The sequence below is a fragment of the Saccopteryx leptura genome, chromosome 1 (assembly GCF_036850995.1).
Source record: "Saccopteryx leptura isolate mSacLep1 chromosome 1, mSacLep1_pri_phased_curated, whole genome shotgun sequence".
Classification (NCBI taxonomy): domain Eukaryota; kingdom Metazoa; phylum Chordata; class Mammalia; order Chiroptera; family Emballonuridae; genus Saccopteryx; species Saccopteryx leptura.
In genome coordinates, this window is record NC_089503.1 from 266,674,926 (window position 1) to 266,819,104 (window position 144,179).

The 144,179-nt window shown below is 41.1% G+C and overlaps 2 protein-coding genes across 10 annotated transcripts; one reads left to right on the top strand and one right to left on the bottom strand.

Annotated features, from left to right (window-relative positions):
• Positions 1-506: 506 nt before the first annotated feature.
• Positions 507-37,269, bottom strand: KCTD9 (potassium channel tetramerization domain containing 9). Of its 3 annotated transcripts, none has more exons than XM_066351975.1 (12): positions 37,178-37,269; positions 31,606-31,727; positions 29,571-29,614; positions 20,195-20,291; positions 19,458-19,516; positions 19,125-19,253; positions 14,098-14,165; positions 13,910-14,005; positions 12,740-12,889; positions 4,710-4,815; positions 2,752-2,885; positions 507-661 (listed from the first exon to the last, which is right to left on the bottom strand). In XM_066351975.1, exons 4-12 carry the CDS (start codon positions 20,281-20,283, stop codon positions 545-547), a joined length of 948 nt encoding a protein of 315 aa, XP_066208072.1. In that variant the 5' UTR covers positions 20,284-20,291; positions 29,571-29,614; positions 31,606-31,727; positions 37,178-37,269; the 3' UTR covers positions 507-544. The 3 variants fall into 3 exon arrangements, with proteins under 3 accessions (XP_066208072.1, XP_066208052.1, XP_066208062.1); XM_066351955.1 differs by lacking the exon at positions 37,178-37,269 and adding an exon at positions 36,986-37,163; XM_066351965.1 differs by lacking the exons at positions 12,740-12,889; positions 37,178-37,269 and adding an exon at positions 36,986-37,163.
• A 376-nt stretch (positions 37,270-37,645) lies between these two features.
• CDCA2 (cell division cycle associated 2) lies at positions 37,646-91,359 on the top strand. Of its 7 annotated transcripts, none has more exons than XM_066351990.1 (15): positions 37,646-38,139; positions 39,627-39,687; positions 40,176-40,349; positions 41,750-41,904; positions 47,520-47,670; positions 48,902-49,098; positions 50,411-50,480; positions 55,085-55,296; positions 57,362-57,446; positions 57,876-58,111; positions 62,728-62,806; positions 64,056-64,144; positions 65,730-65,867; positions 85,514-85,682; positions 88,091-91,359. In XM_066351990.1, the coding sequence occupies exons 2-15, from the start codon at positions 39,627-39,629 to the stop codon at positions 89,200-89,202; spliced, it is 2,928 nt and encodes a 975-aa protein (XP_066208087.1). In that variant the 5' UTR covers positions 37,646-38,139; the 3' UTR covers positions 89,203-91,359. The 7 variants fall into 7 exon arrangements, with proteins under 7 accessions (XP_066208087.1, XP_066208104.1, XP_066208121.1 ...); XM_066352007.1 differs by having other exon boundaries at positions 62,728-62,776; XM_066352024.1 differs by having other exon boundaries at positions 55,151-55,296.
• The last annotated feature ends 52,820 nt before the right edge of the window (positions 91,360-144,179 follow it).

Consider the following 144,179-nt stretch of genomic DNA (forward strand, 5'->3'; position numbering starts at 1 on the left):
AAAAGAGAACCTTGGGGTCTGAGCTCACCATACTCACAGTGTGACAGGCAAGGGGGGGGGGCACCACTAAAGCTTGTTATTAACTTGAACAACCTCTTGAAATTTTTCAAAAGCCTAAAAATTTAAATATCCATATGCATCTAGCAACTCAATAAATACAATTGCATATGTTTTGCTTCTCATAAGTTAAAATCCTCAAACGCATTTCAAACCAAGATGGCATTTCCACATCATGCCTATTTAAAAGCAAATATAACAGATGCTATCCCTGGTCATAAAGCCAGGCATATCCCCTACTCCACTCAAAAGGCAGCCATCTAATCTAGATTCCCTACATCTATTAAATGAGTGCTTTTCTGTTAAAATCAGAATGTGGGGGAAAAGTCACTTTTCCCTTAATGCACCACTGAGAACAAGCTTAATCCTCTATTTTTTTTTTTTCATTTCCTTACACTGTTATTTCCTCTAGACAACTGACTGGAGAAATCAAAGTGATAAGGAAAACATTTTTCATCTTGAGCATCTTCCTCCAGCCCTGAGATTCTCATCTGACACTTTGTGACATATGTAGTGGGGTCAGCATCTCTTCGAATATAGCTCCCTTCACGTTGGAACCTCTCAGGTTGGCTTCCTGAAGGTCACACCCAGACAGATCACAGTTCTGTAAGACAAATGCAATAACCATGGAACTAATAATGAGATTTAAAGCTTTATCTGTTTCTTCTCAGAAATGACTCCGGGGCATGTTAGGAAAATGTTCCTATATAATAAAACTCAGTTATTTCAGGAAAACTTCTCTTTAGAAGAAAGTCAGGCCTGACCTGTGGTGGTGCAGAGGATGGAGCATTGACCTGAAATGTTGAGGTTGCTGGTTTGAAACCCTAGTCCTGCTGAGTCCAGGCATGTACAAGAAGCAACTACTACAAGTTGATGCTTCCTGTCCCCATCCCCTGCCTTTTTCTCTCTCTCTTTCTCTTCTCCCTCTAAAATCAATAAAGTTTTAAAACAAATTTTTCTTGAGATCATAGAGTGCTAGACCAGACACGGATTCTGAGTAAGTCCCTGGGGATGGTAGATACAACGGTCAAAGAGAAGGTGACTGCACATAACCATCAGGACAGAATGTCAGCAGCTACCCCGCAAAAGTCAACCTGTTTAGTCTTTGCAATCAGGTGGACTGAGGGAGGTTTTCCCTATTTAACAACATTGACTATATGGCTTCTAAAAATCAAAGAAAAAAAATCATCATCTTAGAAGACAGTAACAAATAATAAAAAATTAAATAAGAGTACTTAAATAGGTTTATCTCTTCAGCCTTCTCTGGTTCTTTTAAGTTTAAGAACATAACCCTAAACTGGCCCTTGCCAGCTGCCTCAGTGGATAGAGTGTCAGCCCTGCATATAGATGTCCTGGATTCGACACCAGGTCAGGGCACACAAAAGTGACCATCTGCTTCTCCTCCTCTCCCTCTGCCCCCTGCTCTCCCTGTACCTCTCTTGCAGCCAGTGGCTCGACTCGATTGAGCATCAGCCCCAGGTGCTGAGGATGGCTTAGTTAGTCTAAGTGCATCAGCCTTAGGTGCTAAAAATAGCTCAGTTGATTTCAGCACTGACCCCAGACAGGGGTTACTGGATGGGTCCTGGTCCAGGTGCATGCAGGAGCCTGTCTCACTATCTCCCTTCCTTTCACTTAAAAAGAACACAAAAAACTTTAAACTTTAATAGAACCTGCTACTCTGCTGCTTAGAGCTATAAAGAAAAGAAGGCAAAATATTATAAAATTAACAGCAAGCTAAATTTTGATGTTCTGTACTCTATAATCCAATCTATGCCAGACTTCCCTGTATCGGGCCATACTGTTCAATATGATGGCACCAGCTACATGTGGCCATTTATATTTAAATGAATTAAAAGCAAACAAAATTTCAAAGTCCATCTCAAGTATTCAATAGCCACATGTGATTGACAGCTACTGTACCGACCAGACACAAAGCATGTCTGGCAGTGCAGAAAGTGCCCCTGGAGAGCTGAGGTAGGCCTCCCACAGCTATTAGCTGCTGGCTAACTCATAAAATCAAGACAAAATGTAGACTACAGTGCTGCTGAGACAGATGACTGGGCAAAAGGAAAATCTCACGTTGAGATTTTAAAAAAATGTTTATTTTACTGATTTCAGAGACAGAGGAAGGGAGAGAGAGACAGAGAGTAACACTGATGTGTTCCTATATGTGCCCCGACCTGGGATCGACCAGCAACTTCTGTATTTCAGGACGAAGCTCTAACCAACCAAGATATCTGGCCAGGGCATCACATTGAGATTTAAAACAAAAATAATGCCAATTTAGAATATAGGCTTTCCCCAAACCTGATTTCACATCTGATATTGTTTAATTTCTCAAGTAGTTTAAGAAATAATCTGGTCCCATTTAATCTTTTGGAATAAAAATTTAAGAAAGATAATAAATTAGGTTAATAAAGCACCTATCAAACTTATCTACAGGAGAAAAAGAAAGAAGTGAAATCAACTTCAAATGTCAGATGAGCCTTCAGTGTGAAACTGGCATCTCTGACGTGGGTGGCCCGGCTCTGGGATTCAGGTCTGTTGATCAAGCAGGGGAAGGAAACACCAGTCCGCTGTGCTGCTGTTACTGGAAGCTCTCACCAGCCAACTACGGTATGATCTCAATAAACTCTGTGTGAGGTACTCAAGAGTTTCTAAATCAACAAAACTCTTTAAAAATGTGTGTCTCACCTCTAAATCAGTTCCTGCTAGGGTTGCTCCTCTGAGGTTACAGTTCTTCAACTTCGCATTTTTTAAGGTAGCAACTCGCAGGTTAATTCCTGTCATCTGACTCCCTTCCATATCCACACCTTTTAGGTTAGCACCTAGAGTAAACATACAATACTTGGGGATTAGCTGGACTTAAAAATATTTAGTTACCCACCTTCAAAAAACCACAATAAGACTTACATGGAGGAGAGGGATGACAGGCTGCTTTAACTTCTGCAAATGATTCTGAACTATAAATCTCAAGGTCTCAACCAACTTACATATATAGAGTTCACTGTTAATGATTTGTTCACCCATACTATGAATTAAGAATGGTTTTTTTGTGGGTTTTTTTTTTTACAGAGACAGAGAGAGAGTCAGAGAAAGGGATAGACAGGGGCAGACAGACAGGAACGAAGAGAGATGAGAATCATCAATCATCAGTTTTTCGTTGTGACACCTTAGTTGTTCATTGATTGCTTTCTCATATGTGCCTTGACCATGGGCCTTCAGCAGACCGAGTGACCCCTTGCTCGAGCCAGCGACCTTGGGTCCAAGCTGGCGACCTTGGGGTCTCAAATCTGGGTCCTCCGCATCCCAGTCCAACACTCTATCCACTGCGCCACTGCTTGGTCAGGCTAAGAATGTTTTAGTCTATATTTTTGAGGAGGAAATGCAATTTGGTCTCATGATAATTAGCACTTTTATAATAAGCCTTCATAAATTTATGTCAAGGAAGATAAGTACTATGTCTTCTAAACATACAAGTAAACCAAAAGACCAGTGTACAGATGCAAGAAAACAATGAGAAATTCATAAACAAAACATTAAACCTAAAAATGACAAAAACTTCCTGGTTTTGTGCAAACAGAAAACCTTTTTTCTTTCAAATTTTTCCATTGATTGAAGAGAGAAGCATCACCTTGCTGCTCCACTTAGATGTGCACTCACTGGTTGCTTCCTCTACGTGCCCTGACCAGGGACTGAACCTACGACTGAGATAAGAATCCCTCTTTTACTAACAGGTTTAAAAGGCATTTTATGATTTAGGCCAAGCATTCAGAGAGATTTTGTAAATGTGATTTTTATACTTGTGTGTGATTTATACCAGCTCAAGATGGCCGATCTCATTCCTGCTCAGGAAGGGCTGTTATATTGTAAATAGAGAAGTTTTTGTACTAGATTTTGAGAGGAAGGAGGAAGGAGTCTCTGACCCCTCCCTTCCCCACACCTGTGAGGAAGAAGGTAAACAGCCAGGAATGTGGAGAAGGGAGATTTGAGTAGCCCTTTCCTCTCCCCTTTCTTTCTCCTTAATGGGCGGTTTACAAACACTTATCCTCTGACATCATTTAACCCCTCCCATGCTGAAATCGTGTGATTGACCTATGTACTTCTAGACAAAGGAATTACGAGATCCATGTATGTGAACCTGTGTTCTGTAAAAGGTATATAAGATGTAAGAAATCTAATTTTGGGGAGCTACCTGTCTTTGGAGTCACAAGCCCTGCGTGTTCTGCCGGCTTTAATAAATTCTCTTTTCCTCTTACAGTTATCTGTGTGTCAATCCTCCATTGGGTTGCTTTCCTGCAACATGACTTCACTGTGAAGGGATGAGACTCTATCCACTGAGCCACCTGGCCAGGGCCTAAAATTCTTAATTTTGGTCAGTATGTTGCTCTGTTTGAAAGTTTAAGATGTTGCTATTTAATTCCCCAACTGAGCCTCATTGAGTATTAGCGGCTGGATTTTCCCGAGTTCTCAATGTTGGTTAGCATGTGACTGAGACCAAGGAATGGCTGATCCCTGTGCAAATTCTCCAAGTACGGTGACAGGAAATCTACCCCTGTATGATTGTTTTACCAGTGGCAATTACTTTGTTGGGCTTTTAACTTAATGATATGTTTTTCCCTTAGAAAAGGTAATTATAGACAGAATCTCACCTTCTAAATTGGCTTTAAGACCAGAAGGATCTTCAAAGTTGCACAGTTTCAGGGAAGCCCCTTCTGCATTGGAACAGAGCATCTTGACCCCCTGGAGATTTGCACACTGGCAAGAGAAAAGTCCATGTTCTAAGGTTCAGAATTTTGTTTGGAAAAGAAGGACTGTCTCAAACAGTTGTTAAAACATTTTTAACTTCCACTGCTGAAAGTCTTTTTAAAAGAAAGGGTATATTAGCCCAATGCTAGCAAAAAAGAAGACTGGTCTTGGCCTGGAGTCTAAACCACCAGCATAGCTGAGTAGGAAAGACAGGCATATCAGTTGTCCTGGAGTTCGCAAGTGACATCAAGTAAGGGAGGAAATGCAAGCTGTTCCGAAAGGATTTAGGTTAGCTGCAGACAAAGGGGAGGGTGTGAAGCAGGGCTAGTTCAGGGACAGGCAGAGCAGAGCCTAAGGAAAAGTCTGCCCTGTGGATGTTGATTAGCATCAGCTGTGGGTGGGAGGTAGATTGGAAAATTCACGTGTAAATAAAGCAGAAGGTTCCTGGGGTTCTGTGGTGCCTGGGTACTCTCTGTTTTGGATAATCTCAGAAACAGATACCTGGAAATTAATCCTAAATTCCAAAAGATACACAGGAATGTGAGCAGTCTTTCATCAGAACCATTAACAGCTATTAACAGGCTAGCTGGTCCATCTCTCACTCTTCAGCAGTATAATTTTAATTAATTGATTAATTTGTTTATTTAAAAAAATTAAATTCATTTATTCATTTTTTTGGAGAGGAGAGACAGAGAGAGAAAGAGAGAGAAAGAGAGAGAAGGAGAGGAGGAGCAGGAAGCATCAACTCCCATACGTGCTTTGCAAGGCAAGCCCAGGGTTTCGAACCAGCGACCTCAGTGTTCCAGGTCGATGCTAAGTTTATCCACTGCACCACCACAGGCCAGGTCGGTATAATTTTAATTTAAAATGTCTCAAAATTTTTCTCATCACAGTAAAAGAAAAAAATAGAAAAGGGGAAAGAAAATTAATTTCTGTTGACAATAAAGACTTCCAATTGAATTCAATATGAACTAAGAACTGTGTTAACAAATTTAAAATCTCCATTTCAAAAGAAACAACTCAATCCATGCAGGCCCACTTTCCATGAAATTTAAGAGTTTAGATAAAGAAGTTGGGGAGTCTGAATTCTGATATATTCATTTCTATTTTTATAACCAGCCCTGGGCATGACAGCTGACAGTTGAAATGTATAGATAAGGAAATCATAAACTTGTCAGGGTTGTGCATTTTCTCTTCTGTATTACTGTAGCAATCAATAATATTATAGATATTCAATCATGCTACTACCACCTTCATTTCAAAAGTCAGAATACTAAAGTCAGCTATTAAAGACATCACCCAACTACAAATCAGTAACAAGTTGTTGATAGGATCTTTTTGCACCAACCAATGCTACACAACATTGTCAACCTTATGCATCCAAATCACAGGGCAAAATAGAGAGTAAAAAGCTAGAAAATAGATGTTAGAATTTTAAATTATGCCATTTTATCTCAAAGGGTTCAGTGCTATCAGCTTTGAACTCTGACAACTACTTGATAAGGCAGCAAGTATTTATAGGGGTGACAAAAACATTAGACCTTCACAAAATTGTTACCAAAGTAGATACGAATGCTAAAGTGTTTAAAATCGGTTAAGACACTATACAGTGGTACCTTGAGATACGAGCAGACCAACATACGAATTTTTTTTTTAAGATATGAGCTGCGACTTGGTCCATATTTTTGTTCGAGATCTGAGCGAAATTCCGAGATATGAGTCATGATTCGGGAAGCTGCCGCTAGTTGGCGCATTGGCGCACGGGTCCAGTATCAGCAGCACAACACCAGCATCTCGTTCTTTCTCACGTGTTACTCGCAGAATCAAGTCGAATCTCGTGTGCTGTACTTGTTCTTACATCATTTTTGCATTTTTTACTAACTTTTTTTGTGTGCTATCATGGGGCCGAAGAAAGTGCGTGTCAAGGACAGTGGTGAGAAGAAGAGAATGATGTCGACAGAAGTAAAGCAAGAATAGAAAAACATGAGCGTGGTGTACGAGTGATTGAACTGGCAAGGCTGTATGACTGCAATACATCTACAATTTGTACCATCCTTAAACAAAAGGATGCCATAAAAGCACAAATCCAGTGAAAGGAACTATAATTCTGTCCCAATTAAGGACAAATATCTATGGAGAAATGGAGAAGCTTCTGCTGGTGTGGGTGAAAGAGAAAGAGCTGGCAGGAAATACAGTGATGGAGACTGTAATATGTGAAAAGGCACATATTATTTACGGCGACTTGAAAAAGAAAGAACTATCAACCTCAAAAGAGGCAGAAGATATGTTTAAGGCAAGTCACAGCTGGTTTGAAAATTTCAAGAAGAGATCTGGCATCCACTCGGTGGTGAGGCATGGTGAAGCTGCGAGTGGTGACGTTAAGGCAGCTGAGGAGTACATCGCACGTTTTGCTGCGCTTATCGCAAAGGAAGGCTACATCCCCCAACAAGTGTTCAACTGTGACAAAACAGGATTGTTTTGGGAAAAAACGCCCCGGAGGACTTTCATCGCCGCAGAGAAGAAGAAGCCGCCAGGCCATAAACCCATGAAGGACCGTCTGACCCTTGCACTGTGTGCAAATGCTAGCGGTGACTGTAAAGCCACTGCTAGTGTATCATCCCAAAAATCCTCGAGCCTTTAAGACTCACAAGATCCTTAAAGAAAAACTACAGGTTATGTGGTGTGCCAATGCTAGGGCATAGGTTACATGGCAGTTTTTATTGAATGGGTAAATCTCGTCTTTGGTCCTGCAGTAAAGAAAAATCTTCAAGAAAATAAACTCCCAATGAAAGCATTACTAATCCTTGATAATGCTCGAGCCCACCTACCTGGTCTTGAAGATAACATTCTCGATGAGTTCAAATTTGTGAAAGTGCTCTACTTCCCACCCAACATGACTTCAATCTTGCAGCCTATGGATCAGCAGGTCATTTCCAACTTTAAAAAGCTTTACACAAAGCACTTGTTCTGCTGCTGCTTTAAGGTGACTGAGAATACAATTCTAACCCTTCGAGAGTTTTGGAAAGATCACGACAACATCGTGATATATTTACGCATTATTGACTTGGCATGGCAAGAGGTTACAAGAACCTTAAACTTGACATGTAAAAAGTTATGGTCTGATGTTGTTGCAGACAGGTACTTCAAAGGATTCAAACCAGAGACTGAGACTGAGGTAGAAGCGTTGGAGGAGATTGTGTCCCTTGGAAAGTCGATGGATCTGGAGGTAGATGAGGGTGACATAAATGAGCTCGTTGAGGAACATGAGGAGGAACTCTCAACTGAGGAGTTGAAGGAGCTACAGATGCAACATACGGAGCTTCTGCAAGAGATTAGTAGTGAGGAGGAGGTAGAGTCGGAGGAAGTGATTTCTACAAATGAAATTAAAGACATGCTGGCAGTGTGGGAGAAGCTTTCAAGTTTCATTGAAAAGAAACACCCAGAAAAAGTTTCAACTGGTCGTGCTTCAGCACTTTTTAATGACCCTTGTTTGTCACATTTCCGTAACATTTTAAAAGGCAGGCAAAAGCAAAACTCTTTGGATAGATTTTTATTCAAAAGTCTTGCAAGTGAAAGTGCTGAAAGTGCAGCCAAAAGGGCAAAAACAGGTGATGATTAAATGAAAAATACGTAATGTTAAGCTTAGGTTAAGTTTAAAGTTAAGAAAGTGCACTTTTTTTTACAATTAAGCTTTTATGGTTTCATTTTAAGTAAAGAAAGTGCAGTTTTAGTTTTGTTTAAAGTAAAGAAAATGCAGTTTTAGTTTACATTTAGTGTTAAGAAAGTGCAGTTTTAGTTTACGTGTCTACAGTGCCTGCATCCCTTCCTCCCTCCCTCCTCCTCCGCCATTCACCTCCATTAGCCGCACTCATCTGTCTCCAAGGTAAGAATACAGTACTAAATAACACTTTTTTATTTCATATATTTTGCTATGCATTGGTAAAGTATACATATGTGTTTCTTAATTAAAAATATGTCTTTTTTCATAATTTAGGATGGTTTGGGGATGTTTCACAGGGCTGGGACGGATTAAATCTATTTCAGTTATTTTGAAGTTATTTTTATTTATTCATTCATTTTAGAGAAGAGAGACGGGGAGAGAGAGAGAGAGAGAGAGAGAGAGAGAGAGAGAGAGAAGGGGGGAGGAGCAGAAAGCGTCAACTCCCATATGTGCCTTAACTGGGCAAGCCCAGGGTTTTTAACCGGCGACCTCAGCGTTCCAGGTCAACACTTGATCCACTGCACCACCACAGGTCAGGCTATTTCAGTTATTTTAAATGAGAGAAATTTGTTTGATCTACGAGTTGACTGACTTACGAGCTCAGTTACAGAATGAATTAAACTCATATCTCAAGGTACCACTGTATAAATAAAAACTATAGTTGTTATAAGTAGAAGAGTGAAGAAATCTAAAATCCTAAGACTGATCAAGTTATGTTATAGCCATACCTACCAAGAAAAATCCTTGTTTCCTAAGTGCAATTTCATTTACCCTGTGGTGAGTTCTACTGAAAGGAGATAAGCCACAGATCATTTAAAACCACGGATAATTGATGAATGCATACACATTCCCGTCTATACCTGCACATTGATAGGAAGTAGTGCAGAAGCTCAAACTGATACATAGGATAATGAGCACCCAGAAGGACATAACTAAACATAACTAAAAGACAACTGGAGTTTTTGTACTTAAAAACATAACAAGACAGGAAGCTGATACATGAAAACAAATGTCCCCGGTTCTCTCGGTATTGCTCCCAGTGAAACAGTCGAAACTACCCGAAGTTCCCATGGTAACTATACCGGTAGGGCTCTGAACTCAAAGCCGCACTACAGAATCTCACAAGGAAACACATCAAGCAGAGAGTCAGTGAAGTTGTATGTCTTCAAGCCCAGAAAGCACTTGCCCAGTCATCAAATGGCCGAGTCAATGCTGAGGACTTGGCTGCTATCCAGGACGGAAGCCGGGAGAGCTGTATTCTCTCCCTGTTTGGGGCCGCGGGCTTTGAGGAGAGCAGTTAGGTTATTACTGCTATTTCTTAAATATGATAATGGTATTAACATTTCAAAATAGCCCTTTCCTTTAAGAGATAAATATTTACAAGTAAAATAATGAATTGCTTCAATCTAATCTGTGGGGAGGTACAGACCAAACAAAATGGTTTATTTGCTGATACCTGCTGAAGCTAAGAGAGGAGGCACGAGGGGAGAGTTTGCTAGCCATCCCATTTTTGTTTACGTTTGACATTTTCCAAATGAAAAAGCCATTAAGAAAATAAGGAAGAGGCAGGGGTCTGCCTCACTATCTCCGCTCTTCTCACTTAAAAAAAAAAAAAAAAAAAAAAAAAGGAAAAAGAAAATAAGGAAGAGAAAACACATGGTTCTGAGTCCAGTTCCAGCTCCGCGACAGGCTGGCTTTCCGGCTTGGGCAAGCGTCTGGTTTCAGCCTCTCCGTCTGTTAGACAGCAGGTTCCCACGCAGTGACCACCAGGGCACTCCCAGCCCCACCCCTCCATGCGTCCTGGACTGGGGATATGTGGCTGAGACCTGTGGGATATGAGGCTTCCCTGCGCAGGCCACAGCCTCTGGTGGGTGGCGGAGAGAGAAGAAACAGGACCCGGCTGACTGAACAGTGTGGCACCAGCACGGACTGCTTAACAGTCACGGCGACTGAGACCACCTTGGTTGGCCTAAGAATAGATGGTTCCTATGAAAACTTTCATAGCCCGAGAGGGATGAACTGGCTGAGAAGTTCAGTTAGAGGGGTGGGACCGTGGATGTACCTCATGTTGGGCACACGTTGTAGGTTGTGGACATTACAATACACGAGCTATTTAGCAGCAGTCATTGTCACCACCTACACACTCTTGAATGTAAGCTGTTTTCATCACTGATAATCTTATAATTTTATAGCACATCATTTTATCGAATATATATATATATATATATATATATTACCTTCACATCAATTATATCATCTGGGTAGAACGAGTATTTACAGATAAGAAAATGTGGGTCTGCTTCACAGGCAGAAATAATACACTTAAGTAGAACTCAAATACAACTGTAGTGAAGGACTCACACTGTTTTATCTTTTATTGTTTGTCCTTAAAACCAGCCAAGCTGCCTCTTCACATCTCACTATTTAAAGACTAGGTCCTTTAAACCTTTTCTTTTGCTGTTGGTCTTTTGCTTATTTTGCTGCCAGTTTGATTCTTCCTCATAAAATGGAACAAGGAAAGTAAAAAAAAGAAACAAACAAAAACACCAGAAATGTATGATACATTAGCAGACTTTGTTACTAGATCTAAAATAAGCTTCATGAAAAAATAGGTTGCAATTAAGCAATAAAACCAAAATTATAAAATTTAATAAACATTTATTCAATGACTACTAAAAGCAAGTACTGTATTAGGTGTTGTTAATTCAAAAGGCATATAGGCCCTGGCCGGTTGGCTTAGCGGTAGAGCGTCGGCCTGGCATGTGGAAGTCCTGGGTTCCATTCCCAGTCAGGGCACACAGGAGACGCACCCATCTGCTTCTCCACCCTTCCTCCTCTCCTCTCTCTCTATTTCTCTCTTCCCCTCCCACAGCCAAGGCTCCATTGGAGCAAAATGTTGGCCTGGGTGCTGAGGATGGCTCCGTGGCCTCCACCTTAGGTGCTAGAATGGCTCCAGCCACACAGAGCGATGCCCCAGATGGGCAGAGTATTGCCGCCTAGTGGGCATGCCAGGTGGATCCCGGTTGGGCACATGCGGGAGTCTGCCCCTCTGCCCTTCTGCTTCTCACTTCAGGAAAAAAAAAAAAAGACATATAGAATCCCTGGCCTGACAGTTCAGTTGGTAGAGCATTGTCCCAAAGTGCAGAGGTTGCCTGTTCAATCCCAGTCAGAGCACATACAGGAACAGATCCATATTCCTGTCTCTCTCCTTCTCTCCCCCTTCCTCTCTCGCTAAAATCAATTAAGAAAAACAACTAAAAATAAAAAGATATATAGATATGTTTTAGATATATGTAGACATGCGCATTCATGTTAAGGAACTTAAAGTTGTTAGAAGTTAGTAGATTTTACTGTTGGTTCTACATATGTCATCTATATACCCAAATTATCACAGGAAATTGCTACATACATACATGCATACACACATGTGCACACACACACCTACATATACCTACATGTAACGCTTATATACATATGTAGAGAGAAGGAGAGAGCCGAAGTTACAAAATCAACCCATTTCACTTTCAGAGTCTTCAGTTATATCAGTCTAAGTAAAAGCTTCAGAAAGAGACTGGTATAATTTTTGCTCTCTGAGAATGCTCAAAGGACTAAAAAAAAATTTATTATTGATTTTAGAGAGGAAGAGCAAAAGAGACAGAAACATCGATCTGTCCCAGTATGTGCCCTGACAGGGGATCAAACTGGTGACCTCTGCGTATCAGTACAATGCTCTAACCAGTGGAGCCATCTGGCCAGGGCTCCATTGCATGTTGATGCTTGCATGTGCCCTGACCAGGGATCAAACCTGCAACTGGTGTATCAGGATGATGCTCTAATCCAGTGGTCCCCAACCCCCAGGCCATGGGCCAGTACCGGTCCATGGGCCATTTGGTACCGGTCCACAGAGAAAGAATAAATAACTTACATTATTTCCGTTTTATTTATATTTTAGTCTGAACAATGTTTTATTTTTGAAAAATGACCAGATTCCCTCTGTTACATCTGTCTAAAACTCACTCTTGACGCTAGTCTCGGTCACGTGATACATTTATCCATCCCACCCTAAAGGCCAGTCCGTGAAATTATTTTCTGACATTAAACTGGTCTGTGGCCCCAAAAAGGTTGGGGACCACTGCTCTAACCAACTGAGCTACTGGGCCACAGCAAGACTAAAGATTTAATTTTTCTTTAAAAACCCAAAGTGAATCTTACATCAAGCACTGATCCAGAGAGGTCAGCTCGTTCAAGATTTGCACAGCAGAGATTAGCATGTGCAAGATTGCAGTGGCTTAAATTGGCCATTTTGAAGTTAATGTACCGAAGATCCAAACGAGAAAGATCAGCACCACTGAAGTTTAAACCCTAAAATTAAAACATACAAATTGTCATGATATTTGAACCATCTGTTGTATTAAATTTAATTACTGTAGCTAACCACCAAGGTTATTTATTTTTAGAGAGAGAGAGAGGGAAGAAGGGAGAGAGAGGGTGAGAAGCATCAACTTGTAGTTGCTTTCACTGTGGCTGTGTATTGGACTTCTTGTGCATGCCTTGACCAAGGTCGTGCCAGTGTCCCCTTGCTTAAGCCAGTGATCTCTGGGCCCAAGCTGGCAAGCTTTGGGATTGTGTGGAGGATCCCCTGCTCAACCCAGTGACCACACACTGGCAGGTCCATGCTCAGAGCTAGCGACCTTGGGGTTTAGAACCAGTGACCTCAGTGTTCTGGGTCAACACTTTATTCACTGTGCCACCAACAGTCAGGCTATTCACCACGTTTTTTAGAAGCAATTAATGGTTCAATTATTTGGAATTTATTACAAAACATGATCAAATGGAACTTAGATATATAAAACCAATGTCCTGACTGGGTTCTAGTGAAAGAAATTCTTTGTATTTAATTAGAATACAGCCTAGCTACACCTCATTTATACACAGAAGTTTCTAAAGAGGGATTTCTGTTAACCACATACCTGTTGACAAGTATTATTTTTGTTAAACCTAGTTATATTTAAATTATTTTATTAATTCAATAATTCAAGATAGTTTCACTTTTGAAAAGTAAATACTGTGATTTCTAAAATATTTAATGCTATAAAACATAAACATAAAGGCATCTGCCACTGATTGGCATCTACATCTGTACAAATAATTAATGTTTTATTCTAATTACTGAAACTTCTATGGATTACTCAAAAACTTCTACATGAGGACTTCTACTGGACTTTGCTAACCACTTAGGGATTACATCAATGCTATGGCCCATAATTAAATTATATTTTGCATGAAAAATGAAAATGAGGCAAAACAATCCTAGAAGAATGTAAAATGTTATTCACAGATTTGCTGACACAAATACCTCATGTAAAAGTCTGCTTTAATTACCTGGCAACGCAGTTCTGATTTGGTTGGAGTGGCCAGCAGAAACCGGACAAATTCCTTTCGAGATATTGGTGAATGGTCCTCTGGTGGTTGAGAATTCTTGAGAAAACATATTAAAAAATTAGTGTAACACCACTGCTGGGAGATAGCTACAATGAATGTAATATTGGCTAATGTGAAAAGAGCCTTACCTTTATTGCCACTTCTAGGTGTTCAATCAATGAGTCAATACCAAAAAATCTGGCTTCTTCTAACACACCTAACATAATAAAAATAATTTGACTTTTACACAAAACTTCATTTTTTTTCATTCTTAGCCATTTTTCCTTTATCTTTTTTTCCTTTTTTAAAAATATATTTTTTTTTAGAGAGAGAGAGAGAGAAAGAGAAAGAAGGGGGAAAGTGCGAAGCATCAACTTGTAGCAGTTGTTTCTCATATGTGCCTTGACCAGGCAAGCCCAGGGTTTCAAACCAGCGACCTTAGCATTCCAGGTCAACGCTTTATCTACTGTGCTACCACAGGCTGGGTAAATTTCATTTTAATATTTATAGAATTCTTTATGTTAAATTCTCACAATAAAAGTGTAATTCAACATGTAGGTGATTAATATAGAAGAAAAGTAATTCATGTTTAGGACATAATAGGTTATTTTAAAGTATTTGTAAAACAAAGTAGCTCACATTCAGCAAAAGAAAAAAATGGAAAGCTGATAGAACAGAATGAAAGGCTTCCATATTTCAAAATCATTTCTGAAAATTAAGCCATAAGAAAAAAATCCTAATATCACACATTTCTCAAATAATTGATACAGTGATTTTATTGTGAATCTGATAAAAAATAATTAGTTCACCTAATCTTAACATTTCATTGACCTTTTCCAGTGAAGTAGATCTGAATAGGTTTGTCACAAATATCTTTCTGAATTAGGAAATTATGGAGATCAATAAAGTAAACTTCAAAGCAAAAGACAAAAGTATAATTCAGAAACCTTTCTTATAGGAGAGTCAATTTTAAAAATATTTCTATAGGATAAAAGGGATTTTAGCTATCATTTACCTTTCTTAATTTGGTTTAAAATATCTATACATCCTTTTGGTGGCTTATTATACCTATATATTTTCTCACATCTGTTAAAACATTTTCATCAGAGTATGTGGGAATGAATTTGGGATCCATTTTCCTTAAAAATGAAGATTTCAGCCTGACCTGTGGTGGCGCAATGGATACAGCGTCGACCTGGAAATGCTGAGGTCACCAGTTCAAAACCCTGGGCTTGCCTGGTCAAGGCACATATGGGAGTTGATGCTTCCAGCTCCTCCCCCTGTCTCTCTCTCTCCTCTCTCTCTCTCTCTGTCTGTCTGTCTCTCTCCCTCTCTCTCTCCTCTCTAAAATGAATAAATAAAAAAGATTTCAGTAATTCAGTATGCTGAGATTACTTTTTTAAAAAGCACTAAAGAACTACAAAGGTAAGTAAGAAGCATAGTCCTCCTTTCAAATGGTCCGAGCTAACCAGAGTAACTGCAGGCAGAGAAAACCACCTCAGCAGTCATCTGGGAAACAAGATGATGCTCTTTTCTGGGAAAACCTTCCACCTCTAATATTCCAAACACTAAACCGGAGTCATCTGACGACCAGCACACACTCAGATGGCTTCATTTTGGGACTCTTCATGGAGGGGCAGCCACGCTTTTGTCTCTGTCCCTAGTAGGAACCCAGCAAAAAGAGCTTCTAGGGGCCTCACTCTCAGTCTGAGAGTTCCTGAATAAATCAGAACCTCTTGGGGAGTGTGGTAAGCATTTTTTTCTAATTCTAGGTTCAGAACTAAGTCTTAAAAACTTCCAGAAAAGCCTAATAAATACAGAAGATACTCATGGGGCACAGTTGAGGAAAGGACGTGATAATTTAGTGTACTTACTGTTAGCCCCAGGAAGACCTGGACTTGATCTCAGCCCCATCACTACCATTTTTGTCTTGGAGAAGCTACTGAATCTTTCTCTTAACAAAAGCTTCTCCATATTATTACCTTCCTCACAAAGTCATCGGAAATATTCAAAGAGAGAATGTATATTTATTTATTTATTTATTTATTTATTTATTTATTTATTTATTAAGGCAGAGACAGAGAGAGTCAGAGAGAGGGACAGATAAGGACAGACAGACAGGAAGGGAGAGAGATGAGAAACATCAATTCTTTGTTGCGGCTCCTTAGTTGTTCATTGATTGATTTCTCATATGTGTCTTGACGGGGGGGGGGGGGGGGGGAACGGGCCAGGGGGCTACAGCAGACCAAGTGACACCTTGCTCGAACCAGTGACCTTGGGCTCAAGCTGGTGAGCCTTGCTCAAAACAGATGAGCCCGCGCTCAGCCTGGGGACCTTGCGGTCTCAAACCTGAGTCCTCCACATCCCAGTCCGATGCTCTATCCACCGCCTGGTCAGGCGAGATAATGCATATTTATTATCTGATGTAATGCCTACCTCCTGGTGGGTCCTCAATAAATGATTATTCATTACTAAATTATATGTTTTAAATTATTATTAAATGATATGTTTTCCAACATTGAAGACCATTTTCTTTTTCCTATATCAAGCTGGGTTTCAGAAAATTCATGTTAACTTCGGGGAAATAAATAATGAAGTGCTAGAAAAGGTCTCAAGTTGGTAGAATAACTGAACTGTGGTGAGATCTCAATAAAGAATACATATGACAAGGCAATTTAAGTCAGGGCAACAGGGTTTGGAAGACAAATGAAAGAAGAAAAATGAAGATGAGATTATTAGAAAAAGTAAAGGTCATGACAGGCTGGGAATAAAAGGAAACAATGAAGTTAAATAAACTTATGGAGGAGAGCACAAATCAGGAAGAACAAAAATCAAGGTTAGTAAGGAAGTAGGAAGAAGGCACGTAAGTTATTTAGATAAATGCCATCAATGATACAGAGAAGTTAAGTTGGAAAGCTTAACAGAGCCCATAGAACATCTAAAGCTGAGCTTTAAAATGTCATCAGAAGAAGGTGGCCATCTGAGTGAAAAGCAGCAGACTGATACAGTTGCTAAAAAGAATTGGTTTTATAAAACCTGGTTATTTTTATAATAATATTTTTTGCAGAATGACTAAAATAAAAACATTTTACAACACAGATTGTTGTAAAGCTAGCAGCCCGTCAGGCCGATTCTAATGTGTTTAATATACAGTGTTTTCAAAATCAGATTTCACATAAAATCTTAGATTTACAGGTTTTCTTCAAAAAAAAGAAAAAAAAAAACCAAGGCCCTGGCACCCTAAGTCTACACACGTGGCAATAATCTGTGAAGATGAATAGGCATGTACACTCAAAATCATCACACATGCCTGCATTCCTCAAGTCAGACCAAATTCAATCACATGGAGGCCTATACACTGAATATGCAACCACAGCTGTGTGTGTGTGTGTGTGTGTGTGTGTGTGTGTGTGTGTGTGTGTGTATGGGGGGTAGGGCTCAGCAAAGGACAATGGCATCTGCCTGCACTTCTGTCTGGGAGAGAGCTAGAAAGGCAGCTAACTCTCTCATCCTGAAGCCAGACAATTCAGTTCGTCAACATATGTCCCTGGTGCTTTCAAGCTACTGCCTCTTCACTGGAGCTTAAGGTGGATATTTGAGTGAGTCTGTGTGTGGACCCTTTAAGATCATGGCTTGGCCCTCTGTCTCACCTGGAAGGAATGCCCATTGACTTCCACAGCTAGATACTGCCGCAAGGCAGCTTCTCATAGCACCAGTGCCCTGTGGGGGCTGGGCCCCCTTGCTCCACAGGGGGAACTTCGGCAACAGAGCTATCTACCAGATTCTTAACTGCCATATGTGGGTGTGGAACCAGACTATTTTGTACACAAACACACACCCGCCCCCACCAGTCTTGCCATAATTTCTTCTTTCTATCCTTAGTCATGGGCATCTCTTCAGCTAGTCTTCAGGTGGTTCTCAAGGGTGGTTATTCTATAATTTAGTTGTAAGTTTGATGGGGTTGTGGGTGGAGGTGAGTACTGCATTTACCAACTCCTCCATCTTGACTGGAAGTCTCGATGAGTGTATTTTTAACATTCAAAGGGGACTCAGAGAGACTTTCCCCAAGACTGTGTACCTGAGCCTATACCTACTTCTATACCAATATAACAGCGATTTTCCACTGGTGTTTTGCAAGAATTTTAAAAGATTCAATAACTGACTATTTAGTCACTGACCTCTTTTCCCTTAGATTCAATTAAAAAATTGACTATAGCCAACATAACATAACAATAGCCATTTGCTGTGAATGAATCAAAACCATACCTATTTTTTTTCAGACAGGCAAAAAATAATTTTTTTGTAATTTTAGTAATTACTAGTTTATGTGTGCCATTAGATAAAAAAGGTTGAAAATCACTGCTCTACACACTCGTGTACAGTTGACCCTTGAACAGTGGGGGCTGGGAATGTTGACCCCCACTCCATCAAAAATCTGCATACATTCCAGTCTACCTGAATCATTACCAGCTAGAAGCAGCGGTCATTGGGACTTGGACATGAGCTGCAAAGTATAGAATGGTGACAACAATTCCAGTGCCATGTGGACTTTTCCTGTGGGGAACTTTCCTGGACTCCTGCTCCCTGTGACAGCTCCTAACAGACTGAACTGTGGTTGGGTTACATTTTTCAGGGATTTGGCATGGTGATGGGGCCAACTTGGACTTGGGGAACATGTTAAGGACACTACTCTTTTATGGATTCTTGCTGTATTGGCCAAGAGTTTGCTTAAAGGCTTTTAATCACTGTTAAAAAAAAAAAAATCTGCATACAACTTTTGTCTCCCCCAAAAGTTCAGTTGTTCTTGGTATCTGTGCAGACTGGTTCCAGGATCCCAATGGATACTATAATCCATGGATGCTCAAGTCCCTTATATAAAATGGCACAAAACAATGCACATAGTCAGCCCTCTGCACCCAGGGATCCCCAACCACACATCAAAAACACTGTTGATGTGAAAGCTGCAGAGAGGGAGGGCCACAGCATGCTATTTACTGAAAACCATCCACATACAAGTGAACCTGTGCACTGCAAGCGTGTGTTCATGGGTCAACTGTACAAGTAAAATGTTTAGATATACCTTCACTTTATGAAAATATGCTAAGTTAGTAAGCAAGTAAAAACAGAATAAAAATTATAAACTTAAAAAAAGTGAGGAGTTATATTGAAAACTCACCCAGTAAATTAATGCCATCATTTACAATGAGCTGTCCGTGACGCAAGTAGTTCAAAATGGGTTCAAAGTACTCAGGACTTCGGTCAATTAGGAAAGCTCCTCTATGATCTTGCTTATTTCCCCAGACACCTGTGTTACCATTAAAGTGAAGAAAGTCCCCCATAATCAAAAAACAAAGTTAGAATTTTATGGAAGAAAAACTGTGTAACATACTCGCAAGATTTTACTTCTGTAAAAATTATTGATATCATTAAGAAGTACAGGAGAAAAGATAATAAAGTCGTAAAGCTACAAACAATCACACAAAATGTGAAAGCAATGTATAGCACTCACCTCTATCCTTAAACATGTGGGCCAGCATACTGTCGGGTTCTTTATTCACTAAAGTGCTCCTAAGAATTCAGGGAAAAAAATGGATTTCTCCATTTGTCTTTATAAACAAACATATTTAAGTCAAGAGTATACTCGGTCCCAGCTGCTTTCTCAAAAAGATGCATGCTACAACCTGGTAGGAGTGACGCTGGGGAACAAAAACGGGCAGTAAGTGGCCATTTATCAAACCCCTTCTAATCTGGCACTTCCTTTGATTTAACATACTGTTTTAGTTTCCTTTAATGTAAAAAACAAACTATTCAGGTACCAATATTCTTCATCTAAACTTATATTTTCTTATCCCCTTTGTGTAACCAGCTATAGTCTCCATGACTTTTAATATTGTTATTTTTTCCCGGCGTTGCATATATACTGCTCACAAAAATTAGGGGATATTTTAAAATGAATATGAAGCAATACAATATCCCCTAATTTTTGTGAGCAGTAATATGTATTACTGAATATCTAAAAGGCATGCTGTAAAACATTTAATTTTTTCATGCTTTCTCTGGAATGATCTGTAAACCATTTTTCTTCTCTTTTCTTTAAAAGGAACTTTCTAAAAAATGGTTTCTGATAACAGTATATTTAAGAAGTATTTCATTATCTTCTAAAGAAATCAGCAAATTGGAGAAAAAGAACAAATGGTGCATGATGCTCCCTGACACACAGGCCCACACACATAAACACACACCTACCGTGTGGTTGTGAAGTACCGCCCTCCAACATTTAACGTAAGCCAGTCCGTGTGAGATCCTGACATCCCTTCGGGTAGTTTAGCATCCATCTGAGGATCTAGAGATGACATGTAGAAAAAACATATTTAGGTTGGGGATTTGGGGAAGATGGCAATAGCATGATTTTTAAGACTAAAAACACACATAAAAGTGTCTCAGAGCTACCAGGAGACAAAAACTATACCCACAGGTAGCATCTGAAACAAAGCTAGGTGATAAGCATGGAATTAGCATCTTTGAAGGAAGAAGCTGGAAATGAACTCTCAGAACTCACCAGCCAAAACTTCCTCCAGGACAGAGTCCCATACTGCAGATAAAATGTCGGGGGGAAAGTACAAGTTGAACGGAATAGATACGGAAGAAAAAGGATTACAGATAAACTTCAAAAAGTTCTATATTGTAAGGAACCAGAATATATCAGAAGGTGTGTTCCCTATTTTTTAACACTTCATAAAAGCCACTCAAAAGGGAACTCTAGGGCAATGAAATGAGGAAAAGTTTCCTAAGTCAGGCCTCCCTACTCAAGTTAAGGAAAACTAACTTCACATAAAACTGAGCAACAGAAAAGGATTGAGATCAAACTTCATAAACTTTTTTAAAAGAATAAGAATTATATTCCTATAGATAATGAAATGTGCCAGAAAGGCCCATAAAAAAGATTAAAAACTATAACCCACAATTTCAAAACATGCAAACAGAAGTGAATAATATAAGGTATAAAATAATAACATAAATCAGACTTAGAAAATTCAGAAATAAGGTTAAGAGCCTGACCAGGTGGTGGCAAAGTGGATAGAGCATCAGCCTCGCATGCTGAGGACCCAGGTTTGAAACCCCGAGGTCGCCAGCTTGAGTGCAGGTACACCAGCTTGAGCATGAGATCATTGAGATGATCTCATTGTCACTGGCTTGAGCCCAAGGTCGCTGACTTGATCAAGGGGTCACTAGCTTGGCTGGGGTCTCCTGGTCAAGGCATGTATGAGAAGCAATCAGTGAACTAAAGTGCCACAACTAATGAGTTGATGGTTTTTTTTTTACTTAAAAAAATTTTTATTTATTGATTTCAGTGAGAGAGGGAGAGGGAGAGAAAGAGAGAGAGAGAGAGAGAGAGAGAGAGAGAAAGGGAGACAGGAACATTGAGCTGCTCCTACATGTGCCCTGATCAGGAATTGAACCAGTAAACTCTTCACTTCAGAATGACACTCGAACCAACTGAACAATCTGGCTGGGGTCGAGTTGATACTTCTTATCTCTCTCCCTTCCTGTCTCTCTTTTTCTCTCTCTCTCTCTCACACACATAATGAGGTGAGAGAACTCAGGAAATAATTAGAAATAAAAAATAACAATTTCGGAAATGAAGATTAAACTAGAAGACAAAAGAGTAAACAAACACAATAGATAATGCCTTTAGGGAAATAAAAGATGCAAATGAGGAAAGCTTGAATAACCAAAAAAATATATAAAGAAATGAAAAGTGTTTAATACATATTTCAAATATATTAAGAAGACTTAAAATATATTAGTTAAGTGTACAAGATTCACCATACATACAAGAAAAGTCCTAGAAAAAGAACAGGCAAGGGACAAAATAAATACATAATTTAAACTTGAAGAAAAATTTTCTGAAATTAAAAAGATCTGAACTATATACTAAAAGGGCTTACCATGAAGTTGAAAGGATCAACCAGAAAAACACAGAATAACGAGTCTGTATTTACATATTATTATTAATATGTATTATTAATCTTTTTTTTTTTTTTTACAGAGGCAGAGATAGACAGGGACAGACAGACAGGAACAGAGAGAGATGAGAAGCATCAATCATCAGTTTCTCGTTGCGACTTCTTAGTTATTCATTGATTGCTTTCTCACATGTGCCTTGACCATGGGCCTTCAGCAGACCGAGTAACCCCCTGCTGGAGCCAGCGACCTTGGGTCCAAGCTGGTGAGCTCTTTGCTCAAGCCAGATGAGCCCGCGCCCAAGCTGGCGACCTCGGGGTCTCGAACCTGGGTCCCTCCGCATCCCAGTCCGACGCTCCATCCACTGCACCACCACCTGGTCAGGCTATATGTATTATTAATAATACATATTATTACTGTGTTTTAAAGAAAGAGACTGAACATTTGGGTGACTTGGGAAAAAGAATCACTTATAAAAGATCAGGCTTTTTTTGACACAAATATTTTAAGCTACAATAAAATGGAGTAACATACTTAAAGAAAGAAGACATGGACCAAGTATTTTTTTAACTGATTTACTGAGTTATAATTGATATACTATATCCAGGGGTCTCCAAACTTTTTACACAGGGGGCCAGTTCACTGTCCCTCGGACCACTGGAGGGCTGCCAAATACAGTGGTCCTCTCACTGACCACCAATGGAAGAGGTGCCCCTTCCAGAAGTGCAGTGGGGGCTAGATAAATGGCCTCAGGGGGCTGCATTGCGGCCCGTAGTTTGGGGACACCTGCTACATCATTAAAGTTTACAGTTTAAGTTTTGACATATGATTTTTTAATAAATTTATTAATTTTAATGGGGTGACATTAATAAATCAGGGTACATATGTTCAAAGAAAACATCTCCAGGTTATCTTGTCATCTAATTATGTTGCATACCCATCACCCAAAGTCAGATTGTCCTCTGTCACCTTCTATCTGGTTCTCTTTGTGCCCCCCCCCCCCAACTACCGACTCTTGTCCATGTCTCTTAGTCTCGTTTTTATGTCCCACCTATGTATGGAATCATGCAGTTCTTAGTTTTTTCTGATTTACTTATTTCACTCCGTATAATGTTATCAAGATCCCACCATTTTGTTGTAAATGATCCGATGTCATTATTTCTTATGGCTGAGTAGTGTTCCATAGTGTATATGTGCCACATCTTCTTTATCCAGTCTTCTATTGAAGGGCTTTTTGGTTGTTTCCATGTCTTGGCCACTGTGAACAATGCTGCAATGAACATGGGGCTATATGTGTCTCTACGTATCATTGTCTCTGAGTTTTGAGGGTATATATATACCCAGTAGTGGGATTTTTGGGTCATAAGGTAGTTCTATTTTCAGTTTTTGTAGAAACCACCATACTTTCTTACATAATGGTTGTACTACTTTACATTCCCAACAACAGTGAATGAGGGTTCCTTTTTCTCCCCAGCCTCTCCAATACTTGCTCTTACCTGTCTTGTTGATAATAGCTAATCTAAAAGGTGTGAGGTGGTATCTCATTGCAGTTTTGATTTGCATTTCTCTAATAACTAATGAAGATGAGCATCTTTTCATATATCTGTTGGCCATTTGTATTTCTTCCTGGGCCAAGTGTCTATTCATGTCCTCTTCCCAGTTTTTTATTGGATTGTTTGTTTGTTGTTGAGTTTTATGAGTTCTTTGTATATTTTGGATATTAGGCCCTTATCAGAGCTGTTGTTTGAAAATATCATTTCCCATTTAGTTGATTGTCTATTTTGTTGTCAGTTTCTCTTGCTGTGCAAAACCTTCTTAGTCTGATGTAGTCCCATTCATTTATCTTTGCCTTCACTTTTCTTGCCTTTGGAGTCAAATTCATAAAATGCTCTTTAAAACCAAGGTCCATGAGTTTAGAACCTATGTTTTCTTCTTTGTATTTTATTGTTTCAGGTCTTATATTTAGGTCTTTGATCCATTTTGCATTAATTTTAGTACAAGGGGACAAACTGTAGTCGAGTTTCATTCTTCTGCAGGTGGCTTTCCAGTTTTCCCAGCACCATTTGTTGAAGACGCTTTCTTTTCTCCATTGTGTGTTGTTGGCCCCTTTATCAAAAATTATTTGACTATATATGTGGTTTTATTTCTGGACTTTCTATTCTGTTCCATTGGTCTGAGTGTCTATTTTTCTGCCAATACCATGCTATTTTGATTGTCATGGCTCTATAATATAGTTTGAAATCAGGTATTGTAATGCCCTCAGCTTCATTCTTTTTCCTTAGGATTGTTTTGGCTATTCGGGGTTTTTTATAGTTCCATATAAATCTGATGATTTTTTGTTCCATTTCTTTAAAAAATGTCATTAGAATTTTGATGGGAATTGCATTAACTTTGTATATTGCTTTGGGTAACATGGCCATTTTGATTATATTTATTCTTTCTATCCAAGAACAAGTAATATTTTCCATTTATCTTTTTTGATTTCCCTTAACAATGCTTTGTAGTTTTATATAGGTCCTTTACATTCTTCATGTTTATTCCTAGGTATTTTATTTCTTTTGTTGCACCGTGAAGGGGATTATATTTTTGAGTTTTTTTTCTAATGTTTCATTGTTGGCATATAGAAAAGCTATGAACTTTTGTATATTAATTTTGTATCCTGCGACCTTACTGTATTGGTTTATTGTTTCTAGTAATCTTTTTGTGGAGTCTTTGGGGTTTTCGATGTATAGGATCATATCATCTGCAAAAAGCGATACCTTTACTTCTTTTCTGAATGGATGCCTTTATTTCATTATCTTATCTGATTGCTCTAGCTAGAACTTCTAGCACCACATTAAATAAGAGTGGAGAGAGTGGACAACCCTATCTTGTTCCTGATTTAAGGGGGAAAGTCCTCAGTTTTACCCCATTTAATATGATGTTAGCTGATGGTGTATCTTATATGGCCTTTATCAAGTTGAGATATTTTCCTTCTATACCCATTTGGTTGAGTGTCTTAAACATAAAGTTACGTTGTATTTTATTGAATGCCTTTTCTGCATCTATTGATAAGATCATATGGGTTTTGTTCTTTGTTTTGTTGATATGGTGTATTACATTAACTGTTTTACGTATGTTGAACCATCCTTGAGATTCTGGGATGAATCCCACTTGATCATGATGTATTATTTTTTTAATATGTTGTTCTATTCCATTTGCTAGTATTTTGTTTAGTATTTTAGCATCTGTATTCACTAGAGGTATTGGTCTGAAGTATTCTTGTTTTGTGCCGTCCTTGCCAGGTTTCGGTATGAGGGTTATGTTGGCCTCATAAAATGTGTTTGGAAGTATTGCTTCTTCTTCAATTTTTTGGAAGACTTTAAGTAGAATAGGAACCGAGTCTTCTTTGAATGTTTGATAGAATTCACTAGTATAACCGTCTGGGCCTAGACTTTTATTTTTGAGGAGGTTTTTAAAAGTTTTTTCTATTTCCTCCCTGTTAATTGGTCTGTTTAGGCTTTCCGCTTCTTCATGACTCAGTCTAGGAAGGTTGTATTGTTCTAGGAATTTATCCATTTCTTCTAGATTGTTGAATTTGGTGGCATATAATTTTTCATAGTATTTTACAATAATTCTTTGTATATCTATGATGTCCATGGTGATTTCTCCTCTTTCATTTTTGATTTTGTTTATATGAGTCCTTTCTCTTTTTTCCTTGGTAAGTCTTGCCAAGGGTTTGTCAATTTTGTTGATCTTTTCAAAGAACCATCTCCTTGTTTTATTAATTTTTTTTCTATGGTTTTTCTGTTCTCTATTTCATTTATTTCTGCTCTGATTTTTATTATCTCCTTTCTTCGGCTGGTTTTGGGCTGTCTTTGTTCTTTTTCTAGTTCCTTAAGGGGTTAAGTGGTTTACTTGGGCTCTCTTGTTTGTTCATATAGTCCTGGAGTGATATGAACTTCCCTCTTATTACTGCTTTTGCTGCATCCCAGAGATTCTGATATGTCGTATTGTCATTTTAATTTTGCCTGTATATATCTTTTGATCTCTGCACTTATTTCTTCTTTGACCCATTCATTTTTTAAAAGTATGATTAGTTTCCACATTTTTGTGGGTTTTTTTCCCCCTCTATTTTGCAATTGAATTCTAATTTCAAGGCTTTATAATCAGAAAATATGCTTGGTACAATTTTAATTTTTCTGAATTTGCTGATGTTATTTTTGTGGCCCAACATATGGTCAATTCTTGAGAATGTTCCATGTACACTACAGAAAAATGCATACTCTTTTGCTTTGGGATGAAATGTCTTGTAGATGTCTATCATATCCAATTGCTCTAGTGTTTCATTTAAGGCCAATATATCTTTATTATTTTTCTGATTAGATGAATGATCTAGAGCCGTCAGCGGTGTATTGAGGTCTCCAAGTATGATTGTATTGTTTTTCTTTTTTCTTTTTTCTTTATGTGCCTTGACCACGGGCCTTCAGCAGACCAAGTAACCCCTTGCTTGAGCCAGTGACGTTGGGCTCAAGCTGGTGACCTCAGGGTCTCGAACCTGGGTCTTCCACATCCCAGTCCGACGCTCTATCCACTGAGCCACCGCCTGGTCAGGCTATGATTGTATTTTTATAGGTTTGTTTTTAAGTCAATAAGTAGCTGTCTTATATATTTTGGTGGTCCTTGGTTTGGTGCATATATATATTAAAAATTGTTAAGTCTTCTTGATTCAGTGTCCCCTTAATCATTATGAAATGACCATTTTTGTTTCTGATTATTTTTGCTGTCTTTTAGTCAGCATAATTAGATATGAGTATTGCTACACCTGCTTTTTTTTGGATGTTACTTGCTTGGAGTATTGTTTTCTAGCCTTTCACTTTGAATTTGTTTTTATCCTTGTTGCTTAGATGTGTTTCTTGTAGGCAGCATACAGTTGGATTATTTTTAAATCCATTCTGCTACTCTGTCTTTTTATTGGTGAGTTTAATCCATTTACAATTAGTGTAATTATTGACACTTGTGGGTTCCCTATTGCCATTTTATAAATTGCTTTCTGTTAATTTTGTATCTTGTTTGATTCTTCTCTTTTGTTTTCCTATCATTTGTTTTTGTTTGGTTGTATTCCATACTTCTTTCCTCTGTTGCTACCTTTTTTAAGTCATGTGCTTCTGTGATAGTTTTTCCAGGGGTGGTTACCATTAAGTAATGAAAAGGGTACCTACCATGTATGTTCATTATAGTACACTATCTTATCAGTGCTTCTGCACTCCATCGTCCTTTGCTACTGTTAATCTCCGTCCTCTCCCCCCCCCCCTTTTTTTGGTTGTTGTCACACTTTAAATTTGGTTTTATTGTATTCTTGGTGGAGCTTTTATTTGTGGTTTTGTTTTGTTCTTTGTATCTGGTTGGAAAACCCCCTTTAGTATTTCCTAGAGTGGGGGTTTTCTGATGATAAATTCCCTCATCTTTTCTGTATCTGTGAATGTTTTTATTTCTCCTTTGTATTTGAAGGATAGCTTTGATGGGTATAGTATTATTCTTGGCTGAAAGTTCCTCTCTTTCAGGACTTTAAATATTGGGGTCCACTCTCATCTAGCTTGTAGAGTTTCTGCTGAGAAATCCAATGATAATCTAATAGGCCTTCCTTTATATGTTGTATTCTTCTTTTCTCTGGCTGCCTTGAGAATTTTTTCGTTGTCATTGGTTTGTGCCAATTTTATTATGATGTGCCTTGGAGTAGGTTTGTTGGGGTTAAGAAAACTCGGTGTTCTGTTTGCTTATTGAATTTGAGGCTTTAGTTCTTTCCACAGGCTTGGGAAGTTCTCGTCTATTATTTGTTTGAATATGTTCTCCATTCCATTTTCTCTCTCTTCTCCTACTGATATACCTATTATTCTTATGTTAGTCTTTTTGATAGAGACAGACAATTCCTGTAGGGCTTTCTCATTTTTTTTTTAAATTTTTGAGTCTGTTTCTTCTTCTCTCTGTTGTGCCTCAATTTGCTTGTCTTCTATTTCACTAATCCTACCTTCTATCTGGCCTGTTCTATTAGCTAAGCTTGTTACCTCATTTTTCAGTTCATGAATTGAGTTTTTCATCTCTGTTTGATTTGTTTTTATAGTTTCAATTTCCTTGGTAATATATTCTTTCTGTTTGTTGAGTTGTTTTTGAACTCCCTAAATTGCATTTCTGTGTTTTCTTGTATATCTCTGAGTACTTTTAGGATTTCTATTTTAAATTCTCTGTCATTTAGCTCCAAGTTTTCCAATATATTAAATTGTTTTTCCATAGATTTTTACTCTTCTATCTGTGCTACATCTCTGTCTTTTGTGTCCATGATATTTGATTTCCTTTTCCTTAATGGCATCTGAGGGTGGTTTTGTTGATAGCACTTTGTGTTCAGTGTGTGGGACCTTCAGATTTTCCAAGGATAGATTTTTCTGTCACTGGTTGAAGAACTTGTTGAATTTTTGGGGAGAGGTATCGGTAGCGATCTTCACTGCGCCATTTCTCTGACATATGATTTTATATCTAGCCAAACTGACATTCAGTGTAGAAGCCATAAACTCATTAACATGTAAGATGTCAGAGAACATTGTTCTCACAAACTGCTTTAGGATTATTGACATAGAAGAAAGGATCTGTAAGATAGAAATTAAATAAAGGTTTCATAATCCTGATTATAAACCAGAAATATTAGCATGAACTCATGAGATAATCTCAAGTCTTCTTAGAAAACACATTGATCAGGACCTGGAACAGAGGAAGTATAAAAACGAGCACCTTGTTATTCCATATTGTGACGAAGCTATAAGAGACTAATGAGGTTGTGTTAAAAGTACTTGAAGAGGTCTCCACTGCCCCAAAGTGGGTTAATCCATGCATCAATTAATATACAGGATGAAAATATACCAAACATTTTTAAATCCAAGAGTTTATAAGGATAAATCAAAAATAAATACTAATCTATCACTTTTTATTTTGTTACTTGTAGGTATGCAATGAACCCATTAAGTGACCAGTGCCTGCCAACCACTCTGTTAAGCTAAGGGATAAAAGAAGATCAGAAAAAAGTGTTTACTCCCAAGGAGACATGAAAAAGAGTACCCACTTACTTGTAAATTGGCAACTACCAGCACAATGGTCTTGAGAACTATCTCCACTCACCTAATACAATTACTTATGGCCTAAAATAAACTTACTGTATTTAAGTCTTATATAACTGTAGAAGCTTTCTTCCTTATCAAAGGGCACTATGTGCATGTGTGTGTGTTTGGTTGACAAAGTCATTTTTGACTGCTTTGATTTGACCACTGTGAAGGATTTTCATACAGTACTCCTGCAGCAATTCATGTAACATGACAAAGAAATCACGACAACTACTATGAAAGAGAAAATGTCAAAACAACTGTAGTTTCTAAAATCCTGTCCTAGTTAGTGAATCTGTATATATCCAGAGAACTTTAAAAGCATGAAAAGGATAAGTGTCCACACTAAAATATGGTCATACAATTCAAATGAACAATTTATTCTAATACCCAGACCCAGTGCAGAGTCAGAAAAGGTATGAAGATCTGAATACTACTACAAAATACTTTTCAATGTTAAGCCATGTAAAATATGTCCTTTTATCTTTTTTATTTTGCAGACAAAATTGACTTTTAAGGAAGTCACTTACCAATGAATGGTTCTCCTTCACACACAAACAAAACATCATCATCCCTAGGGGAAATCAAAATTTAAAAAGCCACCATCAAAATCCATTAATCATATTAATTATCTGTTGAATAAAGTAACTGTTCCCAAGAATTATGTAGAAGACAGAATTTGTTATCAATCTATACTCAAAAACAACTAGATAAGCTTCCATTGTGTTCTTTGCTTAAATCTGCAATTTAACTGTCTTTGGATTTAAATTCAAGAAAGATCCTGAACATGAAAGTACTTTTGAAATGTAAAACAAACAAAATAAAAACTACTATGCAAATAATTAGAATTCAGCTTTCTTATCAATTGAAGACTGTACAGTTATTGTGATGTTCAAAAGATATAATTAAAGCTGTAGCCAACTCTTCATTTATTTTAATTTTGTAATCCTAGATAAATTTCTGGGGTTTTCTCTCAAATTACCCACTGCTTTGTGCTTTAGAAATAAAAATAAATTTTCATATTAAGTTTAGGAAGAATACAACTGGAAGTAACTGCGGTAAACACTCACCTACTATATGTGCACCCACTACTACACCCTCAAATGGAAACGACTGCACATCTTCCGAAATCCTAGGTATCAGCATGTATCCTCCCCCCCGCCCCAACCTATTCCACCATCCCTGTCAGTACATTGTCAGAGATTGTTCTGTGAACCACAGACTATTAAACAGGTAGATATTTTATAGTTCGGAGGGCTTATTATGACCTTCCAAGTTGCAAAATACAGGAACACATTGAATTTTCCTCAGTTGCAGAGTCTGTGCTTGTGAAGACATGTACATTGATGTAAATTGTTCAACAATGTGACTCAATTACAGAAAGAATCTGGAAGATATTGAAAAACTAAGAAATTCTATTTTATTTGGATTTTAAATCTGTATCTTTTAAGTTTCTAATCTTTTCTACTTGCTCACCATGCCAGTTAACTTTTTAAGACTAGTATGAAAATCTGTTTTCTCATTAACAAAAATCAACGAGTAACTGTGTGACCTGGATAAGCCATTTCACTTCTCAGATGTTTAGTTTCCATATTTATAAAATGAAGAGACTAGACGTGATTAACTGCAAAGGCAGTATCTTATATTGAAAGGTCATTGTATACTGTTTAATATAGAGCATTATTTTCACTCCATCAATTTAAAAAAGACCCATGCTTTGCCTGTGGGATGAGATAATGTCGGTAATCCAAATACAACATAACTGGCAAAGTGCCGGTAATCTGCATTCCCTTCCCATCTGCACTAAACCTCAAAACCCCATGATCTTATGAAGATGGAATGAGGTGAACTAGATAATTGTTTTAAAGAGCTAATTATGCCTGGGATATTTAAAAAACAAAAACAAACAAACCAAAAACCACTATTGTCGTGGATCACTGATGAGCTAACTCTGCTCAGTAAGTTTTCCCCAAAGCAGGTCTCTGTAATATTTATAAAACTCAAAGGATTCTTAGGAAATCAATTGAGCAATAAGTGGTAGGAGATTAATTAGGTTTTTCTTTCTTTTCTTTTTAAAAATATTTTATTCATTTATTTTAGAGAGAAGAAAGAGAGAGAATGTGGAGTGGCAGTTGGGGGGAATGGGAAGCACCAACTGCTCGTAGCTGCTTCTGATATGTACCTGGACCAGACAAGTTTGGGGTTTCAAACCAGCAACCTCAGTATTTCAGGTCAATGCTTTATCCGCTGTGCCAAAAAATAGGCTCAATTAGATTTCTAACATTAAAAATTGCATGTTTTGTTAGATCCCTCTCTAGTGCTATAAAGAATTTCCTCATAGTCATATATGAACTATGCAGAAAGATTATTAATATATTGGAATGTACTGAATATTTTCCATTTGATCAATATACTCTAAGTTCAAATGATTTCAAATCCAAAGAGCAAATTCTAGGCAATCATTGCCAAAATCCCAAACTCCTTTAACTGTTGTCTCTAGGAAATAGGATAGCACCAAAAAGCTAAGAGCTCAGAGTGGAAAGCTTATAAAAAGGTGAAATTTACCTGATCAAAGCAATGTCATCAATCAGTCCACCTTTTCCATTATATACACTAGTAGCTTTTATGCCAAGTTTACTGCTGGCCACAGAAAGCAAATCAGATAAAGTTCCATATACGGCAACCACCTGTAAAACACACCAGATTATTTTGAACACTTTACATAATGAATTTCGTCACTTATAAATTATAAACCATCACATTATAAACAGCACTAAAAAATTAGATTATCACGTATAAGATTTGGAGAGGTTAAGAGTGTCCCTTTTTCTTCTATGACTCAAATATTTACTTAGTGCCTAATATTGCTAAAATCTAACACTATAGAATCAGAAATTGTCTTTAAATCAATCTAGTTTTCAGTATGTTAAATAGTGCTCCAGTTCTGCAGAACTGCACCAGAATTTAGAGTCTTGCATTTCCAGCTCTCTGTTGACTTGAGACAAATTATTTAACCTCTTTATGCTTCTGTTGCCTTAATCCAGAAATGAAGAAAATTGTCACGCCTATATCAGAAGGTTGTTATGAGGATGAAACGAGTAAGAGCTTAGCAAAGTGCCTGAGACCTATTAAGTCTTTGCAATGTTTTTACAATATTCTTTTCTTATAAGAATAGTTTATTGTTAAAATAGGAATGATTTACTGCTGATTATAACATTTATTACATCAACTAACATATGAAAGTAACAGCTTCCCACCTCATTTAATTCTTCAATAACTACTTATTTTATAAAAGCCAGACTTTAACTAACATTCTATAAATATGGCAAGCAGCTGGGTTTGATCTATTCAGCTGACTCAATCTGTCCTGCTTTCAATCATGCAGTCTGATATATGTGCAAAGTACATGCAATTGCGTAGGTAAGGGCTAAGAATCTCTACATGTGGTGAATCTCTTGCTCCACTTGTAATTGTAACTATGGGTTCCCAGGGGCTGGGTTGTACAGTTGTACCATTATCAGTTAGGGTTTCTGAAGATAGAAAAAAAAGTAGGCGAGGAGCTGAAAACGAAGCATTTGCAATCAACTGACTTCTCATAGGACACTGGGTAAATGTGCCACAGGAAGTGAGAGCCAGAACTGGTCCTCTGTTCACCAGAAACTGGCATAGAACAGACACGGAATTTTTAGTTAAAGCAATGAAGTGAATAGCTAAATGCTCTGCCCATCTTGGGCCACTGCTCTGTTGCTTGGAAATGGAGCTATTTTAGTGCCTAAGGTGAGGCCCTAGAGCTATTCTCAGCGCTCAAGGCCAACTTGCTTATTCGAGCCATGGCTGCAGGAGGGGGTGGGGGGAAAGAGAGAGAGAGGTATGAGGGAGAGGAGGGGAGAAGCAAATAGTCACTTCTCCTGTGTGCCCTGACCAGGAATCGAATCCAGGACTTCCACACGCTGGGCTAGTGCTCTACCACTGAACCAACTGGCTAGGGCTGGTTTACATATATTTTTACCTTTCCTCAACTTTAACAATGAGTTCAAATCTGGTTATTTAATATCAACTATTTATTTCCTGGACCAAGAAACTAAATATCTGAACAGAATTAAGGTCTATTTTATATCCATTAAGCCTGTAGCTGGGAATATAAAGACAGCACTACACTGGTGTCAGCCAAATGAATCAATAGGTACCCAAAAGGCCTAATGACTGAACATTCTGAATTAAAAAAAAAACCCAAAAACTTATGTTCAAGATATATAGACACTTTAAATTTATACCAGGTTGCTCAGAAGCTATTTGTTACATTCAGAGGTCTAAGTCCTCACTTCAATTTTATTAATGTCAATTATCACAAGGAATATTCAAAAGATAACAATGGGAATTCTGAGCACATAAAGAAAGGATAAGCCTGACCAGGTGGTGGCGCAGTGGATAGAGCGTCGGACTGGGATGCGGAAGGACCCAGGTTCGAGACCCCGAGGTTGCCAGCTTGAACGCGGGCTCATCTGGCTTGAGCAAAGAGCTCACCAGCTTGGACCCTAGGCCCCTGGCTCCAGCAGGGGGTTACTCGGTCTGCTGAAGCCCGCGGTCAAGGCACATGTGAGAAAGCAATAAATGAACAACTAAGAAGTCGCAACGCGCAACGAGAAACTGATGATTGATGCTTCTCATCTCTCTCCGTTCCTGTCTGTCTGTCCCTGTCTACCTCTGCCTCTGTAAAAAAAAAAAAAAAAAAAAAAAAAAAAGAAAGAAAGGATAAAAGGCTCAAACATAATTATAAAGCAATTGTGAAATTTTGGCCCTGGCCGGTTGGCTCAGCAGTGGAGCATCAGCCCAATGTATAGAAGTCCCAGTTTCTATTCCCAGCCTAGGGCACACAGGGGAAGCGACCATCTGCTTCAACTCCTCCCTTTCTCTCTCTCTCCACCCTCCTCCTCCTCCCATAGCTCAAATAGTTAGAGCAAGTTGGCCCTGAGTGCTGAGGATGGCTCCATGGCCTTGCCTTAGGTGCTAAAATTGCTCGGTTGACAAGCAACAGAGCAGTGGCCCCAGTTGGGCATAGCATTGCTCTGTAGGGGGCTTGTAGGGTGGATCCTGGTCGGGGCCCATGTAGCAGTCTGTCTCTCTGCTTCTCACTTAAAAAAAAAAATTGGTAACATTTTGCCATATATAAAATTGGCTCTAAACATTAAAAAATAAATAAATAAGGGGCCCTGGCTGAATAGCTTGGTCAGTTCATCCTGTTATGAAAAGGTAGCCGGTTTGACCCCTAGTTAGGGCCCATACAGTAATAGTTCAATGTTTCTGTCTATCTTGCTCTCTCTCTCTAAGATCAATAAATAAAAATTTTTTAAAAATAAGGGAAAATATTCTGAAATTCTTTGTCTTTATGTGCTGAGAAATATTTTTAAATGTCTTGCTAATTGGGATGACCTCATCCTATCATTGGCTAATATTTTAAAGACAAATAGTAAAAACTTAGGGAGTGTTTATTGTTAATAGCAGTGATTAAATAAGATTTCAGTCTTCTTTACAATCTGGCGATTTTTGACTTCTTGGCTCCAAAGAGATCCACTATTTTTTAAGAATCCCATAGTTTATATTAGAAGGGGCAGCTCTGCCATTTTCTCATTGCTTATTTGTACTTGCAAGATTAATAGTCTTCAATCTGCAGCTTCTTTGAAAGACTCTGTAGGCACTGGCTAATTGGCTCAGTGGTAGAGCAACGACCCAGCATGTGGACGTTCCAGGTTCATCTTATTTATTTAAATGTAAGCTGTTATGTATTATTCTGCTCTTTCATCACATAAGAGTAATTCTAATACATTTTTTTAATCAGCTGAAGGAAGAGGAGAGGAAATACTGACAACTTTGGCATAGAACATGTTTTCCAGTTGAGTAGTAAGAATTATGGCATGACTTATTTTTAATATTGACTCATACTAGTATTTTCCAGTCTGGGTTTGTTTGTTTTTTGTTTGTTTTGTGACAGAGACAGAGAGAGGGACACATAGGAATAGAAAGGAAAGGAGAGAGATGAGAAGTATCAATTCTTCATTGCGGCTCCTTAGTTGTTCGTTGATTGATTTCTCATATGTGCCTTGAGGGGGGGTGCAGGGGGGTTACAGCAGAGCAAGTGACCCCTTGCTCAAGCCAGCAACCCCGCACTCTAGCTAGGGAGCCCTTGCTCAAGACGTATGAGCCAGTCCTCAAGCCCGTGACCTTGGGTTTCAAACCTGAGTCCTCTGCGTCCCAGTCCGAAGCTCTATCCACAGTGCCTCCACCTGGTTAGGCCCAGTCTGGGTTTTTATGATTTTTTTTTTTTTTACGATCTTTTTGACATAAGCATTTATCTTTAATTATTTCAGATGTGTTTTTCCAACCTTCTGAGATTGTCTAGCAATATTTTTAAAGCAATAAAATAGAGATCCAAAAATTTAACATAGTCAAAACCAGACAGCTTAAAATTTTACTAAAGACAACCAGGCAAGACTAATACAGCCAATCTTTGACAAGAACAAAAGTCAGTGGTTTCAGAAGGAATTTACAGCACAGTTGATATTTATGTCTGGTTCTAAACACCTGTCTTTAATGGAGTAACAGCAGAGATAATGGATAAAATGGTTACTCAGAGGTCTGCTTTTGAGGACATATTACAGTTTTAACTTTGGATGTACTAAATCTTTCTTCCAGTAACAATGTAAGTTTTACATTGTGAATATAGCTAACAACAGACAAAACAGGTTGAAAAAAAGTTAATGATCAGAAATTATGTAAATCTTGAGAAGTATGTTTTGAGGAAGCATAAACTCATGCCAGTTCTGTTTTATACGGGTATTAAAGCTCTAAGACCAGAAGAACACAAAATTATAGCCAACAAACCTCACTGTGGTTCAAATTTTTAGAGCATGTGTACTCAAAACTGCAGAATAATTGAAAAATCATTTATACTGTGGCACATTACACTATTTAGAAATTTATAATGTTTCCAAATAATGCAGGAGATGAAAGTATTCTGGCAAGTAATACAGTGAGGCCAACTTACCTTTACCTTAGAATCTAAGGCTTAGTTACTTCTAAATGTCATTTGGCCACATCATAAATGTCTGCCTAGAACAGTCAAATTTTAGAAAGAAGCCAAACAACTTTCATGGGTGGAGCAAGAGCTGAGAAGGAAAACGATTCATTTTGGCTGGCTCTGGCGCTGGAAAAATATTTACTATCACACCTTCAACAAGGGCCTAACACAGCAAGAAGGAATGTCAAACCAATTTCTTTGGCCTATTGTCACAGTCCTCTAAGGAACTAAAATAATGAGAGCTTAAAAAGAGTACAGAAGTTTGGCGGCGGCGGCAGCTGGGCTTGGGGCACCTAAGTTAGGGGGCACCATCACGAAGATGTCCCTTCTATGCGTATAGAAGAGTATTTCATTTGTCCACTGATAGAGTTGAATGCTTTTTATCCCATCAACCTTGCATGCCTTAGTCGTTACCACCACTTTCTGGAGCAGACCATTAGTCAGCACGGAGGTGGAAACAAGCGCCTTCTGCAGCCGGGGACGGGGGGGGGGGGGGGGGGGGGGGGGGGGGGGCAGGGTCTTCGCGGAGGAGACAGGAAGAGGCGCATCAGCAGCTAGCACTGCGGTGACAGCGGCCCGTCGGTGCCCTTCCTCCCCCGTCCTCATACCTGGGCTTTCGGCCGATGAAGCACAAGCTGACCTGCGCTCGTCCCCAGGGCGGTTGGGGAGTCGCAGGTCAGGCTCCAGGCAGGAATCGGGGGTTGGCAAGAGGCCTAGGGGATCCGATCTTCACCTCCTTCCCCCCCACCCCGGCGCACGCCCACCTCCCGGCCCCTCTTCCCAACTTCGGCTCTCCGTCCTGCGAGCCAGCTCCGCACTCCGCTGCCCTTGATCCCCGCAGCCGGGCCCGCCTCCGCCCGTACCCCTTACCTTTCCATTCTTGGGGCTGCCGTTAAGGAACAGGGTCACCCGCCTCATCGCGCTGCCCCCACTGGGTCCTGAGTGAGTCGCCACCCTCCCGCCTGGCTCTCCTCCCACGTTTTTCTTCTCCTGCCCTTCCCCTCCCTCCACCCACTCGGACTCTCCACCCTTCGCCACCTTCCTCCTCTTATAGACACATACACGCACGCACTCTCGGTCCCACACCCCAGGGTTGGCGGGTCCTCCTGTCCACCCCGCCCCTGGGGCTCCTCAGACAGCCTGGGGCCCTTCCCCCAACCTCCTCTAGAGTGACTCTAAGTCCCACCAATCAACTGGCAGCGCCACCCAGAGCTCCGTCAATCATCACCCTATATTGGGTGGGCTCATACTAACTCCGCCCCAGTGAAGGGAGGAAGGATTATTAGCCAATCAGAGCAGAACCTGGAGCCCAACGGCGGCTCTTAGCGTTACTGAGCAGGCGCAAACCCAACACCAGGTAGAGCTTATCTGCATACGGAGGCGGGGTTTGAGGGAACTGAAGCGCAGGAAGTGATTCACAAAAGTCAACCCCTCCCATCGCTCAGCCCTCAGGAGAAACGGCTGCTGTCGGAGCTGGCTGATTGGGTTAGAACCAGCTGGTCGTTCTGTCAGGATTGGTGTACTGAGTCTTTTCGAAGTTTACAGCATCCAATCGGAAGACAGGAGCTTGACGAGTGAAGCTAACCGAAGGGTTCCTCCGCGAGACTCTCTCGGGAAGTAGTCCCCACGGACACCGGTTAGTGGGTGTTCTCTGTGCTCTGTGAGTTAGCGCAGCTAGCAGTCGCTTCTCCCCGAGTCCACGAAACCTGGGATGGCAAGGGAGAGCCTGGGAGGGCTCGGCCTGCGCGCGGACAAGTGCGGGTGGCGGCGGCGGAGGGATTCGCAGAGGAACGTTGTCTTGCGAGGGGCGGGACGGGCGATTTGAATTGCGCAGCGGGCGGCGGCGCGGAGCTCGAGCGTGGGGTTGGCGGCGGCGGCGGCGGCCGAGTCGTTCTCCTGCTGCCTGGGACCTGGCGGCTCCCGCTGGTCGGTTCTGCAGAGAAGCCCTCCGGACGAGAGAGCTGAGGTCTGGAAGGCAGGGCCGCCACGACGCTCCTGTGGGAGGCGGGCCTGGCTCGGGCGAGGTAGGACTGAGTCTTGGGCTGGGTTCAGATGCAGAAAGCCCCGCAGTGCTGTTTCTCAAGTGTGTCTGCTCATCCTGCCCCACGGAGATAGGTTCTCCCGCAGTCTGGGCTGTGTCACCCGTGTGCTCTTCAAGGGGCAGCCAGTCTTCCCGAGCTGGACTTTCCGGGAGCCGACCTGGCAGCACCGTCAGCAGGGCACCCAGATGTCAGGTGTTCGCTGAGATTGAAAAGCTCTGGTATACAGCAGCGATTTTCAGCCCTTTTCATCTCATGGCACACCCAAACGAATTGCAGAAATTCTGTGTGAATTGTAAAAAAATGCCTATGTGACAAAATAAAATAGGTATAATTTTGATTCATTTACACGAAACGGCTATTGTGTTGCTGCTGTTGTCATTTTATAATTAGACAACCTAATGGAAAAGAGATCAATGCCTCTGACTTAATTTGTCAGGTTTTTCATGTCTTGAAAATCCTCGCAGCACACCAGTGTGCGGTAGAGCGACAGTTGAAAATCTCTGGCTTGCAGTATGAGGCTTGTTCATCCTGAACAGCAGTTTTCTCCATTTTCTTTTAATTTGAATTCCAAAGGTATACTTGATAACTATTTTTTTTTCTTAAGTGAGAAGCGAGGAGGCAGAGCAATAGACTCCAGCATGTGCCCCCCCCCCCCCCCCCCCCCCCCCCCCCATCCACTGAGCAAGCCTCTTACTCTGATGCACTGCCTATCTGGGGAGGCTGCTTGGTGAGCTGCTGAGCTATTTTATTTTAGCACCTGAGGCAAGGCCATGGAGCCATGGAGCCATCTTCAGCACTCGGGGTCAACTTACTACAACTGAGCCCTGTTTGTGGGAGGAGAAGAGAGAAAGAGAAGGGGGAGGGGTGGAGAAGTAGATAGTCATTTCTCCTGTGTGCCCTGACTGGGAATTGAACCCACGACTGCCACATGCAGGCCAATTGGCCAGGGCCAATACCTATTTTCATACCAGTATAGATTGTGTTAGAATTCAGTCTTTTTTTTTTTTTTCATTTTTCTGAAGCTGGAAACAGGTAGAGACAGTCAGACAGACTCCCGCATGCGCCGGACCGGGATCCACCCGGCACACCCACCAGGGGGCGACGCTCTGCCCACCAGGGGGTGATGCTCTGCCCATCCTGGCGTCGCCATGTTGCGACCAGAGCCACTCTAGCGCCTGAGGCAGAGGCCACAGAGCCATCCCCAGCGCCCGGGCCATCTTTGCTCCAATGGAGCCTTGGCTGTGGGAGGGGAAGAGAGAGACAGAGAAAAGCGCGGCGGAGTGGTGGAGAAGCAAATGGGCGCTTCTCCTGTGTGCCCTGGCCGGGAATCGAACCCGGGTCCTCCGCACGCTAGGCCGACGCTCTACCGCTGAGCCAACCGGACAGGGCTAGAATTCAGTCTTGAATCAAGATCTTCATTGAATCACATTAATTTGGGGAATGAGATTTTTATTCTCTTTCTTTTTTAGATGGATGCCAATACAAAAGACAGCAAGCCCCTGGAAACCAAGGAGACTGCTATTAATGATGGTATGTAGTGATTTGTTGCCTCCTTGTGAAATTTAATATTTAGATTTTTTTTTTTTTTTTTTTTTTTGTATTTTTCTGAAGTTGGAAACGGAGGCAGTCAGACAGACTCCCGCATGCGCCTGACCAGGATCCACCCGGCACGCCCACCAGGGGGCGATGCTCCTCCCATCTGGGGCATCACTCTGTTGCATCCAGAGCCATTCTAGCTCCTGAGGCAGAGGCCACAGAGCCATCCTCAGCGCCCAGGCCATCTTTGCTCCAATGGAGCCTTGGCTGCGGGAGGGGAAGAGAGAGACAGAGAGGAAGGAGAGGGGGAGGGGTGGAGAAGCAGATGGGCGCTTCTTCTATGTGCCCTGGCCGGAAATCTAACCCGGGACTCCTGCATGACAGGCCAACGCTCTACCACTGAGCCAACCAGCCAGGGCCTAACATTTAGGTATTTGTCTTCATAATAATGCTTAGCCCCCTCAACATGTTGTCTTTTTTAGAAAATACCTCTTTCATTTTGGGAAATGAGAATCTTATAACACCTCAGAAGCATGCAGCTGATGCGAATCCTAATCCTTGCACACCAGATAGTTTTCAAACACCTTTGGACTTTTCCAGAGTAACTGTGGCACAGTTGGGAATTACACCCGAAATCTTTGTAAAGAACTCTTTGGGTAAGAGAAGTTGCCATTCTATCACAGCGCTTTTGAAAGTTTACAAATAACTTGAATATAACTCAGTTTTCTTCACTTATCCTGTATATCTTGTTACTTTGCATGTCAAAATTAATTGACTTTGCAAACTTCCTTGACCAAAAAGACTTCTGTGAACACATACAGTTCATCTAGTGGAGCGGGTGGGACACCAGGGTCCCTTGCCACCAGGCATGATAATGTTCCTAAGTCAGAGTTGTGCTTAGTGTCCAAACTGGAAAACAATGTGTGTAAATCACTTTTTGGCCCGACCCATGGAATACAGTAGTGCGTGTGCTATAAAAAGTGAAATGTATTTTGGTCACAAGTCGAAGGGCAATTAGGAAAATACTGTATTGAAGGATTGGAGCTGTCCTCTTTCAAAAACGCAGACACACATTGGCTCACACTAATCTTTAAGGAGTAGGATTGAAATTCACCTGTGAAGTCTTACTTAGATGGAGGAGAAATATGGGAGAGGAATTAGATTCAAGAACAAGATTTAGAACTGGAACGTAACAAGGGACGTGGAAGTCAACGGCACTAGACTAATTTACAAGTGACGGGAAACTAAAGTGGCACGCCATTCCGTGTTTTCTTTTTAAGAACTTCCTTCAGACCTGTGAAGAGCTGTATTTATTCTGTGTGTTACTCATGTGGCCAGAATTTAGGATAGTGTGCCAGAAGTAAATAGGTATCTAAGGGAAGCAATGTGCCTTGAATTGAGTACAGGAGAATGTATGAGGCTAGGTGGAGATCTTTCAGTCTGTGAGGGTTAGACCGGCTAATTCAGAGAAAGAAATTATTAGTCCAGAGCAAGCTATTACCCCCTAATGCATATAGAAAATGTGAAACAAAAATGAGAAACAAAAATGAGAACTAGTAATTAAAAATACGTTCAGGCATTCATTCTATGCAACTATATTTAATAAATACGTTCTATGGCCTGACTGGTAGTGGCACATTGGACAGAGCATCAGCTGAGGATGCTGAGGTTCCAGGTTTGAAACCCCAAGGTCACTGGCTTGAGCAAGGGGTCACTGGCTCAGCTGGAGCCCCCTGGTCAAGGCACATATGAGAAGCAAACAGTGAACAACTGAAGTGCCACAACTATAAGTTGATGCTTCTCATCTCTCTCCCTTGTCTCTTTCACTAAAAAGGAAAATAAATAAATATGTTTTGTTCCAGGACCATGGAATAAATCAATGGAAAAAACAAAGATACCTATCCAACTGAACATGTATGAACAGTTTTAATTCTGTATTTAGATTTCTGTACAAGGTGTTCGTCACGTTGTCAGACTAGTACCTCACAGATCTTCAGGACATGATTACTGGGGATTGCCTTGTGTTGCTTGATTTAAAAGAGAGTTTTTATTATAGGAAAGTCATCATCCTACTTTAAAAAATCCAGAAGACGCTCTACAGTTGGCGTTCGGGGCTCTCCTGAAACAAACAATCTCATACGTTTCATTGCCCGGCAGCGGAATTTAAAGAATGCAAAGAAGTCTCCTTTGACACAGAATTTCCCTTTTCCGGTATGATTTTCTTTTAAGTTCAGTCATGAATTCTTGTAGGGAGAAGGTTTGCTGTGTTACAAAGCTTTTGTAAAGTGTTTCTACCATTTGGATTAGGAGAAATGGTGTTTTCTCTGTGTAACAGAGAGTGTGCAGTTAGCCTAAATGCTGACTGGTGTTGAGCATATACAGGGTTGGGCAAAAGCAGGTACAGTAATATTGAATACAAGAATACTGAGTTTCTCATACTCATGAATGACTGTGAACCTCCTTTTGCCCACCCTTGTTAAAAGTTAAAAGATTCTGGATAGAAATAGCTTTCTAAGAGGAGCTTTCCATTTTATTTTGCAAATTTTTTTCTAGTTAACATCTATTTGTCTGTTTTTCTTTAGTGAGGTGAAGCAGTGTTTTCCAACCTTCCTTTTAATATCTTATCTCTAAGTGTGTAATTTTTTGTGACTACCATGTGTTGGCATATAGAGCAAGAGTTACCCAGGACAAAATGTATTTGGGATAATCTTGAAGGGGGGAGCAAACTATTTGTGTGCTGATGGGGAGCTGTTTAGATATTTTTGCAGGCTCCTAAAAGGTCAAAGAGTAGAACAAGTCTTTCTATAAAAGAAAAGTCTCCAGTTTATGCTTGAAGGATGATTGCTTTTGACTCTTGTTGTATTAGCCTTCTTATTTTAAATGTACTTACGTTGTCATTGCTCTCTTTCTCAGTTTTAGAGTATGTGTGCATGAGGCCTTATAGTGCAGAGCAGTGGTTCTAAAGGGTATCGGCAGATCCCTGGGGATCCCTGAGTTTCATTCAAGGGGTCAAAACCGTCTTTTGTAATAGCCGTAGGCCCACGGTGCAAAAGCAGTGGTGGGTAAAACCGTGGGACCAAGCTGTCCTTTTATCCATTGCTGACAGGCAGTCACAAGAAATTAATTGCTCACAAAAATTAGGAGATATTTCAAAATGAATATGAGTCAGTAAAATATAATCAATATAATTTTTGTGAGCAGTGTGATTGATAATAATGCCGGTTCCATGTAGCAACTTTCATGAAGCAATAAAAATTATAAGTTTTATTCAGTCTCAACCCTTGGATATTTGTGTGATGAAATAGGAAGTATGCATCAAGTACTTGCAAAGTACATACAGAAAGGTGGATGTTTCTTTTTTTTTTCAATTTTTTATTTATTTATTCATTTTAGAGAGGAGAGAGAGAGAAAGAGAAAGGAGAGAGAGACAGGGGGGAGGAGCTGGAAGCATCAACTCCCATATGTGCCTTGACCAGGCAAGCCCAGGGTTTCGAACCGGCGACCTCAGCATTTCCAGGTCGACGCTTTATCCACTGCGCCACCACAGGTCAGGCAAGGTGGATGTTTCGAGAAAAGTCAAGTGTGATTGAGCTGTGAGCTGAGCTAACCATTTTTTTTTCATGGAACATAACTAGAAAGATTGACTGACAGACATCATGGCTAGTCACACTTGGGAATGTGGCTGAAATTTTCTCCAAAATGAATGTGCTACTTCAAGTAAAAACATACTTCTTACCAACGAAAAAAAATGTTTTCAAAAGAAAATTGGAATTTTTGGAAAAACTCACTACCATTAGTTTGATAATTTCCCAGTAGCAAGACTTTTTTGCTAGATCAGTGGGGATATTAATGAATGCGATGTTTTGATATTACATAATAAGACAGACATGTCAACATTTAGAAATCTGCACAGCTGAGTGAATCTGCATTTTCCAAATGATGAGTGCATGCAAAATATACCCTCAGATTGCAAGATAGACCCTTAGATTTTAAGAGAATATGAGAAGTTCTTTGATGTGATTCATGTTTGACACTGCAACAAACCTTTAAGAATTTGAAGTTTTGTGTTGCAGTTCTATAAAGCCTATTAAAGCAGTGGTCCCCAACCCCCAGGTCGCGGACCAGTACCGGTTCGTGGGCTATTTGGTACTGGTCGTCAGAGAAAGAATAAATAACATGAAACATGGTCAGAATAACAAATTTAAATACAGCCTGAATAATGAGGACATGCTCGTTCCTCCTTTAACTTAGCCCAATAAATATCGTAAGCTCGACAATTATATTTAAAAATACCACAGTTTTTACTCTGGCCATATAATTTTATTTTGTGCATTTATCCGTCCCACCCTAAAGGCCGGTCTGTGAAAATATTTTCTGACATCAAACCGGTCTGTGGCCCGAAAAAGGTTGGGGACCACTGGATTAAAGTACTCCTGATAGGTAAAACCAACATAAACTGAGTCTTTGGTGTTCTCAATAATTTTTAAGAGTGTAAAGACTTTGAGAACTGCCGTTGGAAGGGATGCACATATAGACTGTGGAGCTATGTTGCTGGGCTTTGGTTGATGGGTTTATTATTAATTGTGACTTTGGCAAGTTAAATTTTCTCTGTCAGCTTCCTCATTTATAAAAGGGGTGATAATAATAGCAAGGGTTGTATGAGGATGAATAAATTAATAAATTTGAAGTACTTATAGCTGTGCCTGGAATATAGTGTGCTTTAGATTTCCTTTTGTTAGTTCTATGAAAAATGTGGAGTTTTCTTTCTTACATATTCTAGCCACACCTGTCCCAATGCTTTCCCCTTACTTCCAGTGTAGTCAGTTATAGCTTTTTGTTTAAAGTAGGGTTTAGCAGTGTGTATTTAACTGTGCAGACAGTTTTTTACAGACTGCTATGTAGTGTGTTATGATCACATTCCTTTCTTGCACAACTTGTTTTTCCTGTAGTAAATAATTACCTTTTTTTTTTTTTTTTTGGTTTAGTCTTTCAATTTATCATATAATCTTATCCCTAAACTTTGACAAGAATTGAAAACCTTAAGAGTTTATCAATTCCTTTTTCCTAGTGTCCTTGTCTTCTTCCTCCTGTTGGTTTGGTCGCCACTAGATTTGTTGGCTAGCTGTCATTTTGTGACTCCTTTCACCATCCGTGGCAATCTCCTTTCCCTCTCCTATTGGATTCCCTGTTTCCTTGATCGCAAATCTTTCTCTTTTTTGGTACTTCCTCATCTGACAAGGTTTATTCTACCAGCAGGTTGAGTTATGGATTGTCTTAGTATAACTGAAATCTAAGTTGGACGTACACTGCTCACAAAAATTAGGGGATATTTCACAATAAATAGGAAACGTTGAAATATTCCCTTATTTTTGTGAGCAGTGTATTTTCCATCAAAATTTTGAAGGAATTGCTCCATTGTATTTGAGCTTACAGAGCTGAAGAATCTGGTTCATTTATTTAATCAATACATTTTGATTCACTATTCATTATGTGGCCTGCTTTTAAAAAGATTTTAAAAATAGTTAAAATACAGTATTATATTAGTTTCTGTTTTACAGCCTGGTTATTCAACGTTTATTTTGTTTGTTTGGTGTTTTGTTGTTTTTTTTTAAAGTAAGAGGAGGGGAGATAGACAGACTCCCTTATGCATCCTGACTGGGATCTACCAGCAGCCACTGTTAGGAGCTGACACTCAGACCAACCAAGCTCTCCTCAGTTCCCCCGGGGCTGACACTCAAACAAACCAAGCCACAGACTACGAGACGAGAAGAAAGAGAGAATGGAGAGAGGGAAGGGTGGACAAGCAGGTGGTGGCTTATCATGTGTGCCCTGACTGGGAATCAAACCTGGGACGTCCACACACCAAGCCGACGCTCTATCCCTGTGCCCATTGTTTTGGTTTCATCAACTATTTCTTCAGATATAGTACTGTTCTGATTCAAGCTAAAAAGCCCTTTTAGTTACTGAATCACTAGCGCCTTTTGTACCTGAAACTATATTAATATGTCTTCAGAATTTCAGTCTAGAACATAATTTCCCCCCTTCATCCCAAGTCTTGAAATGGTCTCTGGTGCTTGGAGGAATGGTAGAGACTGACACAGTTCAGAAGACAAGAGCATCAAGCAGTACACTTTGAATGTTTCATTTACTTTGTAGATTATTATTCTCCATTAGGAAAAAAGAGTTTTGACTTGAAGAACCTCGAATTTGTATTAAGCAGCATTTCAAAGTGCTCCAAATTCCTACAATACTGAACCCACCCCAACCATGTCTAAATACAAATACCAAAAAAGCCTTTTTGAGGTCAATTTAGGACTTTGAATAACCCATTTTTTCCTCCAAAGCTCATATAGATAAGAGCTGACTGCCACCTTTGAATGAATGTTATGTGCTTTTTGTCATAAAACTTGACATCATCAATCATATTGGAATTTTTAATTGTTCTGTTATTATGTAACAATTTGCGTTATGAATGTATTTAACTGTGAATAGAATCAAGTGTGTGAGCAGATTCACCATCAAAAATGGCTTCAAGATTTATTTTATTTTATTTTTTTCAGAGACAGAGAGTCAGAGAGAGGGATAGACAGGGACAGACAGACAGGAATGGAGAGATGAGAAGCATCAATCATTTGTTTTTCGTTGTGCATTGTGACACCTTAGTTGTTCATTGATTGTTTTCTCATATGCGCCTTGACCGTGGGCCTTCAGCAGACCGAGTAACCCCTCGCTTGGGCCAGGGACCTTGGGTCCAAGCTGGTGAGCTTTTTGCTCAAACCAGATGAGCCGGTGCTCAAGCTGGCGACCTCAGGGTCTTGAACCTGGGTCCTCGGCATCCCAGTCCGACGCTCTATCCACTGCGCCACCGCCTGGTCAGGCGGCTTCAAGATTTTAACTGATTCTCATCCATCCAATATCTTAAAGGGACTTTTTTTTTTTTTTTGCTTTAACTTTTGCCTGTTGGTGTAATTTTGTTAATTGCCACAGCTCTAAAAGCAGTGGAAATAATATTGGTAGTGTAATCCTAAGGGGAAGAGGTCCTGGCTAGTAACTTGTTTTATGGGTAGACAGACTCTTCAGTTGTGCGTTACTTGCATTTATCTGATACTTCTGTCCCTACCTTGAGTCAGTTTCATTTTGTGACTGGCTGAAATCCTGCTAGAGTTTGCAGGGATCTCCTGTGCCTATACCATCTAACTATTTGGCTTTGTATTTTATGTGAGTGGTTGGATGTCAGCTCAAAGGCAGTAGGGTCCCATGAAGTGAGGAAAGGTGACCTAGGAAGAGCCAATGAAGAGCGTAGATGTGGGAGTGGGTATCTCTCTCCTGGGGTGTATGTGCGTTTTGTCTTCGGGAGAGGTGTCCAGTAATGAAGGTGGTAGTGGCACTAGCTTGAATGGAGCTGGGCACCCTGAGACTTCCGTATGGCAAAGCATCACACAGATGATTTTTGATGGATATTTTTAAGAGTTGTTCGGCCCTCAGTAATTGGGGATGTGTGTGTTTTGTCTAGATGCCTTCCTAAAGTGTTTCCATCTTCTCCGCACTTCTCTTGTCTGGTCCGTGGACTTGTTAGTATCTTTACTGACCAGCCCAGAGCCACACCTGTGCACATACCACGCAGGTATTCCTCTTCGTTCAGGTTTTGTTAAAAACTGGGGGAAGAGCCGAGGGAGAAACTGAAATGGCAGGAGGCGTACTGAGTGTCCAAACTGAAGATGTGTGACTGTGGAGGAGATGCTGCTCTGACACACTGTCTGGTGGAAGGGCTCCTGTACAGAGAGCTGTGTTTGATTTGATTCACAGTTCCCTCTGTGCTTCAACAGGGCAGCCCTGTACTGTATCAAAATGTTAACTCGTTAAGAGAGCGAATATCTGCCTTCCAGTCGGCATTTCACTCCATCAAGGAAACAGGAAGAACCGCTGACTGTCCTGAATTCCCAGAGGCAGAGGGAGAGTTCGAGACCATGGGCTTGCGTGAGTAGAAGAAATTCTGTAAGAAATTCAGATAGCCTTTAAGATACGAAAAAGATTTAGTTCCACAGTGCAAAGGCAGTCTTTTGGAGCAGAATTGTGTTTTTAAATGGAGCCTAACATTTAAAGCTTAGGGCATTTCATGCAAAATCCTGGATTTCTGGTTTCTCTTGAAAAAACCTGGTATCAAGCCTTCCTGAGCCTACATTTCCACGTAGTCACAGTTAAGTTTTAAGTGTAAAACAGTCAAAGCTTGTTAGCTCGTGTCATCTATAGAATAGGACATGTGGCACATTTGAGTGTACAAACCTTGATTTTTAGAAAATTATTTTTGTTTGGCAAGCATGTCTATGATACCAAACACCCATCCCCAATATTATAAACAGATACACCTAATCTAACATCTTAATAGCCTGCCCTATTCTTTACCATAACTTCTGGATTATTCCGTTGGTTATTTTTTTTCTGTCACCTTTGGTTTTCTGATCAAAGCATTTCAAACATTAGAATTAGACCTTGGCCATACCATAATAATCATATCTCCAATCTCTGCACCCTCAGCAAGGTTCCAGATGTTTCCATTTTAGCTTCTTGAACCACCTTCAAGTACATTTCAGCGGCTCCTTGCGTGGAGTGCCCTGCAGCTCCTGGTGGGTTTAATCCATGTACAATACTCTGAGCACACCACCCGCTCTTCCGTACTCATTTGTGTTTGTAGTTTGTAACTTACCCGTTTTTCAGTTTTCACTTGGGCTTTAAAATGTTTTATTAACATGGTTGTTATAATTCTGCAAACAAGACAATTTTTTGTAGGCCAGAACTGGGACACATTGTGGCTATAAAATCCTACAGGATCAAAGCAGAGCCAATATGAGAACATAACCACATCCTTTGAAATATTCTAAAGTTTCAATGTAAATTTAAAAACAGAATGAGATACTCTGTCACCAAGCAAATGTATTTTAGTATACTGTATTTTTATACATTTTAAAGTCTAAAAAACTTAATTTTAATTAAATTTGTATATTTTTTTAGTAGTCATGTTCTCTTGACTTTTTGTTAGGTTTTCTTTTTGAATTTAAAGTTGTACTAGATTTTCCTTTTTATTGCTGGTCTTTGGACTCGAGCATTAAATTTTACTAAAATTGTGATGGTGTGCAAAATTGTAAAATGATGTTGTAAAAGAAAATACTCATGCCTATTATTTTGTTTTTATTTTGTTTTGTGTGTATAGCCAAGAAGGAAGGTCTTGGTGAATGTCAGCAGTCTGCGTTCCCAGCACAGTTACCCAAACGTCAGAAAGTGTCTGTTTGGGGCAGCTCTGATGGAAATCTGACTAATGCAATTGATTTCCAGACGTTCAGTATCGCCACTCCTCCCAGCACAGACAGAGCATGCGCTGTTGGAACTTCTGTTGCGGATTTTTCTGAGGTAATTATAGTACCTACTACTATATTGTAGCTGGGTTTTAAATTGTGTGCATGCGCGTTTACTTCCTACTTGTTAATTTTTGTTGTTGGTTGGCTTATTGATTGCTAGAGACAGCTTTGATTAAAAGCTGTTTGAAGAGGCTTTATGAAAAGATGAAATGGTGTGGTCTTATGCTTGTGAGCTATTGTAGTAGGTGCTAATGGTACAACAGAAAGTCACAGTCTGTGTACACATCACTGGTAAATTAGATGGAGATTACACCGTGCTCCTCAGCTGCGGCTCCTGGGGCTTCTGCCTTGTGGCCTCTCACGATTTAATCCTAGCTGCAAGCAGGCTGTTATTTAGCGATTGCCCCTTTACTCTGCTCACTTGCCTGAAGGGACTGCAGGGACTTTTGTTGCTGATAACTACCTAAAGCCTGTCAAGATTATCAAAAGACCAACCTGAATTAAATAATGTTATTGAATGTCTTTGACCTTAACTCCAATGTAAACAGGATCTAGTTCTCATGTCTACTTACTGCTTCCCGCTGTTAGTGTTGGCCTGATACAGCAGGTTCCCATTTCTTTAATGAGAAAGGATACCTAACGTGACTGGAGTTGAAACCTTTTTTCTGTCCCTTCTCTGTCACATTGGTTCAGTACATGTCCTAATGATTTTATTTGGATTGGTATAAATGTTTGATGGTCAATTAAGGATTCTTCAGGGTCCGGTCAGTTTCATTTGTATCTCAGAGTCGCTTATAATCTCTAGTCCCTCTAGTTAATATGAAATCATCATCTGACAGAACCAGTAATAATTATTTTCCATCAGAACTTTGATTGTTTAGACATATACCTTAATTGAGAAATGGCTTCCATGTTAATATGAGTTTATTTTCTATCCTAGCCATTATGGTTTTCCTATTCTAGCTATTGATACCTTGTTTCATTAGTAATTATATAACATTTTCTGTTGTTTGGAGAATTTCTTAATGTAATTAACATAGTTTCTAGACTTCAAACAATAAGGCCAAAACAAAACAAAACATGTCCTATAAACTTTTCCTAGGGAACTAAATATTGTTTGGTAGGATATTTAAGATACAGGTAGATTGAATATTCTGTTCGTATTACATAAATTCTTCTCTACTTTTATGACTTGGTACTGAAGGTGATAAAATTGATGGATAAAATTGCCTTATTGATTGATTGATTTGTTTAACATTAGATTTCTAGATAATCTGTAATGCTTACTCAAATCTTTATAAAGATATTGGTAATTCTATAATTAATAAGATTTAATACTTTTTTATTCTAAACTTTCCCCCAAGAAATCTTCTGAACCTGGTTTACCCTGGAAAGAGTTTCTTCCACTTTCAGAGCTCAAAGAGGCTTCAGCTGGTAACTATTTGATTTTTTCCTCCATGCATGTGCCAGTTCACCCACTGAACCTTTGTTTAGTAGACATTTATGGTTGGTGGTGAGACAGTTCTCTATGTTTTAGGAGCTCGTGGTCCAGTAGAAATGTTTCAGAATTCTTTTTATGTGAGAAATGACATAGTCTTCTGTGAATACGAATTCTTGAAATATTTTCAAGCTGATAAAAAGAATAGGGTCTCTGAACATATTAACAGGTATGTTTTGTTGGAGAAAACACACACATGATTTTTCTTTGGTCTTAAGGTATGTGAAAGGGACCACCAGCATTCAAAATTTTTTAGCATTTTTCAAAATCTGTATGTTTGTGTTGAGTGAAAGACAACCTCCTGTGCTCTCTAAAGTAAAACTCTTTACACTAGTGGGTTGTTGTTTTTTTTAATGCATCTGAGATTCTCTGCCTTTTAATTGGAGTATTTGGCTGGTTAACCTTTCAAACCTCGATATGGTTTGATTTAAATCTACCATTTTATCATGTTTGCTGTTTGTTCTCAACTATTTATCGTTGTTTCTGTCTAATGTCTTTTTAAGGTATATTTGAATTTTTCTTGTTACTTTTTAAATTATACTTCATTGCATGAATTTTTTTTTTTTTTTTTTTTTTAGTTTAGTGTAGGGATTGTGATATACATCCTTAACTTTTCATAATCTCTTTGGAATTAATTTTATACTTCATGTAAAATGTAGAAATTTTGCAGACTGTATTGATCTATTTTTTATTTATTCACTTATGTCTTTTATGTTCCTTTGCACTATTGACATTATCTGTATCAGGTTTATATTCATTTTAAACCCTCTAGGTTGAGTTTTTTTTTGTTTTTTCCTTTAAATGATTATGTATTTGAGGGATATAATCTTTTATAGCTAGCCAACTAGACACAGTTTCTGGTTCTCTTTATTCCTTCCTGGGATCTGATTTTCCTTCTGATACTATTTCCCTTTAACCCGAAGAACTTCCTATAGCTTTTGATAGTGCACATCAGCTCTGCCTTCTGAATTGTAATTGTACAGTGGACAGCAAGGCACAGAGCTGGCTGTGAGTTTGTTACATCTGGGTGGAATAGATGCTTTTGCCTTCAGCATTCAGTATCAATATTCTGGTTTTACTCTCATGGGATTTGCTCTTAGGTGTGTCATATTCTTTGATAGTAGTTATAGGATGTATGAAGCGTGGTCATTAAAAACTGTCATTTTGAACCAAACACCTCCCTGCACAGCCTGTCTTGTGGGAAATCACAAGAATAGCCAACATATTCATTTGAACACCTCTCTAGGCCCTAAACTGAAATATTGTATAAGACAGAAGATAATAAACCCACCACAGATGTGGGTTCTTGATTAAAAGAGCCTACTGCTGATTTCATTGTTTTAGACAGGTTATGTATTGGCACCCAGAGATTATGGCATTTCAGACAGCATAGCTTTAAGAAGAATGGAAAGATTTTGTGATGTGGGTTAGCATATACTTGGTTCAGGGGGAACTAGGAGGAGAGGGAGCCTGTTTGATACCTCATTATCTCCCTTGTCCTCTCCACTTTGTTTTTTACCCATCTAGCCAGAAATGCAGCCTGATGAACCTCTTCTGCCCACTCTGGTCCTCTCCCAGGTCCACTGGTGCTTCATACTCTGCCACGCTGATATCCTCACCCATGTCCTCAGCATGTGGGCCTGTGGCACACTGGGCTGTCTCCTTGCTTCCCCTTCTTGATCCAGCTCCAGAAAGGCTTTGATCACCAGCAGCCTCCTCATTGCCATCCCAGGGTCACTCTCCATACAGTCCTCTCCTTTAACTCACACAAGTGGTGCAGACAGACCTGGCTGTGCCTCCAGTGAGAAACAGTTCCTTCCCTGGGCAGCAGGGCATCATTCTCTTGTCCCCATTTCATGGGCCATTTCTTTGTGTACTTTCCTTGTTCCTCCCCTTCCGTTCCGACCTTTGAGTGCCCTGGGTTCAGTGCTTGGGTTTTTTCTCTCTAAACAGCCTCCTCAGGTGATTGCAGGCTTTCTCATGACATTGAAGGCTGTCTCTGTGCTGTTCACTTGAAAATTTTAGCCCCCGTCCTTGGCCTCTTCCCAGAACTCTAAACATAACTGCCCAGCTGGCTTCCCTACTCCTGTTGTGGATGTTAGTAAGCATCTCAGACAGCATCCTTTAACAGGTCTTGATCTTTTTCCTCCCCCCACTCTGCTCAGCTCTGCTTTCTTTCCCTTTTTTTTAATTATTAAAAAAAAAATTTAATTTTAGTGAGAGGAGGGGAGGCAGAGACGGACTCCCGCATGCGCCCCAACCAGGATCCACCTGGGAAGCCCCCTAGGGGGCAATACTCTGCCCTTATGGGGCCCTTTGTAACTGGAGCCATTTTTTTTAGCACCTAAGCTGGAGGCCATGGAGCCATCCTCAGTGCCCAGGGCCAACTCTCTAATTGAGCCATGGCTTTAGGAGGGGAGGAGAAGTGAGAGAAAGAAGTAAGAGGTGGAAGAATGTAGAAGCAGATGGGTGCTTCTCCTGTGTGGCCTGACTGGGAATTGAGCCCAGGACATCCACATGCCAGAATGACGCTCTACCACTGAGCAAACCAGCCAGGGCTGCTCAGCTCTGTTTTTTTCATCTCTGTTAAATGGTGCCACCATTTACCCAATGCTTGTGCCCAAAACCTGGCAGTTAGCTTGACACTTCCTTTTCTCAAGTTTAACTTCCAGCCCCTTTAACAAGTGCTATTTGGCCTTCAGCATTGTTCAGTTATCCAAGCATTTCTTACCTCCTAACTACTGTCAGTGTGGGCCAAGTTACCATCTTCTCTTGCCTGGAAATCTTAGGTGATTTCTCTGTTTCTTCTCTTGTCCCCTTCTTCTCTTAGTCTTCTGCATGGTGCCCAGGCTGCTCCTTCTAAAATGTAGCCACAGTGTGTCATTCCCCTTAAAATCTTTCACTGGCTTCCCAACGTACTTAGCATAGTGTCCAGGGCCCCTTCTACTAGACCTCACCTGACCCTGTTCTTAGTTTCTCTTTGAGCTTATTTCTTAGCTCTTCTTGTTCATCTGCTCTGTTCACGCTTACCCTACCCCTCCCTGCAGTGTGCCAGGTACTTTCCTATCTTAGGTCTTTGCACTTGGCCTTGTGCATGTAATACTTTTCCCTAGATGTGTGCACAGCTCACTTTCTCACTTTATTCAGATGCTTGCCCAGGAAGCTGTCCTTGAATGCCCCACAACAGCAACACCCCCTCCCACCCTACAGTCCCCTGTCCGCATATCTCATCAGTATCTTCCGTGATGGCATGCATTACTTTACTACTTGTTGTATACACCTGTTTAACTTTTTATATTGAGATAACTATAGATTCACGTGCAGTTGTAAAAAGTAATCTAAAGAGACCCTCCAAGTGCCCCCAGTGGCACATCTTACACAGCTGTAATCCTGTGTTGACACCAAAGCAATTCATTCACTTGGTTTCAGATCTCACCAGTGTTGCATGCACTCATTTGTGTGTATATTCAGTCCCATGTCATGTTCTCATGTATAGAAGCATGACTACACTGCAGTCAGCATGCAGACCTGTTTAATCACAGGGGCCCCTCATGTGACACTCTGTAGGTATGCTGCCTGCCCTTTCCATCCCTCCATGACTGTCTGTGATTTTGTCTGTTTATTCTTTGAAAGCTAGGTTGCTTTGTATTTCTTGTTTATCACTGTCTCAGAGTGCCTGTCACATCAGAAATGAATAATGTGTATTTGTTAAATGTCAATCATAAGGCAGAGCTCCTGTGAGAAGGAATTTGTGGGAGGGGGCCTTGCTTTGTGTGGGGCACATGCAGTGTGTTGGTTTTTCTGATTGTATCGTCATTGTCATCCTCTCCCACCCACCTTCTTACCTGTGGAAGTGCCTCTGGCTCTAGCAGCTCAGGGTGGTTGTATGGTGCAGTCACAGGAGTCAGGAACAGAGGCGGACTGACCGTTACTGGCTCATGCAGATTTCCATGGGGCCGCAGCCCCTTATTGTCTGTACACTCCATAGATTGGAGTTCAAAGCTGTGGCCAGCACCACTTCTCTGTCTCCTTATGTTTCCAAGTGAAATCCCAGATGGCATTCCCTAAGCAGGGCATATTAGGGTTGAATTTTTTCAGTGTGTCATTCCCTTTGCAAAGGCATATTTTTTATTTTCACCAGGGACAGAGAGAGAGTCAGAGAGAGAGATAGATAGGGACAGACAGAAAGGAACGGAGAGAGATGAGAAGCATCAATCATCAGTTTTTTGTTGCGACACCTTAGTTCATTGATTGCTTTCTCATATGTGCCTTGACCACAGCCTTCAGCAGACTGAGTAAGCCCTTGCTCGAGCTAGCGACCTTGGGTCCAAGCTGGTGAGCTTTTTTTTTTTTTTGCTCAAGCCAGATGAGCCCGTACTCAAGCTGGCGGCCTCAGGGTCTCGAACCTGGGTCTTCTGCATCCCAGTCCGACGCTTCATCCATTGCGCCGCCGCCTGGACAGGCGCAAAGGCATATTTTTAATGTAGAACAGACTGGCTCAGGTGTCTTTCACTGCTCATGCTTGCATGTTCCTTTGAAGGAGTCAAGGTAACTGACTGCGTGGAGGGCAAGGGGTTGAGTGATGCTGTCTCACTTGTCGCATCAGCAGAAGTGAGCTCAGACGCAGCTGAGACCAGTGCCCCGGGGACACCTCTGTGCAGTAGGGGCCTTCCAGCCCCAGAGATTTCCGTCCTGCGTTCGGTGCTGAAGAAACCCTCGGTGATGCTGTGTCTGGAAGGCCTGCAGGTGCAGGTAAAGCAGATCGGCGGAAATTCGTTTGGGTTAGGGCAGCATCTCTGAAATGTTGCATGTCACACTGGCTTATAAGGAGGTGCATCACCCTAATTTCCCCTCCTTTTCTCACTTACAGCACTGTGCAGTTTGTTAGTTTTTGTTCTTCAAAAAAAACACAACTCAGTATTGAATATACCATGTAGAATTTAATATAGGTAGATGACATTTTATGAGTTTTATAGCTGTTTTTTTTTTTTTTCCAGAGACAGAGAGTCAGAGAGAGGGATAGACAGGGACAGACAGACAGGAATGGAGAGATGAGAAGCATCAATCATTAGTTTTTCATTGGGCGCTGCGACATCTTAGTTGTTCATTGATTGCTTTCTCATATGTGCCTTGACTGGGGGCCTTCAGCAGACCGAGTAACCCCTTGCTCGAGCCAGCGACCTTGGGTCTAAGGTCAAACCAGATGAGCCCGCGCTCAAGCTGGCGACCTCGGGGGTCTCGAACCTGGGTCTTCCGCATCCCAGTCCGATGCTCTATCCGCTGTGCCACCGCCTGGTCAGGCGAGTTTTATAGCTCTTAATGTGTGAGTCTGTTAATTATTTCTCCCGGAGATGCCTCTTGTGTGGCGTGCACTTTGAGCAGTCTGCGTGGGAGAGGCACGGCTGGTGGGAACTGGCCGGCCTCTGTGGGTTTTGTCTGTGGACTTCTGGCATGTATCAATCAGCCCTAGCCCTCTGAGAAGGGCGTTAGCTCCGTTTTACATAAACCCCAGCTAAGTTTGTAAGTGAACTCAGGCAGACCTGACGTGAAAATCCTGGTGCACTAGGAACCTTTGTGGTGGGAGAGGACAGCCTCTGGAGTCCAAGTGCCTGGTTTCACATCCTCACTCTGAAGTTTAAGACCTGGGCAAATTAATCACCATTTTGTACCCTGGTTTCTCATCTATAAAAGGACAATATTAGTAATTACCTTACAGGGTAATTTGAGCATTAAGTGGGATAATGTGAAATTGGCACCAATTCCTGGCAAATGAAACTTAATTTTTTTCAATCTGTGGGCATTTTGTCGTATAGCTATGCCTATAAATCTGTTTCTAAAGCTGAACTGAATTAGACTACCTGCTATCTACATAGATAGATGTTCAAGTACTATTCTAAGTGCTTTAATAGTTTTCCTGGTTAAGAGCTGATTTGGCTTGACTTAATTCACAGACATTCATCTGGGCATTTTCCTAGTCAGGAAGATGAAACTGACTCAGGAGAGTTGTCAAAGAGGTTTGTTTGGGGCAGGACTGTTCCTTAGAGATGGTGCTGCTCTTCGAATAGGAGATAAAGAGCAGCTCTAGAGGATAAGGGCTGGTCAGGGCTGGAGCAAGGCTGGATGGCAAATGGTGCTTTGGAGGTGATGCTCACCCAGGCCCCAGCCCCAGCTCTCTTGTTGCTCGGTGGCCCTGTGGTTAGACTTGCCCCAACTTGCTCTTCAGAGTTCATGCTGTCCTGCCCACACCAGCTCGCATGCTCTGTCATCTTCCTGTGGAAAATGAGGGACAGACACTATCCCTCGTTATTTCTAACTCAAGCACATACTAATGTAGACAGGAGATCTATACACCTGCGTAAGGAGTGGTTCCCATGTTTCAGAGACAGAACAACCTATTATACCATTGACCTGCTTGTTCTTTTCTTGTTCTGGTGTCATTCTCATACCTGAGGCCATTGATGCGATCGGCCTCATCTGACACCATAGGGCACATGTTGGTAGCTGCTCACAATTGCCTTGGCTTCATTTGCCAGATCGTAAAACAGGGAGTAGATTTAGTCCACATTTCAGATTTCAGTTCTTTGATTTTGGCCTAACGTACTGTTACTAGGGAACCTAGTTTTTCTTTGTGGCTAATATGATATGGTATTTTAGACAGAACAATTATAAAAGAGAAGATGATATATTCTACTATAGTCTCTACCCCTGGCAGCAAATAACTTTTATTGTTGACAATAAAAGTTATTTGCTGACATTTTTAGTGACTGTTGTGTGTATGTTTATATATGTAAGGTTCACTGATTTTTTTGTTGTTTAGGAAGATTGTAACAACCACTGTGATAGTGGGACTCATCCAAGCTTAATCTCAACTCTTGCAAACTGTTGCAGAGAACAAAAAGCAGGTAAGAAATTCACATTTATTTTGAAGCCCAAGGATATCATTTCTTGTTATAAAAACCCTGAGATAGTACTAGTCTTCTCAATGACCTGCCTGCTAATGCTTTGATGATCTGAAATGACACGGGACTGAAGGACAGCTAGGAGACATGGGTTTCTGTCGAGGAGGTTTCTCAGGAGTGCTCTGTTCAGTTTTGCCTGATGGTAAAGCTTGATATTCCAATTTTGAAAATTTCTAAGATACTCATAAAAAATTTACTCTAAAATCTAGTAGCATAGTTTAATGAGAAATGCTGCATATCTTTTTCATTTTGAATATCTTTCTTTAGATTTTTATACAAATAATAATCTGACCATATTAAAAGATTGTAAGATGTACCTTTTAGATAAAAAATTCAGCTTAATTTTAAAATATATTTCTCTTTATTATCAAGAAAATTATAAAGTAACGACATTTGTAAACATGAGGAAGAGGAAGAGAGTTACCTTTGGAGAGGACCTCAGCCCAGAGGTGTTCGACGAGTCCCTGCCCGCGAACACCCCGCTGCGCAGAGGAGGAACGCCCGTCTGTAAGGCGGACTCGAGCAGCGACAGCCTCCTGCCAATGGAGTGGTCACTGGGTCCAGAGTACTTGCCTCAGCCAGATTTCGATGAAAAGGGGGAAAATCTTGTAAGTGTGAAAAATGTGAAACGTTGTTTCTATTTTAATCAGCTCTCAGCTATTTTGCATGAGTAGCATTAAAAATGAGACTTTTGTTGTTCATTGTACGTAGCATATGTTGTGGACCCTCAGTGCTATGGACTGGATGGTGTTTATATGTCACTAAGCAGAAAGGTGGAAAGTTACACTGGCACACCATGGATCAAGATATGCAGTAGTTCCCCCTTGTCCATGGTGTCAGTTACCTGTGGACAACTGCAGTCTGAAAATATTAACTGGAAAATTCCAGAAATAAACAATTCCTGGGGTTTAAATCGCATGCCATTCTGAGTACTTCAGCTCATCACATAGCTGTGTGTCATCGCCCGTCATCCCAGGGAGAGGGCACGTGCAGGACAGCAAGAGGCTCTGAGAGATCACGCTTATATCACTTCCACTACAGGGCGTCCTTGTAATTGTTCTACTTTATTCATAGTTATTGTTGATACCCTCTTACTGTGCCTAATTTATAAATCAGACTTTCACAGAGTATATGTGAGGTTCAAGATTGTCCGTGGTTTCAGGAACCTGTCCCTCTGCAGACAAGGGGAACTACTATACTCAGGTTTCAGAGGTGTTAAAATATGAAAGTGCCACAGATTTAGAATTTATATACTATAAATGTGAACTGTTTCTCTCCTAAAGTTTATTTTTATAGGTGGAATTAGTGAATTAAAGAATATGAATATTTGTGACCTTTTTGATGACTATTGCTAAATTTCCACCCAGAATGTATATATGAATCTGGATTCACTGAAGTATGAATGATCTTACCATACCTTTGTAATTTCTGCATGTTTTCTATACTTGTTTAAAACAGTTTAATAGGAGAAAAAGATGACTTGAAAATATTTTAGTTTGTTAGTGAGATTTGAACATTTTTCACATTTATAGGCCATTGAATTTCTTGAGAATTGCCTATTAATTTTTCTTGCATATTTTTATATAGGGGTTGTCATCCATTCCCTCTCACTGTTGTACTTCAAGAGTATTTTGCTTTCAGCTAGAATGGAATAAGAGGGACCTAATTTTACTTCCACGAGAAACAACTAAAAAACTAGAGAAAATACAGAGAACAGTGGTTCTCAGACATGAACTAACATTAGGCAGCACAGGATGGAAATCCCTGGGAGGTTGTATCACATGAGGTGAGCTCAGGAGCAGCCTGCTCACTGCCAGTCTGGTGTCTATGCTGCAGCACAGGGAGGATGTACCTTGGTGGGGCTTGGTAGACTCATGAGTCGAGTTGGAGGGAGCTGCACAAAGAGAGGGACAGGACTGCCCTAATGGAGCAGGGGGAACAATGCTTAGAGCTCACGCACATGGACAGGAATGGTGTTCCCACCAGCCTGGGTAGCAACAGCTTGTAATTCAAGAGGGTATTGGCTACTTGGGATTGCTGCTTTGTTAGTGGAGCAGAGTTAGACCAAAAATCTAGCTAAACGGAAAAGCAAGCCAGGAAAGGATTCAACTTGTCTTCGGGTATTTAACTACATTGAATGACAGAGCTCAAGTATAACATCATAAAACAATGCAGTTAAATTCAAAATGGCTGACATTCAATGAACAATTGATGCATGTGTAGGAAAAGATGCCCCATAATGAAGAAAAAAGGTTGGTGAACTTCAAGATGTAGCAGTAGAAATTATTCTCAATGAAACAGAAGAAAAGCCTGACCAGGCGGTGGTGCAGTGGATAGAGGGTTGGACTGGGATGTGGAGGACCCAAGTTCAAGACCCCGAGGTCGCCGGTTTGAGCGCGGGCTCATCTGGCTTAAGCAAAAAGCTCGCCAGCTTGGACCCAAGGTTGCTGGCTCAAGCAAGGGCTTACTTGGTCTGCTGAAAGCTAGCGGTCAAGGCACATATGAGAAAGCAATCAATGAACAACTAAGGTGTCAAAACAAAAAACTGATGATTGATGCTTCTCATTTCTCTCCATTCCTGTCTGTCTGTCCCTGTCTATCTCTCTCTCTGTCCCTGTAAAAAAAAAAGAAACAAGAAAAGACTGAATAGGAAGGAGCAGACAGGTGCGAGCTAGGACTATTGAGGTGGCATAATGTGCATGTAATTAGAGACCCCGAAGGAGAAGAGACAGGAAAGAACAGAAAAAATATTTGAAAAATAATGGCTGAAAAATTTCCCAATGTGATAAAATTATAAACCCACTGATCTTAAATTTCAGCAAATTTTGCAGCATGTGAAACGTGAAGAAAAATACAGCAAGACAGAAGCTAGGGAAAACAGACATGACATCAAGAAGGACAGATGTAAAATAGTGCAACAGCATCTTCTCATGGTGACTCAGAGAGAAAAAAAACTGTCAATCTTTTCTTTCATAAAAACAAAGGTGAATTAAAGGTCTTTTCAGACATGTGAAAGCTGAAAGAATTTATTACTATAGCACGATAGCACTTGAAGAAATGTTAAAAGGAGACCTTTAGTCAACCGGAAAATGGTTCCAGATGGAAATCTGCATTTAACAATGGAATGAAGAGCACTGAAAATGCTAAATGACAAATATGACAGACTGGTTCCTCTTAATCTCCATAGAAGATATCATTCTCAAAAAGACTAGTAACAATGTATCATTTGGTTTGTAAAATATGTAAAGAAAATATGCAACAACTTCTGGGAGAAGTTCTTAGGCTATATATACAAAGTGTGTAAGTTAAAGATGCACTTCTATAAGCCACTTAAAAAGGACAGCACAGATGTGTGGAATGCAGCTAAAACAGTGCTTGGACAGAACTAACTTTATTTATTTGTTTGTTTATTTATTTATTGTGAGAGATGAAGACAGGAAGGAAGAGAGATGAGAAGCATCAACTTGTAGTTACAGCACTTTGGTTGTTCATTGATTGCTTTCTCATAAGTGCCTTGATGGAGGTGAGGGAACTCTAGCTCAACCAGTGACCCCTTGCTCAATCCAGCAACCATGGAATCATATACTATATGATCCCATGCTCAAGCCAGCGACCCCGCACTCAAGCCAGATGAGCCTGCCCTCTAGCCGGTGACCTTGAGGTTTTGAACCTGGGTCCTCAGCATCCCAGATCAAAGCTTTATCAACTGCACCACCAGCTGGTCAGGCTAGAAGAAAATCTTTTTAAAAGCCTTATTTCAAAATCAGAGATGTATCAAATTAATCTCAACTTCTACTTTAAGAAACTAGAAGAAGAAAAGGCAAAGTAAGCAGAAGAAAGGTAGTAATAAAGATAAATTCAGAAATCAGTAGAAACAATAATAAAAATGGTAGAGAAAAATTATTGAAGTCAGAAGACTGTGCTTTAAATATATATATATATATATATATATATATATATATATGTAAACTTCTAATCAGATTATTCAGGAAAAAAGAGTACTCAATTACTAGTATAAGAAATGTGAGAGATGACATAAATATATATGCTAACTATTGAACGGTAATAAGAGAATACTGTATATGAACAACTTTATATCAGTGAATTCCACAACTTAAACTAGATATATTTCTTGAAAGACAGAAATAACCACATCTCAAGATTAATTACCTTATATCAACTAAAGAAATTTAAGTTGTAGTTAAACCTTCACACACAGAAAACTGCATGTCTAGATGATCTTATTAAATGAATTCTACCAAACATCTAAGGAAAATATAATACTAATTTGACATATACTCTTCCAAATAAATTGAAGTGGTGAGAATACTTCCCAATTATTAATGTCTGCATTACAAGGTACTGTAATGAGAGAGACATTATAAGAAAACTACAGTCCAATATCCTCATGAACATACGAATATGTAAAAAGAATAGATCATGACCAAATGAGATTTAACTCAAAGGTGCAAAGATGGTTGAATATTTTTAAAACAATCATATAATTTACCATTTCAACAGTCTAAAAGACTGAAAAACCGGATGTTCATCTCAGTAGATGTAGTAAAAGCATTTGACAGTATTTAGGATTCATTTCTGATTAAAACTGAGCAAACTAGTAAAAAAAAGAAAATTTTCAACCTGGCAGATTTTATCCATGAAAAATCAAAGTTACCATTATAATGGCAATTACATGAGAAAGAAAAAATTTGACATCTGTGTTTATATGTTGCAAGTTTACCCTGAATAATAATGTAATGTTAGATTGTACTTATTAATGGATTGTCTTTTATAGGAGTTAGGACATGGGATTTTGTTTGTTTGTTTGTTTAAGCAAGCAAGGAAGGGAGGGAGGGAAAGACACAGGAACATTGATCTGCTCCTGACTGGTAATTGAACTGGCAACTCTACTTTGGGACAATGTTCTAACCAACTGAGCTATTCAGCCAGGGCTAGAATGTGGAATTTTAAATTAACCAAAAAGTAAGGTTTTAGCAGATCATTATGGCTACTTTCAGTTAAAGATTATTTTTGTTTTGGTAGATTGTAGTTAGTAGACATGGTTTCATTAAAGATGATTGGTAAATAATATAAAGTATATTTCATTTTTATATCCAATATCTTCTGTTTTGCTTTGACTTTCTTTTTCAACTTTTTATTGATTTTTGTGTCTGTGGAATTTAAGGATATCTAATTTCTACCTTTTTTCCCCCCCTTTGTTTAGGAAAACATAGAACCTCTTCCAGTATCATATGCTGTTATAAGCCCTCTTAGTAAGTCTTCAATCTCTGAGACTCTTTCAGGTAGTAAATTTTATCTTCATAAATGTTATTTACAAAATCTGTGTATGAAACTTAATTTCCTTATTTTCTTTTAAAAATTTTATTTTTATTACAGCAATGCATACTTGGTTTAAAAATCCAGAGAGTGTAGGCTCTGGCCTGGTGTCTCAGTGGATAAAGCATCTCCCCGGGACCAGCAAGGTCATGGGTTCAGTCCTGGTCAGGCACATATGAGAAACAATGAGTGCACAACTAAATGGAATAACTAAGTGAACAACAAGTTTATGCTTCTCTCTCTGTCCCTTCTCTCTGCCCCCACTTTTCTCTCCTCTCAATCAATGGAAAAAAATTTTTTTTAAAAGTAGTGTAGGAAAGCTTATAGGAAGTCTCTAGCCATTCAAGTCCCATATTTCATAATCACCCACATCAACTTCCTTAGATGGAAACTCCTTTTCCCAGTTAGCACAACTGAAAAGATATGGACTGTACGGCTCATTTCTTGAATATCCAAAATTGTTCATCAGCATTAATGAGGCATCTTGGGCACACCAACTTTCCAAGGTCTCTGGCTTTTTTTATGATCGTGACAAGGCAACAAGTATCTGCTCTTTACTAACAAACCAGAACTTAGCTGACAAGCGTGTCATGGGGAAAAGCACTTATGATGCGAACGTTGTTCATATCTTGCCCCTGGTTGAAATCCTATAATGGCTTTTTGTTAGCTATAGGACACAAGCTGAGCTCATTAGCACAGAATCCAAAACGTGCAAAGTTAAGGTAGAGCTAAAATTTGAAGCTTTGTCTGTCACAATCAAAAGTGCGTGCTCTCTAACTGCCTTTTATTTATATACTGCCTTTCATTTATACTATTAAAAGTAACCAAATTAAAATTTTCCAGAACTTTGTAAAGTAAACTTTTTATGATCATCTTAATGCCCTCTTTTGCAATTTTATTGTATAAAATGTAGCTTGGAATAAATGGGCACTACTGAAAACATTGGTATTTGTTATGATGTGATTTAATCTGTTATCTCAGCAAGGTAGCATGTTATACAGTCTCCATGGACAGTGGCCAAACGTTTCTGGGTATCCAGTAAACTTAGTTTTAATATTTTTGAATCTCAAAGTGTATTACTCTTCACAGTAATTATGTTTAGATAAGATAGTAAATAGCAAAGTTGGCTACTCAAAAGTATGTCGTGTCTAAAAGGTGGTGGCTTTTACAGCTTTCTGTTAGCTGCTCTCATTTTCCTTGTGTCTTGCTCTTCAGGCACGGATACATTTAGCTCTTCAAATAACAATGAGAGAATACCTTCCTGTAAAGCTGGTAGAAGAACACGGGCCTCTAACAGAAAAAGTGTAAGTGTTTGTACTTGGCACGATGTGTTTTAATTTATTTTTTATTTGCTGATTTTAGCGAGAGGAAGGGAGAGATAGAGACAGGAACATTGATCTGTTCCTGTATGTGCCCTGCCCAGAGATCAAACCAGCAGCCTCTGTGCTTTAGAACCAATGGAGCAATTCAACCAGGGCACAATTTGTTTGTTTTTATATCTTGCAGTAGACTTTTTTCTTTTTTTGTGATCAAATGATTATGGGTAAAATCTTGGCTTGAACAGCGTAATTAAGAGCTAATACCTTCTCATACCTAGCATGTAGGCTAATCCTGCTTTGGTTTTAATTCTGTTAGAACAGTGGTTCTCAACCTGTGGGTCGCGACCTCGGCGGGGGTCGAACGACCAAAACACAGGGGTCGCCTAAAGCTATCGGAAAAATCCTGTGTTTTGGTCGTTCGACCCCTGCCGGGGTCGCGACCCACAGGTTGAGAACCACTGTGTTAGAAGAAGAATCCAACAAGACATGAAGCTTTTAGAGTTTGTGTTAATGTGGAAGATACAATGCTTGAAAACGTGTTTGAGATCTCTGTGGCTTTGTGCATTTTGTTGAAGTGCAGAGTGGAAAAGAGTAGCATGTAATTAGCAGAGCCAGAAAATGACATAAATATTATCTTTTTTAAAACTATACTTTGGCCTGAGCAGGCACTGGCGCAGTGGATAGAGCATCAACCTGGGATACTGAGGACCCAGGTTCGAAACTCCAAGGTCGCAGGCTTGAACATGAAGTTGCCAGCTTGAGTACAGGATCATAGACATGACCCTGTAATCACTGGCTTGAGCCCAAGGTCTCTCTCTGGCTTGAGCAGGGGTCACTGGTTCAGTTGGAGGCTCCCCTTACCCCAGTCAAGGCACATATGAGAAACAATCAATGAATAACTAAGGTGCCACAACAAGTTGATACTTCTCATCTCTCTCCCTTCCTGCCTATCTGTCCCTCTCTCTCTCTCTCTCTCTCTTAAAAAGCCAAAAAAGAGCTATACTTTGTTTTGTGTTATTTTTAACACAGAGTCTCAGCTCTTTTGAGTATGAGCCTAATATACATTGAATGCCTATCTTTTGCTATTTTAGTAAATTAGATAAAATTGGGTTTTGGGTTTTTTTGTCTATAGCATCATAGTGTATAAACATATAAAATACTATTATAGAATTTTTAGGTGATATTGGATGATAAACCTGGAATTCAAACTTAATAATCTAATAGTTCTTGATTTTTTCTCCCATAGCTCAACAGCAATTAGGTGCTAAGTTGTAGATACTCAATAAATATTTTGACGAATGAATAAATCAACTAGTTGTTTTTTTCTTCTTCCTTAAAATAATTGGAGCCATATGCTTCTGGGTCCATGTTTGAGATATCAGAAATTAGTAATTACTGTTTCCCCCAGTTGAGGTTAAGTTGGTTAAAGTTCACCTAATGGGTTTGTGAATTTGGGGGAAACAGGATGTAGGAATGGCAGTGACAGCGTGGAAGGAGATGAACATGGGAGGTGCACACTGAAGTGTGAGTTCCTGCGCTGTCTGGTATTCCTACTCTGTTTTCTTTACAGAAACCGATGAGTTCTGCAGAAGAGAGTGTTTGCAGCTTAATCACTGCAGCAGCTCAGCCTTGCAAAGAAAAGAAAACTCAGAGGAGGAGGTCTCAAGAAAGCAAATGTAAAGACAGAGTGCCTTTGAAGAAGACTCCGGTGAGTGTGTCTGGAGCCACGGTCAGTGCACAAGGTGGGGGTGTGCTTCTTGATTGTGTGTTTAGGGAAACATGGAAACCCACATTTTTTCCCAGTTAACATTAGACTAAGAGTATTAAAATCATTTTATCATGGAATAGAAAGGTCCATGAGAGATTATATACTCAATTCTTCTTTTTTTTTTTTTTTTGTATTTTCTGAAGCTGGAAACAGGGAGAGACAGTCAGACAGACTCCCGTATGTGCCCGACCGGGATCCACCCGCACGCCCACCAGGGGGCGATGCTCTGCCCACCAAGGGGTGATGCTTTGCCCCTCCGGGGTGTTGCTGTGCTGCGACCAGAGCCACTCCAGTGCCTGGGGCAGAGGCCAAGGAGCCATCCCCAGCACCCGGGCCATCTTTGCTCCAATGGAGCCTCGCTGCGGGAGGGGAAGAGAGAGACAGAGAGGAAGGAGAGGGGGAGGGGTGGAGAAGCAGATGGGCGCTTCTCCTGTGTGCCCTGGCTGGGAATCGAACCCGGGACTTCTGCACGCCAGGCCGATGCTCTACCACTGAGCCAACCGGCCAGGGCCTATACTCAATTCTTAATTACCCGAGGGCCATTTTTGCATCTTCTCAGTTGTGTTAGGTATGTGCAGCACAGTAAATCATTGGCATGCAAATGTTAAGTCAGTTCTTCTCTCTGAGTCTAATATAAGCTCACTGTATTTGGGGAATCCTCTAATTTCCCAGAGATGGGAGAGTGCCCCGTGTCGGCCACTTGTTTGACATTGCTTCTGCTGTGTCTGGGTCACTTCCATATAGTTAAGGTACAGTTTGGAAAGCTGCTCTCAGTCAGTGTGTCATGGCCTATTCCGGCTCAGGTGACTTCACCATCTCTTTCTGGGTAACCAATCCCAGCACCTTAAACCAGTTACTTGTCCCTCTTCCCTTTGCAGCTTCCCTTTGAACCTTCCTCTGTGATACCCAACAGCTTGTTAATACCAAGCCCTTCCGACTTCTAGTAATACACATTTACATGTCTCATTCTCCGACCCCAGGCTTCTCTCCATTAGCCCTTGCACACCCTTCCTCACGTCCCCTGCTAGCACAAATAATCTCTGGTTCTCTGTTTACTCTCAAGCTTTCAGATGTCCCTCAACTTCCTATTTCCTTGTTTATCCTAAACCACATGATCTGTTTCACACACTCTCCTCAGTCATCTCTTCATCCCTTTCATTCCACTCCCACTCAGTGCTGACCTCCCCAATCCCTCTTCCTGCTAATGTCGCTCCTGGGGCACTCACATAGATGCCTCTGCAGACCCTCCATCCCACAGCTTATCTGACATGTAGTCTCATTCTCCGCCACTTCTCACTTTCCTTTAATGATTTTTCCAAGGTATTTAGTAACCTGCTGACCACAGTCCATTGCATCCTTTGATGTCTTATTCCCACTCACCGTCTCAGCAACACTCGGCATCATTGAGAACACCTTATAGCTTCCTCCACTCATCCTTACACGGTTGTATTATCCAGAGTTCTATTCTTTGCCTTTCCAAATTGTATATTTTTGGGGTGATTTCATAAGCACTCCCAAAATCTTTCTGAAGAGTCCCAAATCTTTCTGATTTATAAATGTTATGTTTGACTGCCTACAGACGTCTCTTCTTAAAAAATCTTACAGATACCTGAAAACACAAACATTTTCAAAACTAAACTCTTCATCTTCACCCCAACACACACCTACCCAAAATTGTCAGTAAATATTTTTATACTTCATAAAACAAACTGCTACCTCTCTTGGTTTAAACATGGCACTGTCACACACAAGTCAACAAAACCAGAGGACACTGACTATTTTTCTGGTCTAGCCCCTTTTTCAAGTCACGTATGCTTTTGAAAGATCCCTTTACTGAAAAGTACACATAAGTTCACGACTATGCACTCACTTTATTGTATTAGAAATTGGTTTCCCTCACACTCTGCAAAAGCACTGTTACAGAGAATGTGTCCCTACTCACATAAGATCAATAGCTTCTGGAAGTCCAAGGAGGATTGAGCATTAAGTTTTGCTCCAACCCCTCCCAGGACCCCACTGCATCAAAATGGTCATGCGATAGGAGGATAGGCTTAGAAGGAGAGGGAAGTGACAGCCTTCAGTGCAGGTCTGGAAGACAAGGCAGATGGGAGCGTGCTGGCAGGTAAAGAGATGGGAAGATTGACAGCCGAATGTGCTCTGGGAGCAGAAGTGGTGCAAGGCCAGCCTGTCTGTGGGAGTCCCGAGAGACTGGGCCCAGCATGGGCAGGACAGTGGATGGTAAGTGTGAGAAGTGGTAGAGAAAAACAGATTAATGGAAGTCCTGTATGTGAATGAAACACCAGTTGGCACCACACCACCCTCTCTGCCTTGGAGCTCAGGAAGAGTGTTGTCATCTAAATTAAAACTTTCACTCTGGCATTTGGAAGATCCCACAATCTCAACAGCCAGCTCTTGCCCTAAAGCAAAGCCTGCAATTGATACTCCCCATTCCCCCAGAGTTCCCAGAAGAATCACCGCGCAGGAAGGAGCTGAGCTAGAAAGCAGAGGAAGCACATACCAATTTCCAGTCTTTTCTTACATCATAATCAGGCAACTGAGTCGAACCAAGAATATGAAAAGCCAATATTAAAAAACTGAAAAACTGACCTTAAAGAGAAATGTTATTCAGAGAATGGAAGAAAATTTTATATTCCAATTAAGAAGGTATATACCCAAATTTAAGGAATCATAAAATGAAGAAGAAAAGCTATAAAAAGAGAACAGAGGAAAAGTAATTGCAAAAATATAAAATGTAGTAGTTAGACTAGAGAATGAAATAAGAGTCTCCCGGATGGTCAAGCAAAAGAAAGACAAACTAGAAATAAGGTGGAAGACCCAGCTAGGAGGCCTTATGGGTCTCAGGACAAGGAGGTGGCATGGAAAAAATTGTCAAATTAAAAGGAGAGGATTTCTCAGAACTGAAGAACTGAAGAAAGGAATATTAAAAGCCAGCACTTTGAAATATCATTGCTCAATAAGAGTAGGAGAAAAGTGGACTTTTCTACCAGGAAACAGTAACCAGGGTGGTGATAAGCTTCACAGCAGTCTAAATGCTGAAAGATAATTCAACAGAACATTTAAAGCTTTGAAATAAACTGACTTTCAGCCCAGAATTCTAAAACCAGCCAAATATAATTTAGGGGTAAAAGAAAAATACATTCTGACATTTTGAGGACTCTGAAAGTTTTTCTTTGGGTAGTACTAGAGGTGCTACTTGAGCAAAAGGAAGCCAGTTTGAGGACCCAGGACGCAGTGGATCTAATAATGCGGTAGAACTGTGCAAAGAAAATCTTGGGCTATAGCTGTTGAGCTGCCCAGACGGGTGGCCAGCCTAAATTTGTGCAAGAGAAAAGGGTACCCCAATGAGAGGGTCTTTGGAGGGAAAAACCAAAAGACCTGTGATTCTGAAAATGGAAGGTGTGCCATATTAGGAAAAGAAAGGTATATCGTTTCAAATAAAAGTCTGTATACAAACGTGTTGGGGCAAATATGATTTTAAGCAATAGGAAGTGTAAGTATAGGATATTTGACAGTGCTAGAAATCATCTACAGGGGGCACCAGAGGAAAGGGGAAGGTGTGTGCTCTCTTTGTCAGAGTAAGGGAAATGTTGATCCTGTCCTAATAGTGTAAGTGCTGTTTGTTTTCAACTTTGTAAGTGTAAGGGCAAAGCTTTAACACCTACAAGATGGTCTAAATATAGCTAAGAGCAGAAGGTGAAAGTGGATAGAAAGGCTGGAGGTGAGACAGTATAGTGATGATACTTATTTTTATAAATTTATGATGAGTAGTGAGTTAATACATGTGAAACGCTTAGAGCAATATCCAGCCATAGTAAGCACAGTAGCTGTTATTATAATTATCATCTTACAAATTAGGACTCAACACATGTTTTAAAAGTTGGTGCAAGAAATGCAAGTGTGAATTCAAATGTAACCAATGAAAGAACCAAAACTAACTGTGGAGGAAGGGTTAGTTTAAGAGAGCACTGGTCTCATCGTTTATGGCGGTGATTAGTGGAGTTTTATACTGTGTTGAATGCTTGAAATGTTCTAAGAATAGATCTCACACACAAAACAAATGGTCACTGTTAACTGTGAGGTGATGGATCTGTTTATTAACTTGATTGTAATCATTTTATAATGTACATGTATATTAAATGATGTACACCTTTTAAAAAAAAGTATGTGCAACCTAAGTATATACAGTTTCTATCAGACTTCAATAAAACTGAAAAAAATCTGAAAATAAATAAAATGGCTAACTTAGAAGTAGTTTTAGAATTCCTAAAATTGAATTTCTTTATAACCTGTAAATGGAGAAAGTTGCCAAAACATGGCTCAAAACCCAGAAACTGAGGTCAATGATCGGTCAATTTCACTCCATTTGACCAAACAACATGGAGAATGCACAGGAAAAAAACTGTAAGAAAATATAAGAAACAAAGGAGAAACATGGGTAAAGTATTTTTAATTCATGTCAAACACAAAGGATTAAGATCATTAATACTAAAAAACTTCTAAATTGAGTAAAATGTGAACAACTTGAGAAAAATTTCCGAGATATTTTTTAAAGTTCACAAAATTGAAATGAAAATAGCCCTCAAACATGAAAACAGTGTTCAGCATTGTTTATCATAAGAAAACTACATTGAGATGCCATTTCTTACCATTTTAGATAAAGAAAAATCCAAAAGTCTTACAGCGTGCTCTTCTTGCGAGGCAGGTGGTCAGAGGCACACTCATACATTTCTCTGGTGCTGCAGATCTCTGTGAAGGCAGTTTGGCAGAATCAAGACAAATTAAATATTCATTTACCTTTTGACCCAGCAGTCCCATGTCTAGGAAATCATCACAAAAGATTCAAAGACAAAAAGGCATTGTGCAAAGTATTTAATGTGGTACTCTTTGTAAAGCCAAAGACTATAAACCAACCAAATGTCTCACAGTAAGGCTGGTGAATGGACTGTGGCATGTTCACAAAGTGAGAATTTTGTAGCTGTAAAAAATGGTGAAGAAAAATTACAAATCCTACGGTGGAACAATGCCAGGAAGTACTGTTAAGTGAAAAAAATAAGCTGTAAAATGATGTGTATAGTAAGCTACCTGGTAGGGGATGAACTAGCTAGCTACCCCAAGAATTCTTACTTTGAAGCCCTAACCTCCACTACCAGGGAATGTGACTATATTTGGAGCTAGGGCCTTTAAAGGGATAATTAACTAAAAATGAGACCCATAGAATGTCCCTAATCCACTCTGCTGCCCTTTTATGAAGATATAAGGAGACGCCAGGAGCACACCAACAGGTAGAAACCTGTGAAGGGGCAGCAGGAGGGCAGCCATCTGTGTACCAGTGAGAGGCCTCAGAGGAAACTGGCTCTGCCAGCACCTTGATCTTGGGCTTTCAGCTTCCAGAATTGTGAGAAAATAATGCCATTTAAGCCACCTGAAATGTGGTATTTTGTTAATGGCACCTAATATGGCAAACTAATATACTACCTCTTTAAGAAAGTGAGGAACATTAAAAATAATATAAATATGTTTATGGTGACAATGAAGTCTTAATTAAAAGTAAGAGAATAGTAAAAGACTAATAAAAACTGGTTCCCTACAGGGAGAGGCGACAGGAGGAATAGGAAAAAGTGAAAACTAGATTTCCTCGAATGTTTTACCTTTTGACATTGAACCATGTAAATGTTTGTACATGGCTATCAGACATATCAAATTAGGAAAAAGAACAATCCCTAAAAATGGAAAACAGTCAACTTATCTAACTGTATATCAAGATGGTTGCTTAATCTCACAAATAATTTTTTTAAACTTAAAAATATGAAAAATCCCAGTGGGATATAGCCTAAGGTCAAAAGTATCTGCAAAGCCTGACCTGTGGTGGTGCAGTGGATAAAGTGTCAACCTGGAAACGCTGAGGTTGCCAGTTCAAAACCCTGGGCTTGCCTGGTCAAGGCACATATGGGAGTTGATGCTTCCTGCTCCTCCCCCCTTCTATCTCTCTCTCTCCCCCCTCTCTATAATGAATAAATAAAATCGTAAAAAAAAAAAAAAAAAAGTATCTGCAAAGAAGGCTCAACCACTCTGAAGCACGCATACTGACAGAAATTAAATCCTGAATAAAGAAAATGAGCAGTTTTTTAAACTGTCATTAGGAATCAAGACTTTTCACTATAAGGCAAAAAAAAATTTTTTTAATCAAATTCAAAACCTTGCTAGACAAAGTGGGAATGGAAGGTGTCAGTATGAAGTCATGTTTTTTCCTTTAAAGTAATATTTTTACTCTTTTTTTAAATGTATTGCGTTTGAGTGTGTACCTTAGTGCTTAGACAGTCGTGTACTTTACATATTTCCAGTACCCCAGCTGGCGCCATTTTCTTGCGCTGTTGATAAAGTTTAGAAATGAGCATCTCAGGTACCTACTAGATGGCCATCTGTAAATACCATTCTCAACTGAAAGGGGTCAGGGTTCCTTAGTAAGATCTGTGTTCTGATTTACAACCACAAGTGTGGTAGGCAGTGAGCTCGAGTCTGTCCTCACAGTATGCAAGCAAGGAAGCTTAAACTGCTAGGACATCCAGACGGGGCTGCACTGACCAAGAGTGAGGGAGTGTGACCATCAGAAATAATGGTTGTAATAGAGTGAAACTAACATGCAACATGAAAAACTTAAGTTCATAACAGTTAAAAAATGACAACAAACTTGATTGCCACCTTAGCTGTCTAGGGCAGTGGTCCCCAAACCCCGGGCCGCAGACCGGTACCAGTCCGCAAAGAAAGAATAAATAACTTATATTATTTCCGTTTTATTTATATTTAAGTCTGAACGATGTTTTATTTTTTAGATTTTTTTTTAAGATTTTATTTATTCATTTTTTAGAGAGAGGAAGTGCAGAGAGAGAGACAGAGAAAGAGAGAAGAGAAAGGAGCAGAAAGCATCAACTCCCATATGTGCCTTGACTAGGCAAGCCCTGGGTTTTGAACTGGCAACCTCAGTATTCCAGGTTAACGCTTTACCCACTGTGCCACCACAGGTCAGGCGATGTTTTATTTTTTTAAAATGACCAGATTCCCTTTGTTACATCTGTCTAAGACTCACTCTTGACGCTTGTCTCGGTCACGTGATACATTTATCTGTCCCACCCTAAAGGCCGGTCCATGAAAATATTTTCTGACATTAAACTGGTCCATGGCCCAAAAAAGGTTTGGGACCAGTGGTCTAGGGCATCAGCTAATTTTTCTAAAAATTAGAAAAGCCAGAGAGCTCTATTTTAGGTAAATACTTGATGAGGAGTTTCTGCTAAGTAAAAGACACATTCATGCCTTGGTGGTGCAGTGGCTAGAGTTTCAACTATATTATTATAGATATATATTATTTAGACTATATTTATGTAGATATATGTATCTATCTCAAACCTAGATCTAATCAACCTTAGATCTAATGACCAGTTTATAGTAAGTACAGGGGAGGAGGAAGGTAAAGATGTTACAGTGAGCCAAATTTAGAGTTTGGCTAATTCTGTGGGATAGATGCCTCAATTTATTCACCAAATAAATGGCAAGAGTTAAAAATGAAGGAACCATAGGTGTGAAGAGGTCTATCAACCAAATGGAATGAGTGGAGACCTTATTGGGGTCCTGATTTGAATAATCTAAAAAGATGTTTATGGACTACTTGGAGAACTTTGAATTCTGACAAAATGTTAGAAGAAATTGTCATTATGGTTTTTGTATTTAAATGTTCCATTTTAAGATAAATTTAGAAATGCATGCTGTTGTACAAAGAATTAGATCCCAACTACCCTGTACCTAGTGTTTCCTGGTGGTGCTGGTGACACCTTGCAAAACTATTGTACAATATCACAATAGTAAAACATCAAAATACAGTCAAGATATAGGACATGTTGCCACAAAGCTCTCCCCTCTTGTCCTGAAGAATGTTACACACACTATGTAACCTTTTGGGTGTGGCTTTTTTTTCACTGGGCAGATTTGCTCAGAATTTGTGTGCATCAACAATTTTTGGCCTGACCAGGCAGTGGCGCAATGGATAGAGTGTTGGACTGGAATGTGGAGGACCCAGGTTCAAGACCCTGAGGTCGCATGCTTGAGCGCGGGCTTATCTGGTTTGAGCAAGGCTCACCAGCTTGAGCCCAAGGTCGCTGGCTCGAGTAAGGGATCACTTGGTCTGCTGTAGCCTCCCAGTCAAGGCACATATGAGAGAGCAATCAGTGAACAACTAAGGAGCTGCAACAAAGAATTGATGTTTCTCATCTCTCTCCCTTCCTGTCTGTCTGTCCCTCTCTCTGTCACAAAAAAGAAAAAAAAATTTTGTTGTTGAGTAATGTTTGTTATAAAAACAGGTAATTTTGCAATATATATATATATATATATATATAATGATTACATTGTGTGCTTTAAACTTATATGTTATATGTCATTTATATCTCAAAGCTGGAAAATAAACTCCATTATAAAAGAGGAAAAAAATCAAAGTATAATGTCAGGTAATAAAATGTTTCATTTTATTGTAGAAAAAGGAGCCCTTACCTCTTAGAGATACTATAGAATTTTAAGATAAAATGATGCAATGTCTGGGACATGCTTTAAAACAACCTAGGCGGGGGGGTTTATAAATGAATCTTAATTTCAGTATGTTGGTGATTATTGAAGATAGTTGATGCTTACATGGGGCTCAATATACTATTATACTTTTTGTGTATTTGACATTTTCTAGTATATATAAAAAGTTAAAAATATAACAATATGGGCCCCTTATTTAAAGAGATAGAGCTACTTCAACTGAAAATGGAACCACTAAATAGTGGGTGAAGAAGTGCATGCTTTTTTTTTTTTTTTTTTTTGTATTTTTCTGAAGCTGGAAACGGGGAGAGACAGTCAGACAGACTCCCGCATGTGCCCGACCGGGATCCACCCGGCATGCCCACCAGGGGCGACGCTCTGCCCACCATGGGGCAATGCTCTGCCCCTCCGGGGCGTCGCGCTGCCTCGACCAGAGCCACTCTAGCGCCTGGGGCAGAGGCCAAGGAGCCATCCCCAGCGCCCGGGCCATCTTTGCTCCAATGGAGCCTTGGCTGCGGGAGGGGAAGAGAGAGACAGAGAGGAAGGAGGAGAGGGGTGGAGAAGCAAATGGGCGCCTCTCCTATGTGCCCTGGCTGGGAATCGAACCCAGGTCCCCCGCACGCCAGGCCGACGCTCTACCGCTGAAGTGCATGCTTTTCATCACAAGCTTTCCTGTACAATTTGATTTGTTGCCCAGTAAATCTTTTATTTTAATAGTTTTATTTAGACAATTTTAACGGGGTGACATTGGTTAACCAGAGAACCTAGATTTAGAGAAAACATCTCCAGATCATTTTGACCTTTGATTATGTTGTATACCCAAAACCCAAAGTCAAATCGTCGTCCATCACCCTTCATTTGGTTTTCTTTTTGCCCCTCCCCTCCCATCACCCCCTTCCTCTTTTCCCTTCCCCTCCCCGTGGTAACCACCACACTCTTATCTATGTCCATGAGTCTCAGTTTTGTGTCCCACTTATGTATGGAATCATATAGTTCTTAGTTTTTTCTGATTTACTTATTTCACTCATATAATGTTATCAAGGTCCACCCACGTTGTCGTAAATGATCCGATGTCATCATTTCTTATGGCTGAGTAGTATTCCATAGTATACATGTACTACATCTTCTTTACCCAGTCTTCTATTGAAGGGCTTTTTGGTGGTTTCCGTGTCTTGGCCACTGTGTACAATGCTGCGATGAACATGGGGCTGCATGTATCTTTACGTATCAATGATGTTGAGTTTTGGGGGTATATACCCAGTAGAGGGATTGCTGGGTCATATGACAGTTCTATTCTTAATTTCTTGAGGAACCATCATACTTTCTTCCATAGTGGTTGTACTAATTTACTTTCCCATCAACAGTGAATGAGGATTCCTTTTTCTCCACAGCCTCTTCAACACTTATTATTACCTGTCTTGTTGATAATATCAATAGCTAATCTAACAGGTGTGAGGTGGTATCTCATTGTAGTTTTGATTTGCATTTCTCTAATAGCTAGTGAAGATGAGCATCTTTTCATAAATCTATTGGTTATTTCTATTTCTTCTTGGGAGAATTGTCTGTTCATGTCCACTTCCTATTTTTTTATTGGACTGTTTGCTTGTTTGTTGTTGAATTTTGTGCGTTTTTTATATATTTTTGGATATTAGCCCTTTATTTGAGCTCTTGTTTGAAAATAGCATCTCCCATTTAGTTGGCTGTTTTGTTGTCAGTTTCTTTTGCTTTGCAAAAGTTTCTTAGTCTGATGTAGTCCCATTCATTTATCTTTGCCTTTACTTCCCTTGCCTTTGGAGTCAAATTCATAAAATGTTCTTTATGGCCAAGGTCCATGAGTTTAGTACCTATGTTTTCTATGTATTTTAGGTCTTTGATCCATTTTGAATTAATTTTTGTGTAGTCGAGTTTCACTCTTTGCATGTGGCATTCCAGTTTTCCCAGCAGCATTTATTGAAGAGTCTTTCTTTTCTCCATTGTGTGTTTTTGGCTCCTTTATCAAAGATGATTTAACCATATATATGTGGTTTTATTTATGGGCTCTTTATTCCATTGGTCTAAGTGTCTATTTTTCTGCCAATACCATGCTGTTTTGATTATTGTGGCTTTGGGGTATAATTTGAAGCCAGATATTGTAATGCCCCCAGCTTCATTTTTTTTCCTTAGGATTACTTTGGCTATTTGGGGTTTTCTATGGTGCCATATAACCCGATGATTTTTTGTTCCATTTCTTTAAAAAATTACATTGGGATTTTGATGGGAATTGCATTAAATTTGTATATTGCTTTGGGTAATATGGTCATTTTAACTATATTTATTCTTCCTATCCAAGAACAAGGAATACTTTTCCATTTCATTGTATCTTTTTTGATTTTCTTTAACAATGCTTTGTAGTTTTCATTATAAAGGTCTTTTATAATACATTCTTTGTTATGTTTATTCGTAGGTTTATTTGTTTTTTTGCGACCGTAAAAAGGATTATTTTTTTGAGTTCATTTTCTGAAGTTTCATTGTTGGCATATAAGAAAACAATAGACTTCTGTATATTAATTTTGTATGCTGCGACCTTACTGTATTGGTTTATTGTTTCTAATAGTCTTTCTGTGGAGTCTTTAGGGTTTTCTATGTACAGGATCATATCATCTGCAAAAAGTGAAACCTTTACTTCTTCTTTTCCAATATGAATGCCTTTTATTTCTTTCTCTTATCTGATTGCTCTGGCTAGAACTTCCAGCACTACGTTGAATAGGAGTGGAGAGAGTGGGCAACCTTGTCTTGTTCCTGATTTTAGAAGAAAAGTTTTCAGTTTTTTGCCATTTAATATGATGTTAGCTGGTGGTTTGTCATAAATAGCCTTTATTATGTTGATATATTTTCCTTGTATACCCATTTTGTTGAGTGTTTTAAGCATAAAAAGATGTATTTTATCAAATGCCTTTTCTGCATCTATTGATAGGATCATATGGTTTTGTTCATATGGTGTTTTATATTAATTGTTTTATGTATGTTGAACCATCCTTGTGATTCTGGGATGAATCCCACTTGATCATGATGTGTGGGTTTTTTTTAATGTATTGTTGTATTCGGTTTGCTAGTATTTTGTTTAGGATTTTTGCATCTGTATTTATTAGAAGTATTGGTCTGTAATTTTCTTTTTTTGTGTTGCCAGGATTTGGTTTGAGGGTTATGTTGATCTTTATAAAATGTGTTTGGAGGTATTGCTTCTTCAATTTTTTGGAAGACTTTGAGTAGTATAGTAACCAAATCTTCTTTGAATGTTTGATAGAATTCACTAGTATAGCTGTCTAGCCCAAGACTTTTTATTTTGGGAGAGGTTTTTGATAGTTGTTTCTATTTTCTCCCTACTTATGGGTCTGTTTAGGCTTTCCACTTCATTATGATTTAGTCTAGGAAGATTGTATTGTTCTGGGAATTTATCCATTTTTCTAGATTGTCAAATTTGGTGGCATATAGTTTTTCATACTATTCTACAGTAATCCTTTGTATATCTATGATATCTGTGGTAATTTCTTTTTCAGTTTGGACTTTGTTTTTGAGTTCTTTCTCTTTTTTCCTTAGTGAGTCTGCCAAGGGTTTTTCAATTTTGGTGATCTTTTCAAAGAAACAGCTCCTTGTTGTCTTGATTCTTTCTATAGTTTTTCTGTTCTCTATTTCATTTATTTCTACTCTGATTTTTATTATTTCCTTTCTTCTGCTGGTTTTGGGTTGCCTTTGTTCTTCTTTTCCTAGTTCCTTAAGATGCGATGTTAAATTGTTTACTTGGGCTCTCTCCTATTTGTTCATATAGGCCTGTAGTAATATGAACTACCCTCTTACTGCTTTTGCTGCATCCCAGAGATTCTGATATTTTTGTGTTGTCATTTTTTATTTCTTTGTATATATCTTTTGATCTCTGCTTTTATTACTTCTTTGACCCAGTCATTTTATAGAAATACATTGTTTGATTTCCACATTTTTGTGGGTCTGTCTACTTTTTGTTTGTTTGTTTGTTTTGTTTACTTTTTTTTGAGGTTGAATTCTAGTTTTAAAGCTCTATGGTCAGAGAATATGCTTGGTATAATTTCAGTCTTTCTGAATTTGTTAATGTTAATTTTGTGGCCCAACATATGGTCAATTCTTGAGAATGTATTATGTACACTGGAGAAAAATGTATACTCTGACCTCTTGGGATGAAATGTCCTGTAGATGTCTATCATATCCAATTGTTCTAGTGTTTCGTTTAAGGCCAATATTTCTTTATTAATTTTCTGTTTGGATGAATGATCTAGAGCCGTCAGTGGTATATTCAGGTCTCCAAATATGATTGTATTTTTGTCGGTTTTTAATTTTAGATCAGTTAGTAGATGTCATATACTTTTGGTGCTCCTTGGTTTGGTGCATATATGTTAAGAAGTGTTATGTCTTCTTGATTTAATGTCCCCTTTATCATTATGAAATGACCATTGTCTCTGATTACCTTTGTTGTCTTGTAGTCAGCATTACTAGATATGAGTATGGCTATACCTGCTTTTCTTTGGATATTGTTTGCTTGGAGAATCATTTTCCGGCCTTTCACTTTGAGTCTGTTTTTATCCTTGTAGCTTAGATGTGTTTCTTGAAGGCAGCATACAGTTGGATTTTTTTTTTTTTGATCCACTCTGCTACTCTGTGTCTTTTTATTGGTGAGTTCAATCCATTTATGTTTAATGTAATTATTGACAGTTGAGGGTTTCTTACTGCCATTTTATATAATGCTTTCTAATAGCTTTGTGTCTTGTTTGGTTCTTCTCTTGTTTTTCTGTCATTTATTTTTGTTTGGTTGTATTCCATACTTCTTTCCTCTGTTTCTTCTTTTTTTAAGCTATGTGTTTTCATTAGTGTTATTTTCAGGGGTGGTTACCATTAGGTAATTAAAAAGATATGTATCATATTCATTGTAGTCCATTATCTCATGAGTGCTTCTGTGCTACATTCTCCTTTGTTACCACTAATTTTTGTCTTCTCTCCTTTTTTGTTTTTGTTGTCACAGACGATTCTTGTTTTTATTGTGATCTTGTTGGAGCTTTTACTTGTGATTTTGTTTTGTTTTATTCTTTGTTTCTGGTTGGATAGCCCCCTTTAGTTTTTCTTGTAGTGCAAGTTTTCTGGTGATAAATTCACTTATCTCTATATCTGTGAATGTTTTTTTTTTCCCCTTCATATTTGAAGGATAGCTTTGATGGATATAGTATTTTCAGCTGGAAGTTCCTCTCTTTCAGTACTTTAAATATTGGGTCCACTCTGTTCTGGCTTGCAGAGTTTCTGCTGAGAAATCTAATGATAACCTAATGGGCCTTCCTTTATATGTTGTAGTCTTCTTTTTTTTGGCTGCCTTGAGGATTTTTTCTTTGTCATTGGTTTGTGATAATTTCATTATGATGTGCCTTGGAGTAGGTCTGTTTGGGTTAAGGTAACTTGGTATTCTGTTTGCTTCTTAGATATGAGGGTCTATTTTTTTCCACAGGCTTGGGAAATTCTTATCAATTATTTGTTTAAATATGTTCTCCATTCCTTTTTCTTTCCTCCTTCTGATGTACCCATTATTCTTATATTGCTCTTTCTGATGGATTCAGACAATTCTTGTAGGGCTTTCTTCTTTTTTTTAAATTCATGAGTCTCTCTCCTCTTCTCTCTGTAGTGTCTCTAGTTGCCTGTATTTTATGCCACTGATTCTCTCCTCTGTCTGGCCTGTTATATTAGCTAAGCTTGTCACCTCATTATTCAGTTCATGCATTGAGGTTTTCATTTCTGTTTGGTTTCTTTTTATAGTTTAAATTTCCTTGATGAAGTATTCTTTTTGTTCATTAAATTGTTTTTTGAGCTCACTAAATTGCCTTTTAGAGCTTTCTTATATTTCACTGAGTATTTTTAGGATTTTAATTTTGAATTCCCTGGGTTTTTTTTTTTGAAGGTTTCCACATAATTGGATTTTTTTTTCTATAGCTTTTTCATATCTACCAGAGCTGTGTCTTTGTCTTTTGTATCCATGATATTTGATTTCTTTTTTCTTAGTGGCATTTGAGAGTGGTATTGTTAATAACACTAATAAGAGATCATTAAGAAAATAAAATAAAAGTTGAAAAAATACAGTGAAAAATGAAAATTCTATAATGATAAGTGGAATAAAAGCTACACAGAACAAGGAGCAGGAACTGAGGAGAGTTCCTCATTTCACTAAAGAGAGAGAAAAGTCAAAAACAGGCAAAATGCTACAAAGGAAAATGTGAGTTCAAAATATAATAATTTGCTCATAAATGATGATCGGATGAGAGCAAAAGAAAGAAAAAGAAAAAGATAAAGGAGAAGAAACGAGAAGGGAGAATAAAGAGACAGAAAGAACAAGCAGGAAACAAAATACAAAACAAAGAGAAATATCAATAAAAAAAAACAGAAGTAAAGGTTTCTGAAATGAAACCCTCACAACTAACAAGAATGAAAAATGTAACAACTATGGATAATGCAGTTCAAAAGGAAAATAATAAAAAAAGAAAAGGAAGTAAAAATGAGAAAAAGCATTAAAATTTTTTTTCCTCGTTTTGAGAGGTAGCTTCTTCCTTTTTTTTCAGCAGGTGGCGCTCTACTACCAGTTTTGCCCATGTGGGCCTCTTGGGCAGAGGTTTGTTGATGTGTTGCTGTGACAAAGACACAGGTTGGGCCTCAGTCCAGTTGGCAGGCAGGGCTTGTTAGGGCTTTGGAACTGTATAGCTCTAGCAATGGTAGTCTGTTTTCCAGGCGCCTCTCCTCAAGTCCCTCCCACTGGAGCTATCAGCCTGGCGACTCACTGTGGGGTCCACCTCAGCCACTGTCCTCATTCATAGCAAGGGAATCTATGCATAGCCAGGTCCCCCCTCCCCCCCCACCAGCGCCACTCAAAGCATAGTTCTGGGGAAGCAGTGGCAACCAGAGCCACCAGCAAGAGCAGGCAGGGCTGGGCACAGACAAGGACCAAGTACCTTCTGGCACTTGGCAAAATTCTATGGCCGATGGGCATATCTAGCATGCCTCAGCGCACTGTGGTTTTAATCTCCAGGGGGTTTTCCTGCTTGCGCTGCTTGGTAGACCGTGACAGGCCACTTGTGTGTTTAGCTCCCATGACTCCAGCAATGCACACAGACAGTTGTAACCCCTGCTCAGGCACCCAGCGCAGGCAGTCTCAGGCCAAGCTTCTTGGCTATGGGCACCTGGCGCTGGATACCTGGAGCCGGGAGTGTCCAAAGACGCTGGTGCTCATGCAGGTGCCTAGTGATACTCTCGGGTTAAGCCCTCCAGTCCCTGCGTGTATCCTGTGCTGGAGACCGTGGAGCTGGGAGTGCACAAAGACACTGGTGCTCACGCAGGTGCCCAACATTGTTAATCTTGCACTAAGCACTTTGGCCTGTGCACGCGCCCGCCCGCTCGCTCCCTTGCCGGTGATCGTGGAGCTGGGAATGCACAAAGATGCTGGGGCCGGCCTACGTGGGTACCCTCTGCTGGTAACTTTAGGTGTTTAGGTGGATTCCACCAACTGTGTGCATGCCCCCCCCCCCCCGATCTCAGGCAGAGCTGGTGTGATCTTTCTTTTGTTTGGGTGCCTACCCTAACTCAGCTCTATCCCCACTAGTTCAGTCTCTCCTCTTCGCTGGGCTCCAAACAAAAGTGCCCCTACCTCAGATCAGTGCGGAAAGCGAAATGCCCTGCCCTCCGTCTTATATATTCAGCCACTTTTTCACCCAGTCATACCTTTGTTTGGTGTGTGTAAATTTCAGGTGCTCCTAAGGTTTTTTTCTCTGTGTTTAGTTGTTGAATTTGTTGAAATTTCAAGGGGAGAGACTGGGAGTACCCCTCACACCACCATTTCTCTGACTTTATTCCTGTGATTGGTTTGCACACTGGAAAGGGCATTGCAAGGTGGGAGAGCTGCCCAGTAAATCTTGATGGTAGAAATAAAAGATAAGCTTTAGTTCTGTTGCACGAGAGGCAATATTAGTGATTCTGGAGGAAATGGAATCACTCTAAGGGTCGTACATTCAGTTGTTCTTTGCTCCAAGTCATGAACCAACCTAACCATTTCTAGGCCACTTGCCTTCCCCAGGTTTCCAATCACATGTGGCCTCTTGTTTATTACCATATAAGTAAGGTTTTTCTATTGGCTTAAATTCAGGTTTTGTTAAAGTCCTAGCCTTTGCAGATTGCAAAGGCAATTGCATGGGCAATATACTATAAATGGATTTTCATGGCAGACGACAGGTGCTTTAATCTTTCTATTTGGGTGGTATCCTTTTCTTGGCCCACAACCATGGATATTAATCTTTCATGATATTTAGCCAATTTTATGAAGTTTAATTAATTGTACCTTTTTTTCTCTTTCATTTATCCATCTGTCCGTGTTTGCTGAGGAGCCAGTATGTACTAGGCGCTGTTGCAAGTGTTGGTGATACCTTAGACAAAGATTTTCAGAATCCTGCTAGAAGGTGGTTTTTCCTACATATGAAACTATTTTAGAGGTGATAACATTGGGTACAGTATATTAACTGACCATGTAGGCCTATGTCATATAGTAAATAATAACAAGATTATCATTTTTTATGTTGAAAGTATTTCCCCCATTATAGTCCTCAAAGTAGTAGGAAGGAACTTAAAAGAACAGGAGTAGCTAGCTTATCTATAACTCTTACTTAGATCAAGCCCTATCTGAGCCATTTCACCTAAGGTAACTTATTTAATTCCAGTTCCATTGTGATTTCCATTTTGAAGATGTGATGAGAAGTAGCACAGAGAGGTGGGTTAATTGTCTGCAGTTACAGCAGTTAAGTGGCAGAGTCAGGATTTTATTTAGTTATTTATTTATTTAGTTAGTTAGTTAGTTAGTTAGTTATTACAGAGACAGAGAGTCAGAGAGAGGGATAGACAGACAGGAACAGAGATATGAGAAGCATCAATCATTAGTTTTTCATTACGACATCTTAATTGTTCATTGACTGCTTTCTCATATGTGCCCTGACCGCGGGCCTTCAGCAGACTGAGTAACCCCTTGCTCAAGCCAGCGATCTTGGGCTCAAGCTGGTGAGGTTTTGCTCAAACCAGATGAGCCTGTGCTCAAGCTGGTGACCTCGGGGTCTCAAACCTGGGTCCTCCGCATCCAAGTCCGATGCTCTATCCACTGCGCCACCACCTGGTCAGGTGGCAGATTCAGGATATTAACAGAAGGCTTCTGGTACCAGAGGTCAAATACTTTTCTTGTGCAACTCATCCCTGGAGCCCGAGCTAGGATTTTCTCTTGCCTTCGTTTTCCCAGCTGTTCCATATTGAACAGAAATTCCATGAAAAAAGGTTTCATGGAAAAATATTTAACCCAGCATTTTCCAAAAGTACATAGAGATTATTTATACTGAGAACTTTTAACAGAATTTAATGTTAAATGTATATGGTAAATCAGCAAGAGGAACATTCATCTTGTACTATTATAAAATTATTTTTCCATGAATGTTTTGTTTCATTTTTATAGGATCTCTTTAGATAATCTCAAGGGCCACTTATGTTCTCTTGAAAATCATTCGCTCTCTCACACCATCCGTTTCTATGCTGTCGTCACACATTTCTGAAATGGGACGTCACTTGTTACTCTCTTGTGGTTCAGGCTCCAGCTGGCTTCCTTAGCTTCAGCAGCCACCGGTGGCGCATGCGTCCACCACGTCACTGCTGCATGCAGCTCTTGTGTGGCCCACTCAACTCTGGGGGGCGCTGCTCTCTTCTCTGGAAAGCCCTTCTGCAGCAGCAGCAGTCCATGCTCAGCCTAAACAACTTTTGTGTGTTTGAGACTTAACTTAGACATTACATTTTCTGTGGAGTACGCCGTGAACCCCTCCCGTGGACCAGGTACCCATCTTCTCGGCCTTTGCAGAGTCTGCCGTGGTCTGTATTACTATTACTTACCATTAGACTGGGAGCTCCCAGAAATCACATACAGTATGTTTATGTTTCACACCTAGCAAGTTATTACCTGCACATAGTGGTAACCATGTAAATGTGTGCATGGATTCTATTTTCTAAGAAGCATTGTTATTAAACACGTTCTTTTCGCTAACCCAAAGTCTGATTCTCTCCAATATGATCACACTGAATATATTTCTTTTTTGCTCATAATCTATTCTTCCAATACAGTATTTGAGTTTTCCTCAAGTTTTTTTCCGTATGAAACTTTTTCTTAAACTGGAACATTAGTTCTCAGTTACTGAAATAGCAGTCAGAATTAAATTTAATACTTCATTCCAGCTATTATTAAAGCAGTCTTCAGATTTTATAGAAACCTGCATGTTTTCTATCATGTTTACCAACCTTTGTCCCTGATCTTGTGCTCGTTAAAGATCCGTTTTATATTGATCTATTTATTTTAATTTTGATGAACTCTTCTGTTGTTTGGATCAGTTCAGCTCACCTTGTGTTCTTTTCAGATTTTATGTACACACCTCTTGTTTCTGTACCCAAATCCTCATCTGGAAGCGGCCTCCCATAGCTTCCTGAAGACAGCTCCTTCCAGGTTAATCCGGAGTCAGTCCAACTACATCTTAGTGACAAGTATCTCATATCTTAAGTCTGTCCAATCTCTCTAGCTCAGCGGTTCTCAACCTGTATATGTATTTTCCGATGGCTTTAGGCGACCCCTGTGTTTTGGTCGTTCGACCCCCGCCAGGGTTGCGACCCACAGGTTGAGAACTGCTGCTCTAGCTAATCTATTTTTGACTTATCCAGAGTTTATTTTGGGAAATGCTTTGTGGAAATACAGAACGTTATGCTACAATATGTCAATTGAGTTTTGCTGTGTATTTTATTTATGTAAGGCACCTAGCCCCCTACCCCAACTCAGATCTCTGAAATTTTAAATGAGATAACTGGTCTTAAGTGTTTCTATAGAAATTAAAGGGTCAAAATTCCATATGGTGCTACATCTTTCTCAGTTACAGTGTTTGAAAACATTTTCTCAGGTTTTAAAAAGCTGCCGAAAGAAAAAAGCAAAGAGAAAGAAAGGTGTTCAGAACGTGTATGGGGAAAGAGACATTGCTTCCAAGAAGCCGCTCCTGAGTCCCATTCCAGAGCTGCCTGAGGTGTCAGAGAGGTCACCCTTGGTCCCCAGCATCCACAGGACGTGCTCAGGTACTCTTGTCCCTGTCCTGGTGTTTACTTTCTGTCTCTTCTCTTCTTTGTTGTGTTTCACTCACTCTCTTTTTCCCTTTGTCCCATTCACAGTGTCAGTTGCAACTAAATAAAAGCAGAAACTTTTGATACTGCCGTGAGAATGTAAAGGAGCAGTGGTGTGTAGCTACTAGGTCCCCTAGACCCTCTTTCAACTCTGAAGGGCACTCTGGACTCTCCCCTCAGAGAAATGCAGACTCTGATATTGTATATCACTTTAAGGAAAGTAATTGTTTTATATCCTGTTTCTTTTTCTTTTTAAAACACTTTGTTAAAGTAAAATGAATTCTTTTGGGTGGTGTTGTCCATCATTAAAAATGAATGAGGTGTTTATTCAACACTAGATATATCTTACATGGATTAAGACAACAATTTACTGACCTGTGCTTCAGTACAGTTGGCATGACTGAGCGTCTTCTGTTGAATTCGATTACCTTGACAGCTTTGTTTAAAAGCAAAGATGAAGTTGCTTGATAGCCTGATTAGATAAAAATTAGATCAGAGTTGCATCCAGTTTGTAATGCCTAGGTTTTAAATTGACTAAATCATGCTACAAATAATATGAATATGTGTTCATCTGGTGTGTTAATTTTGTGTAGAATCATTTTTAGAATAATTGCCTTTGTCAGTCATCCAATGTTTATGGCCTGCATTCCCTTTGCAACATATTTTATAGGATTTATAGTAGGGTCAAGGAAGAATATGGTGCATGCCATTATAAACTCTTGGCTACTTCCTGCTTCTTAATTTCAGGATAAAGCACAGAAGTTTAAACAAACACAGCACCACCCCATAGTCACACACAGGGTTCTCCAGCCCCAGGTCACCCTCGCTTTTTACATGGTCTGTCGTGGAACAGGCTGGCCACCCCATCTCTTTTAATCTGGTCTATTGCTGCTGTCCTGTAAAATTTAGCTGTGCTGGCAGCCTTTTCAGGACCACCCTGCTCACATTACACCTTTCCACCTGGTTCATGATGATCTCTTCACCTCCATTCCCTGCAAGTTGCGTTCCCCTTGAGACCAGAAACTAAGTCTTACGTTTATTATATCCACAATTCCTAAAGAGTTTTTCCTAAAGATGTTTAAAATAATGTTAATGTGTGTTTCCCATCTTGCTTTCTATTAGAGAATTTGTTTTTTAAAATGCCTGGAACAATTTTTTAAATCTATAAGCAATTGTTACAAGGATTTAAAGCAGTTCCTTCCCTCCCTTCCCCCCGCCCCTCCTCCCTCCCTCCCTCCCTCCCTTCCCCCCTCCCTCCCTTCCTGTCTCCAAACTTTTCTCTCTCTTGCTGCCTCTGTCCCTCTCCCCTACTTCCCTTTATTGTGTTAATTTCATGAACAATACATAAATGTGTTTTTAAAGTTGTATGAAAAGCCCAGTGACTATTAGTTGGGTGGCACTGAAACGACCCTACTCTATGTTAATCTCTAGCTTTGCATGACCCAAATCATAGATATTATACCTTTCAAATTGAAACATTTTTTAGATTTTTTTATTCAGCTTATGTTTTATATGTCTGCCAGTTTTGATTTTGTTTAGAACATTTTTATTACGTTTGACCAATCAAGTAAAAACTGTTATCTGAGAGGACAAGAGAGATGGTATGTAATATAGTACTGAGACTAAGAACACATAGGCTGTATTATGTAACTGAAAGATCTTCCTGTTGTTTTTTTCACCTATGATTGTATTCACCTACAAAGTCTCACAGTGTGCTGAGAACACATGACTGGCCCCACAGGGCATGCATTTCTTGGAGGATGGCTTTAGTCAGTGATTTAGGCACACAGGGGCAGACTTTCAGACTATTGAAACAAAGGTGGCTCTTTGAGAGTACAGTGCAGTTTATTTTAACTTTTTAACATAGGGCATAAGACCTGAATGTCTTCAGGGAGTAAGTACCCTTTGAGCGAAGTCCTTAAATCCCCCAGAGTTCCAGGTTTCCTTGTCTCTGTTTCAGGAGAAACATTGATAGAGAAGTTTCAGAGCAGTTGTGGCCCATTTTCTTTAATTCATTTTTATGCAAATGGGAAATGTAGCTGCCTTGTGCTAATTGACCTTGTGGTGTGGGAAGTACATTAGAATTGAGGAAGCAATTTCAGGTGCCATTGTGTTTTCCTGGTCTAAGGTCAGGTTCTTTATTAATTCATGCATTAACTGCAGATTTTCTTAACTTGTCAGTTGGGGAAGCACTAAGCGAGAAAGGATGATGACAGGTAGGGCAAGTACAGTGGGACATGTTGAGCCGTTGTGATGTTTGAAAGCTTAAAACAGACCACCATCTGGCACCTGTGTTTGATTTGTTAAGGTTTATTTTTATGGTTACTTTTTAATTATGTACAAACTTATTTACATGCCCACAGTTGACTTCAGTGCAAATGGTGAACTTGAAGAAATGAAGCTTCCTAGAAGGAAGAATGCTTTTCCTCAAAACTCAGAAGTTTTGCATATAAATCAGGAGTTGAGTAAAGATGATGTGTCTGAATTCTGCAGCTCTTACACAACAAGTTCTTTTTCACTTATTAACGCTACTCTTGAGCAGGACTCAAATAGAAATACTGTGGGAATTCACTCAGATAAAATTATCCCGAAAGCAGAAATGAGGTTGGAAAGTGAAAATGACCTAAAAACTGGGACCAAGAATGAAAACAGTCCTATTTCTTGTGCTTCTGTGACTGGAGAACCTGTGTTGTCAGATGGTCTGCTATCTGATTTTATGACGCAGTCCCAGGACTTTTCTGCTGCTGGTCAAAATATGGAAAACCTTTCTCAGAGGTTTAAAATTTCAGGAGGTAAAAAGTGTGAACAAGATGACTTTTTAGTAACGGCTGGAGAAAGGCTGCAGGCCACACGGTTGATGTCTGGCTTACAGAAAGAATGTGATTGTTCAGAAGGTGTCTTAACTGATGGGATAAAAGAAGAGAAAAGTCAAAGTGAGGATTTGGGAGGAAGTGGCAGTGGCCTGAGTTGTGGAGGGAAACATGGAAGGAGCCCTATGTGTAGGTCTGATGGTCAGAGTTCACACTTAGGGCACCAGGGAGTTCACCAGCTTTCCTACAGTGCCATAGAAATTAGTTTGGAAAATTCTGAACTGTATAAAGATCTGTCTGACTCTCTAGAGCAAAGCTTTCAGAGAACAAACAGGGAAACAAAAGTCAGACGCAGCACAAGGCTGCAGAAATATTTGGAAAATGAAGGGCTTGTATGGATTTCACTTCCACTTCCTCCCGCTTCCGGCCCTTCCCAAAGAACCAAAAGGAGAACAATGCATACATGTGACAGCAGAGGATTTGAAAGTATGTCTCCCAGAGAAAAAACTGTGTCTTTCAGACAAAAGCAGTGTGTACCCTACTCCACAGCACATCAGGAGAGCAGGGTGGGCTCTGCAGCCAGTTCTGGTTTACCTGGGAAGAGGAGGAGGAGCTTTTGTACATCTGCGCTGGTGAACACTAAAGCTACTAAGTCAAAATGCTAAAACAGAAGCATCTTTCTCAACCAGAAGGAAGAAAGCTCTAAATGACATCAAGAGTGTTAGCTGTGTTGGAGGACTTCTGCAATGACCGGCATTTCCCGCAGAACATTTGTCAAGAGAAGGTAACTGTCCGTGCTTACAAGATTCTTCCATCCCAGTTCCTGTTGTTTGTTCAGCTTCACTGCTTTAAAAGTTTCAAGTAAAATCCTGAGTTGAACCTGCTTTTAAGTAGAAATAAATGAATTTCTTTATCATTCAAAAAGAAAATATTCTATTAAATATGACCTTCTCTTCCCAAATGGCAAATGCTTTATTAGTTTTGCTAAAAAGGATTGTTTTTAGACTCTATGTCTCTCAAGTTTTATTTTATGTTAGTGGATATTTACACCAGAGGTTTAGGGTCTGTTGTGTAAAAAAAAAAAAAAAAAGAAAGAAAAAGCATCTTTTATAACAGCTGGATGAGAAGAGGGTTTTTTTTAACCAAATTGATATTATTAATGTAACTATGAAAATTGGAGGTTAATATAAGGTGGAAAGCTGTTTAAAAAGTGTGTTTTTATTTAAAGATACTACAAAACTGGTTAAAAGTTTTAACAGTTATGGTAGATGAAAATTGTAAAACTTGTTTTCTCTTTGGGTTGGAGTTATGAGAAGCTTAAATGAATGACCTGCTTTATTTGTCTCAAATGAAATATTTACTACTTTGATTAAAATCAGATCTTAACCAAAGGATTTCGGGACAGTCTTTCAGTGACCGGATGCAGGTTAAGGCAAAAGTAGTTTACAGTTGTTTGTATGGAAAATAATAAAATACAAGAATGAACTCCATGTTTAAACCCTCTTCTGCTTCACCCTGTATGATAAATCTGTCATTATAGAATGAAAATATAATTGATAAATAACTAATGTGAAAGAATTTGATCTTCAAACAAGATTCCTACATGCTTTGTGGGGTAGAGGTGGATGATTGGTTTTGGGGGGAAATACAGCAGTTTAATTTGAAGACTTGTTTCCCGGATTATTCAGATTAGTCACAGGTGATTTGGGATTTACTGTGGTTCTTCTTAAAAAAATTTTTTTGAATCTAAAAACTTATTAAAAGCAGCCCCAGACCCCAGAAAATGAGTTTACTAATGTGAAGCATCTCGGTAGGTTACTGATTTTTTTTTAAACAAGGCATTTTCCAGCCGGTCTAACTTGATTTCAAAATGTCAAGCACTGTCACTTGGCTCGGATTTCCTAGTCATGCCATAGCCATCTCTCCTATTGCCATTTTGGTAGGAGCAGTTTGAAAGTCTAAATTGTTATATACCGGGAATTTGTGAAGGTGCATATAAATCATGGGGTCATTAAACAATTGTCTGGAATCCTGTAAATCATAAAGTCTGCCTCTCAGCGATGCACAGACCTGTTAACAAATAGAGAGCCCTCTATAAATAACATGGCAGGGTAGAGGGCTCCTGCGGAGGGAGCTGCCCCTCGGACAGAAGCCGGCTGTTCGGGCACCAGCGGGTCTGGGCCCCCTGCTGCAGAAGACTAATGCATTTCACATTCACAGTCGCAGTGGTCCTGGCTGCTTCTGCTGAAGGGTGGATTGTTGAAATTCTTTTTTATCTTCACACGTAAATTATTTATGGACTTTTCCCCCCTTTTATAGTTTAGGGTGATGGGCAAATATATACCAATGAAAACAAACCACCGAAAAGAAGGGGAAAAAAAGAACTAATTAACTATATATAACACTTTTTGGTTTTGGCAATTGAAAAAAAAAACTCCGAGAAATGTAAGATATTTTCTCCTTTGTTTAACGTGAAAGTTCAAAAAGTGATTATTTTTTCCCCTTTCAATTGTATGATGAGCTATAATCTCATTTGTCTTTCTTTACATTTTTAAAATTTCATGTGCTTTGTTTTATTCCTCAAAAAATGCTAATGAGGATGAGGGTAACACTTTGGTGTGTAGGTTTTTTTTCACTTAATTTTCCCAATGTAAAGTTCTCATTTTCTAGCATCTACAGTTAAAAATACAGAGAAACTTTACAACTAGTGTTGGTTTCACCGTGTTTCATTCAATGTGAAAATATTGTTGAAATCTGTAAAGAACAAACAGCCGTTTTTCCTAAAAAGATCAGCTCTAAGAAATTAAAGCAATATGAGCACTGTTTTATCCTTTACTTCTCATTTTGCATCATAATATTTGTGAAAAGTTATGATTTCTGTATTTGATATGCTTGTTTTTAATGGTTTCTTTTCACTTGTGGTTCAATCAGAAACTTGGCCCCAGAAGAGTTTTTTCTGGCCTTCCCTTCTCACTGTGGTGATCTTAGACCCTCTTCTGCAGAGTCATGCTGGTTCCAGAAGGTGGCAGCATGGCATCCTTAGTGTTTCCTGTGCTCGTCACTTTAAAGCCAGGGCAGCTCTTGCTGCTCGGTTACCTCCTTTCCTCATATATATATATTTTTTGCCTTTTTTTATTACAGGAGTAATATGTGGCTATTGAATAAAGTAGAAAACAACACAAAATTAAAAACTTTCTCCCACCCCATGCAAGCACCCCGCACCTTCCTTCCCCAGCTTTCTGAAATGCCAGCACAGTTAATCAGTGTGCTGCTGCTAGACCTGTGCCTGTGCAAACATGACTGTGGGATTTGTTGTTTTCTGATGGCATCACTATACATGCCGATCTGCCCCTTGATTTCTTTATTCGGCAAAATACCATGAGTATCCTTCAGTCTTAACGGGAGCCCTAGTCTGCTCTTCAGTCTTTTAGAATTACATAATTTTGATATTTACAGTTTAGTCATTTCTTTCCTAATGCATGCTACTTGTCTTCATGTTTTTGTTACTGAAAATTATTATTATTATTATTATTAAATTTTTTTTTTTTTTGTATTTTTCTGAAGCTGGAAACAGGGAGGCAGTCAGACAGACTCCCGCACGTGCCCGACCGGGATCCACCCGGCATGCCCACCAGGGGGTGATGCTCTGCCCATCCGGGGCGTAGCTCTGCCGCAACCAGAGCCATTCTAGCGCCTGAGGCAGAGGCCACAGAGCCATCCCCAGCACCCGGGCCATCTTTGCTCCAATGGAGCCCTGGCTGCGGGAGGGGAAGAGAGAGATAGAGAGGAAGGAGAGGGGGAGGGGTGGAGAAGCAGATGGGCGCTTCTGTGTGCCCTGGCCAGGAATCGAACCCGGGACTTCTACACGCCAGGCCGACGCTCTACCACTGAGCCAACCAGCCAGGGCTGTTACTGAAAATTATGCTGCACTGGGCTTGTGCGAAAATGTAAGGTAAATTCCTTGAAATTAAAATGGTTATGAAGTTCTTTTTTATGAATCACACCACACTGGCAAAGCCCTTTCATCAAGGTTTCAGCCTCTTTGACTTCTTACTCTCCCACATGTTCGTGCCACTTGGCTTCCATTCCCTCCCACCGTTCCCCCCACCCCCAACCCCGGTACTTAAACAGCATTAGGGGTCAGGTTTAGATTTGGCCTAACAGGAAAAAATGAGTAACTCCCAATTTATGCTTTATATTGAAAGAGATTTTTCTTTTTTCTTTTTTTGTATTTTTCTGAAGTTGGAAACGGGGAGGCAGTCAGACTCCCACATGCGCCCGACTGGGATCCACCCGGCACACCCACCAGGGGGTGGTGCTCTGTTGCAACCAAGGCCATTCTAGCGCCTGAGGCAGAGGCCACAGAGCCATCCTCAGCACCCGCGCCAACTTTGCTCCAATGGAGCCTCCGCTGTGGGAGGGGAAGAGAAAGACAGAGAGGAAGGAGAGGGGGAGGGGTGGAGAAGCAGATGGCGCTTTTCCTGTGTGCCCTGGTTGGGAATCGAACCCAGGACTCCTGCACACCAGGCCGACGCTCTACTACTGAGCCAACCGGCCAGGGCTAAGAGCTTTTTCTTTTTAGGTCAGGTTTAATGAGGTATAATAACCCTGTGGTAAAGCTGACCCTTTTTGAGCTTACAGTTTGGATTCTGCCAAGTTCATACCGTCCTGTAACCACTAGTACAGTCAAGTAACAGAGCACTTCATCACCCAGCAGATGTGTTCTCCTACCTCTTTGTGGCCAATCCCCCCCCAACCCTGGACCCTCACAGCTGCTCACCTGACACCTGTCCTTATAGTTTTCCCTTTCCCATAATGTATAAATGGGACTATATAGTATATATGCTTTTTTAAACCTAGGAAAATGTTTTTGAGATACATCAGTGTCACATGTCATAAGTAGCTGATTTCTTTTGATTGGTAAGTAGTATTCTATTTTAGGGATGTACCCATTTGTTTATTCACCAATTGACGGATAATTTGGATTGTTTTTATAATTTTGGCCGTTGCCAATAAAGCTGCTATAAACAGTCACATGGAAAATTTTTTTTAAATACACATTTTCATTTATCTTGGGTAAAGGCCCGGGAATGAGATTCCTGTCATGTGCCATTGGGATATGTTTTCACTGTTAAAGAAACTGGCTTTTTCAAGGGGTTGCACTGTTTGCATTCTTACCTGCACCAGACTTGTTTCAGTCACTTCACAGTCTCACCAGCACTTAGTACTGGTCATCCTGTTCATTCTAGGGAATCTAGTAGGATGTGGGGCCGTAGCCTTGTGGTTTCAATGTGTACTTTGCTAATGAGCATCTTTTCCTATGTTGTTTGCTGTCCTTAAATCCTCTTTATTGAAATGTCAAGTCAACTCTTTCTTGCTCATGCTTTCTTTGTAGTCTCATTGAGTTCAAAGAGTTTTGTATGTATTTGGATACAAGACCTTTATTGAATACATATCTGGAAATATTTTTTTCCCAATCAGTGGCTAATCTTATTTTTTTAGCAGTGTCTTTGAAGAGAATATAGAAATTTTTATGTAATCTGATTTATCAATTTTATTCTCTATTCTAATGGTTTATGCTTTTGTGTCCTATCCAAGAAATCTTTGCCTAACTCAGAGGCACTAAGATGTGTTTTATAGTTTTAGCTCCTAGGTGTTAGATCAATGTTGAGTTAACTTTTTTGTATTGTGTGAGGGGAGGGTATTTTAAGTGGAAATCATTTGTTGAAAAGATTATGCATTTCTCATTGAATTATCATATAAAGGCACCTTTATTGAAATAAGTTGACCTTATATATGTAGGTCTCTTTCTGGACTTTATTCTGTTCCACTGATCTATGTGTCTGTTATAGACCAACATCATACCATTTTGATTACTATAAGAAAGCTTAGCCTGCCTGACCTGTGGTGGTGTAGTGGATAGGCGTCAACCTGGAAGGCTGAGGTTGCCGGTTTGAATTCCTGGAATTGCCTGGTCAAGGCACATATAAGAAGCAACTACTATGAGTTGATGCTTCCCACTGCTCTCTCTCTCTCTCTCTCTCAAATCAATAAATAAGAATCTTAAAAAAAGAAAGTTTCTTTAAAAAATGTACTGCAAAATCAACACACAATAAGTGCTGGCGAGGGTTTGGAGAAAAGGGAACCCTCCTGCACTACTGGTGGGAATGCAGACTGGTGCAGCCACTGTGGAAAACAGTATGGAGATTCTTCAAAAAATTAAAAATGGAACTGCCTTTTGACCCAGCCATCCCACTTTTAGGATGAACAGCATATCACTGATTCAAAAAAAGAATTGTACCCCATGATTATCGCAGCATTGTTCACAATAGCCAAGATCTGGAAACAGCCCAGTGTCCATCAGTGGACGGGTGGATTAAAAAGCTGTGGTACATATACACAATGGAATACTACGTGGCTTTGAAAAAAAAAGGACATCTTTTTGCAACAGCATGGATGGATCTGAAGATTATTATGCTAAGTGAAATAAGCCAGGCAGAGAAAGAAATATCATATGACCTCCCATATATGTGGAATCTAACAAAGTAAACTGAGGAACAGAATAGAGGCAGAATCACAGGGAGCAGAGGGTCAGCTGTCAGAAGGAAGGGGGATGAGAGGATGGGATCAGAGAAGGTAAAGGGATTAGTAAAACTATATATACATAACACAGATACAGATAACAGGATTGCTGTTATCTTGCCCAGAGGGAAGGGGGGAGGGAGTTAAAGGAAGGAAGGCAAAGGGTATGTAATGGGGGACATGGAGGTGGGGAAGGGAGTTATATTGAGTGAAACACTTGAATACATGTTAACAGTAAATTAAAAATTAAAAAAAATGTACTGTGAATCTGTCGTAGTAAATGTTGAAAGTTCTTTTTATGAGGTAGAGGCCAGTAGACCATCCAGTTCTATCTGGAGCCTACAATTATACCCAGACCTGCATTACCACGTAGGACAAAATGTCAATAAATAATATGCTATCAGAAATAATGGTAAGGAAACTAACATCCTTGGGGTACCTATACACTCAGCCTGATCTTCTGGTAAACTGATTTGCTACTGTTCATAATTTTAAATTATCAACCTGAGTCACTGTAAGGTCAGTCATTAAAAAAAATTATCTTTTGGAGTATTGTACAATATTACTAGTAAGAAAATGGAGTTTAATTAAAATTCAAAATAAAGTTTGCTTAAAAATTTAACAAGTCTGATTCATTTCTCATAAATTAAGGTTTTATTATAGTTTAGTTTGGTATAAAAATTGTCACTTAAAAATGTCAGAAAGTAGTCTTAGCATTTAAGAATTATTTTTAAAAATTTTCTTTTATTGTTTTGAGAGAGAAACATTTGATTTGTTGTTCCACTTATTCATGCATTCATTGGTTGATTCCTGTATGTGCCCTGATGGGGAGGATTGAACTGACAACTTTGGTTTATCGGGACGATGCACTTAACTACCTATGCTACCTGGCCAGGGCTGAGAACTATTTCTTTTTTTTTTTTTTTTAATTATTATTTTTATTTATTCATTTTTTTAGAGAGGGGAGAGAGAGAGAGAGAAAGGGGGGAGGAGCAGGAAGCTTCAACTCCCATATGTGCCTTGACCAGGCAAGCCCAGGGTTTTGAACCAGCAACCTCAGCATTCCAGGTTGATGTTTTATCCACTGCGCCACCACAGGTCAGGCAAGAACTATTTCTTTTTTTTTTCTTTTTTAATAAATTTTTATTAATGTTAATGGGATGACATTAATAAATCAGGGTACATATATTCAAAGAAAACATGTCTAGGTTATCATTAAATTATGATGCATACCCCTCGCCCAGAGTCAGATTGTCCTCCGTCACCCTCTATCTAGTTCTCTGTGCCCCTCCCCCTCCCCCTAACTCTCTCCCTCCCTCCCTCCTGCGTACTCCCTCCCCCCACCCCTGGTAACCACCACACTCTTGTCCATGTCTCTTAGTCTCGTTTTATGTTCTATCAATGTATGGAATCATGTAGTTCTTGTTTTTTTCTGATTTACTTATTTCACTCTGTATAATGTTATCAAGATCCCACCATTTTGCTGTAAATGATCTGATGTCATCATTTCTTATGGCTGAGTAGTATTCCATAGTGTATATGTGCCACATCTTCTTTATCCAGTCTTCTATTGAAGGGCTTTTTGGTTGTTTCCATGTCTTGGCCACTGTGAACAGTGCTGCAATGAACATGGGGCTACATGTGTCTTTACGTATCAATGTTTCCGAGGTTTTGGGGTATATATCCAGTAGAGGGATTGCTGGGTCATAAGGTAGTTCTATTTGCAGGAGAACTATTTCTTAACATGGGAAAATTTCCCTACAACCAGGTTATCCTAGCTATGCAAATTGTGGACTCCTTAATATGTATGCCAGGCATTAATGTCTAAATGTGATCACTGCCTTCAGAAGGTTCAGTTCTCTCTAAGGGGGCAGGATTATTACAGAGGGGCTGATTATAATCAGCCTTGGAGGTGGAGGTAAGTTTGGTTTATATTTTTCTGGAAGAAGGGACACTTGAACAGAGTTTACTGGTAGGAGTTTCAGAGAAATGTGGACCCAGAAGACACATTGTATTCCAAACACCCTTTCATTGTTACTGAGACTAGACATGGTAAGTTGGCTTCATTCATACATGGTTTTTTTTTGTTTTGTTTTTTTTTTAATTTAAAAAAAAATTTTTTTTTAAATTCATTTTTAGAAAAGAGAGAGAGAGAGACAGAGAGAGAGAAGGGGGGGAGGAGCAGGAAGCATCAACTCCCATATGTGCCTTGACCAGGCAAGCCCAGGGTTTCGAACCGGCGACCTCAACATTTCCAGGTAGACGCTTTATCCACTGCGCCACCACAGGTCAGGCCATACTTGGTTTTTAAAGTAGTTTTCTCCCCTTTATATTCTAACCTATGAATACATCTAGAGAAAGCATGAATTGGAAACTAGAGTAGGGCTTGTAAATTTTTTAAAACAATAATGTGTGAAGAAACCTGCCCCCTTGAAGGTTGCTGCCTGTCTAGTTCCACACAGGTTTGCTATCTGTCTGAGGGTTGGTTCTGGGCATGGGCCCCTAGAGCAAGTGAGCAGTACTGGGGTGCGATTTAATTGTACTAAGTCATAGTACATATAAAAAAGTGGGCATTTTTTGTCTTAAATTTATTTGAAGATTATTTCATAGCCTTGACTTGGCTCTAGAATGGACTAATTATTCATGTACTTGGGCCTAACAGTTTCAAGTGTGTCTAACATTTTATTACTGTTTGTTTTTATACATTCTCTGATGCTTTTCTGCTTTTTTGTGAAATCATGGTGCAGACTACAAGTGGCATACTAGCTTTAGTGAGAAGGTGAGTAGTTACTTGCCATTCTCCTGATACATACTTTTGTCCCACAGCGTCACCCAGGGTTATACTCGGTCTGATAGGACCTTAATTTTAAGATTTATTAGAAAGAATTTAGAGAATTTGGGGGTATTGGGAAGCAAGGATTTTCTGGAACTGCTTCTGTATCACTTATATGAAAAGGGAAAATAAAGAAGACACATTAAAGAAAAAAGCAAGTTTGCATTTTCTAAGGGCTGGTTGGGATTTAAAATTTCCAAAGACCAGTGGAGAGCAGCTTTTTTCAATTCTTTTTCTCATTTGTCCGTGGTGTACATGTCGTCTGAGTAAACGGTTTACTTTATAGTCTCTGTGATAAAAAGTGGCCTGTGGGGGTGGGGGGGGGGGGCAACTACAGGCATTTTGGATTTAGATGTAATGCAAGAAGATTCAAATTATGTACTTTTTAAAATAAAGTTTCAAATTCTTAAAAGTGTATTTATGTGTGAATTCTAAAGCCCTGAAATGTAAAGATCACTATTGCATCTATTTATTGCATCTAATGGCTTTATTCATCCACTTAAAATTTGCTTCTTAAAAACGTTGCTTCTACCTTGTTAGTGTTTTGCAGTGTTAAATTTAGTGATTTGTTAGTGGCTATTCTATCTTTGCCATTTAAAAAGAACCTGCGTTTCCAATTTTCTGGTGTCCTGCATGTATATGGGTAAGCATGAATTAAATGTCATTTGTTTCTCAAATAACTGCTAAGTAACATCAGGTGTTTGCAAAAATAGGTTCTTCCAAATGTGTTGTCCAACCAGTGAAATAATTTTTTTTCCAATATAAAATTGGTGTCAAACTGTTGAATCTTCATAGAGAAAGTAAGTCAATGGACTTTGCGATTCAAGTAAGTTTAGTTCAGATGCCAGGCACTTGGAGGTAAAGCATGTGATTTTATGTCTCATGTGGACGTGGACAATGTGTTTGTTTTCTAATTGTTCACAGCAGAGCTCTAATCTATCCTGACTAGTCTTTTCTTATTTTAAGTATATGTTGGGAGTGAAGATTTCAGAAGTATTCCCAACTCAAACCTGAAAAACCTGGTGTTAGTTTTGGGCGACTTCCAGTGACCCTGTGACTCCCTTCTTCCTGCCCCCTGTGTCGATTTGGAACTGGGCAGCCATTTTTGTTTTTGGAAAGGAAAGGAGACAGATATAATGAATGACTTTTATTGTGTAATATTTCAAACTCTCTTGAATGCATTCGAATGGGATGGAAACTGTTCTGCCCTATGTCACAGCCAAAACAAACAAAACATATTCCCTAAACCCACGTGTGTGTTTCTCTCACACTGGCAGTAGTGAGAGCTCAGCTCTCAAACAAGAATTTGGTTTGACAATTTTTAGCCCTTGTTCAACTGAATATTAGGAGAAGTCACAGCCAAAGTAAATACTGTGGGGAAAAATTAAAACACATATTTACAGCTTGCAGGTGGTATTTTAAAAAAACAAACATATTTGTCTTAAGGAATTCCATTTGTGGTAAATACTTTTAAATAGACTACTTTTTTTTTTGCTGATATTTTTAAAATGAACTTCTCTCCGACAATAGTAACTTCAAATGTAAGTAACTTCTACAGAGGTCCCAGAAGACTGATAAAGGCTTGCATTTAAGTATTTAAACATTTTAAAAGACCACTAAGAATCTGAGAATTCTAGGAATACCAGACCCTGCAATATGCACTGAAACCCCCTTGATGGTCACCTCCTGTGGCCCCCGAAGAAACCACCTGATTGAGCGTCAATGACTCCTTTATGACCACGACTCCCAACATTATTTGCTGACCAGCCAGCCCCACTGAGGTTCTGTATTCCCACCCTTTGGGTCAATGGGGAGACAGTATGCTGCACAATCAAGGTAATTTATTTTGTAATGCACCATTGTGCTTCATGACCCTGGCGAAATACATTTTTAATTTATCACAATCATAACTTGAAATTTATGGTCACTTTTGACCAATAGGCTCTTGGTTTGTGCCATAAGAATAGTGAGAACATACATTTTTTTAAAGCCCAGCAATCAGCCTCTTAAAATGGTAGCAAAGACTAAAACCGCCTCCTAGGTCCTCCCTTTGAAATATAAAATTCTAACTTTCATCGAATGTTTTGATGTGTGACTGGAAATAAACCATTAGGTTATTTCATTGGCTGTTAACTTTCCATATAATAAACACTACAAATTAAGTCGTACCTGCATCTTGAATTTCAGTTAAAAACACTAGAGATTGATGCAAAGGTTTCTACAAAGTCCAACTATTCCCATCAACAGGCCTGGCCAGCATGTTCTGAACTTAAGTCATTTGAAGGAGGGGTGCGTACTTCCCTGCAGTGTGCCTGAATGTGGGAAATAGACCTCCCTGAGTGACTGAATGGACTGCTGAGGCCCAAGGCTCTCAGGCTGTTGAGAGGTGAGTGTAATATTCAAGACGAGAGAGGGAAGGGGAGCAGAGTACAAACTTCTTGGTAAAACCTGACTCAATTTTTTTTTACAGAGTCAGAGAGAGGGATAAATAGGGACAGACAGACAGGAATGGAGAGGTGAGAAGCATCAATCATCAATTTGTTGCGACACCTTAGTTGTTTGATTGCTTTCTCATATGTGCCTTGACCGGGGGTGGGGGGCTACAGCAGACCAAGTAACCCCTTGCTGAAGCCAGTGACCTTGGGCTCAAGCTGGTGAGCTTTGCTCAAACCGGATGAGCCCGCGCTCATGCTGGCGACCTCGGGATCTCGAACCTGAGTCCTCTGCATCCCAGTCCGATGCTCTATCCACTGCGCCACCACCTGGTCAGGCTCAATTTTTTATTTAAAATTTTTCTATTAAGTTAATAGTTTTCAAATTTAAAAGGTGTTCTTTCATTGGGTAGCATAGGAATAACTGGACACTGGTTTATCTAAACCAGGGGTCTCAAACTCGCGGCCCGCGGGCCGCATGCGTCCCGCCGAACAATTTTGTGCGGCCCGCAGACTAATCCACGAAGTTCAAAATATTTTGGATAAAATTAAGTAAGCCTAGGGGCCTACTTGTATTTTTCATTTCTCTAGCATCCTAGCTAGATATTAGCTTAGTTAACAGCAGTTGTGATGCGAACTACAGTTTCTGGTCGTTTTGTGACACTGAGTAAACTGCATGTACGATTGTGCTTGTTGTACTGATTTTTTTTTTGTTTTCAACTGCAGTGAGAAAAGTGTTGCGTAACAGTTGCCTTTAGTAGACCTAGTGCGGCCCACATGCTGAGTTGAGTTTGAGACTCCTGATCTAAACTCTACTTTTATTTTTAAACCCTGTGAGAGCAGAAGGGTCTATTTTTTTTACCTATGTAAACTTACTTTTTGGATTAAACATAATATATACCTTCTGCAACCAAATTTGAGCCTCTTCATTCTGCACTGTGGCTTCCTTTCCTCGGAGAAATAGCACCGCTTTCCTTTGCAAAGGAAACTGGAGGCCCGCCTACTTAACTCCATGACCTTTGCTCTAGGCTTGACCCTCCACCTTTTATTTTTTAATGTTTTTGCAACCTAAATACGAAATACACATTTTGTGCAGTAAAACATACAAAACACCATTCTAATGTACTGTTGTGTATTCCCTCTAGAACTACATAGGCAGGCTTACTATTATTGTTCCCACCTTTTCAGAGAAACCAGAGTGGTTTTCTCCGCAGGGCTTTGTGGGCTGTATTCCCACAAAGCCGAGGAGAGATCAGAGGCCCCCCTCTTAGAGCTGCGGGCTGTCCCATGGGCTTCTGCTGTCTCCTCCCCTGGCACCGAGGTGCTTGAGGAGGCCAGGCCTTTTGGGTCCCTATCAGCTGCTCCTGTACAAGGTTAGTTGGAGGAGTCTTGACCTTGATAGCCACAGCGGGGTTTGCAGCCATCGGGGCCTCTCGCAGACCCTCTGAGTTGCATCTGTTTTTTCTCTAAGTGAATGGTGAGTGTTGATGTTACCTTTTCTTCTCTAACATTTTTTAGGAGACGGGGTTGGGAGCAGGAAAGAAGCCAGGAGAAACACTGTCTAAACTAGAAGTCAGGACTGCATCCGCACTGAGATGCCTACACGAACAAGCAGCACAATCAGCGTCCCTGAAGGACGTGCCCAGTATCCTGCAGTGTCCTGTAAATGTCCACATAGATATATGTTCTTAATTTCTCCAAGAGGAAAACCACTGCAGGCATATCCCCAACACTTGGGAGGCCTACGTCCTCTGGACATCTTGCCGCCTTCCTGGCTAAGGCTGCCATCTCTGCAAGTTAAGAGCTGTTACCACCAGGCCAAGGCTGTAACAATATTAAGATGTTTTCCTCAACCTTGTCCCCAGAAAGACACTTTGTTTCCAGAAGATTGTTCTCCCCTGGGCATTACATCATAAATTGATTCAGTTTTTGGAGGAAGAAATGGGACCAAATATGATAGATTACCTCCTGGGGAAACATACTTAAATTGTTAAGTATTCCCACCAGAAAACTAAGACACTGCTTATATATTACCACTCTGTCCACATCTAACCTTTTACCTTACTGCTGCTGAGCGGGGTGCTTTCTCTCTAAAGGTTTTTCTTGTAATGGGGGTCAGAGGGAACATTTCTCCTTTGTTATTTTAAGGAATACAAGTTTTCTTTGTTTCTGCCATTAGCCAGACCTCCTCAGTTCATGAGCCAGGGTGTGCCTCCGGGCTGTGGGCCAGGTTCAGAGGCAGCAGCCGCAGAACGGTGGCCTTCCCGTGTACAGGCAATCTCTTAGGGAGCAGTGAGAAGATGAGACAGCTGGGGGTGGGGCTGCTGGGTGCATTTAATTTCCCAGAAGGGTTTTTGGCCCGCAGGACATCATGGCCCTCAGGAAAAGCCACAGTGGCCAAGCATTTGGGAGGCATCAGCACGGTCGTGAGGAGAGTGTGGCCCTACGGGAAGTGTCTGGGCTGAGGGAAAAGGGCTGAGTTTGTGCTCTCCCGGGAACCTGCTCTGTGAGAAGCTGTTAATGATTGATGAAAAAGCTCCCCTCCAATAAATACTGCGGTAAGAAATATGGGAGCGATTTTCTTCTCCAAGCTCCTAAGTCAGAGTGGGGAAGGGGCTGGTAGTTAGCTGGAGACCCTGGCCGGCTCCAGATAGCGTGGCCTGGAATGGTGACTGATGTGGCAGGCGCAGCTGATGAACCAAAGGGACAGAAAGGAAGCAGTGAGCCTTTTGTCACCAGATGCCTGGCCGGACCCTGTGGTGTAGGGAGCTTAGTTAGCATATTAGAGGATAGTGTACTGAGTTGGCGAGTCTGTGCAGTCACTGGCAAATGGATTAATAGGGCCAATTTCCTTGTAGGAGGCAGAAGCATCCTAATCATGTCAGGGAACCTTAAGGTTATTGTCTTGTCTCATAAGTCTCCAATCAGAACATTAGGACAAGCTTCCCGGGCACTGAAATCAACCTCTTTATTCCTTTATCCCAATCACAGCCCTGCAGTGCCCCCTCACCCACCCTCACCCCCACCCCGTCGTGGCCCCGATGGTCAGCCTCAAGTTCAGCTCCACCTCCCAGCGCGTGCCTGAGGAATGGCACAGCCTCCTTGGGGCTGCAGTGAGGTCAGAGGCAAGCGTGGGGCAAGCTGGCTAAAGGGGACGCAGGACCTCGCTGCTAAGTTTGCAACTTCCTGTCATTCTATAACTATTTCAAAATAGAGTTGAAAAAAGTAAAATGCTGTCTGCCTCCACACCACCCTGAACTGTGCCCGATCTTGTCTGATTCTGGAAGCTAAGCAGGGTCTGGCCTGGTCAATACTCGGATGGGAGATCGTCTGGTAATATGGGAGCTATAGGCTCTAGCCTCCTTCCCCTTTTGCCCATACCTCAGCAAGGCCACGCATACGTGCACACACACGCACACACGCACACTAAAAAAAGAAAAAGTAAACTACTTAGAAAACACAGGTCTGTTAGTCTCAGTTATCTGGTCTGTGAAATGGGACTCTTAGTGAGACCCGCTTTATGTGCCTGCTGTAGAAATTAAATAATACAGCTGTGTGCCTCTTACCCTCATCATCCGGCACTCTCCCACACTCTTGTTACAGAAGCACTTTCCATGGCTAGGGGTAACGAGAGGAGAAAGGCACTCCGTGTGTTGTTTATCTGTACTGTAATCACTGCAGTAGATATTTGGCCATGAGCCCTTGTTTTATGTGGTCTCACATTGTGCCCATATGATGGATAAGGAAACTGAGACTTAAGAGGTTAATGTGACACAATCACACAGTTAGCAAGTAGCAGAGCTGGAGTCAGGAATCTTTTAATTTCTAGTCCATTTTCCGATGGAAATGCTATAAGTCGAGAGAGGCAAAGATTCAGGGGTTGTGGGAGAAAAGAGTTATGCAGGGAAGATGAGAATTTCTTCTGTATTGGACTTGTTATGTGATCAGAAATGCCCTTGATGGGAAGCTGCTGCCCTCTACCTGTAATTCTAACACGATGACCCCTTTGCTGTATTTTGGGGGCATCTTCCACTTCTAGTCTCTCATGTCCTTAGCCCAGAGCCACCTCCTACACATCTTCAAAAGGAAATCAGCTGACCTGTGGTGGCACAGTGGATAAAGCGTTGACCTGGAAATGCTGAGGTCGTCAGTTCAAAACCCTGGGCTTGCCTGGTCAAGGCACATATGGGAGTTGATGCTTCCTGCTCCTCCCCCTTCTCTCTCTCTCTCTGTCTCTCTCTTCTCTCCCTCTCTCTCTTCTTTCTAAAATGAATAAATAAAAAAAACACCAAAAAAAAAACCCAAACCCTAAAAAAAAAAAAAAAAAACTAGCCCTGGTCGGTTGGCTCAGTGGTAGAGCGTCGGCCTGGCGTGCAGAAGTCCCGGGTTCGATTCCTGGCCAGGGCACACAGGAGAAGCACCCATCTGCTTCTCCACCCCTCCCCCTCTCCTTCCTCTCTGTCTCTCTCTTCCCCTCCCACAGCGAGGCTCCATTGGAGCAAAAGATGGCCCGGGTGCTGGGGATGGCTCCTTGGCCTCTGCCCCAGGCGCTAGAGTGGCTCTGGTTGCGACAGAGCGACGCCCGGGAGGGGCAGAGCGTCGCCCCCTGGTGGGCGTGACGGTGGATCCTGGTTGGGCGCATGCGGGAGTCTGACTGTCTATCCCCATTTCCAGCTTCAGAAAAATACAAAAACAAAACAAATAAAACAAACAAAAGGAAATCAGTCCCATCAATTTCAGCCATTGCACTTGTCACGCCTACTTTAGAGTTTTCTGTATTAAATTTGGGGGTTGGGGGGGGGTATGTGTAACCAACCAAATGGTTGGTTGTGTAATCTAGCTTTTGCTAAAATTTTAAATAACTTATTCAAAACTCAGCCTTGCTCTAGTGAGAGATATTTTCACCTCCCACAATGTATCCTGTTCTGGTTTTACAGTGTGGGGTCAGGTATGCATTTTAGCCAAGAACCAAATAAGCTTACCAGAGGTTTTCACTAGAGTCTGGTGAAAGAACAATTTCCCTCAGGGGGGTCCTGCCCATCCTAAATCAGTTCTGGGGTGATTTGAGTCACATACATAGCCCTCTTTGGTGCTGTACACTGTAACCCCAGGAGTAAATCTGTCTGAGCTGTGGCAGCTATTGCCATATCTGCCTATAGGCCCAGAACTGGCACAGGTCTTGTACTTAAGGCTTGGGCTAGCAGATGTCAAAAGGAATGTTTATTCAATGATGATTAATAATCAGTGAGTTGAGCATAAATTTAGTTGCATGCTAGCTTTAAGTTGAGAAACTGGTTAAAATTAAGGGGTTTCACCAGCCCTTTGCTGTATCTAGCTAAGACAATGATACCCAGAAATTTATAGGTGAGAATGGAAGCTTCCTTCTAAAGGAGTTAGCCTCCAATTTGTGGACAGCTTCTGCTGGGGCATTGGGAATCCTTCTTTTAAAAAAGTGTATCATATGATATAATGACTCTATTTTACCTGTCATATGTCATTGTGCTGCAGACACTGACACCATAAAATGTCAAATATAAAATTTCAGGATGTATTATTTTGTGCTTCTAGTTTGAAAGACTTGCGATATACAGCTGTATAAAAACAATTTTCTAAACTCACAGAATAACATGGATAAAAAATTTAAGGACTATTTTCCCAACCTTCTCACTTTGCAGATTAGGAAAGTGACAGCCCAGGAGTTGGAGTAATTTGCTCAAAGTCCCACTGCTTCTGAGGATGAGGCTCAGACCTGAAGCAGATCCAGTTTTGTTTTGTTTTTCCTGGCCCACATTCAGATCATGATCTAACCCTTTTTTTTCGTGAGCGAGAAAGAAAGAGAGAGAGAGGAGAAGCATCAACTTATAGTTGCATCAGTTTGTTCATGATTACTTCTCATATGTGCCTTGACAGGGGGGCTCCTGCTCAGCCAGTGACCCTTGCTCAAGCCAGCGACCTTGGGCTCAAGCCAGCAACCTCGTGGTCATGTTGATGGTTCCACACTCAAGCTAGCTACCCTGCACTCAAGCTGGCAACCCTGTGCTCAAGCTGATGACCCTGAAGTCAAGCTGACAAGCCTGCACTCTAGCCGGATAAGCCTATGCTCAAGCTGGTTACCTTGGGGTTTCAAACCTGGAACCTCAGCATCCCAGGTCGACATTCTATCCACTGCACCACTGGTCAGACATGATCCAACTCTTACTGACCACATATTGTCCAGGCAAAGTGCTGGATGCATTGAAAAATATTCCATGAAATTCTCTCAACAGCATCATCAAGCAGACATTATTCACAACATCTTGCAGATCACGGCAACTAAGGAAACTCAAGGAGTTAGTAGATTGTCCAGTTAGTAATTTAAGACTCAAGGTGGTTAGTAAATTGCTCAAAGGACCTTATAATCAGTAGAACTGGGATTAGAACACAGTTCTTAAGACTCTAAATCCTGAGTTTTTTTCAAAATAATATTCAACAAAAATGGTATTTTTTGTTCTAGATTGAGGACCACATTGTGTTAAAAAAAAAATGAGAAGCAGCCTGACCTGTGGTGGCACAGTGGATAAAACGTTGACCTAGAATGCTGAGGTCGCCGGTTCAAAACCCTGGGCTTGCCTGTTCAAGGCACATATGGGAGTTGATGCTTCCTGCTCCTCCCTTTCTCTCTCTCTCTCTCTCTCTCTCTCTCTCCTGTCTAAAATGAATAAAAAAAATTAAAAAAAATAAAAGTCTTGAAAAAAAAAATGAGAAGCATAAAGAAAACAAGCGACTTCACTGGGGCCCCATCAGGTCAGTATTTGCTCATCTCCATTAAACTATAACATGCCTCTTCATTTTCTGAGTTCTTTCTAATTCTGATGAGCTCTCCAGAACTTGAGTTCAGGATTCAAAACCTTTTTCACACCTTGTTGATGGCTGGAAACCAGCTCTTATTTGTTTTTGTTGTTCTTTTTTATTATTATTATTATTATTTTTTTTTCCCTGAAGCTGGAAACGGGGAGAGACAGTCAGACAGACTCCGCATGCGCCCGACGGGATCCACCCTGCACGCCCACCAGGGGCGACGCTCTGCCCACCAGGGGACGATGCTCTGCCCCTCCGGGGCATCGCTCTGCCATGACCAGAGCCACTCTAGCGCCTGGGGCAGAGGCCAAGGAGCCATCCCCAGCGCCTGGGGTCATCTTTGCTCCAATGGAGCCTTGGTTGAGGGAGGGGAAGAGAGAGACAAAGAGGAAGGAGGGGGTGGGGGTGGAGAAGCAAATGGGCGCTTCTCCTATGTGCCCTGGCCGGGAATCGAACCCGGGTCCCCCGCACACCAGGCCGACGCTCTACTGCTGAGCCAACCGGCCAGGGCCTGTTTTTTTTTTTAATTTTTTTTTAAAATTTATTCATTTTAGAGAGGAGAGGGAGAGAGAGAGAGAGGAGAGACAGAGAGAGAGAAAGGGGGGAGGAGCTGGAAGCATCAACTCCCATATGTGCCTTGACCAGGCAAGCCCAGGGTTTCGAACCGGCGACCTCAGCATTTCCAGGTAGACGCTTATCCACTGCGCCACCACAGGTCAGGCCAGAAACCAGCTCTTTTATCTTTGGATCCCCTTAGGATTATATTTGCAATGAAGGTTAATTTTCTCAGGAGTCCTGATGATATCGTGAACATTTTGGGTGGTTGGGACCAGAAACACTAAAGGTGGCATGCATTCATGGCACGCCTTTGGCCCTGGTCACAGACTCTGGGAGCAATGTAGAGCTGCTCCCTGTTGTTTTCCGGCTCTGTGGAGCCGACTGGTCTGGCTCAGCCTGCTTCTGCTCAGACACAGAGAGCGACAATGCTCGCTGCAGTGACCCAGCCCTTAGATTTTTAGTAAAATCTCGTGCTTTAATCAATTGTCCTACTCTCAGTTGTATTAAAAATTCAGTGCGTAAAGATTATAAATTCACAAACCATGAGTTTCAATAAATTAAAAACAACAAACAAAAAACTCCAAGTAGCTTGGGAACTGCCAGTTAGCCATTGTTTGGCCAAGTGGAGAAAGAGCATCTGAGAAGATTTGAGGCCCCAGCCTGTAGAGCTTAGAAGTGGGAACAGTTCTCTCAGGAAGTTGAAAACTCACACTCGGCAGTTTAAGTGACCTGTACTCAGTTCCCATCTCCTCCACTGGGCTCTGGGACCCTGAGCAGATTAATGTCAAGTTCATTGTCGAAAATAATGGCAATGTCTACCTTTCAAGTGTTTTTATGAGACTTAGTATAAGCAAAACACCTCTTATAGACCCTGGCCCTTAGAAAATTCTCAAAAATGGTGGCTAATTATAATAGCAATAAACTTGAGAAGGCAAAAGCTAATTTTTTTCAGTATTATTTTCCTTTCTCTTTGCTCCTTCTTTCTCACTTCTTGCTTTTCCCTCATTCTTTCCACACTCTCCTTATCACACCATCCCCCCCACTCCACCCTGGTCTCCCCCAATCCTATTCCAGATGATCTGAAGGAAGATATTAATTATTAAAGGACATCCGGTTCTTGGCATATTGTATAGAAGAAATCAATGATTTTGAGGACCCTGAAGAGAATCATTGGTTTTGTAAAGGCTTAATAAAAAGTCAACAATCAAACAAAAGCTTTTTTCCCTTCTGAATCATTACATTCTGTTGTTTCTGAACATCTGGACGGAAGGGAAAGCTGCCTTCACTCGGGCCTCCTGAAAGCACTGCTTCTTGGGCTGTCGCTGGTCTCTGTTTATGCCTCATTGGGCACACAAGCCATCATTCCATGCTTCTCTTGCTGGAGCTGCCACTAGCTATGGGGGTGAATTCTTTTCCAACTTTGAACTTCAGTTTTTAAAATACAGCAAGTCAGGCAAGACTTGCTATAATTGATGAAAGTCGATGAAAATACCACTCAGATTTAATGCTTAATCGTAAACTCTTATGTCGTTTCCTGTGTATCCATCTCCTCTTGACAGCGGGCTCTTCAGGCAGGAGATGGTGTCCCACTCCATAGGGAAGAGCACAAGTTTAGAAGTGAAGGCCCTGGTGTTAAGGCACCCGCTCTGTGACCTGCTAGCATGTGATCTTCGGTGAGTCATGCCCTCTTTGCCATTCCTGATATGGAACAGTCTCCTGGAATGGGGCTGACGTACCTAAAACACACAATTATTGTGATGACCAAATAAATTATTATCATTCATACAACATTGTAAAATTTTTTAAAATATTCATTTTTGGTAATCATGTTGTCTACAGAGCTTAAGACTGGGCAAGGTTAAACAAGTTTCTGTAGAATGCAATCTGTTTTAAGAACAAAGCCAAGACTTTTGCTATCGTTGATTTAAAAGTCACTGAAGAAGAGTATTATTGGCATGTAATTAAAACTGATTTCATTTCCCATGCAAAATTTTAAACCTAAAAATTACACTTTCAAAATCAGTAAAAGCTTTGAGTAATGTTATGTAAATAATATTGATGTTAATACTTTCTTGGTGCCTTACTATTTCTGTGGTAAGAATAAATATCAGAATTAAACCTGAAATGAAATATGAATGCTCTCTCAGTGAGATTAATCCTGTTAAGCTGTTTTTGCACAAGTATACAGTTCTTAAATTTGCATAGATGCATTTTTAAAAATTATTTTCTAATTATAGAAATAATATTGTTGAAAAAAGTGAAAATATCAATGCAGTGCGAGTTGTTTAGAGTTCTCCAGAGAAAGAGAACTAACAAGATATATTCAGGAACTGGCTCATGTAGTTCCAGAGACTGAGACGTCCCAGCTCTGGAGTTGGCAAGCACAGGCCCAGGAGGGCTGTGGGTGTCGCTCAGGCTAAGGCTTGTCTGAAGGCTGCAGGAGACTGATGTCTCAGCTCAAACGTAGTTATTCAGGGGGGCTCCCTCCCACCCAGCCTTGTTTTCTACCCAGGTCCTCTACTGGTTGGAGGAGGCCCCCCACATGGGGAAAACAGATATGCTCTACTCAATCTGCTGATTCCCATGTCAGTCTCCTCCAACAGAACACCCAGAATAATTTTTTAAAATTTAATTTAATTTAATCTTTTATTCAGTGAGAGGAGGGGAGGCAGAGGCAGACTCCCATATGTGCCCTGACCAGGATCCACCCGGCAAACCCACTAGGGGGCAATGCTCTGCCCATCTGGGGCGTTGCTCCATTGCTCAGCAACCTAGCCCTTCTTAGCGCCTGAGGCAGAGGCGATGGAGCTATCCTCAGTGGCTGGAGCCAAATCGCTCCAATTGAGTCATGGCTGCAGGAGGGGAAGAGAGAGAGTGAGATAGAGAAGTGAGACGGGAGGGGTAGAGAAGCAGATGGGCGCTTCTCCTGTGTGCCCTGACCAGGAATCAAACCCGGGACATTCACATGCTGAGCCAACACTCTACCACTGAGCCGAACAGCCAGGGCCTAGAATAATTTCTGACCGAATATTTGGCCACCCCGTAGTGCCTGCTGTGACTGGGTCACAGAGATGCATAAAATAAATCTCATACTAATATTACAACATATGTAGGAGATATAGGAAAGAAGAAAAACAAGACCTCCTCAAATTTTGCCACCTGAAGAAAACCATTATTAGAGGTGACTTTTTTTTCCTATCTTTTTTTGTTTTTTAAACTGACTACAGGTCAGTTTTAATCACCTGTTCTCTAACTAGAGATTGCATATGGTCTTAGGAAAGTATCTAAAATTTCCATTATGCCTCTGACTCTGTGCTTATAAAACCATCATTATTAAAAAACCTACCTCAGCCTGACCTGTGGTGGCACAGTGGATAAAGTGTCGACCTGGAACACTGAGGTTGTCGGTTCAAAACCCCGGGCTTGCCTGGTCAAGGCACATATGGGAGTTGATGCTTCCTCCCCTTCCCCCTTCTCTCTCTCCTCTCTCTCTAAAAATGAATAAATAAAATAAATAAATAAATAAAAATAAAAAACCTACCTCAAATATGTAAAAGGCACAGTTGTTCTAAACAAAGTGAGCATGGCCCATAACTTCCTAAGGAGAAAGAAGTGATCGCTAAGTTAAGGGCCCAGGGTGAGGTGGGGAGAGGTGTTAGTGACTCCCTCCTCCACCCTCTCTGAGTGGATGCCCACCTCAGGGACCCGTTCCCAGATGTCCAGCCTGTTGCTTTCCCCACGTCAGCACTGAAGGTGTTAATAGCACATCTCACCCTGCCTGTGTCCCACAACTGAAGTGTGAGTGACTAGGAAAAGCCCCCATAAATTAAGGGTGGTGGGCTCTCTGAGGTGGGTGAGGTCTCTTGTTCAGCATTTTCAGCTGGTGTCCTTTGTCATTGATGGATTTATTGGATATTTGTTCAGTGGGCAGCGGGATTTGAAATATAAGCGCTTCCTGAGATGTCAGTACTCTAATGTTAGTGGACTGAACAAGGATGTAATTCATATGTGCAGGTGCTTACTCTAGTATCAAGTACTTCAATAACATCATGCCTGTGGAATCTGCTGCTCCCAGGGGCCCTATTTGTACTCTGATATGCCCGTGTCTTTCTCTGTGTGTGCTTCCCTTTCTTAAGGAGCGCTCACTTCCTTCAATAGGATATGTTTTATTTCATGCCTCTTCCTGCATTTACTCATATTTATGTCACCACATTTGCTGGTTATAGCCGGGCCTGGAAATAGCCCATGTAGCCACGTAAACACCATCCTGAGACGCAGTGCCTGGGATGCATTATCATGAAAGAATGCACTGGAACGGAGTGGAAGTAACAGTTTCTTTTGGAGTTCTACCTAAACGTGGGCCAGGGAGACAGCACTTGAGGGAACATGTCACGAGAACAGGGCGGCCTCCTCTTGGAGAGGCAGGGTCAGGAGCCGGGCAGGGACATGTAGGGTTGTAGACACTGCATTTCCACCTAGGAGGGTCTCGGTTGATGGATAGAAGCTCAGCACAGTCCAAACATCCCGTTGTGTGTTGCATTTCTTTTATCCCTCTGTCTTGGTGCAGAAACTGAATGTTTGCAATTGGCCAAAGCAAAAGACCTCTGAAAGTGAAGACTCTTAGGCCTGCAGGGCTCAATTCTGATGATGAAATTCTGCCTTCCGGGCAAGGTTCACTGTTCTCTCTCTTTTTCTGGCCCTCCACTCATGTGTCTGGTAGATTGGTTTGCACTGGCAAGAAGCCTTGCTTAGTGGAAGGTCTCTGACCTAACCCACAGGCAAATTTGTTTTGTTTTATCTGCTCTTGAGCCTCCAACTTTTCCAGCTGTAAAGGGGAGTTAGCTCCTTGCCTGCTTCCTATCTCGCAGGAAGTACAGAGAGAAAACATGATTTGGGGGATGTTGCAGGATATAGTATGAGCATGTATAAAGGAACACAAAGGGCTGGGTTCAAAGTTACACAATATCTATTTTCCTGTAGAAACTTGTGCAATGTGAGTGTATACAATTACTGCCCTCCTCTGGTATTAATGTGCTGATAGATACATAGATGTTTTCATTCAAATGCTATTGGTTCATTCTTCCCTCTATCTGTTAAATTCCTATTATATCTGCTAGTGTAAATATAGAGTAAAGGGACCAAGAACAGAGCCTCTGGATGGAAGTCCTTAGGTACAGGGAGACAGGCATGGGCTGTCGGAACTCAATGAACAGAATCTGTGTAGTGTGTCGTGTTATGTTACATATCATCTGTGATGTATGCATGTTGTATATTAGATACATGTCCATGTTGTCCTGCAATAGTACAGACTGGGACCTCTGGGCTCTGCTGTGGGTGGCCAGCTTCCCACCTAGTCTGCTGGTTTAGAAATATTCCCTTCTTACATGAACTGCTGGGGTTTCAGTTGGGAAAAAATAAGTACAAATATGGTGAACTTGAGCCTGCCAAGAAATTTGTCCTGGGCTCTTGGAAACATTGGGAATAAAATACATTTAAAAGATGGGGTCGTGCCTGACCAGGCGGTGGCACAGTGGATAGAGCGTCGGACTAGGATGCGGAAGACCCAGGTTCGAGACCCCGAGGTTGCCAAATTGAACGCGGGCTCATCTGGTTTGAGCAAAACCTTACCAGCTTGGACCCAAGGTCGCTGGCTCGAGCAAGGGGTTACTCGGTCTGCTGCAGCCCCACGGTCAAGGCACATATGAGAAAGCAATCAATGAACAACTAAGGTGTTACAACACGCAACAAAAAACTAATGATTGATGCTTCTCATCTCTCCGTTCCTGTCTGTCTGTTCCTGTCTATTCCTCTCTCTGACTCTCTGTCTCTGAAAAAAAAAAAAAAAAAAAAAAAGATGGGGTCATGAGTAACTTTAGGACAAATATTTCTTGGTTCCTGAAAGACCAGCTTGGCGGAACCTTGATTTTGAAAATTTAAAGATCCTCTTTTCCTTGGAAAGAATAGATTTCAAACAGATCAGTCTCTAAGAAGAATGAGCTGCTCTGCAGACTAATGTAAAAGGTTGTCTTTGTGGGCAGAGTCGCATCTCCACAGTTTTTTTTCTTTTGGAAATTTATCCCCCTCTATGCAGTTTTAGATAGCCCTGCTGCTAAAAATGGTTGTTGGTTCTTGATAAAGCCATTCCTCAGCCAAAAGATTAGGGATGAGCCCCCCCCCCAGATATTGCTGTCAGAGGGACCCCGAGATGAGACCACACAGGGACTCCAAACTCTGTGTGTGAAAGCCCCCAGGAGAGTTCTTCCAAGTGCAGTGAATGTTCCCACACAGTAGCTGAGGGTGGGTTACTGGGCACTGACCAGTGGGAGCCATTTAAGGGTAGGTCACCTTGAGGTCACAGGGCCCAGTTCTCCCTGAGGGTAGAAATCCCTGTTGTCAGCCACCCAGCAAGGGGGCAGAACCAGGGGTGGAAAAGGAACATGGTGCAAAGGAGATGGGGTTTTGAAGACTTGAGTTTTCATGGAAAGGGGGGATGCTAGAGCCCCTGTAGCTCCAGGGCTGGGAGAGGAGTCAGAAGGAGGTGAGACCTTTGGCAGGCGTCAGGCTGGGAAACAGAGGTGGGATGGGGAAGAGTAAAAGACCTAATTAGATTACAGGTATTATTCACTGCTTACCGAAAATTCACATTGTAGCATTTCGCTTTTAAGAAAGTCCTCCATTAGTACCTATTTTTGGTAACAGAAAGAAATCTAAAGAGGATTTTACTTTTATGAAAAAAAAAAAGTGAACCATGAAAGTGGCACTCAGCACTTGTCTGGCAGCAGCCGTTGGCGAAGCTGCTGGCAGGGCCCACCCAGCTCCCTCATCCCGGGACCACACTCGCTTCTCAGATCCAGCCCTGCAGCTCTGAGCTGGGTCTGCGTTTGAAGGCGCCTGATTCTGTGCATCCTTTAGCAAGATGTGACTGAAAGTATCAGAAAAGCCCAAGAGACTCAAACGGTTTTACAATTAGTGTCAAACTGGACATAATTAGGTATTTTTATCATGGCAAATCAAGTAAAAGAGGCTGTATATGTGTTGAATTTGGGATCTGGGAATGCTCATTTTTTCCTATAGATTAATGGTAATTGTTTCTTCTCTTTTCCCCCTTTTGGCTTTACTAATGTTTAATCGTGGGGGATGGGGGTTCTGGGGTGGGGGTAGCAATGGGAGGGTTTAAAACAGAGAATTGGTCCAGGGGCGATGGTGTATGTGGTTTGAGTTGGTCCTAGGGTATATCCTGAGGCTGTTTTCAATGTGCAAGTATTAACGTATCGGTTGTTAGATTTATCTCACTGTTTCAGATTTTTTATTGCTATTATAAATGGTATTTTCAATTTCATTTCCTGATTATTCCTTGCAACTATATGGACATTCAATTGGTTTCTGTGTATTTTTTTTTTCATCGTAAGCCCTTGCCAAAATCTTTTATTCTAGCTGTTTTGTATTTGTCCTAATAATTTTTTGCTTAGTTCTTTTGAAACATCTTTTATGCCTCTATTTAGCTTGTTTCTGCTGATGGTTCCATCACTGTCATTTCTGGGTCAGTTTCAATGAATAGTTCTTTCTCATTATGGACTGTGTATTTCTTTTCTTTTTTTTTTTTATATTGATTTTTAGATAGAGGGGAGACGTGAGGGGAGCAGGAAGCATCAATTTGTAGTAGTTGCTTCCCATATGTGCCGTGTCCAGGCAAGCCCAGGATTTCGAACCAGTGACCTCAGCATTCTAGGTTGACGCTCTATCCATTGTGCCATCACAGGTCAGGCCGGCATTTCTTCAGCTTTGTCTGCCTGGCCATTTTTGTTGGATGCCAGACATTGTTAATTTATATCATTGGGTGCTGGATATGTTTGTATTCCAACAAATAGTATTACTTTTTTTCTGAGACGCAGTTAAGTTGCTTAAAAATGGTTTGATCCTTTTGCATCTTTCTTTAAACACTCTTTAGGTGACATCAGAGCAGTGCTTATCCAAGATTAATCTTTCCCAGCAGAGAAGCAAGACCCAGTTAGTCTTCTGCTGTCCCACAGCCCCTGAGCTTTCCCATCATGACCCCTGGCCCTGCGTGTGCTCTGGACATCGTCCCCACCAGTTTTTCACATGGTCTTTCCCTGCCCTCAGGTAGTTTCCCACACCCACGTTCTCAGCAACACTGGACTAAACACTCAGTGGAGCCCCCACAGAGCTACAGAGCTCTCTGTGTGGTGCCCTTTCTCTCCCACCCGCAAACTCAGCTCCTGGGCTTCCCCAGACACTAGCTCCACTTCCTCACCTCAGGGAGCCTGCAGGCTCTGCCGGGATTCCCCCATCCCCCATGCTGCAGACTGGAAACTTTCCCAGCAATACATTTGAGCACATAGAGGCTTACCTCATTTGTTTCCCATCATCCAGGGACAATGCCCTTTGTTTTCTCATGTCTTATGTTTTGAGAGCCATTGGTTTACATATAGTACCTGGTATTTGGGGGGTTTCAGGCATGGGGGTAAATCTAGTCCCAGACACTTTATCTTAGCCAGAAATGGGAGGGTGTGCCACTCCTGAAAAGCCTGCACCTACACAACTCTGTTAAGTTTTTTTTCTTTTAATTGCAAAGACAGTTTTGTTATAAAGGTTATAAGTCAGGACCACCCGGATGAAGAGATGAGGGCCAGGATGGTCCTGGACACAGGCTTCCATTGTCCTCTCCCCATGGACTCAGGACATATGTCACCCTCTGAGCATGCTGCTGTTGTCATCAGCTAGGAAGCGCCTCTGAGCTTTGATGTCAGAGTGTAAATTGGGGTTTCATTGCCTGGGTGGGATTGTATGAGTCACTGACCACACGATGGGACCCTATCCCTCATGTCCCTGGAGGTCCGGCTGGCTGAATCCAGGCTTGCTCTCTGGTAATGAGCCTCCAGGCTGAGTCATCTTGCCTCTTAGCATAAATTCACGGCGTGTCCCAAGAGGCTCCTCAACACCAAAGGTACTCCTGTTACTCATGTTGTCCAAGGATATGAAGTCTCTCTTTCAAGAACCAGGGACACTATGTCTGTTGACTGTGTATTGGTGACAGCTAGCTGCGTACTCTACTTGGATACAGTGGAGGTGGGGATGTGTTCTTTCTGACTGAATGATTACTCCCCAGCAATGGCTCTGCACTGGGGAAGGGAAGCATGGACCTCAGCCAGCGAGCTCTGTCTCCTGCACCACTCTTATCCTCGTCAGAGGGGCAAACTGAGGCACGGGAGAGTGAAGGAAAGTTCTAACCATGGAAAATGAAGACTTGTAGCTCTGACAGGCTTCTGTCTCCCAAAGCCTGTGCCTTCTCAGAGTAGTTGGACAGCTACATAGTCAGCTGGCCACACAGAGATCAGTGAGAGCCAGGAGGAGTTTTGACATGAGAACAATTTGCTCAGTCTTCAAAGTAGGATCGCCCACGTGGTGGAAGAAATCTTTATGGCAAAGCAGAGTCCAATTCCTGGGGAGCCTCACGCTGCCTTCTTTGTTCGACTGAAACCCCAAGTAAGAGAAGGGGATGTCGTGGGAATAATTAGCTGCAGCGGGTGGTATAAATCCAAAGGGAAAAATAATTCATCAACTCTAAAGCAACTCATTTAGAACTGCAAGTGTGGTTTATTTGACCTGCATTTGGGAGCAAATATTAATGAAGAAGTAAAGGCAGCTTACAGCTTTTTCAGTTTTTTCATTTCCCACTAGATGTCTTTGATAGAAACTAATTATCAATGCTCTTGATTTAATTTGGAAAAAAATTGGATGAAGGTTTTTCTTAAGTCCCATGTCAATGTTCCTAACCCAGGAGAACTAAAATTAACCCTGATCCTTACTCAGTAACTGCTCTCTAGTCAGTGGGGTCCAAGGTGTTCATTTTGGAAAACAAGAAAAGTTACTATTATTATGGTGGTTATTCTTTTTTAAATAAAAAATTTCTTGTGGGAATGCAGGAAGACCAGAGGACGTTTTTTCTGGTAGTAAAGTTGCTTTGATTAAACCACTAAGCAGATCCCACAAAACTTTCATTAATTGAAAACCAACCAAATTGAATTAATTCCCCCCCCCCCTCCACATTACACTTTCAAAAAAAAGAGTCAAAGGCAAGAAAATGAGCTACCGTCAGGCACTTATCTTAAGATCCACTTTCAACATCATATTTAAGGTTCATCACACAGGGATCTCAAGCCCGTACGCTTTCTCAATTTTCTCAGCAGTGCAGTCTTAATGATGGACATTCTCCGGGATTATGTCTTTAATTCTCTTTCACTCTCTTTTTCATACTGTAAAATTGGGGTTAAGAGTGTGGGCTCTGCATTCGAATCCTAGTGATAACATCTATAGAATGGGAAAAGTATGAATACCCACTCATTGGGTGGTCTATGATTAACAGTATTAACACATGTCATGTACTAGACTAGCAGCTGGTATGGAAGAAGTGCTTAGTAAACGTTTGCTCTCATAGACATCACCATCATCATCATTATTAATGATATCCCCAGATGGCACTTTTCCTCCTCTGACCCACAGTTTCAACTTCCATTTATATGATCATATGGATAGCAGTCACAGAGCAATAGAACAATGGGTCCGTGTATCTGCAACTATGATTCTTTGTCCCGTGACTGAACCGTCTGCTGCACTTTTCTTTTCATTGGTCTTCACCTTTGAGGGATTCACAATATCACTCCTAAATGGTCAGTAATATATAGAGAGGGTTCTTCAGCTCCTTAAATTCCACCACTGCAGGACAGTATGATGCTGCCCACCAAGAACCCATGTCGTCTCTCTTGGACTGCGGCTGTCTTCTTCCAGTGAGAACAGAATCCTTTTGTCTGGTAGACTGGGCCTCCCTTACAAGTGGAATCTGTGCAGGGCTTGGATGACTCAGGGTCTAAGTGTCTTCCTTCTTATCCACCAGGAGACTGCTGTGACTTACTCTTTCAGAAAACTCAATGCCAGCAAATCCATCATGCCGTCTCTCCCTGATATTCTTGGTCACCATCCAAGACCCTCTGACTCTCAGTTGATAGCTTCTTCTTCCTCTCCCTGCCCATCTTCCCACTGCTCTCCTTTCTACACCTCCCGTGGGTCCACAGTGAACAATTCTCTGCATCCACAACCTTTTCACCAGAGTTCTTCTACTGAAACAGGTTGTCCCCTAAGGACACTGCTTTCCTTGGTGGCTATCTCATTTTCTCACTCCACACATACTTCAGGATGGAGGACACGCCCTGCTTCTTTCTAGTGTTTGCTGTGGGACTAACCCCTCTGGTCACATTGCTGCCTGTGCTCCTGACAAACCGCCTTCATTCAGGAAGACATACCCCACACTTTCCCACTCTGAGTCTTGCTCATCCCCATGGCGTTTATTCTACTTCTCATCAGTCCCCCTTTCCACAAACAAACAGGAACCCTATCATGACCCATACCTACTCCATCCTGAAGGGATGTGTGGACTTTCCACTATAAACCAGGACCCCTTAAGTGTGCAGTTGTCTCAGCAGTTACTCCTGTTCCACACTGACTGTGTGGTCGCTATCATCCTTGAATGCCTTGAAACCCAGCTCTCTCCCCAAGCAGTGTTCACTTTACCTCTGTCCAGCTTGGAACTCATGGTTTGTTGTCTCCAGACTTCTCCTGTCAATTAACTTTCTTGCCCCCATTTCCTTTTATTGTTATGTCTACTTTAAAAAACTCTGGGTCACCCTGGCTGGATAGATTGGTTAGTTGGAGCACCGTCTTGATATGCAAAAGATGCTGGTTTGATTCCTGGACAGGGCACATGCAGAATCAGATTGATGTTTCTGTCTGTCTGTCTGTCTGTCTCCCTTCTAGTACATCATCCAGTATTCTTTTTTTTTTTTTTTTGTATTTTTCTGAAGTTGGAAATGGGAAGGCAGTCAGACAGACTCTTGCATGTGCCTGACTGGGATCCACTCGGCATGCCCACCAGGGGGTGATGCTCTGCCCATCTGGGGTGTCGCTCGTTGCAACCAGAGCCACTCTAGTGCCTGAGGCAGAGGCCACAGAGCCATCCTCAGCGCCTGGGCCAACTTTGCTCCAATAGAGTCTTGGCTGCGGGAGGGGAAGAGAGAGACAGAGAGGAAGGAGAGGGGGAGGAGTGGAGAGGCAGATGGGCACCTCTCCTGTGTGCCCTGGCTGGGAATTGAACCTGGGACTCCCGCATACCAGGCCGACGCTCTACCACTGAGCCAACCGGCCAGGGCTCATCCAGTATTCTTTATCTGGGCTCATCTCCTTATTTCTCTGTTCAGGGAAGTACCTTCAGCATTGATAGGGTAAGTTTTCAAGAAATGGGGATGAAACAGTAACAAAATGGTCATACCTTCCCTCTCTGAAGGCGCTTTTCTGAACCAGATGAAATATGTCTGGTTCTGAACAGAGATCAGTAATGATGGCTTCCTGGGAAGGGTGGCCAGGGGCCTGGAGGAGAAGCAGAGAGTCACCTGAGACTGTAGAGCCAGAGACTGGCTGGGATGGATGGCGGCCCAGAGGTGGAGTGGCCATGGCTGACACCAGAGATGGATGAGCCCAGTCAGCATCGTCCTCATTATCTGTCCCTCCGCTCTCTGTTTCCCTTCTCATCCTGGGATAAGAAGCAGCTAGTCAGGCTGTTGTGTGAGTTTCAGTGACTGAATAATCAAGTCCTTCTCCACCAAGCTTGGTCCTGGAGTGGGCGTCTTTGAAGGGGAAGGCTTGGGAGGGAAACTGGCCTGTCGTCCAGAATCTGATAACAGGACAGGACCAAAGTTCTATTTCTAAGGGCCCAAGAAGCTCAGGCAAGGGCAAGGACTGTTACAAGTGATAATGAGAATTCTGGAGACCCCAGCAGATCCTTAGCAGCTGTGTCTTCAAAGAAGTATGAATCTTGGGTTTCCCAGATTTTCCTCTGCCTGGCCTTGCAAACTTAAAAAAGAGAGGCCATATATCTTCTCTAGAATATATTCTTGGAATAGTAGACAAGGGGAGTTAGGAAGAAATAGCCCAAGTTAATCAGATACATAGTTATGAAACAATAAGCTTGGAGGTGTAAGACTCAAAGACTTTCTAGTTAACTACACACCCGCTCATGCATTCTAACTGTGACACTACAGGTAACACAGTATGCGTAGTGTCCATGTGACACTACCTGTTTACATGGCAGATGTGACACTACAGATAACACACTTTTTGAGCACTTCTAGCAACACAGAATACAGAAAATCCTAAGGGAACCCAGGCCCATCTTGGACAGTTCTAATTGTTAGAGGCTGTTGTAAGAAACTTGACTTTTTGTTTTCACCTATTGATGCTTACTTTGTCTAACAGAATAATTCCAGTTATGGGCAGCTATCAAGGGCTTTTTCAAAGCTACATCAGGGTTTGCCTCTTTTCTGTTACTTAGTTGACTTCATGGATCTTACCTCTTCTAACCATTCTCCTACGGGGAGGCTTCCACTTGTTATTGTTTTGCCATGTGGTCCCCACATGGTCTAATCAGCACGAGGAGGAAGAACATAACCGCTTCATTAGCTAGGACAGCTGAGCTCAGGTTCACACTAGCCTCTGGCTCTAGAATCAACAGAACACAAGCTACTGCTGCCCCAGGGCTTGTGTTTCCAGTTTTTGCACATAACCAACATCAGTGGTCCATCGTCTGTCACAGGGGCCTTCATCCCAAGGTGTTAAGGGCAAAGCAGGGTTAGCTGACATCAGAGGTTAAGCAGAGCCTGCTGGACAGAACACAGTGCAGCATCACAAAACAAGTCCAAGATGGTCACCCAACCCAGAGGCCTTCTTTGGCCCTACCAAGGTCAAGGAGCAGGAACTGGTTTTGTGAGTTCCTCACCAAGAAGGGAAGAAAGCCCTGTGGGCTATAACTGTAGGTTGAAACTTGGAAACTTCTTTCTGGGGGGCAAGGCACAGAGACAAGGGATTGAGGAGTCATTCTGGGGGTCAGGCTTGACAAGGGCCCAGGCCTAAGACAAGAGACACTGTGCATGTTACACTGACCACAAAACAAAACAGGTCAAGAGACTGGAAAGCGTATTGTTTCTGGTGGTTGGATCATGAGAAATGGTAGAAGCTGGATTTTAATTACTCAGGCAGTTTTTCTGGCTTAGTACCATCTGGTCTTTCAAGGAGCTAAAGGGGGTGTTTGTCACTATGGACTAGGGAAGATCCTCATATCGAAAATTTATTGAAGTTGGTCTATTGTCTCAAACTGAGAAGATGTGGGGCCTGAAATCTGTTATCTATCCCTTCCAGTTTTCTGTCATCCACTGATTTAATAAACATACCATCACTGTCCTCTAAGCCACACGAATGTTCAGCAGAGCAGGCCAAGGACAGATAGTTCTGTGGCATGATGTGGAAACCTCTCTGCAGGTTGACAGCCATCATTAATCACAGCCCTTTGAGAAAAGCTGTCCAAGTGCTTACTGATCTGTCTAATGGTGCCAGCATTTGGCTCAGATTTCTAAATCTCAGCCACAAAGATGGTCTCTAACGAGAGACCTCTGCTAAATACCATATAGAGGTATAATTTAGTATAGGGTTTGAGACTCTCTGAGCCAAAAGCAGAATGCAGGGTAGTCTGGGATGATTCATTCTCAGTTACCCCATTTGGACTCTTGGTGATCACTGCTCTCCTTCCTTCCTTCCTTCCTTCCTTCCTTCCTTGAGAGGAGGGAAGATAGACAGACTCCCACATGCACCTGACTGGGATTCACCCAGCAATCCCCATTTGGAAATGATGCTCAAATCAACTGAGCCAACCTCAGCGCCTAGGGTAGACATTTGAATCAATCAAGCCACAGACTGCGAGAGGGGAAGGAGACGGGGAGAGAAGCAGATGGTTGCTTCTTGTGTACCCTGACCAGGGATCAAACCCAGGACTTCCGCAAGCCAGGTCAACGCTCTATCAACTGAGCCAACCGGCCAGGGCCCACTACTTTCCTTTCAAAGTATGTCCGTCCATAGACTCCTTCCTATAAAACTTACTTTGATTGTTCTAGAGATTATCATCAAAACTATTGGTCTGTAGTTTACAGCAGTGGTCCCCAACCTTTTTTGGGCCACAGACCAGTTTAATGTCAGAAAATATTTTCATGGACTGGCCTTTAGGGTGGGACGGATAAATGTATCACGTGACCGAGACAAGCGTCAAGAGTGAGTCTTAGACGGATGTAACAGAGGGAATCTGGCCATTTTAAAAAAATAAAACATCATTCAGACTTAAATATAAATAAAACAGAAATAATGTAAGTTATTTAGTCTTTCTCTGCGGACCGGTATCAAATGGCCCACGGACCGGTACCAGTCTGCAGCCTGGGGGTTGGGGACCATTACTTTACAGGATGTATTTTCTATCCTTTCTTAAAAAATTGGGAAAATGTTCAATCTTCTCTGGCCTGCTAAGTCTTCTCTCTTTCCCCGTAATTGTTCAGAAAGTACTATAGCATTTCTGTTTTCATTATTTCTGTGAGTCCCAGGTGGTATAATCTGTGTTGACCCGGAGACTTGAACTTGCTGAGAGCAATGACGTGTTATAAACAGCTTTGGCTTCTTTCTTAAAATGTTTGCACTATCTTTTCTCTTATGAAGATTGATCTCCTGAAGATAGAATGGGAGGAAAAAATAAACTGGAGCCAAATAGTCTTATTTCTATTGGACAGTAAGTGACCACTTACTATCAAGCCCAGCTCTAAGCAGAAAGACTTCCTTCTTCTCTTTGCCCTTGATAAACCCTTTAAAAACCCCTTTAAAATCATTTTATCTTTGGTATTTACCAGGGATAAAATCCAGAAAAGTGCTTATACAGTTTTTACTAGTATCTGATGTCATGTTATTTAAAAAATAAGAATTGTTGAAACTTACTCCAGACCCATACCACAACCACGAGACAGAGCTCTATTTAGTTATTCGTCATGGAGGTCCCAAAGAGTCTAACCCTGTTTGGAACAGGACAGTTTTCCCCAACTATTGCCATCATTTGCTTTGGCTAATATGCGCAGGTCTCTGTTCTTCTTAATGACCATACAAACCTCGCCAGATCAGTCGCGACCATTCATCCATCCGATGAAGTTTTGGAGAGCTATGACAGGCCAGGCACACTTGAAACTATCCCAAGAGTAAGATCCTTCCCTTTTCCTTGTTTTGGCATTTTCCCTCATAATTCAGAATTTGATCACCCTCAACCTCCTCCTTATCTTTTTTTTTCCCCCCAGAGACAGAGAGAGAGTCAGAGAGAGGGACAGATAGGGACAGACAGACAGGAATGGAGAGAGATGAGAAGCATCAATCATCAGTTTTTTGTTGCGACACCTTAGTTGTTCATTGATTGCTTTCTCATATGTGCCTTGACCGGGGGGGCTACAGCAGACCAAGTAACCCTTTGCTCAAGCCAGTGACCTTGGGTCCAAGCTGGTGAGCTTTTTGCTCAAACCAGATGAGCCTGTGCTCAAGCTGATGACCTCAGGGTCTTAAATCTGGGTCCTCCGCATCCCAGTTTGACACTCTATCCACTGCACCACTGCCTGGTCAGGCTCCTCCTTAGCTTATATAGTACACCTTCCTTTTTACATAGTTTGTCCTAGGCTGCCTAGGAGTCCTGTGTTCTTTCAGACGAGCCAGCCTCGGTGTTCTCTATCTACACTGCTCTGTGTGCTAAGCACTAGCCACAGGCAGTTATTTACATTTAAATAATTAAAATAGAATAAAATTTAAAATATAGTTTCTCAGTCACAGTAATTACATTTTAAGTGCTCAATAGCCATGTGGCTATTGACTTCCATATTAGACAGCACAGATATAGGACTTTGTATAATTGCACAAAGTTCTGTTGGGCAGCACCGGTCTGGCTGTTCCTCTACCTGACAGTGCTGGTCCAGGAAGGCTGGATGCAGTCAATACACACAGGGTGGGCACTTGCTTATGCTTACCGACCTGAAGGTCATTAGAATCATATCAATCTGAAGACTTTGTTACAGTGGACTCTTACAACTGTCCCTTTTAAGGTAGTCCAGGTGCTTGGCTTAGGCAAGTTCTGTAGAGGCAAGTGATGCAGCTCCTTTGTTCCCCTGAGGAACCACAGTGTACCAACCAAGGCAAGCAAATACTTTCCAGGTCCCCTTGGTGGCCATTGTAATTACCATACCTAATAAAACGTTGGCACATGCAGATTCTCAAAATGTTTGCCTGGATGAAGAAATGAATTGAGAGAGGTCTCTTTATTCCCAGAAATGCTTTCTTGAAAAGTTGAAGAAAATTACCACAGCGTGGGGAAAGAGGAAGAAAGGAAGGGAAGGAGGGAAGGAGGGAGGGAGGGAGGGAGGGAGGGAGGGAAGGAGGGAAGGAGGGAAAGGAGGAAGGAAGGATTAGATCCCACACCTGTGAATTCTCTCCTCTCAGTCTTTCCCTCTCTGCTTTCATGTCGGAGAGACTTGGAGGTGGGCTTGACTGCAGATTTCAGAGTCAGGAAGTAGAGCATGACAGAAGAAATGAGGAAGAAAAGGTAAAGGGCATTGTTGAAGAGGGGGAGAGTCACAGCATTTTAAACCATTTGGCCTCACTCCTCATGTCACTGTTGAAATATAAACATTTCATTTGGCATTTAAGACAAATCTGCTGGAAAAAAAATGAAGCAATTGAGGTCGAAAGACATAGGTTAAGCGACTTGTCTAGATTTACAAAGCTAGTGAGTGTCAGAGCAGAGATAGAAGTCAGCCCACCTATTCAGTGATCTCCTACCACCAGATCTGCCCCCCTCCCAGCCCGGGCAGCTGAGAAAGGAGGAGGAAGAAATGGACTGAGGAAAGGGAGGGGAATGTGGAGTGGGAGGCGAGCCCAGGGGAAGGAGAAAGTAAATTTGTATGTCAGCTATCTGCCTCCCTTGTGGCTTTCTTTTTTCTAAGCAGAAGAAAGTTTCACAGACACTTCACCTACGCAATCTGAACTTCACGTTTCCCCATCTCTACAGAGATTTCTCGTTGGCAGGAGTCCTGGCCACACTTCACTGTGCCATGGCGAGCTACGTGACCTGGGCAAGGTACCAGTTGCTTGACTAAGTTACATGAACAGGTTGCTTTTAGCTTAGTCACTGCTTGCACCTCATAAGCTTGGTCCAGATTCTGGTTTTTGAGGCATTTTGGCGCTCCTAAAATTTCACTGACCACTAGAACATAATAATTTGACAAGGATTTTAAACAGAACTCCCAAGTGCCTTTATTACATTCCCTCCCCCGTTGATCCCAGACAAGCAAGATCTGGAGCAGGTTTCTGGAAATGTTTCATGTTCCCTTTACTTTTAATCTCTAAGAAACTCTCCAGGTCAAGAACTTTGGAATCAGAGTATGGAGTTGGAGGTCACACAGATCTGATTTCAAATCATGGTCACATGGCTTCGTTACCGTGCCAAGGGAACTTTCTCTGATACCTTTTAGATAGCAATAGCAATATACAAGGACTATGAAAACCGTTCTTAATAGTCGGTGGGATCACAGTGTCCTGGAAACATCACCTGATCAACATGTTGATTACATGAGTGGCTCAGGGTGAAGAGTCCTGGGTTTGAATCCTGGCACCTTTGCTCTCTCTCTGGCAGTGTAACCTTGGGGCAAGTTACTTAATTTCTTTCTGTCTTGATTTTCTTATCTGGGCTACTAAAGATGTTCTGATAATTGTGAGGACAAATTGAGATAATGCGTATAAGATGCTTTGCACAGACCCTGTCACATGATAAATATTACTTATTTTTATTTTCTAATGTAATAAGATTTTGTTATGTGTCCTGTAGTGTCCTTGGGGACACCAGGCAAGCTGGCTTAAAATCCTTGGTCAAAAACTATCTGCCAAGTGGCAGTATTCACACCACACTTGCAAAAAATGTCCTAACTCCAGCACGGCTTCAGCTGGGCTGAGTGGGGCGAACATTGGGTTTTATGGCTCCGACGAAGATGTTTGAAATATTGTAGGGGACTGTCAAAGAATACTTAGACCCACTCCATGGAAGGGTCGTTCTTAATTTCCATCTGTCCTGAAAGTCAGAAAGATATACAATCTCCAAATAATGGCAGTTTCCTCATCCTGAAGTTATGGCAGCTTGGTGATACAATAAACAGCACCCTGTCACAGGGACCGCATAAAACATGGTCTGACATTTCTTTAAAAGTAAAAAGAAACACGGCTGCAACAGATGACCTTTCTTGTGAGGGCACAGCTGTTTTGTGTGGTGAGAGGGACCCGTGCTTTCATACTTAGGGACTACGATATATGACGGACTTTTCACAAAGTGTTTCTATGAGAAATTACAGTGCGTTCTAAAAGGGAATGCCGGCTCTGCCACGTTCACATGAGGCAGGAGGACTTTTTCCCCTCATGATGTTTTCCAAATGATACTGTGCCGAATACTTGTGATTCAAAACCTCTCTAGTATGTAATGTGTAAGCAGAATCAAGAATACTGGTGTGTTTATTTCCTGGGTGGGTGGGGTTAATTATAGGCCTTTTGTTGAGTTGGTGGGTGAGTGGCTCTGAGGACCTCTGCATGCAAGAGTAGTTACTCAAAACAACACTGTGAGGACTATGGGGAAAATGTGAAATATCTGCTTTATTAGAGATGGTGAGCGATTTCTGGTTTCTCTAAAAATGTTGATTCCAGTAAAGTATTACTTATATAATGCATTAAAATGGTAATGAAAAGTGATGCTGACATTTCTAATAGTGTCTGTATTGTGTTGGTGAGAATGGATGTGTTGTTTCATTGCTAGTTTTCCAAATTATCTTTAACATGTTTTACTTCATCATGAAATTAAAAAAAAAAGGTTACAACTCCATTTAATTTTTTTTTTTTAGTTTCCCCTAGGCATCCATGGTTATTGAAAACATTTCCATTTAAGCACCGTACTCCCACTCCCAACCCCATTTCTATCCTCTGAGTTAGAATAAGTCCTTTGAGATGGGGGTTGGCAGCCGCTTGACAGGGTGGGGCTGCAGCATACCCCGAGTGCTGATGACCACCCTGCCCATATAAAAATGTGCTCTCCTTGCTCACCCCCAAACCCTGCTACTGACCAGCTGACAGCAGGTCACTGAGTGGACGTCCCAGTGTGCTGGGAGATCTGTTCTGATTTACCTGCACTCTCTCACCCTGCCTCCTGTCCAGCCGAAGCTGGGCATGCAAAATGCCTGGCTTGGCTAGAAATACAAGCTGAAGACCCAAACCGTTGACTTATTGGTAATTAGACCACACTAGTATTGAACCTATGACCTCAGTCTCATTAGAGCTCCATTCAGGCCAACCAAGCTGACCAGAAACAGATTCAAAAACAGTGAGTGATAGAGGTCTTTGGTGCAGGGTCAGAGGCCTATTTACACTACCCAGTGTCGTAAGTGGGTTCTTACTCTATTATTTAAAGGAGCAGCGCGAGACAGGAATGGCCATATGGAAAGGTCACTGCTCTGTGCTTCAGAGATGTGGGTTGAATAGCGTGCTCTTTTGGCCAACTCCACCTCTCCATGTAACTCAATAAAGGCAGACACGAGTGTTTTAACAGGACTTATTTTTTTTTTCTCTCTTTCAATTGTTCATGGCTAATAGTGACAAAAACAATAGGCTTAAAGTCCATTACTTTAGGAATATTTTTCTTTGAAATGGCGCCCTTTCATTTAAAATGTCCATGGTTGCCTGACCAGGTGGTGGTGCAGTGGATAGAGCATTGGACTGGGAGGCAGAGGACCCAGGTTTGAAACCCGGACATCACTGGCTTGAGCATGGGCTCATAGACATGATCCCATGGTCGCTGGCTTGAGCCCAAATGTCACTGGTTTGAAGCCCAAGGTCACTGACTTGAGCAAGGGGTCTCTCGCTCTGCTATATCTCTCTGGTCAAGGCATATGAGAAAGCAGTCAATGAACAACTAAAGGAGCTGCAACAAAGAATTGATGTTTCTCATCTCTCTCCATTCCTGCCTGTCTGTCCTTATCTGTTGTTCCTCTTTGACTCTCTGTCTCTGTCACAAAAAATTAAAATTAAAATGTCCATGGTTAACCATTATTTTCACCGTTAGGTTTTTTTTTTTGTTTTTTTTTTGTGAGAGGAAGGGAGATAGTGGAGCAGACTTCTGCATGTGCCCTGACTGGGGTCCACCTGACAACCCTGTCTGGGGCCAGTGTTCCAGCATTAAGCTATGTTTAGCACCTAAGGCTGACATGCTTGGATTGATCAACTGAGCTATCCTCAGCACCTGGGGCCACACTCAAACCAATCAAACCACTGGCTGCAAGAGTGGAAGAGGAAGAGAATGGGGAAAGGGAGGGGGAGAGAAGCAGATGGTCGCTTCTCCTATGTGCCCTGACCAGGAGTCAAACCCTGGATGATCACACTCTGGGCTGATGCTCTATCTACTGAGCCACCAGCCAGGGCCACCTTTTGTATTTCAAGGAGATCTAAAAACATTTTATGTCAAAAAAGGAATCTTTTCCCCAGTGGTAGAGCAGGATACATGGAAGAGGAAAATCAAGACACCAGAATGATGACAATGTGTGCAAATCAATGAAATGTGATAGAAATAGACTTGAACCATAAGAGAATTTGTTGTGATAACATTGGCATTTCAACCCAGTGGGAAGAGAACAGATTGCCCAGTAATGAATAACCATTTAATCAAGGTAGATTTCTGTTTCAGACCACACCCAAAATGTTTTTAATATGAACATAAAAATAAAGAAGTAATTTTTAAAAATAATCTTTGGAAGCCTTTCTAAGTGTGTATGAAAGTATAAAAACCATTAAAAATATGGAATAATAGGATTCCATAAAAATTTCTCATAAAACTTATGTATATCAAATAGTAAATAACATTAAAGGCAAACTGGGAGATAATATTTTGGGTAACTATGGAAGAGTTTAATCAGAAGATATTTATAATGTATATGAGAGATTTAATAAAGAGCATTTCTAAATTAACAAGAAAAAGAAGAGAAAGTAAATAGAAAAGAGACAAGAAAGTGAGCATGACTTTACATAAGAAGAAAAGTAAATGGCCAATAACCCTATAAAAACAATAATTAACCTACTGGTAAATGTCAAAAATTGAACACTTTAAACAACTGAAAGTTAATTTTTCTTACAAACAATCAGCAAAGATAAAAATACCAGTGTGTTGCATGGAAATTAGTCCTATTTTATTCCATTTGTGGTCATATAAACTGCCATAGCTTTTCTATATGTATCTTTGGCAATACAGAAGAAAAGTCTTAATTTTTCATGTGCTGTAATCCAGAAATTCTCCTTGTAAGAATCAATCTGAAAGAAGTATCATGGTTTTGTACAAAGATTTTGCTATAAGAATGTTGAGCAAAGCATATGATACTAAAATTTGGAAATAACTTAAGTCTTTAACAATAGGGAAGCCACTGAATTTATCATAGTATATGATATATGATAGAATTCTATGTAACCTTAACATGTTATAGAAAAAAGTTATATTTCATGTCCTAGAAAAACATTCACTATTATCTTTTCCAGAAAAAAAAAAGTAGTTTTTTTCTGGCCACGTAGCTTAGTTGGTTAGAGCATTGTTTCGATACAGCAAGGTTGTGGGTTTGCTCCCCAGTCAGGGCACATACAAGAATCAACCAATGAATGCATGTAAAGCAAGTAGCCGCAGCCATCATCACAGCCGCCTGGCCCATGCAGGTTCGCATTGGATTTGGACAGTTGGTAAAGAAACAACGGAGCCAAAAACTGGTGGGCCATCATCTTTAGTTATAGCTTGCACCTGGCGGGCAAGTAAAAACACACACTGGGCTCCAAAACCCACTCACATTCAGTGCTCACAAAGCCACCGACTTATCCGAGTTTCCTAGAATCAAAGGTTTCTAGCTCACCAGCCTTATTCTCCCCAGTTCCCCATCTCCTTCCTTATCCCAGATACAAACTCTGCACAAACTGGCATCTCACTCAGCACTCCGCCATCTTGGCTGCTTCTCCTGGCCTACTCCACGTGGCCTTTCTCTGCTCTCCTCTCTGCTCTCTCCTCTAATGTCAGGAACCAAGAGAGCAAGCTCCCGTTCTGCCCCCACTTTATATTGTAGCTTCACAACCTCTAATCCAATATACAAAATAGGGAAGTCTCTAATACAAAGTCACATCTCTGAGGCATGATTGGATTGTACCACCCCACATCAAAAAGGGTGGGAAAGGCTTAATCGCAAAACCAAGCCCCAGGCTACAAGGATTCTCCCTACCTTTAGCCCACCCCCATCACACATTAATATCACCTGGGTGATGGCCTCCTCATGGGCAGCGTCATCTTTAACAAAGTGAGCATAATATACTTTATCTGCCCAACAGTGCATAAATAAGTGGGACAACAAATTGATATTTTTTCTCTCTCTCTTTCTATTTCCCTTACTCTCTCCAAAAATAAATAAATAAATCAATAAATAAAAATTTAAAAGTAGCTTTAAAACTGTAATATTACATGTTACATATGCATAGAAAAATATGATAGAATAATATATATTACATATATCAAAATGTTAAAACACTTTTCTCTAGGCAAAAGAATTAGAGATGATTTTTAAATATTTCTTTTAAATAGATACTTTCTTTTAGAGTGAAGCTGTATTACTTGGAGAACAAAAGGTAAAGCAGTCTATTTTGTTTCAAATATCATAGCTGGCACAGTTTAATCATGGAGATTAAATGGGATAATGTATAAGAAATTCCCTAACACAAGAGTAGGAACATAAGAAAGCCTGCTACCTATGGTTAGAATTTGAATCTAAAACGTTACCAAGTGGTCCAGGAACTAGCAGCACTCTATCCAGGATTGATTTCCCTGGCTGGTGGCTTACCTGGTCCCAACCGACTATTTTCTTCTTCTGCTTTGCTTTTGTTCCTTTATATTTCCGTACAATGACTGGCAAGGAGCAGAGAAGAAAGTAAGTTCTAGTCTGTTGTTTTAAGATGATTCCTATTGCACTGGTCTTCTGCACTACACTGTGAAGCACAGTAGAGTGTGATATTTTGGGTAGCTATGGAAGAGTTTAATCAGAAGATATTTATAATGTATATGGGAGATTTAATAAAGAGCATTTCTAAATTAACAAGAAAAAGAAGAGCAAGTTAATAGAAAAAAGACAAGAAAGTGAGCATCACTTTACATAAGAAGAAAAATAAATGGCCAGTTAAATGTGATAGAAATAGACTTGAACCATAAGAGAATTTGTTGTGATAACACTGGCATTTCAACCCAGTGGGAAGAGAATGGATTGCCCAGTAATGAATAACCATTTAATCAAGGTAGATTTCTGCTTCTGTAGGGCAAGATGAGGCAAGGCATCTTCCTGCTCAAGCGTGACTGGATTCAGGAGTAATTGCTGTGTCATCTATCATGCTGTGCAAAACAGAAATGAGCATTGTAACCAGAACATCAAAGTGAAGCACAGGCTTGTGACCTACAGATTGATGATGGAACCCAGGGACATTGCAGAGGACAGGGAAGGGAGGCATGCGCTCCCGTGGGAGGTGCTGGACTGGAGAATAGTGTTGGAGCTGTTGTGTAGCCTGGTTTCCCATCAGCAGCATGGAGTCACATCTGGGTTTGTGGGGAATTAAAGGAGCTACACGTGGGAATGGAAAAGAGTGCTCTATCCAAAGAATCCCTTTACAATCTGGGGTATAACACAGCCCTTCTCTGAGATCATTGTGACAGATTTTTACTAAGGTGAGTGTGTGTGTGTTCACAAGGTGCAATGCCAATGGCCAGTGGTTCCTGTAGGTGGATGTTAGGAGTTAGAGAAAGGTTCCTCCTCACTCTGTAGAGTGTGGTGTTGGTGCATTGCAGACATTGAAAGGACACAGTGGCACTCCTTTTTGGTGGTATTAAAAGGGCAGAAGAAGAGAGGATGGAAACCAGTATGGAGGTGGACTCCACACTGGAACTCTCAGGGCTTGTTTCTCTGCACTGTAATATCACCTCAGAGGTCCCCAGGCATCATTTGGGGGAACTTGTTGAGGGATGGATATTCCACTGTAGCAAGCAGGGTGGAAAACCTCAGCAAGATATAGATTGCTACTATTAATGTAACTTCCTTTTAAACCCAGAGTTTAAATGCCCTGGGAAAATGTGTGTTACATAGACAAGTGCTCGTTTCTATGATTAATTCATCTGGCTAGCGCTTAGTTCTAATGAGCCCAAAGCCAAAGCTGAGGGCTCTATCCCCGTAGGAGTCATTAGTGACTCATGGCTCCCAAACCGAGGTGACACCCTTCACCCTTACACATAGTGGGGATTGGGTGAGAGACTATAATGACTGATGCCACTTGTCAAGCTTTCCCCTCTAACACAATGCCACTGCTCTGAGTACACTTGCAGTTGGGATTTGTAACATGACAATCTAATCAATGACATTGTCTCCAGAGCCACATTACACTTCCAGAGTAAAGGGGGGCTGCCCGCGTCAGAGACAGTGCAGTTGCTCTGTTGGACCTTCCCGTAGATACAAGCTTCTCTAACGGTTGCTGTTCATGGACAAATACAGCTTGAAAGAAACCATGCCCAGGATACCCTGTTGCCTGAGAGTTTGACAAGAATCTTTTTTTTTTTTTTTTTTTTTGTATTTTTCTGAAGCCGGAAACGGGGAGGCAGTCAGACAGACTCCAGCATGGGTCCGACCGGGATCCACCCGGCACGCCCACCAGGGGGCAATGCTCTGCCCATCCGGGGCGTCACTCTGTCGCGACCAGAGCCACTCTAGCCACTCAGAGGCCAAGGTGCCATCCCCAGCGCCTGGGCCATCTTTTGCTCCAATGGAGCCTTGGCTACGGGACGGGAAGAGAGAGAAAGAGAGGAAGGAGAGGGGGAGGGGTAGAGAAGCAGATGGGTGCTTCTCCTGTGTGCCCTGGCCGGGAATCAAACCCGGGACTTCCACACGCCAGGCTGATGCTCTACCACTGAGCCAACCGGCCAGGACTGACAAGGATCTTGCAAAAAAACCCCACAAAACTTCTCTCTCCACCTTCTAAGAACTAGTTGGCAGTCAGCAGCCATGTACATCTGGACAGAAATCAAGTTGGATATGTCACCTGAGTTCCCTGAATCTTGTGGCCTGAACTACCTATCACTCTAGACTGAAGCCTTTCATTTTGTTCTCTATCCTAGGGCTTTAATTACCTCCACATCCTCTCAATCACTTGTATTTATAAACATTGTCTGAGTTGCAAATAAATTAAACTTGAGTCACACCAGCTTTATTTATGGGCTCATACCTGGGAAGGCTCCCAGACTTGCTGCTCAAAGACATGAAGAGTTGCAGGATCAGTCTTAGAAATTGCACCTGAGACACACCCTGCCAGAGACCTCTCCTACTTCCTCTCCCTCTCCCTGTCCTTGTCTTGGCTTCATTCTTCACATGGTGACCAACATTCCCAAATGCACATTCCCCTGGCTTAGCAAACAGCCAGAAACTACCTTCTGCAGAATCTGCACAATAATCCAAGAGAAGGTTCTCCTATGTGCATTTCTTTTCTTTCTTCCTTCCTTTCTTGTTTTAGATAAGGGGAGATAGTGAGGCAGATTCCCGCACCACTGGACCAGGATCCACCTGGCAACCCTGTCTAGGGCCAATGCTCAAATCAACTGAGCTATTTTTAGTGCTTGAGGCTGACATACTTGGATCTACTGAGCTATCCTCAGCACCTGGGGTCATACTCCAACCAATTGAGCCACCGGCTGTGGGAGTGGGAGGGAGGAGAAGCAGATGGTCACTTCTGTGTTCACTGACTGGGAATTGCATCCAGGATGTCCATATGCTGGCCGATGCTCTATCCACTTAGCCACTGGCCAGGGCCCTATATGCATTTCTTAGACCAAACATGGTTTACTGCTGGATTAAAATACAGTGGACCTTTGAACAGCATGGGTTTAAACTGTGCATTTTCACTTCTTCAAATTATTTTCAATAATTGCTGTAAAGGTATTTTTTTTCTTTGTGATTTTAATAACATTTCTGTAGCTCACTGTATTGTAAGAATGCAGATATAATGCATGTACATACAAAATATATGTTCATTTACTGTTTAAGTTATTGGTGAAGCTTCTGGTCAACAGTAGGCTATTAGTAGTAGTTAAGTTTTTAGACTGCAGGGGTTCGGTTGCCCCTACCTCTCACATTATTCAAGGGCAAATGTACTAAGTAGTAAGCTGGGTCTGGGTCATATGTCCACTCTCATAGTGCACGTGTCTATGTCGGGGTTGGGGAACAGAAAAACTGTGAAAAAGAAATAGTTACTGCATTTCCCCTTACCTTTCTGAAGACTTAACTGGTCAATCCCATTGCTTAGAGCCAGAGTAAAAAAATGACACCTTCTGAAGGAGCCCCGAGTAATACAAACACAAGTCAGAGGAGAAAAGAAAACTGATAAACTTGGAGTTTAATTTTTATATTGTCATAGGGATATCATCTAGGTCCTTCTTTAACGGGTAAGGAAACTGATGCACAGATAATTGAAGTCACTGGACCAAGACACATTGCCCCAACTGGTGGGTAGCTGAACAAAAAACTGAATGTCCTACAGCCAAGTTTACTGTTTTTCCCTGGGCTGGCCCAGCTTCAATGGATGTGTTGTCAAGGTCATTATTGACTGTAATGGTAGGAATTCCCAGCAGCAGCCCTGACGGGCTTCAAACCACATTGCTGAGGCTGTCCTCTTCTCTTGCCTTCGAGTCAGGAGGCATCTGCTTTCCTGGGTCAGGGAACCACGTGTGGCTAGTCAGCTGTAGACCTTGGACTTCAGAGGATAAACCCAGGCCTCCTTTTTCTTGGTTATGTAGGCTTTCTGGGGCCTGTGTCACAGCAAGAGGTCAGAACGAAAGGAAGGGAGAGATCAAAGTTCAAACCCAGTCTGAAATTCCACTTACATTTAAGATGTGGAAAGCCACAAAAGAGTAAGTAGTACTTCTGCCCATGAGAAAAAGCTAGATACTCTGTTCTTTCTGAACACATTAGAGGTCATAAGACAAATCAGACTGAGTTTCTTGGTAGGTGAAGGAGTGGTCCTTCCCAGAAGACATGGGACTCATGAGCTGCTATGAGTTTTTCAGAGCCAGGGAGGAAGAGGTAACAGCCTTAAGCAATGGAAATTTTAGCAGATACTTAAAGGCCAAGTGTGGGCTGATGTTACTTGTTAATTATTTGACAGAGTAGGGTCCTTCCTAAGGTGGTCATCCTGGTTTTGATCCTTTTCCTTCTAGAGCAGTGGTCCCCAACCTTTTTTGGGCCACGGACAGGTTCAGTGTCAGAAAATATTTTCACGGACCAGCCTTTAGGGTGGGACGGATAAATGTATCACGTGACTGAGACAAGCATCAAGAGTGAGTCTTAGACAGATGCAACAGAGGGAATCTGGCCATTTTTTTTTTTTTTTTACATTTTTCTGAAGCTGGAAACAGGGAGAGACAGTCAGACAGACTCCCGCATGCCCCAACCAGGATCCACCCGGCACGCCCACCATGGGGCGATACTCTGCCCACCAGGGGGCGATGCTCTGCCCATCCTGGGCGTCGCCATGTTGCGACCAGAGCCACTCTAGTGCCTGAGCCAGAGGCCACAGAGCTATCCCCAGCGCCCGGGCCATCTTTGCTCCAATGGAGCCTTGGCTGCGGGAGGGGAAGAGAGAGACAGAGAGGAAGGTGCGGCGGAAGGGTGGAGAAGCAAATGGGTGCTTCTCCTGTGTGCCCTGGCCGGGAATCGAACCCGGGTCCTCCGCACACTAGGCCGACGCTCTACCGCTGAGCCAACCAGCCAGGGCCAAATCTGGCCATTTAAAAAAAATAAAACATCATTCAGACTTAAATATAAATAAAACAGAAATAATGTAAGTTATTTATTCTTTCTCTGCGGACCGGCACCAAATGGCCCACTGACCACTACCGGTCCGTGGCCCGGGGGTTGGGGACCACTGTTCTAGAGTACTAGAAGGTGGGTGCATTGGTTATTTATTGCTGTGTAACACATTATCCCTTCAATTACCCCTTTAAGTGGCTTGAAACACCAAACATATATTATTTCACAGTTCCTGTGAGTCAGGAATCTGAAGCAGCTTAGCTTGGAACCCCTGACTCAGGGTCCCTCATAAGGCTACAGTGGTGTCGGTCATGCTGTGGTCATTTCACGGCTCAAATGGGAAAGGAGCTGCAGCCAGTCATGCACATGGCTGTTGGCAGGCCTCAGGGCCCCACGGGCAGCTGGCCAGGGCTGGACGTTCCTGACCACTAACTCTCCCCAGGGCAGCTCACCTCCCTCAGCGTGCTGGACAAATGGCACAGACAAGAGAGGGTGTTCACGAGGAAGGCCACAGGCTTCTTGTCACCCAATCTCAGACATGACAGCCAATCATTTCTGCTAGAATCTGTTCATTTGGTTCATCCAAAGATCATGGGAAGAGAGTTGCACAAGAGCATGAACACCAGGAGGCCTGGACCATGGGCGGCAAGCAGGAGTGTGGGGTGTTCGAGTTCTGCCAGGCCTGGAGCCTTGACGGGAAACACACAGCAGCAAGCAGCGAGTTTCAGACAGGGTCGGGTCAATGGAAGGACACCACATCCTAAGAATGACCGAAGAAAGAAGGAAACAAACGCATGTGCCACATGTTTTTGTTACGTAATTAAATTCTCAAAACAAACATAGGTAGAAGGTATGGGCCCACTTTTGACAGATTAAGAAATCGAGGTCCAGAGAGGGTAAGTATCTTTCTTAAGATCACACAGGTATTGATGGTTACAGAATTCTGTAAATATACTAAAAAATCATTGAACTTTATACTTAGAAGCATTCTATGATATGTAAATAACATTTCAATAAACCATTAAAAAATAAAAAAGACTATGCAGGTAGTATGTGGTAGAGTAGGAGATATCAGACCTATTTGTTTTCGACCTTGTATCGGTCAGTTCAGGCTGCTATAACTAAATACCGCACTGGGTGGTTTAAAGAACAGGATTTATTCTCTCATTTCTGAAGGTTTAGAAGTCTGAGACCAAGGTTTTGGCAGATTTGGTTTCTTCCGAGCTCTGCCTCCCGGGCTTGCAGATCACCTCTCTCCCCGAGTCCTCACGCAGCCTCCCCTCTGTGCACCCTGCAGCCCGTGTGTTCAAACCCCCTCTCTCTGCAAGATACCAGGCTGATTGGATTGGGACCCACCTTAATGGCTTCTTAACTCAGTCACGTCTTTAAAGACTATTTCCAAATATGGTTATATGCTAAACTACTGGATATTAGAACTTGAACATATCAATTTGGGGGTGGGGACACCATTCAGCCCATAACAGACTGCAAAGCTTAGACTTTTTGATATACTTTTTTTTTGACGATAGAAGTCTATAGTTGTAGTTGTTAATGAAATTTGCTGATAAACATTACCCTGGCTTTATTAGTACAGTATTTGTTTTATTTGGGTTAAACAATATTGTAAAATTCTAATTCATGCAGATAAGTATTTGCAAATGGCAACAGTTTTAAATTAGCTCATATTGCACTCTTCAAATAAATTGATGCAAAGCCCAAAAGGGGAATAGTTGGATTCTTAAAAAGTCTTTTTAAGTTGAATTATTTCCAGTATTTAACATTTGTTAATATCATTTATCACAGAGACAAGTTAAATAAAAAGCACCCAAAGTGTATAATAAATGCTAACACTGTTTGAGTCTCACGAGTCTTGCCATGTCTTTACTGGTTGCTGCACAGCAGACAAGATGCTGAGACAGCACAGCCTCTGTGCCCACGTGCGGATCCTGGCCCAGCAGCTGAGCACAGGCAGCGCACACACAGGGAACACAGGCGACAGCAGTTCGTGAGAGGCGGGCAGAGAGACCGAGGGTTTTAAACAGTGTAGACACACAAATTAACTTATTGGTGTCCTGATGTGTTACAATTTGATGTGTAAGACATTTGATATCGCATTTTACTTAAAAAAAAATCTTTAAAGATAACTTGAGCCAAACATTTGTGGGATTCCAGTGCAACTAGGCCATTGCCACCACCTGCAGTGTATGCTGACGTTCTCTATGCCTCCCTGACCACTGACACCCTACCCGAGACCTGCCTGGAGCAAACAGGGAGGACAGCTGGCCACAGTTTAGAAGGATAGGACCCTGGCTCCTGGGCTTGTACCAGCCGCAGCAGAGCCCAGCCAGGGGGGTGAGCACCCACTGAGGTACAAGCCAGGCATATGCTTGAAACAAGAAGTCCAGGACAACTTGAACAAATCACTTCATTTTGAGTTAACTGACCCATGGATTTAAAGAGTGGCTGAAGAATCCCTGTTATCTGCTTTGCAGATCAACCACAAACTGTAGCATTCCTCAGGTAGAATCAAAGGTCACTTACAATTTTCTGTCTGCTTCCTCGCTCAATTAAGGGAGCTGTGTAGAGCTCAGACCAAGTGAGCCCATAAAAGGGCTTATTTACCACTTTTTTGGCACTCAGACGCAGCTAGGCTCCTCTCCCCTCTGGTTCTTACTGACTCTCTCTGTGTCCCTCTCCCCCTTCTTTTAAACCAATTAAGAGAACTGCAGATTTGGTGCAAGTACCGCAAAAGCTGGATTTATTTTTTATAGTATTGAGTTTTTCAGTCAGCAAGGAGAGGCCAGCCAAGATTCCTTTATCTCAAAGTCAAACAAAGGCAACTAATGAGGGAGATGGGAGGACAGGGGGAAGCAGAAGGGACATTCTGAAAATTTTAGTAATTCTTTGGAGGAGATAAGATGATTTTATGCAGACTGAATTTTGTGCACTGACTCAATGCAGGGACGAACCTGGCCATTATGCAGCACTTACCCACTGGATGGCAACAGAGAGCCATCTACGCCTTTGTTTCGGCTCCTGGAATCACTTCACCTCTACGGTGTTGAAGTTTAAAACCTCTTCTGTTTATTGAATAGAAATAGACCAAGACTTGCCTGAGAGATGTGTGAGTCTCGGCTCCTTCAACACACCTTCCCACCCTTTGCCCTCCATCCTCAAGTCCAACCGCAGCGACGTGCGGTTTTCACTGTTAGGATACAGGTCTGGCTACAGTTGGCCACTCACATTTTAGCCTCTGGGGGAAAGTGCCAAGCAACATTTTTTTTCTCTTTTATACAAGAGGATTGGTTGCTCTTCAAAAATCTTTTTTTGTTGTTGTCATTGTCAGTTTGTTTTAAATTGAGAAGAACTAAGCAACTCTCCTTGCTGTGTCTGGAACTGTTTGCCGCCTACCTGCTGACGGTAATGCCTCCTGGCCCCTGTCAGCCTCCGGGCTAAGGGTCTCCGGCCTTGGTCTGACCACTGAAGGGCAACGTGAGGCTTTGTGGGAGGTGTGAGGAGAGCAAGAGCAGTCAAGTGGCTTTCTGCTTCTGGGAGAGAAAATCTGGATTCTATGGGGGGCACCCAAAGCTGGTGGGGCTGATGCCCGCTTGGAACTTAATTGGTGGTGTTGTTCTAAACGCAAAAGGTTGCTGTGGGTTGTTGGAGCGAAGTGAGGGGCAGGGGAGAAACAGGGGCTTCTTGTAGCCATTTTACAAATGTGAAATAGCCAGAAATCTCTCCAGCTCTGAGTGAGATGATAAGGGTAGGAGCCACTGACTTGCCTATGGCTTAGAAAGGGAGAGAAAGGAGAAGAGAATTAAAGAAGAAAGAGAAGACAAAAAAGGAGAGGGAGAAAGAGTGAGTAGAAGAATGCTGAAATATGCTTATGATGTGGGTAGCTTCTCAGAAGATCCTAGCTAGAGCCCCAGAACTCTCTGTGTTGGGATCAGCAGCTGCCCACCTGGCTCTCTGCCAGGTTGTGTGTAGGGCACATCAATAGCCAGATTCTGACAAATGAGAAGTCAAGGTGGCCAAAACCTGTCAGGGGATCCCAGTGGCCAAGACTGCCTGGCTTTGGGCTCAGATTGGGGGTGCAGAAAATGCCCCAAAGCTGAGTGTGGTTGAAGGGTGGAGAACTTGATCAGGATTGTGCACATTCCCTGGGATCCCGAAACCACTTTGCACAGTGTCATCCAAGGACTGTCCCTTTAGCCTGGAAGTCCAATGGAAGGGAGGTCCAAGGAGAGGCAGAAGGCTGAAGAAGCATGCAGGGAAACAAAAGTGAAAGAGAGGTAGTGTCTGAAGGGAGCGTCTGAAGGGAGCTATCAAAACGCCAGAGGGCAAATATTCCAGAGGTTCAGGTAGGGAGCCCAGGTTGTTCAAAGCAGGGAATTCTCGGTGGATATCTGTTGAATCAAATTACATATAGCTCATATCAAATTAAATAGCACTACTTTGTACTTGTATAACCTGATAAGCCTTATACAGGGTGGGGCAAAAGTAAGTTTACAGTTGTGAGTATGCGGAACATAGACTTTATTCTTGTATTTTATTTATTATTGTATTATTTTCCATATACACAACTGTAAGCCAAATTTCGCCCCACCCTGTATAACAAACAAAATAGAAGAGAAGAGTTCTTGGCTATAAACAGATTGGAAGAGAGAGAACTTCTCTTGAAAGGTGAGAGAATTTGGTTTTTTTCCTGAATCAAATAAGAAACCATTTTTAATTTAAAAGCCAGGGCATACCCATGTGCGGGGCTGGAAGCATTTTAGAATTTCTGAATGTTGTGGCTGCCGACACTTCTTCATTCCATGGCTTGCCGCATTGAGGTCAGGGCGTATACACATATACACATATTTCTCAGACCATTTGATATTTCCGACTTGGTCGCTGAACTACTTTTGTTTACTTCAGCCCTCAGGAAGAATAATACTAAATATTTGTATAAAACTTCACCCGTTTCAAAGCCTGGTCGTCCCTGTACCTGCTTTGCTCCCCAGAACAGCTGTGCAGTGGTGGGGGTGGAGAAGGCACCGTTAGTACTGTCTCCTCATTCACAAGGTGCAATTGCTTTGGCCCAGAAAGAACTGAGTGAGTGAGTTCACATGGTCGCCTGCAAGGTGCTAAAAATGTGGGGAAGAAAGCAGGTCTCCTAGTGTGTATTTTACTCTTTAGCTTGGCAGTTATTTTGATATCTTTTACAAGATGCTTTAGTAAAGATGTCTTATTTTCATTTTATTTGTTAGCTTGATAGTCATTCTTAGCTTTCTTTCTCTATACTCTGACATCAGAAAAAGTGTTGTGATGTCTCCCTGCCGTCCTGGGCTGTGTGGGTGGCAGGGGATAGTTAGGGTGAGAAGCCTTCGGGGCAGGGGGTTGGCAATGCAAACACTGTGGACTGCTTCTGTCTCTCAGTTCTGGGGCAAGCCCCCTAATATTCCCAGCGCGGCCAGCCCTGCCTACTTTCCTTCAGCTTTGACAACTGTTTCACAGATCTCAGACACAGCTTTTGTGTATCTTAAAGTGGCTAGACAATGAAACTAAAGAAATTTCTATGTCAGCAGAGGAATCTGATTTCTAAAAGTCAGATGTTTTTTTACCTGATGATTAGAAGAGGGAGTCTTTTTTTTAAGGGGAACACATATAAGGTATTATTATCTTGAAGGATTCTTGGAGTCTGTCTTGATAATTTTCAATTTAATGAGTTTGGTAACTCTCTGAAGCCATAAAATGACAATGGCAGGCACTGAACTGGTTTTAAAACCCTTCTTCAAGTTAGCCACTTTTTGGTTGCTCTCCTAATTCTAAATCACCCAGATACCCAGCGGGAGTGAGCACTGGCCCTGGCAGAACCTCTAGCAGCGAGACTTCATTAAACTAGCTCTCATTTAATCTGCTCTTGTAAGATATTCTTAACACTGGGTCCCTTGGCAAACGCCCTAAAGAAGTTTCATTTCAATAATATTGCTTTGTATTTATATAACCTCCATATCTAAGGAGCTTAAAAACACTATGGCCCATGCTTCATTATTTAGTTTGTCCAAAGAGAAAGTCAACTCATTTCGTATGAACAAATTTAAGCTCTCTCCTTGGAGATAGGTAATAATAATAACACGTCTGTGTGACACATTTCTCTTCCAAAATGTTCAAAGTAATTTGAACAACTGAACTGGGAAAATAGAGACCAGATAAGGCAATTGCTTAGTCTAAGGTAACCCAGTAAAGTGAGGGCAGAGTGGAAACTGGAGGCAGAACTTCTAACTTTCCTGTCACTCTTTAATTAACACTGGATACAAGTATGTTGACGGCAATTTTGTTAAACGTGGAAGGTGTCTTCTTTTTTGTTATTTCTTGTTACAATTTGTGCAGTTTCTTTTTTCTTTTTTTATTTGTTTGTTTATTACTCAGAGCTGCTTCAGGCTCTGAGAATTCTCTCCATGGCTCTTCATTGTTATACCTGATGAGATACCAAACAAGGGTCTCAAGGTCTGCTTGGTTTATACTAAATGTAATCTTGCTAAAAGGAAGTCTCTAAATTCTGCCTCTGCTTCTGGACGTGAGTTTGAATTCCTTACCTTTATGTCCGGGTTAGTCTCCAGAGATGTTAGTGGAGACAGTACAAAACATTAGGGGAAGTCCTAGTGAAGCCAGTCCTCTCAGGGAGTCAGTCATTTGAGTTGTTTTGAATCAAGCAGTTAAACGAACATTATATAGTAAACCTCCTTTCAGTGCTTGTCTTTTGTCCTCCTAAAGTCTGGAGCCTTGCCTGAATTTCTCCTTGCTGCTTCAGGCTCTGAGAATTCTCCCCCTGGCTCTTCATTGTCATACCTGATGAGATACCAAACAAGGGTCTCCAGGTCTGCTTGGTTTGTACTAAATGTAATCTTGCTAAACGTTAAAATGTAGCACAGTATTTTGCAGACCAGCTGTTAACAGGATGAGCTTATCAGCAACTGGACCTAATAAGTAGAGCCAACTGAAAACAATGTGTAAATGATCAAAGAGTATATCTAAGCAATAGCAAAGCCTCCCTTCCAGTGGCAGAGCTTTGGATGTGAATCCCAGCTCCTTTACTCACTGTAAGTAAATAAAACTACCTTGCAACAACCATGTCTCATTTTTGAATAGAGCACCCCAAGTGGTGAGACTCTTGAGTTCAGTCACAAAATGGGAATGACTCTGTTCCGATCTCTAGGTGTACCCCAAATACTGAAGAACGTCTTTGCTTCTGACATTTATTTCCAGTCCTCTTCTTTCTTTCCCTGAATCCAGTTCTTCCACAGGTTGGCCGACTGGCTCTTGATTCTGCAATGCTTCGTTACAGTGAACAGGCATGGAGGGTGTGGGTCATTTCTGTGGGGGCCACCCTGGGCTTTCTGTCCTTCGTACCTTACCACTTTGCTCTTCCTTTGGAACAACTTAGAACGCAATTTGGAAAAGTCAAAATTTTGCAAGCTCTCCATATCCTATTGTTTAAGTTGAAGTATATTCAACTTTGTATAAATATAATATTGTGTAAATTTAGGGATACAAATGTTTTGATACGT

Coding starts and splice junctions, on each gene's coding strand:
- KCTD9 (XM_066351955.1), bottom strand. CDS start 37,033: ATGAGGCGGGTGACCCTGTTCCTTAACGGCAGCCCCAAGAATGGAAAG. Junction 12,890..13,909: donor AATCAGAACTGCGTTGCCAG/GTAATTAAAGCA, acceptor TTTTAATTTTAG/GGTTTAAACTTCAGTGGTGC. Junction 662..2,751: donor TAGCAGGAACTGATTTAGAG/GTGAGACACACA, acceptor TTTGTCTTACAG/AACTGTGATCTGTCTGGGTG.
- CDCA2 (XM_066351990.1), top strand. CDS start 39,627: ATGGATGCCAATACAAAAGACAGCAAGCCCCTGGAAACCAAGGAGACT. Junction 65,868..85,513: donor TGCCTTTGAAGAAGACTCCG/GTGAGTGTGTCT, acceptor ACATTTTCTCAG/GTTTTAAAAAGCTGCCGAAA. Junction 85,683..88,090: donor CATCCACAGGACGTGCTCAG/GTACTCTTGTCC, acceptor ACATGCCCACAG/TTGACTTCAGTGCAAATGGT.